The sequence below is a fragment of the Pristis pectinata genome, chromosome 1 (genome assembly GCF_009764475.1).
Source record: "Pristis pectinata isolate sPriPec2 chromosome 1, sPriPec2.1.pri, whole genome shotgun sequence".
NCBI lineage: Eukaryota > Metazoa > Chordata > Chondrichthyes > Rhinopristiformes > Pristidae > Pristis > Pristis pectinata.
Window position 1 is genome coordinate 90,670,112 of NC_067405.1, and position 144,179 is coordinate 90,814,290.

The 144,179-nt window shown below is 42.9% G+C and overlaps 2 protein-coding genes across 2 annotated transcripts; one reads left to right on the top strand and one right to left on the bottom strand.

Moving 5' to 3' along the window:
• The first annotated feature begins 11,059 nt into the window (after window positions 1-11,059).
• Window positions 11,060-59,522, top strand: LOC127571458 (sushi domain-containing protein 6-like). The gene is given in 7 exon segments (XM_052017853.1): window positions 11,060-11,300; window positions 21,128-21,271; window positions 49,234-49,431; window positions 54,389-54,527; window positions 55,288-55,318; window positions 55,320-55,704; window positions 58,776-59,522. Coding segments are annotated over 6 exon segments (879 nt in total). The 5' UTR covers window positions 11,060-11,300; window positions 21,128-21,171; the 3' UTR covers window positions 58,802-59,522.
• A 4,652-nt stretch (window positions 59,523-64,174) lies between these two features.
• On the bottom strand, window positions 64,175-114,998 carry bub1bb (BUB1 mitotic checkpoint serine/threonine kinase Bb). The gene is made up of 25 exons (XM_052018397.1): window positions 114,818-114,998; window positions 110,070-110,236; window positions 107,981-108,040; window positions 105,242-105,386; window positions 103,742-103,938; window positions 102,824-102,996; window positions 101,273-101,466; window positions 98,989-99,095; window positions 97,856-98,079; window positions 94,901-95,010; window positions 92,921-93,159; window positions 91,773-91,825; window positions 90,321-90,440; window positions 88,895-89,029; window positions 87,942-88,059; window positions 86,500-86,602; window positions 85,403-85,674; window positions 82,284-82,456; window positions 74,699-74,830; window positions 72,278-72,378; window positions 70,072-70,233; window positions 68,256-68,398; window positions 67,404-67,578; window positions 65,159-65,265; window positions 64,175-64,489 (listed from the first exon to the last, which is right to left on the bottom strand). Exons 2-25 carry the CDS (start codon window positions 110,201-110,203, stop codon window positions 64,303-64,305), a joined length of 3,564 nt encoding a protein of 1,187 aa, XP_051874357.1. The 5' UTR covers window positions 110,204-110,236; window positions 114,818-114,998; the 3' UTR covers window positions 64,175-64,302.
• Window positions 114,999-144,179: the final 29,181 nt, after the last annotated feature.

Here is a 144,179-nt window from a genome sequence, read left to right on the forward strand (position 1 = left end):
ACCCAAACAGTCCTACCAGGAGAAACAGAGATTCATTTGCACCTCCTCCAATCCAGGGAATTGAATCCAGTGCCCACAATGTGGTCTTCTCCCCGTTCTCGAAACCAAGTACAGGCTGGGGAGACCACTTCACTGAACACTTCTGTTCAGTCCACAAGGGTGACCCTGGGCTTCCAGCCACCTGCCAGTTCAATTCTTCATTCCATTCCAACTCTGACCACTGTATTTGACCTCCAAAATTGTTCCAATGAAGCCCAAAATTGTTCCAATGAAGCCCAATCTAAGCTTGAGGAACTCACCTTCTCAGCATGTTGCAGCCCTCAGGACTTAACATTGAAAACAACAGTTTTGGAAAAGCAGCCTTACCTGCTTGTGTCAGAACCGGCCAGTTCCGATGTTACGTCACACACCTGTAACATTAGCTTTCCATAGACATCACCTGACCTGCTGGGGATTTCCTGCATTCTCTTTCATTTCAGATTTCCAACAACTGCTGTGCGTTGCACCTCATAGTCCCAACATGCTTTTTTATTCTCTACTGCCCTCACTCATCAGTTTCTATCTACACTCCTCCCAACAGATCAACAAACTTTCCTTTCCTTCTCATAGACAGCCACCAAAAGCAATTGCATCATCTGGACCAACCTTGGTCTCCATGGAGTCATATAGCATGGAAACAGGCCCTTCGGCCCAACTGGTTCATGCTAAACAAGATGCCCATCCAAGCTCGTCCCATTTGCCCGCATTTGGCCTATATCCTTTTAAGACTTTCCTATTCATGTACCTGTTCAACTTTCTTTTAAAAGTTGTTGTATCTGCCTCAACCACTTCCTCTGGCAGCTCATTCCATATACGGACCACCCTCTGGGTAAAAAAGTTGTCCCTCAGGTTCCTGTTAAATCTTTCCCCTCTCACAAACTTATGCCCTATACTTCTTGATTCCCCAACTCTGGGAAAAAGACTGAGTTGATTCACCCTATTTATGCCCTCAGGATTTTATACACCTCTATAAGATCACCTCTCAGTCTCCTACGCTCCAAGATATAAAGTTCTAGCCCATGCAACCTCTCCCAATAACTCGATCCCTCGAGTCCTGGCAACATCCTTGTAAAGCTTCTCTGCACTCTTTCTAGTTTAATAACATCTTTCCGACAGCAAGGTGACCAAAACTGTATGCGATATTCACCAGCGTCTTGTCCAACTGCAACATAACCTCCCAAATTCCATACTCAATGCTCTGACTGACGAAGGCCAGCATGCCAAATTACATATATTCCATCTGTTCTCTCCTCCCTCACCCTTCTCTACAACTCAAGCCATGTTTGCTTTCTTAATTTTCCAGCTGGGATGAAAGGTCACTGACCTGAAACATTAACTCTGATTCTTATCTCCAAAGATGCTGCCTGACCTGCTGAGCATCTCCAGCATTTTCTACCTCTGATTCCCAGCATCCGCAGTCTTTTGCTTTTCAATTTTGACACACATTTTGGATGAAAGTATAACCTGATCCAAATCACAGAACCATCATTCCCACAATCTATCACCACCTACACACTTATGTACATATTTAAAAGGTAAATGTAAATTATCTAGATGAACAATGGATAGATATTTTGGATTTAAACTGGGGCCATCAAACTGTGAAATGTTAAGGTAATTATACAAGTATTCCTGTTCACTATTGTCATGAATAAATTGGCCTCTTCCTAAGGGATTTTTTTTCTCTCTGTAGCAAACCTTAAACATCCAACAACCTCCTAATTAGAGGTCTTTAGTTCGGGTCTTCATTCCTGTTTCTCTCTCCACAGATGCTGCCTGACCTGCTGAGTGTTTCCAGCACTTCCTGGCATCTGCAAATTATTAAAAAAATATTTTGAATCTCCTGTTTATTCATGGACTAGAGAGAGAACAATTGATATGGGATAGGCCACGGTGACAGTGAGAACACAACAGGTCTGAGGAGATCAACAGAGAATAGCAACAACTGAAGTGGAATGAAACAGGGGAGGAGAGAATAGGACCAGTAAGGTAAGATATTAAATAGCAATGGCATGAGATTAGCGGCACACCCCAAACTGGCAGCTCACTCCCAACAGAGCCACCAAAGAACTGGTTTTAAATCAGTGGTGGCACTTAAACTAATGTGACTACATTGTGTTGAGGCATTATATTTGCAATGTACTTAATCATGGTGAATTATCCTTTTCAATGTTCTCCCTTTCCTAAAACTTGCTGAAACTTGGGACATAAAATGACAGATATCACTTGTTTCTTAAAAAGGGAGAAAAGGAAAAACCGAGAAATGACGGACCCATCTGTTCCTTGTGGCATAGTTTCGGAGTTGTTGGCTGATCAGAGAGGGTCATCGTGGAGTTGTGGAATTAATTGCAATTCCTGATCAGAATGAAAGGACAGGAGAAAACTTTGGGATCTATCTCACCATCCATTTATACCAACGCTGAGCTGTGCCTTCCCTCCATCTACTTACCCTCATTCCATAGTCCATACCTAACAAAACCTATCTGTTGTAATTTTGAGATTTCCAATTGACTCCCAGTTTCAGCAACTCCTGGTTGGGGTGGGTGGGAGTTTCAAACTTCCATTACTTTTTGTGCGGAGAAATATTCCTAAAAATTGGACCCAATTGCATGTCTCTCTGTGCAATTTTCCCCCACAGGTCACTTACTAGGTCATGCTAGGAATCATACCAGATGGATTAGTGACCATCAGGGAACTGGCTTGGGCTCTGCAGGGTGAGATTGGTTGGCAAAGGTGCAATCTACAACCCGCGTTTCTCACTCACAGCAATAGAAGAAGGAAAAAATAAATCAGCAAAGAGATTTGAATTAAGGAGAACCAATGGGGCACTAACTCCTCTGAGACATTTGCACAGTGCCTCTGACATTTTCCGTGCTGCACTTGAGTGCACAACTTACACTGATAATCAGCACCGCCTCTCCATGTTATACACCCAAGTGCAAGATGCTGTATGATTACTGTTTACCCATTGAGGCTGTACCTTATGGTGACAGGGGGCCACCTGTGACATGAGGGAGATGGCCCAGCCACACAGCAGACTGGTGAGTCCCCCCACCTCCCCTCCCCACCCTGTTTTCCACCCACCTCCACGGCCACTGGGTGAAGTGTTCTTTAGGAGCTTTCAGAACTCCATAGGAAGCCATCTGCCATTTTATTCACAGTAGTCAGCACAGCAACAGGATGGCAGCTGTGAATTCAACAGGGAGGTGAAGGTTTGAGTGTGAAAGCCAGCCTTGTATTTTTTTATATATATCCAGGTTTTTCACCAATATCCTGATTTTATTTTTGGGTGGCCCAATTGGGCACTGGCAGTAAACCCGGTAAAATCAGGGCACCAAAAACGGATAAATAATTCTTGGGCAATTAGTTTGTTAATCGCTTCTGAATGTACTGGGTCTGATTTTAAAATCACCCCCCTCTGTTCTGGCCTCCCTTACAAGTTTTTCCCTATCAATGCAACAAATCAATTAACCAAAGGGTTGTACAGCATAGAAATGGGCCATTCGGCCCACCACATCCATGCCGACCTACACTAGTCCCATCTGCTTGCATTAGGACCATATCTTCTACGCCTTGCCTATTCAAATGCCTTCCTGAATGCCCCTTAACTGCTGTGACCATATCTGATTTCACCACCTTATCTGACAATGCTTTCCAGATATCAACACTCTCTGTAAAAGACTAAGCCCTCAAATCCCCTTTAAAACTCCTTCCTCTCACCTTAAACCTATGCCTGTCTGTTTTTGAAACCCCTACATGGGAAAAAGCTTTTGACTGTCTACCCTGTCTGTGTCTCTCATAATCTTATACGTTTCTTTCAGGTCACCCCTCAGCCTCCTTTGCTACAGGGAAAACAAGCCCAGCCTATCCAATCTCTCCCCATAATTAAAGTCCTCTTATCCAGGCTACACGCCAGTGAATCTCCTCTGCACTCTCTCCAGTGAAATCACATCCTTAAAACACTTCAGTTGTTGGATTCAACTGTTTTAGGTAGTTTTTTTAAAAATTTGTATAGTGTTTAACACACCTCAAGTGGCTGTACAAGGTATGGCCACTTCTTAGCGTATTGGTTCGTGCATCAGGTGAATACATGTTTTCTCATTGGTTGGTTTGGCCACAGGTATCTAATAGGTTTCCTGATTGGACTACTGTTAGCTAAGGAGTACCTCTTATCTCAGGGAAAAAAAGGTGTCATTTTTTGTTAATCTCTCTCTTGCTCTCTTCCCTGGCCCTAGCTCATTTTTAGTTCCTTTGTCTCGGCTGATCTCCTAGTAGTAAAGCTAGTGCTGTGTGCTCTGTGACTGTTTCTTTGTTTTAAACTTTTCCAATAAAACTTTGTGAAGCACCAAGGTATTTTCAACTCATTCTTGGACTCCTGAAAGAACCTGTGGATTCGAAAATGACCGGATCCGACACTGGATGTTCAAGGGTACATGGAGAGAAAAGGTTTAGAGAGATAAGGGTCAAACACAGGCAAATGTGTCTGGCATAGATGGGCATCTTAGTCGGCATGGACGGTTTGGGCCGAAGCGCCTGTTTCTGTGCAGTTTAACTCTATGACAATCCTGTCCGAGCAATCTGTCCCTGTTGCTTGACCCTTTTGAATCCAGTATTCAGTGAATCTGTGCTGCGTCATATCCAGTGACAACATGTCTATCCTGAAGTGCAGTGCCCAAAAATAAACACGGCACTCCAGAATGGGTCTAACCAGAGCTTCATACAACCATAGCAACTCATTTCTATTCCAGAATAACATAAACACATAAAGTAACGTGAAGGAAGGTTTCCATGCGAACATTAAGAGCATAACATTTTCAAATATCCCATATTTATTTTATATTTCCATCAAAACCACTTTAAAACCCCACTGTAAAACTTTTATGTTTGAGTAAAAAAAACCTTCGGTTGTTAATTTGACAAGTGATCAGAACATACTATTTCCTTCAGAGGGCTGGGTCCTTGTGCCTCTGTCCTGTGGTGTGTCTGTGTGCACCAGAACACAACAGATGGGCGATACAGCCAGCCATATGGTGGGAGAGTGCCTGGGGGCATTGTCCAAAGCAAGCCGACCCCCAGCGAAATGGGTTCACTGGGCTTCCTGCATCTCGCACCCCCTCCCCCCCTTCGATCTGCCCCACCCTCCTTCAATCTGCCCTGGAAGATGAGATGCGTTGGGAAGTGTTTGGAGAGGCTATATCGTAAGAAGCCACATTAAGAACAGGCAGAGTTTCAAAATAAAAGCAGTACATACTGCTCACCCACCCCACCAACCACAGCCTCACCCACCTCACGGCTTCACTGCTCCCTCTCTGTAATTCTTTACCACATTTTCTTGCTGATTCTCCATTTGCCTGCTTTGCAATCAACATTTTATTTTTATGTGCTTTTCTCATCATATTTCCATCAGTTTAGAAATCTGTGAGATCTTAAGGCTGGGGCTTTCCTCTTGTATAAAAAGATGGGGTGAGGGGTTGGAGTTGGGAGAGGTCCCAGCGGTCAGGGGCAGTCATTTAACCCTTTTGATTCCAGGATCTGGTGAATCTGTACTGTGCCATCTCCGTGTCAATATGCCCATCCTGCCTGTATTTCTAACACTGCCCATCTCCCCCAACTTGACATTTGTATCTGCAGGCTTGTTCTTAAATCAACCTGAATGGCTCTGTGTCTCCTGGTCTATATCTGTGCTTCCATTGGGTCAGAATCACTGTCAATCACATTGGCATCCAATTTCTCGTTCTGCCATTACAATGGTTGTCATTTGTGGACCCGAGATCTTCAGAAGTGATTCCCCTCCACTCCGACCTCCCCCTCTCTGAGGCGGAATGTTCTGTCCTCAGCAGGTGCCAGACCTTTGTCCTCTCGCGCCCGCACCTCAACAAGTTCTGCGCCCGCTGTGCCGCCGAGTCCTTCTTCCGTCACCTCTGCCTTCACGCCTACACCTTTGCCAAGGATTCCCCACACCCCGCTAATAAGCCCTTCTCCCGCCTCAAGCCTTCCTCCTCCTCTTGGACACCCCCCTCTGGCCTTCAGCCCACTCTGGATCTTTTCATCTCCGACTGCCGACGGGACATTAACCGTCTCGGCTTCACCACTCCCCTCACCTACTCCAACCTCACCCCCTCTGAACGTACTGCTCGCCACTCTCTCTGCACCAGAGCCAGTCCTGATGAAGGGTCTCAACCCGAAACGTCGACTACCCATTTCCCTCCACAGATGTCTCCTGACCCGCTGAGTGCCTCCAGCATTTTTTGTGTGTGTGTGTGTGTGTGTGTGTGTGTTGCTCCAGATTTCCAGCATCTGCAGTCTCTTGTGTTTCCTAGGCTGACTTGGTCTTCTCTTTCCCACTCCATACCCTCTGCCCTCATTTAACTTTCATATTTCCCTTTCCCTTTCTGGCTAAGATGGTGAGATGGAAAACAAAGTGCACAGGCAGGTGCTTAATTGTTGTGACTGATTTACTTCCTTGGTTACTATATGATGGTAGATGTTTGTTGAGTAAACCTACAGGTGGGAAGATCACTTAACCACATTGCGTGTGAGACAACTTGAACTAAAATTAGTCCATGTGGTTAAAATAGTGTGACTGTAATGAGGTCAGGAGCTACTCAATTGATTAGATTGGATAAGAATACGGCAAGGGTTAAATACCTGCCCCTGACCACTGGGCCCTCTCCCAACTCCAACCCCTCACCCCACTTCTCATACAAGAGGAAAGCCCCAACCTTAAGATCTCACAGGTCAGAAAGTGGATCCAGCGCCTTGCAGTTGTGGAATGCTCCACAACACACAAGGTGGTGTACTTACTTGCTGACTCATTTGGGGAAATCAGTTTGTGAAAACATCCTGAAAGCTTCTGAGAACAAGATTCTAAATAGTGAGAAGTCAAGTACAAGTTTCAGGTCTAGAAACTTTCATCAGAACTGGAAGCAATTAACATGTAGTGGATTATATCAATTCTTCTTCTTAGGCTGTCCTTTGGGACTGAGGATGACTTGGGATTTGGGATGACTTGCTTCGTCTCAGGTTCTCCAGGTTCTGAGGTGGATGATGAAGGCAATGTGGGACTCACACACTCTTCCATAAATGGGGCAGGTTTGTGAGGTGGGATGCTCCTTCTGCTCTTTTTGCAGACTCTCTGTATGCATCCTATGTATTGCCTTGACATCTCAATACCAGTGGCTTTTCCTAATCAAGAGGCATTGGCCTTCCCAACATCTGTGGATGCAAACGTGGTACCTGAGGCTTGGAGAACCGCAAATGTTACACCCTTGTTCAGAAAAGGATGCAGAGGTAAACCCAGCAACTACAGGTCAATCAGTTTAACCTCAGCAGTGGTGATACAGTGATCAGGGACAGAATTAGCAGTCACTTGGACAAGTGTTTCTACGGCAAGTCAGCCCTAATTTGTTTTGTTAAAGGCAAATCTTGTTTAACTAATCTTGTTTAACTATTGGTATTGGTTCATTATTGTCACTTGTACCGAGGTACAGTGAAAAACTTGTCTTGCATACCGATCGTACAGGTCAATTCATTACACATTGAATTAGTAAAGAGTGCATTGAGGTAGTACAGGTAAAAACAATAACAGTACGAGTAAAGTGTCACAGCTACAGGGAAAGTGCAGTGCAATAAGGTGCAAGGTCACAACAAGGTAGATCGTGAGGTCAGAGTCCATCTCATCGCTTCATAGAGTTTGTTGACAAGCTAACAGAGAATTGATGAGGGAAATACAGTTGATGTAGTGCATATGGACTTTCAAAAGACACTGCATAGAGTGCTACATAATAGGATTGTCATCAAGATCAAAGTCTAGAGGGAAAAAGTAGTGACTGTAGCATGGATGGAAAGTTGGATAAGTGACAGAAAATGGATAATCATTGTGAAAGTTAAGGTTTTCAACTAAGGGAGTTACCCAGAGGCTGGTACTAAGCTTTTCTAAATATGCATTAATGACTTGGACTTGTGTGTACAGGGCATACTTCCTAAATTTTCACATGGCACAAAACTTGGAAGCACAGTGAGCTGTGAGGATGAAAATAATAGGCTTCAAGGAAATATAGACAGGCTGGTGAAGTAGCCAGAAAGACAGTAGATGAAAACTGATGCAGAAAATTGCAATGTGCTGCATTTTGGAAAGATATGGGAGGGGAGGTGATATAAACTAGAGGGCACAGTTCTAATAGGGGTACAGGATTGGAGAGATCTGAGGTATTGCTGCATAGAACAAGGCACTTTGAGAAAGTGATTAAAAATATTATATGGGATCCTGGTCTTTATAAGCAGAAGCTTTGACTATAAGAGCAAGGAAGTTGAGACAAATTTAATGAAACACTGGTTCAGCCACAAGCAGAGTATTATATCTAATCTGGGTGAGGCATCATAGAATGGATGTGAACGCCTTTGAGAGACTGCAGAAGAAACTTACTAGAATATCTCCAGGTCTGAAAGATCTTCCTCACATAGACAGACTGGAGAGTTGCAAGGAAATCTGACTGAGGGATTTAAAATCATGGAAAGAGTAGATCAAGAAAATAATGTTCCCATTGGTGGAAAGGTCAAGTACCAGGAAACATACAGTGAAGTTCATCAGGGGAAAAAAGGACCAGGAGTGACATTTGGAAACTTATTTTTTCATCGCACAGCATATAGTTAAGACATGGAAAGTACGGCCAAGGGTAGTAGTGGAGGCAGATTGAGAGATAGGTTCAAAAGGGAGCTGAATAAGTTTAAGAAAAAAATCAGGCCTTTGAGAAGAGGGCAGGAGTGTGTGAACAGCTGATTGTTGTTATATAGAGTCAGTGTGGATTAGATGAGCCAAATGCCCTCCTTCTGTGCTCTATTACGTCTAAGTCAGAATATTCCATGAGAAATTGAAGATAATATTTTTCCTATGCTGCTGGTTTTTATTTTGTTACCAAGAGTTTGTGGGGAAAGGGTTGTTGATGTTAGTTCGGTCCCAGGCACTTTAAGATATCTTTATTAGTCACATGTACATCGAAGCACACAGTGAAACACATCATTTCACGTAGAGTGTTCTGGGGGCAGCCCGCAAGTGTCGCCACGCTTCCGGCGCCAACATAGCATGCCCACAACTTCCTAACCCGTACGTCTTTTGGAATGTGGGAGGAAACTGGAGCACCCGGAGGAAACCCACGCAGACACAGGGAGAACGTACAAACTCCTTACAGACAGCAGCCGGAATTGAACCTGGGTCACTGGCACTGTAATAGTGTTATGCCAACCGTTACATTGTTGGTCAGAATAACCCTCCCACTGCTGATCATTATGGTGAACACTGCTGGAAAATACAAGAGCACTGGGATTTAGGGAAGGATGTAATTGCACTGGAAGCAGTTTAAAGATTTACTGGACTAATACCTGGAATGGGTAGCTTGTCTTGTGAGGAAATGTTGGATAGGACTGAATCCATTGCAGTTTAGAAGAGTGAGAGGGGACTTGATTAAAACAAATAAGATCCTCAGCGGCAGTTGCGGAGAAGATGCATCCTCCTCTCGGAGATTCTAGAACTTGGGCCCCCGGTTTAAATATAAAGTTATGCAAATAAAATGGAGATGTGGGAATTTCTTTCCTCTCTCAGAGGGTAGTGAATGCCTGAACTCTCTTCCTCAAAGGGCAGTGGAAGCAAAGTCTCTGAATATTTTTAGGCCAGAGGTAGATGGCTTCTTTATGAACAAGGGGGTGACAAGAGTGCAGTGCTGAGCAATCACACACATCTGTCATGCCACTGCAGTTGAATATTCTACCAATATTTTCTGTCTCAATGTCCATTTGGAAGCAGTATTGCAGCACAAGAGAACAGGTGAGCAGAACACTGCATTGCTATAAAATAGATGATTAAGCTATTGACATAACCACTTCTCTTCAATCCATCTTGAAACTTAGGTTAAGATCCCCCACTTCACCCCAGAGCAATCCATAAAACTTCAAAGTGGGATGTAAAACCGCCATAAAGATTTAAAGCCCGGTGCAACATCGGAAAATGTGACAGTCATTTTGCACACAGCAGGTTCTTATGCAGAGCTGTGAGCAGACTCTGTTTTTAAATGACTTTGGCCAAGAGATTGGCAATGCCCCCACAGAAATTTCCCCTCCCCTTGTTCACAAAGAGCCATCATGAGATCTTTTACACCTACATGGGAATTTGAATGCCTTATCCAAAGGCTGACACCAACAGCAGCGCAGTGCTATACTAAAGTGCTACCCTGGGTCATGAGCTCAGATGTGTTCAATGGAATGTAAACCCTCAAAAACAGCTACCACTGAACATTTAATCAATAGGAAAGAAAACACGTTAAACAGTTTCAAATGACTGCTGACTATATGTGGGATGAGCATCTCAGTAACTGTATTTAAAATTGAAGAAATTGTTGTCCTTAAATAGACAATTAAAGTTAACCATTTGTGTAATTGGCTCAGTTTCTCTCTCTCCATTAGCACAGCCTGACCTGCTCAGCATGTCCTACATTTCACAATGCTCTGCTTTACTTTCTTTGCATTCTGGCTCTCCATCTGCCTCATGTTCTTAATTGTCCCCATTAACTGATCACCTGACTTCAACAATTTACCCCCCCCCCCAAGCAATCCTGGCCTCACCCTATTATAGATAGTCCCTTTGTCCTATCCCTCCCTCCCACACACTCTCTACAACCTAAACCTGACGTTTTGTTTTCTGTTTCCCAGTTGTGATGAAGGGTCTCGGACCTGAAACATTGACTCTGTTCTTCTTTCCACACAGAGGCTGCCTGCCCCGCTGAGTGTTTACAGTACTTTCTGGTTTCGTTTCAGACTCCTGGTGCCCACAGTTTCTTGATTTTCAAAGTAACCTCTCTGCTTGCAATCCACTTCGCAACAGTAAATAGCCTTGGAGTCTGCGAGAGCAAAAATGCCCTCTTAATAAAGGAAGCAGGGTTTATCCCTTTAAGGCTGCAAATCCAAAACATGACCGATTTGACCCTGGCTCCTCATTGGTGGGAGCTGTGACGAATGTAGTTGCTGAGAGATGCTTGGAGGAGGAAGTGAGCAGCGAAGGTGCGATTGGATACATTAGTGATCGGAAATACGGCCTCTGCTGAGTTACGCTGGCGGTCGGATACATTTTGGAATCCTGATACACGACCTTTTCCTCGGATACATTTTGAAATCGGATACGCGGCTCCTTCCCTGGGACGTTCCTGTGCTTGGGATGGATACAATGTGAATGTCGACTTGATCTGCCATTCAAGTGATCGCTTCACTTAAGGGTAAGTTTTTTTTCCCCTCTGCCCGGCCTTCCTTTGTCAGTTTCAGCTTGGTCTGGGATTTCAGCGCGGCTGTTTCAGCTCCGGCCGTGGCCGCTGCTCTTTCCGGGTTGCTGTTGCAGAAGAACTGGGGAGTGACATGAATTAAATATTAGCCGTGTGTGTCTGCACATATTGTCTTGGGGAGGGTGGCAATGTTGGTGCAACCGGGCCCTGTGTGTTATTTAGTTTTAATAAAATTAAACTTTACTTTGGGTAACATTAACTCGGTTTGAGAGGACTGATTCGTTTTCTCACCCAGCAGTTTTTCGACATATACATTCTGAAACGACATTTCCCTAAATCCTTTACCACCAGACCAAATTAAGTAAACTGCAGGAGGCCAGCGCGCTTATTTACACAAGTGTGTGTGTGTGTTTTTAAAAGATGTTGTATATTATGCCAGACAAGCTGAAAAGCTCCAGTTGAGAAACTCTCTTTCAAAAAAACTTTCTTTCCTAATGCAACCGGAACCCGTTCCTGGATCCAATTTCCCCTTGTGTTTCGTAATAGTTCATACTGGGCTTAAAGACCCACCGTCACTACTGTGCGTGGGAGCCCTTTGTTTTAAATTGTTTCCTTACGCTGTTCGCAGGGATATTATGCAACATGTGCGGTATTGAACACAAGACAGGCCTTGATTACTAAATCCTCCTTGATCAGGCTAAGCAACTAACCCGGTCCAAAGGCTGGGACTGATGTCGTCCTCGACAGCTGGTCCCAGCGTGTGGCGAAGGAAAACTGTCCATAAACACTCGAAGCATTTATATTCCCAAGTAAACTTTTTGTTTTGCTGAAGGGTTTTATCGGCATCAATCTACATCCAAGAGTTGGTGGTAGATAACATCTGAAGGGCTCGGGACAAGAAATTCTTGGTAATACAGCAGCTCTCAAGATGCATTGGCTGTCTCGCTTATTGGTCGCTGTTGACCTATTTATACTACATGGGCCAATGGTTCTATCAGAGTTTGCCACATGGACATATTCCCGGTCTCCTCACTGTTACAATAAACAGACATTCCCTAGTTGCAGAGCTAAATTTAATCCCGAGACTCGGTGTGGCTGGACTCTTCAATGCATTGTGGATGAACCAGCCCCATTGTTGTTTGGCCGATGTCAGCTGTTGGTAGGCGAGGCGATAGTCACAAAGGTGCTGGATGAAACTGGGTGGAATCCTTGGGGGGGGGGGGGGGGGGGGGGGAACACATCGTCATGGGGAGAACATGCAAACTCCACAGGGTCAGCACCGGAGGTTAGGATTGAATCAATGGTGTTGTGGTGGAGATGGTTGAGAGCTTCAGGTTCCCGGGTGTAGACATCGCCAAAAGCCTGTCCTGGTTCAACCACATAGACGCCGTGGCCAAGAAAGCGCACGAGCGCTTCTACTTCCTCAGAAGGCTAAGGAAATTTGGCATGTCGCTGTTGACCCTCACCAATTCTTATAGGTGCACTATAGAAAGCATCCTATCCAGATGCATCACAGCTTGGTGTTACAACTGTTCTGCCAAGACCCGCGAGAACTTGCGGAGTGTTTGTGGACACAGCTCAGTCCATCATGAAAACCAGCCTCCCCTCCATGGACTCGCCTATCACCTGCCAGCTTGTGTTCCTCCCCCCTACCTTTTTATTCTGGCTTCTGCCCTCTTCCTTTCCAGTCCTGATGAAGGGTCTCGACCTGAAACGTCGACTGTTTATTTCCCTCCATAGATGCTGCCTGACCTGCTGAGTTCCTCCAGCATTTATGTGCATTACTCCAGATTTCAGTATCTGCAGAATCTCGTGTCTCCTCTCCATGGACATAGTCTACACTTGCTGCTGCTTCAGAAAAGTGGCCAATGTAAATCAAAGACTCCTCCCACACTGCACATTCTCTCTCCTCTTCCCCCACCCCTTCCATTGGGCAGAAGATACAAAAACTTGAAAACGTGTACCACCAGTTTCAGGGATAGCTTCTATCTCACTGTTACAAGACTCTTGAACGGACCCCTTGTTTGATAAAGGTGGACTCTCGACCTCACAATCTACCTCGTCGTGGCCCTTGCACCTTATTGTCTGCCTGCACTGCACCTTCTCTAACTGTAACACTACCTCAATGTACTTGTGTTTTGAAATGATCTGTCTGGATGGCATACAAAACAATTTTTTTTCACTGTATCTCAGTAAATGTGACATTAATAAACCAATTACCAACCTGGGTTGCTGGAGCTGTGCTACTGTGCTGCCCAAATATTTTTGGTCAGGACATGGGTGAAGTTGGTGTTTGTCCCTGTGAGAGGATGGGCTGTGAAAATTGGTAGCACTGTCAGTTGAACACTTTCCCCCTCCCCCTCCCCCTTTGCACTGAGAGCATCAGTACAGATTATATCAGATTGGGTTTGAGACTAAATATTCAGCCTTTGAATGTAGTAGGTCTCAAGTGCTACAGCTGAAGGCACTGAGTTATGTTGAGAGCATCTCTGGGCCAAGCAGATGAATTGGGCTTTTGCTGTATCTACTTCAGCGGGACATGGGGAGAAGCCCAAAGGTGGGGCAGTCATTGTGGGAGTGGGATATGTTTGGGAGCTTGGAGTAATGCTTGCTGACACAACACAACTGACTAATTATCAGCCTCCCTTCAATCTCCCTATGTGAACAGAGAATACTGCACCCAAGGTTGGAGGAAGTTCTGTCTGGTTTGAGGAAGAATGACTTGAGAAAAAGGGGGAAGTTTTTAGAGGCGGAGATTAAAGGGTGACTTGACAGACTTGTTTAGGAATATAAAAGAAAAGGGTGGATGGACACTGTTTAATATGATTTGGGGATGTAGAATGAGGGGCAATGGATGCCAAGGTTAAACATCAGGTAAATAGGGCAGAGGAATTTTATTAATGTGGTGGTCGTGAGCCACCTTGTGCAGCAAGCACCTAGTTGGTATTTAAGAGTAAGGTGCCAGAGTGTGTTCGGGTGAAGGGCAATGGAGGGAAGGGGGTCAGGATTAAGACCGTAAGATGTAGGAGTAGAATTAGGCCATTCGGCCCATCAAGTCTGCTCTGCCATTCGATCATGGCTGATTTCCTTTTCCCCCTCAACCCCATTCTTCTGCTTTCTCCCCGTGACCTTTGATGCCCTTAATAATCAAGAACCTATCAACCTCTGCTTTAAATATACCCAATGACTGAGCTTCCACAGGTGTCTGTGGCAATGAATTCCACAGATTCACCACCTTCTGGCTGAAGAAATTCCTCTTCATCTCTGTTCTAATGGGGCATCCTTCTATTCTGAGGCTGTGCCCTCTGGTCCTGGACTCTTTGACTACTGGAAACATCCTCTCCATGTCCATTCTATCCATGCCTTTCAATATTCAGTAGGTTAATTTACATTAAGTTACTTAATTTACACAAGCTTGTGTTTGTGTAAACATCTGCACAGGCTGGACTAGGCTTTGTTTATTTGTTACATTTTCTGTGACTTACTGTGTTCCAGTGCTATGCAAGGATGTTCTTCAGCAGAAGTTAATGACCCTAGGAAACATTGTCCCTTCCTGCTCATTGCCAGCACAATGTCATCTTTGCCCAGCCTGATCCAATGTGCACATGTTTTCCAACAGAAATCTGTGGATGATATCAGTAGCAGAACCCACCCCAGAGCACAGTTGGCATTGAGCAGTGTCAAACACCTGCACCTTGAGAATCATTGTGCTCAGTTCTGCACCGTGGAGTAATCACCATTGAGGTCACAATGTGGGAGGTTGGTTCTTGGTTCCTTTTTCTGGCTTCCTTTGTAACTGAAGGATCTTTCCAGCAATGGACATCCCAGTAAAGTCTGCTGGTATTGCAGCAGAGTTTTGACCTGAAACATTGACAATTCCTTTCCCCCTTTCAGATGCTGCTTGATCTGCTGAGTTCCTCCAGCAGATTGATTTGCTGTTGGCAACAGTTTATACTTGAGTTAGGACCATTGTGCCCTAGGGGCCAGTATCAATAATGACTGCCTTGGATGTCTTTTGGCTAGAATGGAGAGGAGATTTTCATATAGTAGTCTGGACTAGACTGTGACCAAGATCCACTGGATGCGAGAATAGATTTAAACCCAATGCATCTTCTGGTTTCCCTTGACATTTGTATTCTGGTTTCTGTTGTGAGAACTTGAGGAATGTAGGTGAATAAAATAACAATATGTAAGATGTAAAGGCCACATAGAGTTTCTAAAATCCTTTAGGGAATGTTGAAATGGCAGTGATTATTGCTGAAAGAAGTTGGCTTATCCACTTTAATAATTAGACAAACTTCCCTGCAAACCAGAATTTGTTTCCTGACTGGAATTTCTGACATTGAGAAAGCAGAACAGACTGTTTCACTTCAGTGGTTACTCATGACTCATGCTCTGGCTCTCGCGCTCTGTCTTGCTCTCTTTCCCCACCTCCTCTTCTTTTTCTCTCTCTGCTACTTATTTGCACAGCAAGATCTCATTGCCAAATAAATCTCTCTCTGGACAACAGAGAGAACACCTAAAGTGTGCCTTTAGAGTCTTTTACACCAGCTAGAAGCCAGGAGCTCACTTTAAGGGCTCATGGGCTCACTTTAAGGGCTCATGGGATTGGAGATAACAATTGTTTGAAGGACAGGAAGCAGGGCAGTAATTAACTGGCCTTTTTCAGTTGCCAAACTGTTACTAGTGGGGTGCTACAAGGAACAATATTCGCCCTCCAGCTGTTGACAATTTGCACAAATGGAAAAACCAGTGTTGTGTATCCAAGCATGCTGACGATGCAAATCTAGGTGGGGAAAGTAAACCTGTGAGGAAGATGCTGCCCGTAAAAGGGCATTGGTGGGTGAAATGAGAGATGGCAGATAAGGTAAAATGTGGGAAAATAAGAGACCATGCACTCTGGGGAGAACAGAAAAGCAGAATGTTTTGTTAAATGGTGAGAAACTAGTGATGTTTGTGCACATAGAGGAATGTGGGTGAACTGATTGAGGAGATGGTAAATTGGATGTACTGGCACAGCAAGCATTTAGGAAAGCTAATGGTGTGGTGGCCTTCATTACAAGGGAGTGCAAACTAACACAGCCATGCTGAGAGTTTGCAGGGCTGTGGTGATGGAGCCACGTGCCGTTTAGTCTCTTGTACCTGAGGATGGCTATACTGATCTTGGAGCCAGTGGAGTTGTTGGTTTTTTGAGACTTTCCTGCGTATTCCCAGGAAACGATCTGTGGAGGAGGATAGAATAATTTGTCCCAAATTCACTGCAATCTGCATGAGCAATGACCACACTGGGAGATTGAATATTCTGAGCGGGTTTTGATTATGGTGTGTACTGAGATGCTATTTCCTCTGGCTGCTGAGTCGGGAGCCAGGAGGCCTAATCCTAGAATACAGAGTTGGCCATTTAAGACAGATGAGGGAGAGAAGTTTTTGCAGGGTGTGTTGCAAATCTTTGGAATTCTCTGCGTTCAAGTGGGTTGCAGGAGCTTAGCTGCTGAGTGTACTGACGAGGTCGATGGATATTTGGACACCTGACTGCATTGGGTAGAAGATCGACGTCGATCTGGTTGAATGCTGGAGCAGGCTCGGAGAGCCACTTGGCCTACTTCAGTTTCTTTATATTGGCATCTTGTTCAAATGATAGCATATCTGACACTCCCTCAGCACTTCACTAAATCGGCAGCCTGGGTCTTGTGTTTACGTGCCTGCAGTGGGAATTGAAACCACGGCTTACTTTCAGACTCGAGTGTACACGCTGCAACTGAGCCAATGTTGACAACTTAAAAGCAGGCACTCTTTCTACAAATTGTGATGCTGTTCACTAGTTAAGAAAGGAAGAGATTATCCAGGCTATGTGAGTTAGCTTCACTAGTGTGCAACAGTTTTGGGAACCCTACAATAGAAAACAAAGTGCTGGAAATGTTCATCAGTGGAGAGAGAAAGAGTTAAATGTTTCAGATCGATGAATTACATCCTAATGCATTGCCAACTCTAGCCCTACTTTGGCTTGGGTCACTGATCTATGCATACCAGAACCTGACTGTAGAATGTGTACAATCAATGTACCCTTGACGCACAGGATGTCCTTTGGGATTTTCTTGGAAAACACACAGAATGGTTCTGATGAAGAGTCATCAATCTGAAACTTAACACTTGTTCTCTCTTCAAAAATGCTGCCTGGCCAGCTGAGTACCCCTGGCATTTTCTGTTTTTATTTCTGATTTCCAGCATCTGCAGATTGCTGATCTTTTAACAGGGATCCCGTATCTGGATTCGGCGAGGAAAGTCGTGCATTCCTGCTGCTTCTGACCATCTTTAGAACCGGTTTGGGTTTCACCTCTGTAGAGACATTTGCTCGGCTAGCTGTGTGCAAAACCAGATCCAAAGTTGGCATCACACCTCTGACGCACATAAGCGTTGGAAGGTTGAAGTTACAGTTCACTGACCAGAACACAAACTACAGGCTGTCACTTTGAGTGGAGTGCTGCACTGTCTTTTGGCTAAGATGTTATTGAGAGCTCAATCCATCCTTTCAGGAGAGCTTAACTCGTTGCCATGGCCCGATTGCTCTAAGAAGGTGGGGGCGGAACAGTAGCGCAGCTAGTAGTGCCACTGCGCCAGAGATCCAGGTTTGATCCTTCCTCTGGTGCTATCTGTGTGGAATTAGCACATTCTCCCTGTGACCATGGGTTTCCTCTGGGTACTCCGGTTTCCTCCTGCATTCCAAAGACACATGGGTCGGTTGGTTAATTTGCCGCTGTAAATTGTCCCTTGTATGTATGTGAGTGTTGGAACCTGTGGGAGTTGCTGGGAATGTACAGAGAATAAAATAGGTGGTTGATTGTTGGTGCAAGCCAAGCCACGTTTCATATTTTTAATATTTCCTGTTTCCTTACAAAAAAGACCATTCAACCCATCAAGTCCATCCTGGCTCTCAGCAATCCATTTCCCCCACATTTACCTGTAACCCATTCTCTCCAATGCCCATTAACTCCACCCTGAATATCCCATCACCCACCTACGTTTGGGGCAGTTTACAGTGGTCAATTAACCTACCAACCTTTGGAATGTGGAAGGAAACGGGAACATCCGGGGGAAACCCATGTGGTCACAGGGAGAACAGATCCACACAACGCCTGGTGGTCAGGGTAAGACCTCTGTTCTCTTAGCTGAACATTAGGGTGGCACCATGGCATAGCTAGTAGAGCCACTGCCACACAACTCCAGTGACCCCAGTTCAATCCTGACCTCGGGTGCTGTTCATGTGGAGTTTGCATGTTCTCCCTGTGATCATACGAGTTTCCCTTGGGTGCTCCGGTTTCCTCAATTCATGTGGGTTGGTAGTTAATTGTAAATTGCACCTTAGTGTGTAGAATCTGAGGGGAATTGGTAGGAATGTGGGGAGAATAAAATATGGGATTAATGTAGGATTAATATAAATGGATGAACTCTCTGGGCCGAATGGCCTGTCTCCATGCTGTACCTCTCCACGTCTCTGACTCTATAAAAGCAGTGAATCCTTTCCAGTGCGAGAGCAATACCGTGCAGGTACTGGAGATCTGTTTTCAGAACTTTCTGCCTTTACTTCAAGATTGTAATTTTGGGTTGAGAGCACTCGGCAAATCAAGCAGCATCGGTGGAAGGAGAAACAGTCAAGCCAAAGACCCTTTCTTGGTTCTCTCCCCACAGATGCTGTTTGACCTGCTGAATGCTTCCAGCATTTTAGATTTCTAGCATCTACACTTCTTTTTGCTCCAATGGTACTTCAGGTGTTGGTGATCTTTCTTCCCAGAGTCCTGGCCACCTCATGATTGAGAAAAGGACGATTAGTTCATTATTTTATTGCTGTTTTTGGATCTCTCTGTACTCTCTAGCCCAAATTACAACAGAAACTACACTTCAAAGCATACCAGTGCACTTTATAGCTAATCATGTACGTTCTGAGGTTATGAAAGGGGCTGTATAAGCACATCTTTCTTAAAAAAAATACTCAATAGCCTCATTAACATTGCGCAGTTTCGGGAGGGGGGTGGAAATGCAACCTTTTATTGGTGTCTGCTTTGGTGAACAAAACAAAAAGACATTTCATCTCTCTGTGCACGCCTTGCAAGGGGAGGGTGTCTATGTAGTAAACTTTCTCTTCCTCTCAGTGGTGAAGCTAGTTCTGCTGAGATAAGTTAATTCTGAGCACAACCAGTGAGTCAAATGTGGCATTTTTCCTATTCTGCCTGGTTGGCAGGTAGATCAGTTTACTTGTCAGATAGCCTTTGGATCTGTCTGCATCACCACCTCCCACAAGCCCAACTTCATTGGAAAGTGTGGAGCAGTTGTGTGGATTTTATCACCCCTTACTATTTGCAAGCATTCAAGCAGATGCCTCTACTGCTTCTAGCCCTTGCTTTTTTTTAGATTTTATTTACAGCGTGGTAACAGGCCCTTCCAGCCCAACGAGTCCGCGCCGCCCGTTTTAAACCCCCAAATTAATCTACCCGTACATCTTTAGAATGTGGGAGGAAGCCGGAGCACCCGGCGGAAACCCACGCAGACACGGGAGAACGTACAAACTCCTTACAGGCAGCGACGGGAATCGAACCCCGATCACTGGCGCTGTAATAGCGTCGCGCTAACCGCTACAGTACCATGCCTCTCCTTCTGATCCTAGTATCCCTGTCTCCCAACTGCTCTATCCAGGAGCATTGCAAGCACATCTCTGCCCTGAAACCTAGCTCCTATTCTATTGAGATTCTTGCACTACTGACACTGAACAACTACTCCCTCTGAATAGTCATCATCCCATCCCTCTCTTGGCTCTATGCTTGTTTTGCTGTGTAATGTGTCCAGGGGCATCTACATTAAGGAAATATTGTTTGGGTGTTGTACAGTTAGGAATGACCTATGGGTTAAGACAGAGCATGGCTAGGATTGCCAGTGCCGGATGGATGTGGCCTTGGAGGTTTCATCACATGACCTCTTTCCTCCAATTGTCCCACCTCTACCTTGTTACCATTGGTCAACTGTTTTGCCTATCATTCCTGTGATCTGCTCTCCCAGCCAATTGGAAACTGCATGGAGTCTGGCCCATCTGACTGGATTTCAAACAATCTTTTTATCCTGTCTCCAATTTCTAAAAGTAAAATATTGCTTTATTTTGTTTTGAACATCGCATTGATTTCACCCCCCCCCCCCCCCCCCCCCCCCCGGGTTTGTGGCACAGTCCTGGAGGGTTGCCCAGCAAGCCTCAATGCTGTGTATGAATTCCTCAGGGTTAACAAGGAAAGTAATGATTCATTTCAATTCCCACAAGTTTTAAATTCACTCTGCTCGAGAGGTTGGCTCTATACAGAGAGACGGGCAAAGTGCAAAGATTTCTATCAGTTCTCGCTTCCATTCAGTCACAACTTGGAGGGTAGTACTCTCACTCAGAGGCTTGGACAAGTAACACGGGCTAACAGTCCAGCACGGTACAGGGGAAGAACTGTATTGTGGAGCTGACTAATTAAACAGAGGCCCAATTGCCCAGTCAAATAGAACTAAAAGGTCCTAGTAAACTACTTTGAAGAAGAACAGAGGAGTGATCCTTGCAGTCCTGACCAATATGTCTCCCATTCAACAACATCCAAAGAAAAAATGTTTCATTGTTACCACATTCCTGTTTATGCTGTGTGCAAAATGGGTGTCATTTTTACCTGTGCTGTAACAGTACACCCAAAATTACTTCATTGGCAATAAGATGACTTGGGATATCCTGGGGTCATGCCAATGGAGGTTTGTTATCTTGTTGGATTTGCCAGTGTAATGATCTTTTGTTTAATCCCTTTCTGATGCAGGTTTGAAATTTTTGCAAAACGGCCCTAGTCTCTTGGCTTGAAACATGTGCAATGGGATGATTGTGCGGAAGAGCCACAGGCAATACCGAGCAACACTGATCTTGGTGCTCCTCCTCTGCATCTCCAAAGGATTAGCGTCAAATGGTAGGTGTTAATTCTTGGGTGTCTTGGTGGGGAGCTCCATCCTGATGTGGTTTCCTGGGTCTCTTCCAACTGGCATGACGTTGGGACAAGAGCAGTAACTTGAAGTATCAATTTTCTCTTCCCGATGAGCACGATCAGACAAATGTGGCATTGTTTAGTAAGATATTGGTACAGGTGACCAAAAGCTTGATCAAAGAGAGGGCAGTGGGTGTGGGGTTTAATGGAGGGGTGGGGTTCAGTACTCTATTTCCCCTGTACCATGCTGGATTGTCAGCCTGCGATACTTGTCCAAGCCTCTGAAGTGGGAGCAAAACAAAGGACTGCAGGTGCTGGAGTCTAGATGAAAACACTATGATGCTGGAGGAACTCAGTAGGCAGGCAGCATCCATGGAGATTACATGGCCTGAAGAAGGGTCCTGACCTGAAACATTGACCGCCTACTTTTCTCCGCGGATGCTGCCTGGCCTGCTGGAGTTCCTCCAGCATCATCGTGTTTTTTCCTCAGAAGTGGGAGTCGTACCAATGATCAGAAATTTATAAAGGTTTGGGGCCCCAGCTGTTGAAAAGCATGACCAGCAGTGGCGATGTCAGGAAGAGTGGGGTGTGCAAGAGGTCAGAATTGAAGGAGTGCAGAGATCTCTGGCATTGTGAAGTTGGGAGGGGTGAGGCAGTAGAGGGATTTGAAAATGAGGATGAGCCTTTATCAAAATCGAGATGTTGCTGGGATCAAGAGCTGGTATCTCACTTATAAAGAAGTCCCAGGTCAATGGCACGCTATAAGTAAGATACCAGCATTGGGTAAGTCTCTGAACACCCTAAATACTGCAGTAATTTAATTCTAAGAATACCTAAAGCTATTCTTCCTTGTATCCCAGCTTGAGGAGAAATGGTACATGTTACAGTTTTGGAGTGACCATGATTGTTCAACAAATAAGTAGAAGCGAGCTTCGTAGGCTTTGCAATTGGTATACCCTACCTTCCTCTTCTGGTAATTAGTATTCATTTCAACCTCTTTCCCTCCTACCCTTTCTCCTCGGCTCCTTCCTCTCAGGATGTATCTGTTCTTCTCTTGGTCTGATGTGTTTCACTCTGGTGCTACATCATTGGGGCAGGAATTCTATTCTGTTTGGTGTTGGTCATGCAGCATGGAAACAAGCACTTCAGCCCACTAAATCTGTGCTGACCATCCATTTGCACTAATTCCATTTATTCTCCCCACGTCCTCCTCAGCTCTCCTTCCCTTCTGCTCTACCACCACTCACCTTCACAGTAGCGGCAATTTGCAGTGGCCAATTAATGCACCAACCCATTGATTTCTCTAATCCTGCATTTGAGAAACGACTGAAGAGAAAGGAGTGGAGTGCTGATGGCCAGCTCTGCTCTGATGTATGCCAGCCCCCTGTCTCCCACCATCATCATCCCCGATCCCTTGGAAAAACAACAGAAGCGAAAGGTTGGCTAGGGGTCCTGGCTGTTTGTTTTAATACTTTGAAATATCAGAGTTGGGTTTGAACCCTTTTATTCCACAGTACCAGAGTAGTATCCAGATGAGAATGCAAGGGAGCCTTTTGGACAAGAATGGTTCTATTAATCTGGGTGCACAGGGTTGGGGGGGGGGGGGGGGTTGGTGGGGGAGGCACAGTGGGTACAGCTCAGCAGAAGGGGTAGTTGTCCCTCTCCATGGCCTGTTGTATGATGGGACCAGGAGTCTCATGACTGCGTGGCCTGTTTACTGTGCTTGTGACACAGGGTTTTAGTTGGCCCAGAATAACTATCCCACACTGTGTAATGCAGGCAGTTGGCTGCTTTGTTTTTTGTGCCCTGTGGGCTGTTCCTTGTTCCTACTGCTTGTGAAATGATCTGCAGTTACAGGGTGCCGACGGGTGGGGAAGGGGAGTGGCCTGCCCTTGCACTTTGCCCCACCCAACCCACCACTGCTGGTTTCCGTGCTGTCGGTTCTACCCAATCAACACAGTCAAGATACCATAAATTGCTTTGGAGATCTGCCCCGATAGCTGTTGCTAGGATACGCATTGCACAATGAGCTGTGTTTGTTGCTGCAAGCATCTTGCATTGCAGCCTCTTCTCGCACAAGCACGTATCAGGCAGCCTGACTTCTGTGTGCTGCATTCTGTGTGTCACGGTGCTGCCTACTTAAAGGGAAGCAGGTCTTGGCACCCTGTGCATTAACCCTCTCTGAGCTGTGCAGAGGAGGTTGAAATGAATCTGGTTGTCATGGAGTGCTGACGGCCATCTCTGCTCTGATGTACGCCAGGCCCCTTTCTACCACATCATCATCCTCGATTCCCAACTTCCCGAGCCAGTTGAAAACAATTGAAGAGAAAGGTTTAGCTGGGTTTCTGGCTGTTTATTGTAATACTTTTTGAAATACCACAGAGTTGGGTTTAAACTCTTAATCCGCAGCACCAGTGTATCCGGATGAGAATGCAAGGGAGCCTTTTAGACCAGAATGGTTCTATTAATCTGGATGCACTGGAAAATCTTTTACTTTGCTATTTTTTAATTGTAACAAAAAAGTCCATTTTTTTTAAACTCCCCTCATTGTTCTCCTGGAAGGTTCACAACCCTGCCATGGAGATTAGTCTTCAGTGGCCAGTTTTGTAGATGTAGGAATATCTGATGTTTATTCCCACTTGCAGGAATGTTATGGTTTATGTTCAAGGAGGATTTGGTCTAGGACTGCAGCCTTTTAAGTTGGTCCTGTGTTATTTAACTCCTTCCGAAGGTTGCTAGGCTGATTACTAATTGGGGGGAGGTGCTTGGCGCATTCCATTACTAATTGGGGGGAGGTGCTTGGCGCATTCCATTATCTGTCCAACTGCAGTTGAGTAAAATAAGGAATTGCATTTCTGTAGTACCTACCACAACTTCAACATATTTCCAACCACCAAGTACACTCATTCTTGTAATGTGGGAAATTACAACAGGAAGCCACGATGAAATAATCTTGGTTGAGGACTCTGTTTCCAGACTTCTGATCTCGTCTCCTCTCCTCCCATCCAGAGCAAGAATGGCATTCCCCTTGCCTGACTCTGCAGTATGTGTTGTATCAACTATTGCCCAGCTGAAGCCAGGGCACTGACATCAGTGTGCCTTCAAGGAGCAGCATTGTTCAGTTTGAGAACAAGTTCAGCCGGGTGGATGAGGTGGAAGGGAAACTGCTTGGAACAATGACACCAGTGTGTTACATAAATGGTTTACGGCAAGTAGCAATCCTTAAAAATAGGTGCAGGACTTTCAGTAAATTGTATTGGAGATAGAAGTCCAGTGAGAATGAAAAAGGAGAGCAGATGGGATAGAATAAGTTATAGGACTATAGGGAAATAAGGAGTGGGGAAATGGGACCGATTGGATTGCTCTTTTGGGAGCTGGCATGGAGCCAATAGGTCAAATAACCTCCCTGTATCATATAAATGAAGAAATCTTGCAACACATTGGCTGGCAAAAATACTTGGCCTTTACTTCCATATGATACATCTGGAATCGATTGCTTGGACTTGTATAGTCATTTACAGGATCTGGGAGTTGCTGGCAACGCCAGCATTTATTGCCCATCCCTAATTGCCCCTGAGAAGGTGCTGGTACCTTGAACTGCTGCATTCCTTCTGGTGAAGGTGCCTCCACAGTGCTTTTGGGCGGGGAGTTCCTGGATTAGGGGTTGAAGGTCCAGCGATTTATATTTCTAAGGCGGAACCGGAACGAGCTCTCCTGCCTTGTTAAATAATGCCTTTGTTTTATGAGGCAGAAAGCTTAAACCTGTTAGACCTGTTTTTTTATTTTTGGAGCAGTTCATTACACTGAAGTCTATTAAAAGGAAACTGACAAAGCAGGTTCGGGGATGGCTTTGCACCAAGGAACGCAGATTAAAACTGGAGTGCCAAGAATGAGAAAACGAGGCTTGGAATGATAGGCTCGTTGAAGAAGATCCAGGGAAAGGTGGTGGAAGCAGATAAAGGACTTGCAGAGGATATTTGATAAATTTACAATGAAGAGTTTGTAGGATATAGCTTGATAGGTTTTTTAGGGTGACTAGCCTTTTTCCTGTTGATGTTCACTTGTTGAACACAGTGGCTCAGCAATGCTTTGCTGGAACTATAGAATGATGCAGCATAGGAAGTGTCCATGCAGCTTGGCAGTTAGTCCTGCTCCTCTGCTCTTTCCCCAGAGTTCTGTTCTCGGTTTTTCTTCCCCCACCTCCTGCTGTGTGTGTGTATTTGCAATCTTGTTTTGGAAAGGAGGTATTAAATTTATTTGCATCACACTTTTTCCAAGCCACACACTCCTGATCATAATTAGCTGGGCAAAAGAGAACATAGAACATTACAGCACAGTAAAGGCCCTTCGGGATTGACCAGGTTCATTGCCTAGTACCAGATCCAGAATGGCCTCTCCTCTAGTTGGCCTGTCTACATATTGCGTCAGGAATCCTTCCTGGACACAGATAACAAATTCTGCTCCATCCAGATGTTTTGCACTAAGGAGTTATTCTGCTTTTCTTCTCACTGACCAGCTTGTGTCTCCTCTGGTTACTGAGTTACACATCAATGGAAAGTTTCTCCTTTTTAAACTCTGCTGCAGCCTTTAAAACTTTGACTTCCTTTAGCAAGTCTCTCTGAAACTTTCCAAGCTCTTGGTGGAAGAATCTCTGTTTCTTTCACTTTCCTAAATCATTGAATGTCACAGTAGTGCGGTGACTTAAAACAAACATATGTGGTCAAACAGTAAATGGGTGCTGCTTCACTTGAATGCAGTACATAGCTGAAGGGAGACCAAACCACATCAGGCAGCTGAATGTCAGCCAGGTGTTTCCACTGTAGTGGGTAGCAGACAGTAGCCATGGCTTATGGCTACATATAGCACAGTATTCGTGATTGCACTTCATTGAGTACAAGATGTTCTCTATAGATCAGCAGTCTACTTAAAATTCAAGGCCTTGCTGTTCCTGATTGCTGGGCTGTATTATCACGTAAGGTTGGACAGGGCTAGGCTTGTATCCACATGAGCTAGAGGAATGAGAGGGAAATTTATTGAGGTATACCAGGTCCTGAGGGGTCTGGACAGGTTGATGTCAAGAGGATATTTCCTTGTGTTAGGAGAATCTGGAACTTGGGGTCACTGTATAAAAGTAAGGGGCTGTCCATTTAAGATGGAGATGAGGGGAAGGTTTTTCTGAGGGTCGTGAGTTGCTAAAACTCTCTTCCTCAAGAGGCAGTGGAAGCAGATTCGTTAAATATTTTTAAGGTATTGGTTTATTATTGTCATTTGTACTGAGGTACAGTGAGAAACTTGTCTTGCATATCATTCATACAGATCACTTCATTACACAGTGTACTGAGGTAGTACAGGGTAAAAACAATAACAGAATACAGAGTAAAGTGGCAGAGGTAGGTGCTTAATAAGCAAGGAGGTGAAGGGTTAATTGGGGACGAGTAAGAATGTGAGGCTGAAGACTCAATCAGATCAGCCATAACCTTATTGAATGATGGAGAAGGCTCAAGGAGCCCCAAGATCCTACTCTTGTTGATATTTCTCCTTTACCTCAGTAGTGTTACTGAAATCCTTGACATGCTTTACTTAACCTTTTGAACCTCACTATTCCATAGAATTACTAACCAACCACCTATGTATCTCCCACCCTGCATAAACCTGAGCTCCTTAAGGTCAGTTGGCCATGTCCTGACTTGTGCCAAGACATGTTCGCCCATTGCCAGTGTGCTCGCTGACCTGCAACAGTTCATGGTCCAGCAACACCTTGTTTAAAATTCTTACCCTTGTCATGACTCTCCTTGGTCCTAACTCTCCCTGTCTTTCTCACCTCCTCTCTATGCCAGTGCCACTCTCTCTCATCTCTGTGCTCCTTGGCACCTAGCCATCCCCTGAATTTCTACCCCCCCCCCATTGGCAGCTGTCTCTTTGCTGTCCTGTTCTGAGGCTTTGGAATTCCCTTCTGAGACCCCTTCCCTTTTCTCCCTTTCTTCCCTCCTTTATTGCACTGCTTCAGCCTACCTTTTTGACAAAGCCTTTTGCCACATGTGGCTTTGTATGAAGCAATTTTTCTTTTTGGATAACGTTGCAGTGAAGGTCCATGTAGTATTTTACCATTGGGGCAGGTCTTCTGCCTACATCAGTGTTAACGCTGGGATTTACCCTGTCCTCTGGCAGCTGAGGTGATCCAGAAGGGGTTCTAAGGTTTCCAAAGGGGTTAACATCAATTTCCACAAACCTCCAAGCTTTCTAATTGAGAATTTGTGTCTGCGTTTAAACCCTGCACAAGCAAGGCGATCCCTATGAATGGGAGACTTTGGCTCTCAGGAGAAAAGCACAACTGTGTGCTTTTATTATTTATTTGATAGTTTTAATGATTTTTCGTGCAGGATGTGCTTTTTAAACGCACAGGATTTGTAAAAATATTATTCATTTATTTAATTTATGGTGCATGTTCCTGACAGCTTTGACTGACCGTGAAAGAGGGTGAGAGTACTTCATCAGCTATCAGTGGTTCTGTCAGTCAAGCCAAGACAAGCTCCTGTATTCTGCTGTTGGTCAAGGACCACGCTGGAACAGAGGCAGTAATTTTGGGGCAACAGAAGGATTTGCCCCAAATACTGAAAGCACTACCTGAATACAAGTAGTTGAGGGAGTGGGATGGGGAAAGCTTTCAAAATAGGGTGAGAATCTGATTATTATGTTTGCTGCTTGGAAAAGATGCAGCATATGTCTGCAAGGTTGTGGGGTTGGGTTAGGCGTAAACAGGAAACCAGTGCTCTCAACTAACTCTGCAACACCTTGTGGTTGAGAAGTGGTGTTGTGCAGCTGACGCCATTGGGTGTTAGTTAGTTCAGTGGAGGCCAGTGGGTTAGTTAAAATTAGTTAAAGGCTAATGGGTTAATATTGGAGCAGTCTTCCTGTATGGACTGGGGCAGTTCAGGAATCTGCCCACTGCCACAAACTCCAAGGCAATTTGGTGATGGGCAACAGATGCTGTCTGAGCCAGCAACAGTCACATCCTGAGAACAAAGTAGATAAAATTGTTACCAATTACGAGCCCTTTATGAACTGGGTTGGCCCAAAAGGCTTTAACCCATTACAAGCCAAAGCTGGGTCTTCCCAAAGTGATCATCTTATCCTTGTGTTGACAGTGTTGCATGGAGTTGCACAGAAAGAGGCCATCCATCCCCACGTTACTTTTCCATTGGGAGCTTTACCCCAAACCCTCCATGCCCATTAAATATCTCTTAAATCTTCTCCATCATGTACTTGTCTACAGTTCCCTTGTTTACATCCATGCTCTTGATCCCAAGTACTCCGTGTGCCTGGTTGGCTCATCATTCTAACACTCCTATGATAAAGAAGTTCCTCCATAATTCCTTATTGGACATTAATGACTAACTTGTACATGGACCATTGAGTTCGGATTCTCCAACTAATGGAAGTATCCTCACTATAATTACTGTGTACCCTGTCCTTCCAAACTATAAGGTCCTATGTTAACTAACCTTTCAACCTCTTCCGAGTTATTACACTCTCATTTCTGATATCCTTGCAAACCTTTCTTTTGCAATTTTTTTTCCCCCATTGTCTCTATCTATTTTGCGACCTGGAGACCAATACTGTGTGTGCCACTTTTTCTTAAGCATGTTTTATCCTTTTGCAGCACCTTTGTATTTCATTGCCTGTATCCAAAGCTCTAGAGTCTCCTCATTAAACCTCCACTCTTTAAAACCTCCTCTTTTTAATCAAAATATTGTCACTTTTTTCAACATCTCCAGATGCGGTGTCAGAATGTCACCTGATAAAGCTCCCAGGAAGCAACTTTGGCAGATGTTAAAGATTCTATAACCTTCTATGAACTTGTCTGCTTTGTTGATTCTATATTAGCTATGGATCAAATTTCTTCACTGCATTCAACCAAAAAGTGTTTCTTCCCCCCCCCGTTAAAGCACAGCAGGTATCAATTACTCAAGGAGATGCAGGTTGGAGCTTGCTTGTAGATGTGATGCCTGTACCTTTATTGAAAGGTTCAAGTTGCTAAACCAGCTTGCTCTGAAGCTTTTTAGTGGAGTGTGTTTTACTTAATTTACATGCGCGTACGTGTCCCAATCCTCCTCCCTTTTTCACCCTGAATGTGATACATGGTGAATTATTGGCTGCTGTCCCATGCGTCTTGCCCGAGGCGCTAGTTTTGTTTCTGCTTTTGCCCCAGCAACTTTTGGGCTATTCAACCGTGGAGGCCCTTGTGGCTAAATTATGCCCTTGTTTGACAAGTATCCTGGTTGGCAAAGGTCAGGAGTGGGTCATTGAGGAGGATGTAATTTTTTTTCCCTGCTCCAAATTCTCCCACAGCCCACATCACTAAATCAAAGACAGACCTTTTTGAAGAGGCTACTGATGGAGAGCATACAACTTGGGTCTCTTTGAATGATAACTAGAATGTGTTCATGAATTAGGCTGCCATTTGGGCTTCAGATCCTTCAGTGTCGCCGGGCATTCTCTACCATGTGCTTAGGAACTGAATACAAGGCAGGTATAATAACAACATTTAAAAGGGACTTGGACAGGTACATGGATAGGAAAGATTTAGAGGGATATGAACCAAGCGCAGGCAAATGGGACTAGCTTACATGGATGTTTTGGTTGGCATAAATGAGTTGAGCCAAAGGACCCGTTTCTGTGCCGTATTGCTCTTACTCTGAATGAGATCCTGTATCACCGTGTTGGCACAATGATTCAAACACTGGACTCATAATCCAGAAGCTTGCATTAATGATCTAGAGACCTGAGTTCAAATCTCATCGCAGCAGTTGTGGAATTTCAATTCAGTTAGTAATCTGGAATATATCAAAAGCAAGACGTGAGTAATGATTGTCACAAATCGCTCATTTAAAAACCTCCTCTGTTTACCAACGTCCTTCAAGGAGGAAATCTGTGACCTTGCCTGGTTTGGCCTCTGGCTCCAGCCCTGCAGTAGTAGAGTTGGTGCTTGACTGCCTTCTGGAATGGTGGAGGAAGCAACTCACTTGTGTTAGAGTGGGAAATGGACAGCCACTGGCCAGCAGCTCTCCATCTGCTCGAGGGCAGTTAGTGATGTCATGTCCACATCCTGGAAAAAGAATGGAAGAGCCATTTCTGCATAGAGGTTAAACAAATGTGGAATGAAATTATTTCGCGTTTTTCACCCAGGACTGAACATGTATCAGACTGGTACAGCTTCTGATGAGAGACGCATCCTCCATCTGGCATGACAAATGTGTGATGAACCTGTCTCTTTGTGTCTGTCTTGGTTGGTCTGAGAGTGTTTTCTTTTCTTTTTCCTAACATGTCTCCTGACAGTCTCTCTCTCTCACAGCTTCATTGTTGTGTGACTTTGTCTCACACACATTAACCCTCACACAATTTGTGCGTTTCCGTCCTTCCCTCTTGTGCTGTGCATGTCTCTCTCCCCTCTCAATATGTGCGAGTGCATTTGTCTCAGCCACACTGTCTGTGTCTCTCTTTTGCATATCCCTTCTATATGTGTGTCTTATGTTCCACCCCAAACATTCTGCTTCACCCAGTTGTCTGACCCTGTGCTGGATCTTGGCCAGTGAACACTTGCTGTTGGTACCACATTCTCTCTAGAATAATAAGCCACTAGGGTTCTGAGACGGCCTCAAGCCCTGAATGTTACAAGGAAGTTGGAGATAAAAGGGAAGTTGATGAAATTTTAGTTGCACAGACGGTAATCAAGTTGTACAAAGTTGCCAGGAAAGGACATTGAAACTGCTGGGTTCAGGAAGGGCTTTGGTGTGTTTCGAGGAGAGGGAAGTGGTGAGACGTGGAAGCTGACGTCTGCAGCAGGGTGACTGCTAGAATAACATATGTTGTGCAAGGGGTATTGGGGGGGGGGGGGCGAGACCTGAGGGAGTAGAATTACTGCGGGACCATGAGGGGGGGCATCCAGTGGCCTTGGGCTGGTGTGGGCGGCTCTGGTGATGAGCGCAGGATTCGGTCTGGCACCCACGTCCCCTCCCCGGTCCGTTTAGTTGGGGGGGGGGGGGGGGAGGTGGACAGAAAGAGGAGGGTGACACGAGAGAGAGAGAGAGAGAGAATGTTTTCGATATATTAGAAGTTCCTCTTCTCTATTTCCCCAGCCCCTCCCAAACAAAACTTACATCGCATGTTTTTTAAACCCAAGGCATGCTTGGGTTGAACATTAATTGAACAACAAAGAATTGTGGCTAAATCACTAAGCCAAGCCACATTTCCTTCCAATGTAGATGGAAACCGTTGAGTCCATCAAGTCTATCCCAGCTCTCAGAGCAATCCACTTACCCCACATTCCCCTGTGACCTATTCCCTCACATGCCCATTAACTCCACCCAGATCCTCCCATTACTCTCCCATACAGGAGGCAGTTTACTGGGGTCAATTAACCTACCAGCCTCTGGGATGTGGGAGGAAACAGAGGTACCCAGGAGAAACCCCATTGGTCACAGGGAGATGGATCTACGCAACACTGGAGGGCAGAGTAAGACATTTGTTCTCTTGGCTGAACACTAGGGTGGCACAGTGGCGCAGCTAATAGAGCCGCTGCCTCCCAGTTGCAGGACAGTCCTGAAGAAGGGTCCTGACCCGAAACATTGACCGCCTGCTTTTCTCCATGGATGCTGCCTGGCCTGCTGAGTTCCTCCAGTGTCATCCTGTTCCTCTGCTGTACCGTTGATGCTCTAATAAGTGCAGGATTAGTGTAAATGGGCAGTTGATGTGGGCTGAAGGGCCTGTTTCTGTGCTGTGTGGCTCTGGCTCTGACTATGACTCTAAAAGCTTCCAAGGTGTCATGTTGAGGAAGAGTTGGGGGGAGGTGGCTTCTCCCCAGCCTCCTGATCCATTAATCCATGTCACTAAGCAGTTATTTCCAGCAAGTGGGAGCTTGCTGTATGCAGATTGATTGCTACGTTAACTCATGAGCCTTGAAGCACATTGGGCAGCCTCTGGATACTAACTAAGATGCTGATTTTTGGATTGGCAGAGTAGGATGTGATTTGCCCATGGTTAATGACCTAATCCAAGTCCTTGGCCCTTTTAAGTCCTTGTATGTACACTTTCTGCCCTGTTTAACAACCAGCCAAGATTTAGCATTGTTTCCATCAGAAACTAGACAGTTTGATGCCCAGGAAATGAGCTCATCAGTCTGTCTGTCGGGAAGCAGGAACCCAGCCTCTGGGAAACAATGTGTATGATGAAGCCAGTATCTGCTCTATTGCTGTTTATAACAGCCACACGCACATGCACGCAAACGTACATGCACGTGCGCAAACGCACGCACACACACATGCACAGTGCATAAACACGCACACACAAATGCACACGCACACAGTGGCGAATGTAGTTTTAAGGTTTTTTTTGCAGAAGGAATATACAGCATTGGAATGTGGAATCCCACCTTGCCCCTTTGCATCTGGCTTTGCCCCCTGCCCCCCCCACCCCCCAATTGTCCACACTTTCTGCTACTGCCTCTCTCCCCACAGCTGCTCTAGCTCACTCGCTTGCGCACACTCCTTTTCTCTGCCTGGCCCTCTCTTTCTGAGAGAGCACCACACTGAACATTAGGGCGGCACACCTAGTAGAGCCACTGCCTCTCAGCTCCAGTGACCCGGGGTTCAATCCTGACCTCGGGTGCTTGGTGTGTGGACCTCTGCATGTCCTCTCTGTGATCGTGTGGGTTTCCCCCACATGGGCTTTATTCTCCACATGCTTTATTGTGGGTTACCGCCTGAACTGTGGGTAACAAACCAACCCTGTGACCCTGCAGGAATATCGGTTCTAGTTAAACTGACTCGGCAAATGCCCATTCAATCAAACTGGAGTTCTCTCCCAGCAAACACGGCAATCCTTTAGCACTGAAAGCCTGCATCAGTAACCATACAACTCGTTGGTTGGACCCCACTTGGAGCTTATGTGCGATTCTGATTGCCACACGATAGGAAGGATGTGATCCAAGCTGGAAAGGTTGCAGAAAAGATTCACAAGGGTGTTGCTGGGACTGGAGGGCTTGAATTAAAAGGAGAGACTGGATAGGCTGGGGCTTTTATTTTCCCTGGAGCAAAGGAGGCTGAGGGGTGATGTTATAGAGGTTTATAAAATCATGAAGGGCAGAGATAAGGTGAATGGTTGCAGTCTTTTTCCCAGGGTAGGGAAGTTTAAAACTAGAGGGCACAGGTTTAAGATGAGAGGGGAAAGATTTAAAGAGAATCTGAAGAGCAAGTTTTCCACACACATGGTGGTAGGTATATGGAATGAGCTGCCAGAGGCAGGTACAATTATCTTTTAAAGGACATATGGACAGGAAAGGTATCGAGGGGTATGAGTGAAATGAAGGTAGATGGGATTAGTGTGGATGGGCACCTTGGTGGGCATGGATGAGTTGGGCCGAAGGGCCTGTTTCCATACTGTATACCTCCATGAATCTATGAACCCTTTTGGATTGTCCGGGAATCAAAGCTCAGACTACCAACGAATGTCAGGATGTCGAGGAAAGCATTCTGAGATTTGCCAGGGTGGGACTAATTAATTATCTGCAGAAATGCAGATTATTCTTCCCGGAGCAAAAAGGGTTGATGGAAGATTCGAGAGTGTTTGAGATCACAAAGGGGTTTGATGGAAGGAGGGAGTGCTTCCACTGACAGATGGGATAGTAAATGGAAACAAATCCAAATTTTCCAATCCTCCCAGGAATTCACCCCCCCCCTCAATATCCCTGTAACTTCAAGAGCCCAAAAACTCCCCAAGATCTGAACCAAGAGTGTGCAGAGTCATTGCAGCTGTGCTGTCAACCCTTTACATTCCCACTGCTGCCTTAAACCACCTTTTCTCCTTCACTTTGTTTTTCTTCTCTCTGTTCCACTCTTTCATTCTCTCATCTCTTTCCCTCCTTTCATTTCAGGTGCTCACTAAGGCTTCCCTGTATTCTTTTGGTCACCTAGCTTTAATGTAAGCATGCGCCTCGGTGACAGGATTTGTCTGAATTTTCTCAGAAGCACCTTTGGAACTTTCAGCACAGTAAATTGTGGTGAGAACATGTAACCCACCTAAGCCTCTGTGTAGAGTGGGTTGTGTATTGTGTCTGTGTAACTGCTGGCACAAGACCTCTGGTACAGCTCTGCTGTTGGTTAAAGGGTATGTGACCATGTACAGTGGTAGTTTGGGTGAGTTCATGAACCACTTGACGAAATGCAACACCCCCACCAACACTTGGGAATCTCTGGCCTGTGGCCACTCAACGGGATGGTATGGTGGTTTGGCAATCTTGATGGTTCAATACAAGTTTCACCAAGACCCAGGTTCTCTTCAAACTCACCAGGATTGACTAGAAAATTCATTATACTATTGGATGGTGTAACATCTCCAGTACGTGAATTAAGAGTGCTGAACAATATCCAATAGTCCGGAAAATCTGGCATCACAAATCGTGCTGGATTAATGGAGTTTTACTATATTTTGAAGTTTGGATGGTTGGCTAGGAGATCCATTGCAAAGTCTTTAGCTTCCTGATCAGCACAACTCCTGACTTCCCACCCTCCCCTGTGTAAGTAGAGTGAAGTTTGAGCCCTGTAGTTCCCCTTTATCAACTGAACTATCTTCAGCTCTGGGTTATAAAGATGTCACCATAGGCACCTCTGCAAAATCCTCCAATTCTACCAGTAGGATAATCAATTTAACGCCTTTGTCTGCTCCAGGGCTAACATCCCTGACATTGAGATCATCATTAACTCAGTTGTCTGCATTAGACAGGCCATATCAATCCTCATAGTCATACAGCATGGAAACAGGCCCTTCAGGCCAACTAGTCCATGCTGACCAAGATTTCCATCTAAGCTCGTCCCATTTGACCCATATCCCTCCAAACTTTTCCTATATCCATGTAACTGTCCAAGTGCCTTTTAAATGTTATTAATGTACCTGCCTCAACCACTTCCTTTGGCAGCTCATATCAGACTCTTAAAACTGGCACTCTATTCTGAGCTCTGTCGTGGGTAGAGATTACTAGATGAACAGAGGAAAAGATTCAAGGATATGCTCAAAGCCTTGTTGATGAAATGCAACACCCCCACCAACACTTGGAAATCTCTGGCCTGTGGCCACTCAACGGGATGGTATGGAGAACCTTCTGTTCATGTGTTGGGAGCACACAGGTCCAGTATAGGGAGTGGACCACCTCACGAGCTACCCATCTGTCGCGTTGGGTACCTCTTGTCCCGCATTGGCCCCATCAGCCTCCTGAGAACCCACAGGTCAGGAATGGAAGCAAGTCATCCTCTATTCTGAGAGATTGTCTGACAAGGAGTGAAGTGGATGATGTGCTTGCATGGCTTTCCAACAGGCATTAAATAAAGTCCTGATGCAGGGTTTTGGCCCAAGACGTAGACAATTTTCCTCCCACAGATGCAAAGTTCCTTGTTTGTTGCTCCAGATTCCACCATCTTCAGTCTCTCTGTCTCTCAAGCATTAAATAAAGTCTCACGCATTACTTTTGTCTTTTTTTTGTCTCTTATCAATATTCACTCCTCTTGATGCAAACTAAAACATTCTGGTTTATTAGTCCCTCCTAAATAGCAGCTTGTGGTTTTTTTGGCTTCATTGTCTAGACGCATTTCTATATAATTTCTCCCTTAACCACGGTCCCCACACGTTGCTCTTGGCTGGGCTCGGGCATTTGAGGCTGATGTCAGCTGCACTCCTACATGGGCAGCACAGTGGTGCAGCTAATAGGGCTGCTGCCTCACAGGTCCAGGTTCTACCACACACTAGGGGCAATTTGCAGTGGCTAGTGAACCTGCCAACCTGCACCTCTTTGGGATGTGGGAGAAAGCAGAGAATCCGAGGGAAGCCCACGTGGTCACAGGGTGAATGTGCAAACTTCACCCAGGCAGCGCGGAGGTTAGTATCAAACCTGCATTGCCAGTGCTATGAGGCAGCAGCTCTACCAACTGTGTCGCTTGCTTTTTAATGCTCCCTTTAAACTGGCAAGGGCCAGTTTCCTAGTCCCTTTGTGCTTTTTCTTTCTCCCCCTCACTAGAAAATGTATTATTCTACTGTATAACATGTAAGAAGTGAAATACAAGTGTATTTGAGTATTAATTGTTGTAATGTCCACTAGAACTGGAAATGTGCTACTCGGCACCAACAGAGACCCAAGGCTACCTGATTATAGGAGTTTTACTGTAATTGGTGTTGTAGCACTTAGGAAGACCTTGAAGTAGTAAAGGACACCAAGGACTGAGGTGCATTTGGTGATCTCACAACATCCCACTCAATTAGTTGGTAGAGATGACTATTGACCAAGACAGAGAGGAGAATGACACTGGACCTGTCACTTAGCCACCCCTCTCTCTCTCTCTCTCTCACTCTGGCTCACACACACACACACAAACACACACACACACACTGAGAGTGAGGATTGGGACTCAGTTATGTGCCTACCCCACAAAGTGGCACTTCTCCTGGGGCTTCCTGCCCATGAGAGAAAGCTACCACTGAGTCCTGGTTGGTATAAGGGCATTCTGTGCCTATGTAGAGCCTCTTCCCCACCTCCACCTTCTGATTAAATGGGATCAGAGCCACAATAAAGGGGCAGAGTCTTCTGCAGAGAAAGGGCATTGCAAAGATGTGGCGTGGTTCACAGGATAACATAAACTGGGTTGTGAGGTCACATAATACATACGGTATGCAATTTAAACAAAAATCCTTCTCCTTCCCCCCCCCCCCCCCCCCAACCAGGTTTTTAATCCCTCTGTGAAGCGGGCCTTTAAAAATAAAAGCCCAGAGTAAAGTTGATGCCCATAGCAATATGGACCGTAACTGCAGTGAAACATCCTGGAAATTCTCACGATGTCAGGCGACTTTGTTTTGAAACTGCAGCAGTTAATTATCTCCTGAAGTTTTGGGGAGAGAGAGACGTCAATAGATTGTCTTTCCCAGCATCGTGTAAGCAAATCCAGCTAGTCCATTTCCTTATAAATAATTCTTCAGGAAAGGGCATATCCATGTAACCCCTTCACTGCCTCTGCATACCGTGAGGCACTTTGCACCAAAGTATCTTTGAAGGGTAAGTCACTGTTGACCAGAAAGTAATAGGCACAGCAAGATCCCACACAACTTGATTCACACCAGCTATTCCATTTCTGTGATGACGACCAAGGAAAAAATGTTAACCAAGACACTGGGCAGTGATTCCCTGCTCTTTGACACGGTGCTGTGGAGTCGTTTACAAGCGCCTCAGTGGAAGGCCGGTTATGCTGCTGGTGCAGCAGATAGATTACCAGACTAGTAATCTAGATGTGAGTTCAAGTCCCACCATTAGTGGCTGTGGAATGTAAATTAATCTTTTAAAAAATTCTAGTCATTGGTAACAATGACCACAAAACTACCAGGTTGTCATAAAATTCTGTCTGGTTCCCTTATGCCATTTTGGGGGAGTCAATGTACCAATCTGACCCAACCTGGCCTGGACATGATTCCAGACCCAATAATGGGGTTGATTCTAGAATGGTCGGCAAGTGAGCCACTTAGTTGGAGGGGTAATAAATGTTGGCTTGCCACTGATTCCCATATTCCAAAGCTGAGTAAATTTATGAGTCACTATTCTTTAAAATAACAACAGAAAATGTTGGAAACACACAGCAGGTCAGGCAGCATCTGTGGAGGGAAAGAGAAACAGTGTGTATTATTTACAACAGCTCTCGCTCCCGCACTTCGAACGTGAGCCTCTTTTACACCAAAATGCACACTACTTTTAAACACACCTGCAGTATATTTTTTTAAAGAAAGGAGAATGAGAGAAAAACAAAGCATCAATAATTTATTGACGAGTGAAAATTTTACAGCACAGGAGAATATTCTTAGTTTATTCACTGAAAACCTCAAGTCCTGTCACTGCAGAATTTCGCCTTGCAAATGTCAAAGTTTAATGCATTAGTGAAAATTTTATTTATTAAATAAACACTTCCTTTGATTTTCATTTTTCTCATAAACATCTCATGCAAAAGACAATGTGGTGCTGCCTCACTGCTTGCCCAAGTCCCTGTGGTAATGTGCAAAGACCACTGCCCTCTTTGGTCCTGCCCCAGGCTGACAAAGCACACACTACATGTCAGCAGGGCTCAGCTGGTCAATTCAGCTGCCGCCAGGGCCTCCGCCTTCGGGGAGGACCCATCTGCCACCAGGCAGACGGTAGGTGGATGCTTTACAAAGCTGGGCTGCAAGCCTGGCTCGGAACCAGCTGCTGCTTTCTTTTCTCTCTGTTGCCGTAAGTGGATGTGGGAGTTGGCAGCGATCAGGAAAAAGGGCTGGTGTATCTTGGTCCTGCAGCAGCTGTCTGCAGGATGTGGCTTTGTCTGTCCCCCTGGTGTGAAGCTTTAGTCACAGGCAGTTGCCTGTTGACGCAAATGAAAGTAGTGACAAAACCCAAAAGGTTGCTGCCCTGTTCCTAACCCTGATCAAGCCAGCATGACTCCACCTCTCCTCTGATGGCATCACCTTGCTTCTAAGGAACCACACAGTGCAGGAGCTGAGATCACTAATGTGTTAATGTTTAACCTTTGGCAGGCAAAATTGTGCAGTGACAGGACTTGAGGTTTTCAGTGAATAAACTAAAAAAAATTCTCTTCTGCTGTAAAAATTTCACTTATCAATAAGTAATTGATGCTTTGTTTTTCTCTCATTCTCCTTTCTTTAAACCAAAAGAAATTTTGCAGGTGTGCTTAGAAGTAGCGTGCATTTCAATGTAAAAGGGGCCCATGTTGGAAGTGCAGGGGCGAGAGCCTTTGCAGTGTTCAGGGAGCTTTAAAGGAAGGACTCCCATTTCTGTAGAGGCTTATGTGTACCTGGGGGTGCTGCAGCACTTCACAGCCAATGAAGGTGCTGAAATATGGCAGCTGTTGAAGTGTAGGATAGGGAAATGGAGAGGCTAATTTTCATTTTGTCAGCTGTGTATCTGTTGGTAGCACTTGGGGCAATTCAACGGCGCAGTGTGTCAAGCTGATGCCCCACAGCTCCGGTGACCCGGTTTGATCCTGATCTCCAGTGCTGTCTGTGTGAAGTTTGCACATTTTCACTGTGGATTTCCCCAGTGTATTCCAGTTTCCTCCCACGTCTCAAAGACATGTTGGTAGGTAGATTAATTGGCCGCTGTAAATTGCCCCTAGTGTTTAGGTGAGTAGTAGGGCCTGACGGGGAGTTGATGGGAATGTGGGAATAATAAAATGGAATTAGTGAAAGTTTCGGGTAAAATTGGGTGCTTGGTGGTCAGCATGGACTTGGTGGGCCAAAGGGCCTGTTCTTGTGCTGCGTGACTCTGACGCAATGACATCTTCTCTCTGCGTCAGATTCAAAATGCTCTCCAAACAACTGAACAGCCCATAGAGTACTGCACTGTCAAACCTACTGCCTTTGGATAAATTGTTAAATAGACATGCTCTTGAGTTAATGCAAAAGGTCCCACGTCACCAGTTAGAGGAACTTGCCAATACTCATCTCTCAATCAACATTTCCAAAGCAGCTTTATCAAACAGCTGAGAGCAAATTGGTGCTGTGCCTTCCTCCTTTCCTTTTGTTGTCACTTCAGCAGCTGCATTTGGGACCTTCGAAAGAAGCATGTGAAAGGAACTATGTAAATGCAACTTTGTCCTTCTTACGCAGCAAGCTGCCAGAAACAGCAGTGTGATCTTTCTCAGTAATGTTGCTGTGGGGATCAACAACAAAATAAAGGCAGAAAATGCTGATGAGACTCAATAAGTGAGGCTGCGTCTGTGGGAAGAGAAACAGAGTTAACATTTAGGTCAAAGACCCTTCGTCAGAACTGAAACGTTAACTGACTCTTTGACCTGAAACGTTAACACTGTTCTCTTCCCACAGATGTAGCCCGACCTGCTATTTTGAGTATTTTCTGTTTTATATTTCCAGCCTCTGCAGTTTTTTTTTGATTTTCACTTACTTGTGAGAATGAATATTGCCTGGGACAGCCCTGTTCTCATTGAAGCAGTGCTGTTGGGTCCTTTGCGTTCAGTTGAGGGAGCAGACTGGACTCAGTTTAATGTCTGATCCAAAACGCAGGACCTCAAACGGTTCAGCACTCCCTCAGCACTTCACTGGGATAGCAGCCTGGATTTTGTGTGCAGGTTCCTGGAGCAAGGCTTTCAACCCCCGAGCTTCTGGCACAGAGCTGGAAGTGAGGCTGTTACCGACGGAGCTGTGAACACATTTGGTTTCAATTGATTGCAACTTAATTAACAATTGACAGACTGCAATTGGATGCACCCTTCCTCCAGCTCAACTATTGTTGACATACAGGAATTGGCTACATCATTCAATCTGCTTCTGGATTTGTTGTGACGTTCCCAAGTACCTGCTGCCTTTGACCTCTGGGACGTTGAAGTGGGGACCGTGGGTTGGGAAGGCCCTGCCAATTAATCCCTTGGCTAGTTGTTGCAGCATTTTGTTGATGGTGCACACTTTGCCTCAGTGGGTGGGGGTGGGGGTGGGGGTGGAGGGTGGGATGGTTAAATGTCAGGCAATGGATGAGTTGGTGACCAAGTGGAGAACTTTGTCCTGGGTGCTGTCAAACTTCCTCAATACAAGTTCCTTTATATCTTTCAGCTAAGAGCTTATTGATGGGCTGAAGTTCCGCCCATCAATAAATATATCTGCTATTTCTTATATCCTTTTGCTGTTTTAACAGGAGGGTCTCTGTGTAGGTTTTTTGAATGATGTGATTCTTGTGAGGATTTTACATCAGATATTGGAGCTTGGTATTGATATAAGAGTTCTTCCTTTTTGTCAGGAGGACTTTGGAATCTGTGACATGTGACAGCTGTATCCAAGTGCAGTGATCCAGGGCTGTTGACACTGGATACATGTGGCTGGAGATGGGAACAAGTGCTCCACAATCCTTTTGTATTCCCAACACTTGTTTCTTGCTTCTATCCCCTGCAGAACAATGTAAAGCAAGGGCCAAACACAGAACCAAGGACTATCCCATAATAGGCTGTACGTGGGGAATTTCCCGGGAATTTGACCCTCAGGGTGAAGTTCTGGTTCCTTTTGCTGTTTGTTCAAAGGAAGTGCAACAAAATAATGGGGAAGCTGGAGCGAAAAGTGAGAAGGGAATATATTTGTACAGGATCACCAGTCATGAAGTTAATCCAGCAACGGGGTTCAGTGAGTTTGGATTACATTGTGTGAACACGATGTGTATTGTAATATTAATTATCTTCCTGCCTATGGAAGAGTTGATATAAATGAGATGTTTAAAATGTCTAGAAAGCTATAACAGGACATTTTCTCTGGGAATTCAGAACAAAGTCTATTATCTCAGAATTGGAGCCAAGCTATTGAAAGAGCGGTGTGGGACTCTCCGAAAAGGTGCACGGGCGGGGGTCGGAGCTGAAATTGATAAAATTTGTTAGAGAAAGGTATGAACCAAGACAGGTAAATGAAATCAAGATACAGACTAACTCCGATCTGATTGTCTAGCAAGATAGAATCGAGGGACTGAATGTCCACCTTCTCTTGCTGCATTTTTAATGGTCTTGAGAATGAGGTAGAGATGAAGTTGACCACCAAGGCAAAATCTGTGAAGAGTAAGGAAGAGTCTGTATTGATTTAAAGGTTCTCCTTGTCCGAAGAGTCAATGCTTTGAAACTATGGACATTTGTTGAAGATCCAACAGTTTATTGGACTCTGCCATCAAGTGACTTGGAGGGTCAGGTGAAGTTGGGTCTGGCTGGTGGACCTTGAGCTCCAGGGGCCCAGCTGGCTTACTCTATGAGGCCTTGAGTTTGGCTGGGGTGGTGACCCAAGGTGCTACTTGACTGCGTTTAGAGGATCAGCACATTTTCCAGCTTAAACTGGGATTCAAGTGGATCTATTCCGTGCAGGGTGCAGGACCCAATCTCTCGTATTTCTGAACCCTCCCCAACTCCTGGATTCAGACATCATGAAAACACACTAGGCTGAGTTGATACTGCAAAGTCAGTCTCACTGATGAGTGTGGACATGCATAAAAATTGGGAGGGTTGTCAAATCATACTAGCTGAGCAGCAATCCAACATGGTCACACACACAGAATTGTATATCAGCCAATGTCTAAGTAGCTTCCAGCGGGGTTACAGTGAATGTTTTGGCCCACTGATAGGATAGGTGTGGAAGCAAAGTGATGCACGGTTGGGGGATGGAAGCTCGTGGCAATGAGTTTGTCCTAAGTAGTCTGCTGTAGACAGGGCTGAGATCTCCCGCTGATCAGTGGATTAGTTCAGAGCTCTGCACCTTCATATTCTCTTGTGAAGAGGGGTGGATGGTTAAGCAGCTAATGGGAGGAGGAGACAGGCAGAGGTGCCTGATCTGCTGAATGTTTCTTGCTATTCTGTTTTGTTTCATTGGTTCTTCCCTATTCTATTCTCTTCCAAAGCCCTGATTTTCATTGCTTCAGGATTAGCTTTCTTGCTTCCAGACTCTGGAATTCCATCCCTAAACCTATCTACCTCACTCATTTTCCTTATCAAAACGGCAGAGGAGAACTTGATTTCCATGAGCTTCAAGAAATCCCAAGCGCACTATGATCAGACCACCGTTGAATGGTAGCCACAGCGGTGAGGTGGGAAACACAGCAGCCACTTATGCAGTCACAAGCTCACACAAGAAAACCATGTGATCATGGTCAGATCATCTATTTTAAGTGATGCTGATTGAAAGAGAAAATTTGGCCAGGATACAAGGAATTGTACACTTTGAAATGGTTGCCATAGATTTCTTTTTTACTTCAGAAAGATGAAATCAGCGCTTAAGACTTTACTTAAAGACAGTACCACTGATAGTTTGTCACTCACTCAATACTGGAGCAGTGCCCATGTTTTTTTTCTTTTCTGACAACCCACCAAGAACTATCTTCCGGCTCAGGCTTTTGCCTGCTCAAACACCCATGGCTCTGCTGATTGGTAAAGTGGTTTATTATTGTCACCTGTACCGAGGTAAAGTGAAGAACTTCTGTTTTGCGTGCCATCCATGAAGATCATTTCACCACACGGTACATTGAGGTAGTACAAGGGAAGAGCAGTAAACAGATGCCGAATATAGTGTCACGGTTTACAGAGAAAGTGCAGTGAAGGCGGACGATAAGGCCATGACGAGGTAGATTGTGAGGTCAAGGGTCCATTTTATCGTAGAAGAGGTCCATTCGGTAATCTTATAACAGCGGGATAGAAGCTTGTCCTTGAGCCTGGTGGGTACGTGCTTTCAGCCTTTTTGTATCTTCTGCCCGTGCCCCATTTAGTTTACATTGTGCTCATGTAAATTGCCCAACTGCACCTTGATTAGAATTGCCATTTATTGTAGATTGTTGCCCCAGCGTTGTGCAAGTACCGTGACGACGCAGACTGGAATGTCTGGTTGCTTATCCTCTCCTCTGCCCTGGGCCGGTTCATCAGGTCACTAAGTATGTTCCTGTTAAACCTTGAGGGGGTGGGGGGAAACAAGGTGGAAACCCAAGAGTTGCTGATCTTCTATCCTCCTCTGGCCTTTCCATATAGACCTGACTCTATGGGCTTTTCCAGTGGGGTGGGGGCCGTGTGACAAGGTTGGGGGATGGCGGGTGAGATGTCTCTTTTAATGGAGGTCTCAAGCCCATTTGTAGCACAGCCTACTTTGTCCATGGGAAACTTCCCCTCTCACTGCGGCCTACAACTGGGATCGTTGATGGAGGCATTGCCTTTTTGTCACTTATCTCATGCGGGGAAAGAAAATCCTGGTGGAGTAAGTGGTCACATTCTCAGTGCTGTTAGTACAAAGGTCTGATTATGCTTACACGGTACAGTAATTCCAGCTATCTCAGCTATGTCGATTCAAAGGGTTAGGATCAATGATTAGGGGAGTGAAAAGGCACAGTTAACAGAACTGCAGAACTACGCAGCATACGAAAGGCAGTGCCTTGCTTTCTGCCTGCCTCTTTCTTGACTTCCCTTTGTGGACACATTCCGCTGCCCCTTTTCCCGAGAGTGTTTCATTCTGGTATCATATGAAGTTTGTCCAACTGGAGTGGGAGTGTCTTTGTGCAGAAACTGAGCATGAATCGAGGCGACTCTCCCAGTGCTGTATTGAGAAAGGCTTTGCAGTCGAGGTGCCACCCCTTGATAAGGTGTTTAAACCAATCCTGTCCTCTCAGATGCACTCAAGAGATCCTGTGGCTGTACTCATGAGCAAGGCACATCTTGCTGATGTGTTGTGAAATGTTTTGTCCTCAACCAACATGTACTAAGGACAGTTTACCTGTTCATTATCACATTGCTAGATGTTTTTGTACAATAGCTCCCATAATTCCCAGAGTGCTATGCTTCAAGATTGTCTCTGTAATTCTTATGGGGGTTTCTGAAATCTTGCTTTGTTCTTGTCTCAGATGTATTCTCCTTTGCTGAATGTTGTGGTCTCTATCTCTTTTCTGTGTGTGAGAGTATCTATCTCTGTCTTTCCTCTGGTGTGCTGTGTGTGTGTGTGTGTGTGTCTTTCCTGATTTGTGCCTCTATCTGTGTCTCCATCTCTTTCTTGTCCATGTTTGTATTTGTGTCTGTGTTTCTATCCGTGTCTCTCTTTCCTCTCTGTATGTTACGCATGTGTGTGTTTATCTGTCTGTGTCTCTTATCTGTTTCCTCCGTGTGTATGTGTATGTATGTGTGTTTCTATCTCTTTCCTCTGTGTGAGTATTTGTGTGTACGTGAATGTGTGTCTATCTCTTTTTCTCTGTGTGTATTTGTGTCTAGTTCTTTCCAGTTTGTGTCTGTCTGTGTGTGCGCGTGTGCGTCTTTCTTTTCTGAATGTCCATCCCTATCTGTCCTGGTCTCTGTCTGTGCGTAACCATTCCTCACATGTCTACTTGTATTTATCTTAGGCTGACCTCCAGCTCTTCTCAGACTCTCTCCTGCCCAGTTCAGTCTGACGCACATTGAAAGTGACCTCAGCTTTTACCCCAGCTATGTCCCATGCATTGTTTGATCTCAATCCCTCTAACAATGGACAGTGTCATACTTGAACAGGAATGTGGCAGTTGTCCAGTACACTTTCAATGATATTGTTTTCTGCTTTGGCAGTGAGCTAGTTTGTGATTGAAAAGGAAGAGCTTGCATTTTGCAGAATTTTTCCTGTCATGGAACACCCAGAAGCAGTTGACAGCTAATGAGGTATTTTTGGAGTGTAATTACTACTGTAATGAGGGGTCTGACATTCAGAGACAGGAAGAGATTTCTTCATCCGAAGGGTGGTGAATCTCTGGAATTCTCCACACTGGAGTATCAGTCACTGATGATATTCAGGACACAGATCAATAGATTTTTAGACATCAAGTTAATGTAGGAAAGTAGCGCTGAGGTAAAATATCAGTCGTGATCTTACTGAATAGCAGAGGAGGAATAAGGGATTGATGGTCTGTTCCTGCTTCTATTTGTTATGTTAATGTAGAGAAGCATTGCAGCCAACTTGGGCAAAACTGATCCTACAAGTGACAAGGCATCATCACCAAAATGGTGTACAAAATTGTGCCATGTGATCTTTTATATCAACCTCCAAGGGCACGGGGATGGCAGTCTGAATTTTGTACTCTAGTCTCTGGTGTTGGAATTCTCACCCACAACCTTCTTCCTAACAGGTGGGCAAGTCACTAACTCAGCCTCAGCTGATGATTAACAAGCAGCACTTCACGATGGTGTTCAGAGGTGTTCATGGGGCAAAGGGAGGCTCATAGGGGTAACAGAGCTCATAGACTGAGGATCTCCAGGAGAGGAGAGAACTTTGAAGTATTGTTCATTGCTGAGCGCATCCACTGAAGTCACAGTTGACACTTTTCAGCTGTATGTGTGCGCGCGCATATGTGTGTATGTGTGCACATGTGTGTATGTGCATGTGTGTGTGCTTGCCATGTGTGTCTGTACACACATGCATGCTTGTGTGTGGAAACTTCCTCAATTATAGAAACTTGCAGAGGGAGATCATTCGACCCATCATGCCTGTTCAAGCACAGAACCATAGAAATATACACCACAGAAACAGGCCCTTCAGCCCAACTCGTCCATGCCGACCATGATGCCTATCTATGCATCCCATTTGCCCGCATTAAACCTGTATCTCTCTACTTATTTCCTATCCAGGTACCTGTCCAAATACCTTTTAGACATTGTAATTGTATCTGCCTCCACCACCTCCTCTGGCAGCTCGTTCCAGACACCACCCTCTGTGTGAAAAACCTACCTCTCAGATCTGCTTCTAAGTTTCTCCCCTCTCACCTTAAAACTGTGCCATCTAGTTCTAGGCCCCCTGCGCTGGGAAGAAGTCTGTGACTTTCTATCTTATCAATGTCCCTCATAATTTTATAAACCTCTCTAAGGTCACCCCTCAGCCCTGTAGAGCTGAGAATAAACCCAGCCTATCCAATCCCTCCTTAAAACTACAGCCCACATCTTGAGAGAGCCATTGCCTCGCTACATCATTCCAGCTATCTTTAGAACCCTTTAGAATGTAGGGTGCAGACTCCTACTCAACCCATCAGCGTGCACAAGCTGGATTAACGTCAGCAGCGACGCTGTCAATTGTGAGCTCATGGGCATTCCCGCTGCATTAATTGTCTCGTTGCTCAATTAGTGACCTCGTCGTTTGGCACTGGCCTGTGCCTGGAGTGTAGTTTCTGCCCAGTTTTGGATGACGATGTGCTTTAATAATCCCCAGCAGGCGCCTGAAGAAATCTCGTGGCTGTTGCCATAGCAACCACTTGGCCAGATGCTAACTGCAGTAAGATAGACATTGCCTTTGTACAGTGTCTTTTCCTGATCTCAGGACACTCCAAACACAGCCAATATTAGCGCGATCCATGTTGTACTGTTGGAAGTGCAGCAGCCAATCAGTGCACAGCAAGATCCCACTTATGGGCAACGTGATGCCGTCCTGATAATTTGTTTTGCTGGTGGAGGCGTGACTATTGGGTAGAATGGTAAGGGAGAAGCTCTCTGCCCTAACCAAAAATTATGAATCCGGACCTGTTGCATTCCTCCTGTGTGCGTTGGAAAAACAGTGCCTCTGACGGTCCAGCACTCCCGCAGTGCTGCACCAGAGCCCACAGAATACACTTGCAGTTCTGCTTGACCTTGCAACCTTCTGATACTGAGGCAACCATTGACCAACTGGGCCCTGGTAGGAGGATGGGGGCCATTGACTTGGTCTCCTGGCAGTCTAGGCAAGGCAGTGTAGTCAGGAAGGGGAACTTGGAGGTATTGCTTTGGAAGTTCCCACTTGCTCCCTGAGGGCAGTGAGTCATAGAGTCTGTGACTTTGTATCATCTGAGGTCTTCTGAGATACCTCACCCTCGCTTCTGTTCTGCAGACTCAATCTTGGACAGTGGTGGGCAGAGTGTGAATCATAGAGTCATACAGCACACAAACAGGCTTTCTGGTCAACTGAATCAGCCCCAACCATCACCACCCACTTATATTTATCTCAGTTTGTCGTCCCCACTGTCCCATCAACTCCCCCCAGAACACCCACAGCCAATTAACCTACCAACCTGCACGTCTTTGGGATGTGGGAGGAAACCGGAACTTCCGGGGGGGGATCCCATGCAGTCACAGGGAGGACGTGCAAACTCCACACTGACAGCACGGGAGGTCAGGATTGAACCCAAGTCTCTGAACTGAAATCAGAAAATGCTGGAGATACTGAGAAGGTCAGGCAGGACACTGAGGTATCCAAAACCAAGGGCACAGGTTTAAAAATGAGAGGTGAAAGATGTAGAGGGGATCTGAGGGGGTGATTGGAATCTGGAACGCGCTGCCTGAGGTGGTGGTGAGGTAGACACTCCTACAATATTTAAGAAGAATTTAGTCAAGCTTGTGAATGCCAAAATGTAGATGTCTTTGGGATGTGGGAGAAAACTGGAGCACCCAGCAGAAATATTGCTTGGCCCTTCTGTTGAGGCCCCGGCCTTGACTGGAATCCAACAAACCTCTTGCTGTCTCCAGGGTTGGCGGTCTGAATTTTGTACTCTAGTCTCTGGTGTCGGACTTCTTACCCATAACCTTCTTTCTGACAGGTGGGCAAGTCACTAACTCAGCCTCAGCCAGCAATTAACAAGCAGCACTTCACGATGGCATTCATGGGTCAAAGGGAGGGTCAGAGGGCAAACAGGAACTCATAGACTGAGGGTCTTCAGGAGAGGAGAGAGCGTTGAAGTATTATTCACACTGATTGCATCCACAGAGGAGGGGGAGATAGGACAGTGGAAGGTGTGGCTCAGGGTGGCAGCAGCCCAAGTTAGGTACCACTCCTCCTTCTCCAGAGCCCACGGAAATAATTCGGCCTTTGCCCTTTCTTGAGCCTGGGGAATGGCTCGGAGCAAAGGTGGCCCAGGTTTCGAGCTTGGGGGCTCCTATTTGTGTCCCATGCCCTGATTTCCAATCATTCCCCTGGGAAACGCTGCGGGCTTTGGTCAGAGAGGAACCTTTTATGACGAAAGTAGATTGGAGATGAAGGGGGTTTAGAGGGATAATATTAGAGTTGAAGACAGCTGAGTGGGTGGGGAAGGGTCGGGTGGAGGTAAACCGAAGGTGAAGACCGCAGAGGTTGTGGTGCTGAGGGAGGTGGCGGTGACTGTGAGGTATTGGTATTGGTTTATTATTATCACTTGTACCAAGGTACAGTGAAAAACTTATCTTGCACAATGATCTACAGGTCATTTCACCTCAACCCAGATGGACTGTTGTGTCACAGGGGGTGAAGAAGCACAGATTAGGCTCTGGGTCAGGGCCCGAGCAGCACAGACCACGGGCCAGCTCCAACCTTGCCAGCTCGGACATTAAAGAGCCGTCGGTGAATCCCACCCTCACCTCCCCCTTGCCATTTCCTGCATTCTCTGATCCTTGTCCTCCCTCTCTTCCCAGACAACTGCCGGCACCCATTTCAACCGGAAAATGGGGGTTTCGCTTGCCACCCTTCACCCTGTAACAACTTTGTGGCCAACACGGTCATCGAGTACTTCTGCCACGAGGGCTACACGCTGAAGGGAGACTACAAGTACCTGACCTGTGCGAGTGGAGAGTGGGAACCCGCCATGGAGGTCAGCTGCAGATTAAGTCAAGGTAAGTGTTGGGGTTCAGGCTGCAACCTGGATCGAACTCTTGATAATCTGCTCTCCAGCATCTAGCTCACTGGGTGCTGATTCCTGTGCTCCCTTTCCACTCACTGGTGTCCTGTTTCCTGTGCACCCTTCCATTCATCGGGTCCCAAGTTCCTGTGCTCTCTTCTGATTCACCAGGGCCCCAGTTCCTGCGTTGCCTTCCACCCACTGAGGTCCCAGTTCCTGCAATCCCTTGAAATGGCCTCGGTTCCTTCAATTGCTTAAAACTTACCTGGTTCCTTCCCCATGTTCCCTTGAAACTTACCTGGTTCTATTTCTAACACTTCTTGGAAACTTTACCAGTTTGTGGGAAAATTTGTGATTCTACTTTGTAACATCTTGGTAAGAAAAAGGTGTATTCAGTCTCTATTGTTTCCCACCATCACGCACATTCCCTTTGTTCTCTTCAGCCCTCCCCCTTCTCTACACCTTAAAACGTGTCCAGTAACTTTCCCCAGTTCCAATGAAGGGTCACTGACCTGAAAGGGATACCTCTCCTCAGCAACACATACAGAATGCTGGAGGAACTCAGCAGGTCAGGCAGCATCTATGGAGGGAAATAAACAGCTGACGTTTCGGGTTGAGACCCTTCACCAGGACTGGTACCTCTCCTCAGGGTGTGCCCCGCCTCTCACTTTCAAGTTTCAATGAGGGAAGCCAGTTTGTTCTTGCTGGGACAGTAGTGAGAGTTGCCGTTCCTTTTCAGTGAGCACCTCTGATCTTTCAAGCTGACATGAGATGGTGGTTGAGATCTCGTGTTATAGTCAATGCAGCACTCTCAATACCAATGCTAGGATGATTAACCTGGATAATGTGCTTGGGTGCCAAGAACACCTGCTGTGGAGAGGAGGGCAGTCAGTGATGGGGCTGGGGTTTCCCTGCCCGTCCTTACCTGCACTACCTCAGCAGACTACACCTTTCAAGGCCTGTTTGGGGATAGTTAGAAGCCAGTGTGGGGTTAAAACAGTATAAGGGCAGACCAGTTGTAGACATCAGTAAACTAGTTATTTTCACTAGTTTGCCAGCTCCATTGGCAATAGAGTTAGAACGCCAATAATCTGGTACCCTTGGGACTTAGGAAGTGCTGGACTACAGTGTTTTTCTGGTGTTACTTCCTAATACCCAAACATTTTTAATTTCACTTCTTTTCACATGTTATACAGTGAACCTGGTGATTTTAAAGGGAGCAGGGAATATACAAGCACTCCAGAACCTGGCTTCAGCAGAAAATCTACCCACATTCCTGACCCCTGGTGCTCCCAGCCCCGATCCCGGGTCTGGACCCAAGCTCGACCGCACCACCCCCCCCCCCACCCCCCTATCATGGGCTAATGTATGAGCCAGATGCCAGACCATCAGGATTTCCAAGATATCGAATGCTACATTATCAGGGTCTTACTGCACTAGCCTTTACATTTTTAGATTGTTAAAATTGAATTAAATTTCTCAAAGTGAATTTGCAACCCATGTTCTATTCTGAGCCTTGGGGTTACTGACTTCCCACCATTCCAAACTCTTGACCACAAGTTAAGAATTTGGTTTAGTCCATCAACTATTTCACCCAGTTTAGTGACCAATTCACAGACCCATACACATCTTTCCTTATAACATGCCAGCTGCCCTGCCTTTGTGTTAATCATTTATTTGAAATTGGTTCAAAGGTGCATGGAGATTTTACGAGAGATGAGAGATTTATTAGAGATCAAAGATCACACACATTTACAACCAATATCAAAGGTCACAAATGATGATTTGGTGCAGATTACAGCTCAACCCTCCCTTGTTCATCTCCCAACCTCTGACTTGGATGAGAGTCTACTTGAGTAAGATTGGCAGCTTGTGCATTCCAATAGAGCTTGGTATCCCATAGCCTTCCATCCAGAATCAGAATCAGATTTATTATAATTGACTTAGATGGCGTGAAATGTGTTGTTTTGTGGCAGCAGTACAGTGCAAAGACATAAAATTACTATAAATTACAAAAATAAATAAATTGTGCAAAAAGAAAGGAATAACGAGGTAGTGTCCATGGGCTCATGAAGCATTCAGAAATCTGATGACTGAGGGGAAGAAGCTGTTTCTGAATCATTGAGTGTAGGTCTTCAGTCTCCTGTACCTCCTCCCTGATGGCAGCAATGAGAAGAGGGCATGTCCCAGATGGTGAGGGGCCTTAATGATAGATGCTGCCTTCTTGAGGTACCACCTCTTCAAGATGTCCTTGATGGTGGGGAGGGTTGTGCCTGTGATGGAGCTGTCTGAGCCTACAGCACTCTGCAACATCTTGCAGTCCTGTGCATTGGAGCCTCCATACCATGCGCTGATGTAACCAGTCAGAATGCTCTCCGCTGTACATCTATAGAAATTTGTAAGAGTCTTTGGTGGCATGTCAAATCTCCTCAAATGCCTAGCAAAGTAGAGCCGCTGATGTGCCTCCTTCATGATTTTATCAATGTGTTGGGCCCAGGATAGATCCTTCAAGATGTTGATGCCCATTCATTCCCAATCTCCATTCTGACTTCCTTTGGCCTTGAGTTGTACATGGACAAAGCATGAATGGTTTAGAATCATAGGGGCGAATTCAAGTAAAGTAACCTGGTGAAAACCTCAAAGAAAAATTAAACTCACAAATGGAGCCCTGGCACTAACACACCCGTATTTTACTCCTTCAGTCATGGCATCTGAATGAGTGGCAGACCATTCAGCAGCAAGGCAGCGTATACTCCAAGTTGCCACAGTTTGCTTTGCTTTCACAGCGATTCTCCCTTTGAAGTTTTTAATGAGGTTATGTCATTTGAATTTGCCCGTTTACTTTGCCTCAGGAAGTTAAGACAAATAATTAAGAGGGCATTTACCCGTTGTATTGACATAATGATTGTTACACCTCACACCTCCTCCAGACAGATCAGCTTTGATTAACAAGCCCTGACTACCGTCTCTCAGCACCATTACCACTTGTGTCATTCAGTCTCTACTGGTTCCTGCCACCACGGACGTTCTCTTTGTTCTCTCCAGCCCTCCTTCTTTTAGTTCAGTAACTTTTTTCCTAGATCTGACGAAAGGTCACTGACCTGAAATGTCAACTCTTGATTCTCTATCCACATACACTGCCTGACCTGCTGAGCATTTCACGCTGTTTTTTCTGGTTTCATTTCATATTTCCAGTATCTGCAGGTTCTTTTTTTTTGTTTTTCAGCTGATCACTATGACTGACAGTCAGTCAACCTCCCTGCCCAGAATGAGAGCAATTGAGAATGTACTTCCTCCTTCTTTCAAGCTGTGAATTGTCATGGAGCTTTGCATTTTGATAAAAAGGGACATATTTTCTCACAATCCCATCACCCATGAGAAGTTCTCATTCTGTGTCGGATTTAATTCACCACGGGTTAGACGGTCTTGCCCATCGTTGTGATCAAAAAGCAAAAGTGCTGCAGATGCTGGAAATCGGACACAAAAACAGAAAATTATGGGGATAATCAGCAAGTCAAAAACAAAATTATGGGGATAATCAGGAGATCAGGCAGCATCTGTGGAGAGAGAAGCCGAGATAGTGCCTCAGATTGATCCTGTTTCCACAGATTCTTTTTTATATTCATTTTTGGAATCTTGTGTCAGTGGCAAGGCCAGTATTTACTGTCCATCCCCAACTGTCTTTGAGAACGTGGTGGAAAGCCAGTGTCTTGCCTGAGGGGATGGTGAGGCAGAGACTCCCACGATATTTAAGAAGAATTTAGTCAAGCGCTTGAGTACCAAGACGTAGAAAGCTATGGACTAAATGAGAGTAAAGGGGATGAGTGTGGATGAATACATGATGGTTGCAATGGTTCCCACGGTGCTGTTAAGGAGGGAGCTCCAGGGTTTAGACCCAGTGATGATGAGGAGGTGTATGACTTGGAGGGGAATCTGCAAGTGGTGGCATTTCCATGCCCCTGCTGCCCTTAGCCTCCTCAGCGGCAGAGGTCATAGGTTTGGGGCGTATTGTGGAAATGGCTTGGGTGAGTAACTGCAGTGCATTTTGTAAATGATGCACACACTGCAACCACCACGTGCCGACTGGGTGATGTCTCGGAATTATACAACTTAGAAACAGGGCCTGCAACCCGCCACACCCATGCCATATATAATGTATCTATCCATACTAATTCCATTCACCCACACTTAGGCCATAACTTTCTACATCTTGGCACTTAAGTCCTTGACTAAGTTCTTCTCAAATATTGTGGGAGTCTCTGCAGTGTGTTCCAGGTTCCAATCACCTTCAAGGTGAAAAATTGCCCCCTTAGATTCCCTCTAAAACTTTTGCCCCTTATCCCTGAACCTGTGCCCTTTGGTTTTAATGTTCCGCCTGACTTTCTGGGTATCTCCAGCATTTTCTGTTTTCAGTTTCGAGACCAGGGTTCAATCCTGACCTCCAGTGCTGTCTTGCATGGAGTTTCCATGTTTTCCCCGTGGGTGCGCAGGATTCCCCTGGGTGCTCCGGTTTCCTCCCACATCTCAAAGACGTGCAGGTGGGTAGGTTAAATGGCCACTGTAAATTGCCTCTAGCTTGTAGGTGAGTGGTAGAATCTGGGGGGAGCTGATGAGAATGTGTGGAGAATAGAATGGGATTCGTGTAAATAGGTGATTGATGATCTCAGTGAGCTGAAGGGCCTGTTTCCATGCTGTATGTCTCCATAACGCTATGAGACCAATATTCAAGTTATACTCTACCCCCAGCATTACACAACAGGCACGTCCACTGGCCCCAGATTGGCAGTACCTGTATTTCTTGGCCATTGTTGGAGTGATCAGTCTACTAGATTGGGGGCGGGGTTTCTACTCTGTCAGGAGTCTCTTTGGCCGATTTTATGCTGATTATTATTGCCACATGATGTAAAGATGTTGACAAGCTGTGCTCGCTCTGTTTAACCTACTCCACTCAGATAAAACCTTGGAGCCAAGTATTGGAGTGCCAACTCTATCAATCGTGGCGTCCACTGCCAGTTCTGTTGCCCTGATCCTCCTCTTGGTAGTTTTATTTGTTTTGCTGCAACCAAAACTGAAGTCATTTCACCACAGCAGGTGAGTGACGAGCAGTCTGGGGTGAAGGTACATTGGGTGGGCCTGGGAGAGGAGCTGGGGGCATGTCATGGGGGAGGGGAATGCGGGACGGGTGAGGAGATTGTGGGACGGGTGACGGGGGGGAGCGCGGGAAGGGTGAGGGAGTGTGGGGCAGGGGAGGGGAGTGTTGGGCAGGGGAGGGGAGGCAAGGACAGGGGAGGGGAAGCAAGTGTGAGATGGGGAGGGGAGTGCAGGACAGGGGAGGGAAGGGGAGCGTTAGGCAAGGGAGGGGAGGCAAGTGCGGGACGGGGAGGGGAGTATGGGACAGGGGAGGGGAGTGCGGGACGGGAGGGGAGTGCGGGACGGGGGAGGGGAGTGCGGCGTGGGGGTCAGGGATGGAGAGTGCGGGATGGGGAGTGGAGTGCGGGAAGGGGAGTGGAGTGCGGGATGGGGAGGGGAGTGCAGGACAAGGGAGGCGCGTATGGTACAGGGGGAGGGGAAGGGATGGGGAGGGGAGTGTGGGACGGAGGAGCGGAGGGAAGTGTGGGACGGGGAGGGGAGTGTGGTGTGGGGGAAGGGAGTGCAGCGGGGGTCAGGGTAATGGAGCGGGATATTGGTAGGTTGGGATTCTGGGCCCTTGGGGATGGGTGTTTAGATCCCCAGAAGGGGGAATGAAACATGAATGTAATTGTTGTCCCAAAAGTTTCAGCCTCCTCAGGTACACGTGACGATAACTAACCAATTACTGGGCCCTAAAGACTCCAGTGTTTTGTGTTGGCAGACGGGATCAGGGAGTGTCTGGGAAACCAAGTGTCCATCGTGGTGGACGGAGTCCCCGTCTCGCTGCCCTCTTACGAAGAAGCAGTCTACGGCAGTTCGGGCGCAGCCATCGCACCTTCTGGCTCCCGCGTCCAGATCGTCATGGCGGAGGGTCCAGCGGCGGGCACCCCGGGGCTGGGGGAGGCTGTCTGCCGCGGCAGGGGTGCCGACCCCTGCCCGGCGAGCCCCAGAGAGATCGAAGCCCAGGCCAGCACCAGCCGCTCAGAGACTGTTTTGATCCACCGCCCCGCCCCCTCCTCGCCCACGGGACCCCGTGGATCTCCCCTGAGGCTGTCGCAGTCTTCGGACACTCAGGACACGGACAGCAGCGACGTTCAGAGTCTCCTGTCTCTTGCCTCGCCTGCAGGATCTACTGATGGTGAGCGACTCCCTGTGGCCAGTTGTGTTCTCCCTCCAGGGCACTGACAGATGACGAGTGGGATGTTAACGGGGACTTGTATCATGTCTCGGTACATGCCCTAAGGCACCGTGCAGGGAGCTACCGGACAGTCCAACCTGAGGCATACACATCCCTGAGTAGGAGAGGCGACGACAACCTTAGCTTTCAGGAGCACTTTTGAAGGAAGGGAGAGATTTAGGGAGGGAACACTGGAGCTCCCAGCAATTGTGGCAGCTTAGCTGCGGAAACAAATTAAGTGTGGCGGATGTACCGCAGGCTGCTTAGTTCATCTTTCAAAGTTTGGCTGCTGTTTATTGGGAGCCTTGGAGGTCAATGAGTGTGGGAGGGATGGGTAAATTGGATTTGGGGTCTGTTCGGATCGGGGCCGGATTAACTCAGTGTTGCTGTTACTGAGCTCTCATTACTGCCTTTCACTGCCCTCAGCTGGATCATTTTCCATCGACCCGCAGGGCTTCCATCCATGTGGGCAGACTCCCCCCCTCCCCCACACCCATGCTCTCACTTCTAAAGCTAACCAGAGGGCTATAATGGACTTAGATACAGAGTAAAGCTCATCGGCATCACTCTCGCTGCTCCCACTGGTAATCGGTGAAAAGCTGCTTCTACATTGTCTTAACGCACCCAAGAAAACTACACATGGGAAATATAGAATCATGGAAGCTGCAGGCAATATGTTAATCACAAGCACCTCCTCTAATCTTGTCTACTGCATTCAGTCCTCTCAATGTGGCCTCCTCTATATCGGCGAGACCAAGCGCAGACTGGGCGACTGCTTTTGCCGAGCACCTGTGCTCCATCCACAGTGGCCATCTTGAGCTCCCGGTTTGCAAACCATTTCAAGTCCCCTCCCCATTCCCACACCGACCTGTCTGTCCTCGGCCTCCTCCGCCTGCGAGGGTGAGGCCAAAAGCAAACAAGAAGAACAGCACCTTGTATTCCGCCTGGGTAGTCTACATCCCGACGGCACTATGAACATTGAATTCTCCAGCTTTAGGGAACCTGCACCCCCACTGTCCCTTTCTCTATCCTCCTGATCCACCAGGTCCTCTTGCACAACCTCTTCTTCATCTGCCTTCATCCACACACTAAATCACAGGGTCCCCTATTTCATTCCCTCTCCCCACTGTCCTCCGTCTGCCCACAATTCCTCCCCTTATCTGGTTCCATTTTCTTTTCTCACTAGATTCCATAAACTACAGCCCTTTGTTGTCTCCACATCACCTCCCTCCTCCACCTGCCATCGACAACTCCTCACCTGGATCCACCTAAGGCTTGCCAGCTCCTGCCTCAGCCCTTCCCCCCCCCCCCCCCCCCCCCCCCCCCCCCCCCCCCCCCCCCCCCCCCCCCCCCCCCCCCCCCCCCCCCCCACCTCTTTTTATACTGGCTATATCCCCTCTATTCTCTCAGTCCTGATGCAGGGTCTCGACCTGAAACGCGGACCATCCCTCTGCCTCCACGGATGCTGCCTGAGCCGCTGAGTTTCTCCAGCAGCTTGTTTTTTGAAGCCAATTGACATACCAACACACCTTTAGAATGTGGGAGGAAACCAGGGGACCTGAAGGAAATCCAGAAGGTCATGGGAGGAGAGCATGCAAACTTCACACAGACAGCACCAGAGGTCAGAATTTGAACCCCAGTGACAGCACCATCTGCTGCACCATTGCACCATCCTTGTGCCACAGTCATTCAGTGAACAGTCAACATGGCACTGGATCTGAGAGCTAATTCCCTCACCCATGGAACAGCAGCTAGCAGGACCACCAGCTCCAGGACAGCTCCTATCCCGCTGTTATAAGACTCTTGAATGGACATCTTATATGATAAGAATAACTCTTAATCTTTCAATATACCTCTTTATCTACCTTGTACTTTATTTGTCTACCAGCACTTCACTTTCTCTGTAACCATAACACTATATTCTGAATTCTGTTTATTTGTCCCTTTTGTACTACCTCGATGTACTTACGTATGGAATGATCTGTCTGGATGGCACGCAAACAAAAAGCTTTTCACTGTGTTGGTATTGGTATTGGTTTATTATTGTCACTTGTACCTAGGTACAGTGAAAAACTTGTCTTGCATACCGTTCATACAGATCAATTCATTGCACAGTGCAGATACATTGAGTTAGTACAGAGTGCATTGACGGAGTACAGGTGAAAAAAAACAATAACAGAATATAGAGTAAAGTGTCACAGCTACAGGGAAGTGCACTTCAGGTAGACAATAAGGTGCAAGGTAACAACAAGGTAGATTGTGAGGTCAAGAGTCCATCTCAATGTATAAGGGAACCCGTTCAATAGTCTTATCACAGTGGCATAGAAGCTGTCCTTGAGCCTGGTGGTATGTGCTCTCAGGGTCCTGTATCTTCTGCCTGATGGGAGAGGAGAGAATGACCCGGGTGGGTGGGGTCTTTGATTATGCTGGCTGCTTCACCAAGGCAGCGAGAGGTATAGACAGAATCCATGGAGTGGAGGCTGGTTTCCATGATGCGCTGGGATGTGTCCACAACTCTCTGCAGTTTCTTGCGGTCCTGGGCAGAGCAGTTGCCATACCAAGCTGTGATGCATCCAGATAGGATGCTTTCTATGGTGCATTGGTAAAAGTTGGTGAGTGTGAAAGGGGACATACCGAATTTCTTTAGCCTCCTGAGGAAGTAGAGGTACATGTGACAATAATAAATTACCAATTGCAAGATGCCTCCAAGGCACTTCACCGAAACAAGTTGACAACGAGGGATACAATGGATATCGGGACAGGTGACAGCTTATATTAAAGGGTAGGTTTTTAAGGATGGAGGTAGAACAGTTTATCAACAGAATTCCAGAGCTGAGGAACCAGGCATGACTGCCGATAGGGAATGGAGTATATTCATAGACCATAATTGGGGGGCAGAGATACAGTACATGGGGTTTTGGAGCTGGAGGAGGTTACAGCAATTGTCTGGGGTAAGGCTTACTGCATAACACATAAGGTTTGTCTCTTGATCCATTTGCTCTTCACTGAAACCCTGTTCTGTTTCCTTTCAGATATTCCACTGCTCAAGGATGCTTAACACGATCGGTGTGAGGTAAACTGCTCAGCTTCATCCTCCTCTTCAGTACTTGATCCTCCATCTCCAATTGACTCGCTCTATTTCAAGACCTCTCGCAGGAGTGTCATTCACCGCCTGCTGATGTCGTGTATGACAGGGATGTGACAGTGGCATGTTCAGTACTGGGCATATTCTGGCAGTGGAATTAACCTGTGCGAATGAAAGGCTGCCTTCATTCAAACTGGTTAATTTTGGGAAAGGTGACTGTGTAGCAAAGGACAGATAAAATCTAATATTTGCAATAGAGGGCTTGGATTTGAGGTTCCACAGTGGGTGATAGCTTGATCTGTGCATTTTAACCACACTTTCTGGTTTGGTCCTTGATGCCATTCTTGTGTCCACTTCATTCGGCTGCTGCCCAGTCCACTTGACGTTAGGCTAGTCAATCTCCAGCTGCTACTTGAAACTTAAGAACATCAGAAACAGAAGCCATTCAGCTCATGTGTGCTCTGTTATCCAATGGGATCATGACTGATTCTGTATCTTATCCACTTTGCTGCACGATTTCCACCTTAGCCCTGGATTCCCTTAATCTCTAAAATTATATCTCTCTGACTTGAATATTGAGCATCCATAGCCTTCTGGGCTAGAGAATTCCAAAGATTTAAAACCCTCTAAGTAATTTTTCCATGTCTTGATCCTGAACAGTTAGCCCCTTTTCCTGAGACAATGCTCTCCAGCAGTTTCAATGCCACTCATCTCTCATTCAGTATTCACTCAATCTCATGGGACACCATCCCAGGAATCAAATCTAATTAATCCACACTGTTTTTTCCTTGGGTTAGGCAGACCATAACTACACACAGCACTTGTAAAAGCCCAGTATATTTGCTTAAAGGCTTTACAATTGTACTCCAACTGCCCTGTAATAAAGGCAACGTAGCATTATTCTTTAACTCCAACTGTAACTTCACTTTAACTTTCTGGATTTCATGAACCAGCATCCTCTCTACATTTGCTAACTTCTTATCATTTAAAAATGTTTTTCTATTTTGCCTACCAAAGCGAATAGCTTCCCATTTTCTTACATTGTACTCCCGCTATAGGCTCTTCCAGTTGGGATCCAATATGAAATGAATGAAACACACCTCGCTTGCGAAGGAGAGCATGGAGGTGGGATGATCAATGGGAGACCTCTGTAGAAAATTGCTGGGTGCTGAATACACTTAGCACATTCACCACCCCCCTCCCCGCCCCTTCATCTGACTCTCCTGCCACTTAATAAAACCACTCTTGGCCTTGCAAAACAAGATTCGGCTTTTCAGCAGGTGACCCATTGAGCAGAGGACTGGTCTGCTTATAAATACTCATCTGGAACCAGGAAAGCTTGTACGACTGATGGGTTGGTGGGAGAGACTTGGTTTCTCCAACAGAAAGAACTTGCATTTCGTTCACGATGTCACAACACCTCAAATACTTTATAGCCAATGAAGTACTTACGGGCTGTAGTCATAACGATAAAGTCACTCTTCAATGACGTCACTGGCAAGATAAATCTGTTTCAATGACATTGTTTAGAAATTTCTTTTCTTTCTCAGACATAGTAACCTGGAATCTTTTACATCTACCCATGAGAGCAGAAGGTACTTTACTTTAACATATCACCTAAAGACTGCACTTCTGACAGTGCAGAATTCTCTCAGTTCTGCACTGAAATGTGCCCAGCCTAGATTTGTGCTCCAGTCTCTAGTAAGGGACTTGAATCCACAACCACCTGACTTAAGTGAGAGGCTGCTGACTGATCCATGCCTTGGCATTAAGAGTGATCAGTGTCTCACTTTCTCTTTTCCTCTGCCTATCTCCCAGCTGATCCCATGAAACTAACTATGAGTTAATGAGAATGTCGAGACTGGGGCACCTATATCTGAAATCCCTGCTCTCAGCCCCACTCCAAATGCCTGCAATCCTCCATGGCTGGTTTACCAAATACCAGTGGATATTTTTCGCCTTTGGTGTAAATAAAAGGGAAAGTGGGAATCTATATATTTAATCTCTTTGCCTTGCTGACTTGAATGGTGATATGTGTGTGTGTGTGTTTCACTTGCATTAGCCTTCACTTTAGGTGAAGGGCTAGGGAATTTGGGATTCCAGGTCACGTATCAACAAGGTGATGGACATATGGAAGGTGTGGGCAGATGCCTTTATTTTAAAATATTGCCTGAACAAAGCATTAACACTTGTATTTGTTTGCTTGTTTAGTAAAGTAATTCTTCTTGGGGCACTTCACAGGAGTGTTACCAAACAAAACAAAAAAGTACCTTTCTAACATGGCATGGGCCTATGGCATGAATAATGGGATAGGGAGGCAGAGAGAATTAGGGAGGAAATGCTAGAGATTAGATACTGGAGGAGGTTATAGAAATGGAGAGGGTTAGGAACAAACACCTTAGGAACAGGAGTAGCCAGACATCACTGATGACCAGTGGGGGAAGAGAAGAAAAATGGGGTCCATACTGTGCTCTTCTACAAAGCCCACATTTAAAATAGACACTTGCTGTGAAGCTTCCACACCTTTAGATGACCTTCTGTACATCTAAGTGCACCACTACTCTGTTAGTTCTTATCTTTGCTTTGTAGCTGTGTAAGTGTCAGGAAGAGAACAACACTCTGGTCCCATACAACTGCACTTCTGTGCAGAATGTTGAGTAAAATAAGTTCCACCCAAACTCAGACCAGTTGGAACTGAACTCCTTGCACATATGCAAAATGTGTTTGTTAAGAGAATTTTTTTTTGAAAAATCAGTCATTTACCTCTACTGGACCATGCCAATATTTATGCTGCACACAAACTATCCTGCCTACCAATAAAATTCACCTAATCCCATGAGCATTTCATCCTTCCTCATATTTATCACCCTCCTTGATTATGCCTTATGGTAGTAAATGTCACATTTTCACCATGCCTTGAGGAAGAGATGAGCCTACGTCTCATTCACAGCTAGTGATATTAAACCTGCAGTGGAATTTATCCAGAAACCTGGTGTTCCCATCTTCCTAGCCCTGATGGTTGGGAGGGTTTATTTGCGAGCGTGCCTGTGCCAAGATTTTGTGTGAATGTGCATCCAAATCTTGTTCTTGGATTAACCAGCTTTTTTGTAACACACCTGTACCTTGGGCTTTTGGCTATAGAGCAGAGGAGGGCATTGAACAGAATATACCATTTCTTTTGTAAATAAACCTTCTCCACCATTTCCCAAATGAGAACGAGAATGCCATTGTACAGTGGTGGTGGTGCTGATACAGAGACAAGGGCGCTGTTTCTTGTAACTTGCCTGTTAGTGTAATGGAGTGGTGCTTGGGAATGTGTTGGGAGTCACTCAACCTGTCCATCTTTGGCTTTTGCTTTTAAGGTTTCTTTGGAATCCTGTATATTGCAATGGGTGTCAAGATAGTATTTTAATATTTGTACAAAGTTAATTTAAGTTTAATTGTACTATGTATATAACTGCATTTCTAAATAAATTTACTCTAAGTGAGGTAATGATCAGGAGTTGTTTTATTTTACTTTAAGTTGTCCCTTCCTATTGCAGAAACATGTCCAATTGCAACAAACTTAGCATTGCCTCTCACTCAGCACAACCCAGAAATGAAGTCCCTGATCATAGGCCAATGTCTGTGTGGAACAAAGTCTGGTGTGGTTCAGTGCTACACTAAGTCCAATTTGCGGCGCTGGTGGGGGGGGGGGGGGGGGGGGGGGGAAGAGGAAGATGGGGGAAGGAGGTGTGGGAAGGGGGAGCCTCTTCCAATGTATTGCTATAGTCTGTTCCTGCAAGTAGACTGTGTGCACTACCATTTGGACAAAACAAAAATGAGATCCAGGATTCTGGCATTTAGGAGAAAACTCAAAACAGTAATGCTGAGCAGTGTTCAACAGGCATCAGGTTTTCCAAACACCATCTACTTTTTGCACAGTTCTTTGGTGTGATTTCTTCCTTTTGATTAATACCTGTAGTTTAAATGTTGTTTTGATTATATGACTACTAAATCAACATAGGAGTGACATGGTAGAACATTTCTCCCCCCACCGAGAGTTATGCTTACTTCTGAACTCATTCCTCTGCAATTTCTACTCAAACTACTGATTGCTTTATTTGGATTATATGAGACCTTGTTATTAGTCTACATCTTTCTTTTATGTGGTGATATCATAGGATATTATAGGTTGAGAGACACTCAAATGCCTGGTTGTTTGTCATTGACAATCATAATTTCCCCCAACAACAACCTGCATTAACAAAGTAAATTGGTTCAAGGTGTTGTATCAAACAAAATTTGACTTCACAAAGTGCAATTCAGAGTTTTCATTCATCTACTCTTTAGTGTTCTGTATGTTTATTTAATGTTCCTGGGATTAAAATGAGAACACAGTGGCTGTGTGTTGCCCATGGCAATAACATACACAAGTTCAGAGTACTTCTCCAAGCAGCTGTTGGCTCCATTGTCCTCACTGTCAACAAACCAACTTTCCCCCACCCCAAATCTACACTTCCTGGAATTAGCTTTTATTTTGTATGGCAAAACAAGTTGTTCTTGACCCAAAGGATATAAATTGTTGCCTCTGGCGAGAACAAATCCCTAAATCTTGATGGAAATTTTGTCCACACTCATCAACACTTTGAATTCCTTTATGAGAGAATGTGGTTTATTAAAAAAATGCTACTGTGAAACTGACTGGTCCCTCATTGTCGATCATAGTAATTAGGGTTGTAGATTATGGTAAAAATACAAATCCCACTGTTTAAGGCCCACAGCATAACCCCATTTAATACTGTGGTAGTGCTAAGCATACTACAGGACTTGTGACTAAGAGTGGACCAGGCTACTGCAAGGAAGCAGTCTCTCCAGGATAACGAAATGGGGTGGAAAAAGATGCTTGGTTGCAATGCTGCCCATGAACTTTTTTTTTGAATGAGGCTGGTGAGGATAAAGAAATCCTGCCTTTTCCCATGTTCCACCCTCAATGACATTCATTTTTGGCCATTGCTCTTTCCCTTTGACTCACACTATTAACTCGTTACAACTATAACATTTACAACTTCATCAGGTTAAAAAATTTTACTGGTTAAATGTCATCTCCCCAAAATGGCACTGATGTAAGTACTACCATTATTATAGAACAGTAAATGTATTGCTTTTAAAAAATCATTACCTAAAAATAGCACATGACTAACATTAGCTTGCATCATTAATCCATGTAGCACAAGTTGAGGGAAGCAACAACACTCAGTTACTGTATGCAGGAAGAACTATGGTCAGACAAAATGGTACAAAATTTGTTCGATCAACTAACAGCCCCTGCTGAAAGGGTTCCTAAGTAGAAAAGGACCACAGAAAAAAGTTGTAAGTTTAATATTAAAAGTAAATTTTGATGGAAGTGATACAGAAAAACATTTACATGGGACTTTTATTCAGTTACAAAATAGAAAAACATCCTGAATGTGCGTTTTTTAAAAAAATATTCCTCATTCACTTAATGCAGGTGTCAGATTTTGTACAAACGCATCATTCCACAGGATCTCATAATCAGGTTCAATGGCTTCTCTCACTGTTTGTTGCAACTCACTTAGTGTAGTGATTGAAGGTGCATCTCCTGCATTTAGAATCTTCTCAAAGAAACTGTTCCATAACTCCATGTACAGCAACTCCATTCTGGAGGAACACAAAAGGAAAAAAGGCACCATTTATAACCAAATATTTCATATTTGAAAATGCATTCAGCCAACAAAGCACCTAGGGTGCAGTCACTGTCGTGATGCAGGTAACATGGGAGTCTGCAGGTAGAACAGATGTTGCACAGTAGTTTTCATTCAGTCAGGAGGGTACACAAGGTTGTAATTCAACAATTCATCAACAATTCATCTTCAAGGTAGAATATTCTTATAGTGCAGTCTTGACTGAGACTCAAACATTCAACCTTCCAACTCAGAATTATCTGCAATAACAGACTGGTACATTGAAGCAGAGCTACGAATAGAACAGGCCATAATAAATTAAATGACTGAAGTTAGGGCACTGATCAGAAACACAGATGTGTGACAAGAATGGATATGGGCTCAATCTCCAAAATCACTTCTACATGGGCAGCATCACTATTGTACTAAGTGGTGGCAAAGGAAGATCTGAACTTCTGCTTTGTAGATGTGAGGAATCGGGTTAGTCTCACACCCTTGGCAGTGATGTGAAAATGCTTTGATGCAACAGTAAGACAGGGCACAGAAAAAGTGTGATGGGGAAAAAAGTTGAAGGTCATGCTCCTTTAAGAAAATTTAGTACAAACATTTCACAACACAAAATAAAATGGAACATCACTGAAAATACCTGTAAGATGTGGGGCTGAGAATCCACAATGAACCCTCCTTGCAAACATCTAGATGTCCTCCAAAAAGCAGAAAATGCATAGTGTCTGCAATCCCAAGGAGATCAACCTGCAAGAGCCAACAAGTAAGAACATATTTGATTGTCAATGATGGTTCCTCACATATTGCACATTTTCTACTTTCATCTTTGACTCAAAAGAATTTAAGATTGGTAACTACATTTTATTCAGCTCTACTCCATCTAAATATTAATGTTACAAATTCATCCTCATTCTCAATTTACTTGCAACTTTGGATATATTAGTACCACCCACTTAGTCAATCACAAGATGCATCATACAAAGGACTCATCCGTTTAAAAAAAAATTACATGTACTTTCCTCCAAAAGTCATTGAATATTAATAGAATGGAAATCTTTTACTGTTCTCTCTAACCCAGTGTTGACAAAAGAAATTGGTACAGGTGACAAGTTTTTGGCTATTCATCAATATTAGGAAATGTCTCCAAATAAGTGATTATTTGGCATTGGTAAACATGCAAGGAAGCAAAGCATTCACAGTGATCAAAAATATATTTGCACTGATGATCCTCATTAAGTGTACTGTGACATTAAAAATTCACCAAACTCACTGTGCAAGTAGGAGTATATTACACCTTCACATTATGAAGGAGTTCCTACAGATTTTTCTATATCACGATTTTCCAACATCCCACCCCTTCACAAAAATGTATTTTTTTGCATTATGTATTTGGTTACTTTTTTCCTCAAATTCTGCAAGAGCAAATTTTTATTCTGCATCTCAGAATTTTTGGTAGTGATTTATGAATTCCACAAGGGTGAATTTCTGTTACCCAAACTGCTGTAATGTGAGAGTACACCGCATCAAAATAAGATGTCCATTGGTCATGGTTTATTGACTTGAAGAAATGACTAGCTATAATTGGATTCTCAAGTAGCTCATGTACAGGCAAAACATTGGTAAGGTTAAGGGCTGAACAACAAAATTATTCAAATTCAAATAACCTAACCACCATACAGATTTAAAATAGCAATTTCATAATTAATTATCAATCATCAATAAGTCCATGAGCATCAACAATAAAAGACTGCAACATCTTAATATAGTCATTCATGTGATAATAGCAGTTACTTTAGAAATTGCTCACTTCGAAGTCTCATCAGTTAGAAGGATGCAAAAGCCTATTGATCCAACCTTAATTAAGTTTCAAGGACTTATCATGAAATTTTGTAACTGAAATTACATTTCTGCAAGTACATAATCCAACCACTTTTGTGAAGCTTGGTGGTGAAATTAAAGCCAGGAATTGTGCATAAAAACTTATTCCATTCATCTTTCAGATATAGGTATCACAAGCAAGGCAAGCATTACTCATCCTTAATTGAAGAGGTGAATGAGAGCCATGTTGAATGACAAGGTGAAGGTTCTCTCAGAGTTGTTGGGAAAGGAGTTCCAGGATTTCAGCAATTATCATTTTCAGAAATGTCCCAAGATTTTTATAGCCAGCATTAGTTAAGGTTGTAAAAAGTGTTGCAGTCTATACACACAACAAGAAATCATTTTCCCCTCCTAAAGGGGGATGAATAAGTACTGGCACTTCTAAATAGATGTGTGAAGGAAATGCCCACTGGGGTGGTATTTAGAAGTTCAGACAAAAAAAAATAGAAAGGCCACTTGTGCTTTCTATTTGATGCAGTTGCTGCTAAAAAGGGAAAAGGGGAAAACCAACTTTGCTCGAAGTTGGGCTCCTAAACAGGAATAGCACCAGACTACTTGCAACTGACCCATTTACTATTTTCTCTGCTGCTCCCCTCCCACCAGTTTGAATATCCAGTTGCTAATTGTAGCTGCTCCTTAATAGGACTGCTGAGCAAAAATAAAATGATTACAATTATATGCCATTATTGAAAAGGATGGAGTGGTGCCAAGTGGAGGCAGAAATGGAAGGGTTTAAAAGGCAGCAGCCAAGTCTACACTTGGATAGAGAATCAAATCCTGCACATGACAAATGTCATTGCTATGTCCATGTCCAGTCCACTCCACTCAGATGGATGTAATCTTATTTGTCAAAAGAAAAAAAGTGAACCTTCGTCAGAATCATCTGATGAAGGGTCTTCAATCTGAATGCAATCTTTCCACCGATGCTGAGCATTTCCTGCATTCTGTTTATATTTAACAAATAGTTTTACATCAGAGCGCTAGGTCAGTTCCATGTGACAGCTTACCTGGTAGGCACTGGTGCACTCCAAAAGGAAGTCCCTATTGGGTAATGAACGAACTGTTGGAAAACCTGTAAATGTGGCAACATCAGCCTGCAGCCTCAAGTCCAAGCTGTGTGTGAAGTCCATGAGCTTTACTAAACTATTACCATCAGGACATGGGGAGGCACTATTATAGAGCCTAGGGAGGAAGGCAGATTAAACAGATCAGTTTTCAAAACAAACACTCAAGCAAATCCAATATCCCAAGTGTGCTCATCAAAAGAATGTAGGGTTAAGTTTAAGTTAACTGCATTTTGAGTAATTCCATTTTATAACAAACACACTCCTCATGTTAAATCTAGGTTAGGACAATTAATGTCCTTTGAAAAACTGTTGCAACTCAGCAGTATCCAAAAGGCAAGCTATGTGTTCTAAATCAGTTAGCCCTCAACATTAAAAGCACAAGCTGATCTCAGTAGTGGCTAGATTAGTCAAGATAATGTCAGCTTCTGGTGTTTAACAGAAATCACCACTGGGATGAATGAACAGGATTCTGTCCATCAGCTGTGACCACCAGTTGTTGCACAACCTGAAATCATTCTATTGTGGAGATTAAACAGATATGATAGGCAGCAGGCGGTTGCTTTTAGTGCATAGCTCTGCATTGTTCATAGTCTCAATCTGTTGTTGATCCAGTTCCAAGATTCCAGGACTGTGCAGGTTTAGCTGTTGCACGGTCTCAGAAAGGAATTACATGATGAACTGCCAAAGCCAGATCTCCTTGTTTCAGAATCCAACAATGCTTCAAATCATTAACCTACCCCAGACAATATTTATTCTGCCATAAACTTTGTTTAGAAAAACGTTTATACTAACCCAGGGCTCAGGAAGAGTGTTTCAGGCGCTATGCCTCCATGGACAATTTCTGCAGTGTGCATGAGTTCCACTAGAGCCAGTAGGTCAAGTGTTAGAAACACAACAAGCGCTTCTGGTACAGATTCCCAAATATGAGACAGATCCTATATAAAAAGGGAGAAGACAAAGGTTATCAGTTACTGGATGTGTTTAAGCACAATTGTTTGGGATAGAATCATTTCAAGCATATTATAAAGTCAGTCCAGAAAGTCCAACTAAAATTTCCATGAAATAACTTCCACAAATCGGGGAAGCATCACTTCAGCATGCTGTCATTTTGAAATCAAACTCTTCAATGTTGAACGGTGACAAAATCTCACATTTAATGTGGAACTACTATTTATTACATAGGATGTAGATCAGAAAATCATGATTTTTTTTGCCCCTTTCCATCAGCCACTGGGAGATATGACAGACCAGAGACTACAGATACTGGAATCTGGAGCAAAAGAAAATGCTAGAGGAACTCAGCAGGTCAGGCAACATCCGTGGAGGCAGAGGGTGGTTGATAATTCAGGCAGAGACCTTGAATCAGTCCTATCCATCTCTTTGCCTCTATAGATGCTGCCTGACCTGCCAAGTTCCTTCAGCAGTTTGCTTTATTTTTGTTTGGGAAGTATCACAGGTCAGGTTGGTGCATGATTCCTTCCTTGAATTGCTATTCTTCAGGCTAGATTTGAACAGAAAAATGTCAGCAAGCTGCTTTAAGTGCAAATCAGGAGACCTTTGATGCAGCCAGCACAATGTTTAAGAAGCCACTAAGTACGGCCTGGGCATTGGCAATTTGACTAATGTGGCATCATGCAATCAGATGATTGGCAGTTCCCACAGCCAAAATACGAGTGATAGCTTTATGTTTTACCATTCACAAATTCTCAGATATAGAAAGGAACTAGCCCTCAATAGAAGATGGAAGTGGGAAAATAACCACATATGGAACAAACAAGAGGTGCATAAAGTTATTCAAAATATGAATTTAATAGCTGATTGCCCAGAAATTGCAGTTCACCCTCTCCAGTGTGCTAAACATGTGCTGCATAAAATGCTAACACCCACCCCAATCTCCCCCTGCCCCACCAAAAAAAAATTGCAAAAATTAAGCAAAAATATTTTAATGAAAGTGCTATGGTCTTTGCACACCAAATCATGGATAAAAATGGGATCATTGCAGCTTCTACTGGAACCTGTATATAGAACTCAGCTGCTGCATTATTGCCATGCCAGCCATTGGGAAGCAAGTCAGAGCTTACAGAACTCCTATGACCACCACATGCAGCAACAGAAAAAGCTGCCATAGAAGTAATACACAGGGGAGGGGCAACACAACAGTCCCCAACATATCTGGGCACTCTGCCCTCACCATCACAAGTGAAACTGGCCCAAACAACTTGTGTCACAAGTGGCCTGAAGTCACTCATTGCAGGTAGTGTGGTGATTAAGCAGCTGGTATTTCCAGTACAAGGTCACAAGCAATTTAAAATGCAAGTCAAAAGAGAACTCTAATAAATTATTTGATGTTGGCCATTGGGAAGCAAAAATAAAAAGGTGGAAGATGCTGTTTGCTGGACATTGATGCAACTGTGCAGACCCTTTAATTGCCATATAATTACAAGCTTTTCATTACGTGCTCCTTTTTGGATCCCGGAAACCCCAATATCTGTCAGTAGTGGAGGAAGCATGCATTGTACAACCATTATGTCATTAGTTGCGTAAAAGTGTGCGAAATGCAGTCCAATTTCTCAGGAGGCATTTCCTTGCTTTGAAATTCACATCTTACCTTTAACGTTTCACTGTTCTTGTCCTGATCCACAGTCACACAGCCATTGTCAAACAGGTAGCAGCACTGATTCTGGCTGAAATACTTATTAAACTGGGAGCCGAGGCGCATTTTGAGCTGTTGATTGATGTAGAAGTCCCAGGGCACTCTATGTGAATACACCTGTTTGAAAAAAAATATTCAGTGACTAGAATGTGTGCAGGTTTTATATTGTATGGATACCAAGTGTTCCAAAACTTATTCACATCCTAATTTGCACCAAGCTATGCTCACCAAGCAATTAGCGTTAACGCCATTACAGCACTAGCAACCCGGGTTCAATTCCCGCCACTGTCTGTAAGGAGTTTGTACGTTCTCCCCATGTCTCCAGTTTCCTCCCACATTCCAAAGATGTGCAAGTTAGGAGTTATAGGCATGCTATGTTGGCTCCAGAAGAGTGGTGACACTTGCGGGCTGCCCCAAGCACATTCTCAGTAACGCAAAAAAACGCATTTCATTGTGTTTTGATGTATATGTGATTAATAAATAAATATCTTATATCTGGGCCCCAAGTTCAGGAATTCCCTTTCTAAAGCTCTTTGCTTCAAGATGGGCAGCACAGTGGGGCAGCAAGTAGAGTCACTGACACACAGTGTTAGAGACGCAGGTGCAATCCTGACGTGTCAGTTGGCACACACTCCCTGTGGCTTCGTGGGTTTCCTCTGGATGCTCTGGTTTCTCCCCACATCCCAAAGACATGTAGGTTAATTGGCTATTGTAAATTGCCCCTTGCGTGTAGGCGAGAGGTAGAATCTGGAAGGAGTTAGAGAATATGCAGAGAGTAAAATTAGATTAATGTAGGATGAGTGTAATGGGTGGTTGATGGTTGGCATGGACTCAGTGGGTGAAAGGATTAGTTTCTGGGCTGTATCTCTAAAGACTATGCACCTTAAGAACTAACCATTTAACCTAGCTTTTGGCTATTTCACATACTTTAAGTCAAAGAAAAAGCAAAGTATTATAGATGCCAGAAATGAAAGAGCTACAAATAGTCAGCAAGGCACACAATATTAATGTAAAAGAAACAGAAAATTAATCTTTCATTAGGACTTAAGTCCTTGCATAGCTCTGTAAAATAGCCCAGCCGTGCATTGCCTCAAGACATATTACTATATTAAAAGGAGCTATACAAATGCAAGCAATTAGGGAAAGTCTCTGGATCAAACCAGGATTATATTCATTTCATTAAGATATTCAAAATCTTCCCCCCACCACGCCATCAACCTGCCCAAGAATAAATGACCATGTTCCAGCAATTTTATTAATTCCCAGCCTGTATCCTGTGGCAGCTGCTTAATTTAGCGACTTAATTACTATACAAGATCTTGGCTCTTCCACAAGCAACTTCATAATTCCAGTCAGTATATTGGCCTCAGTGACAAATACAATCCATTTAGTTTCTTTTCCTCACCATGAGTTTGGCTCGAGCTAACCCAAAGAAAAAAAGTATCCTGGAACAGCCCAAGAGAATTCATAACCAAACTCAAATTACAGGTGGAGGCAAGGGTCTGAATCAAGCTACCAGCAACAGGATCTTGAAAGCTCCTCCTCAGATCTTTGATAACTATGAGGGGAAATAGGGTTATAAGAGGAGGGGAAATAAGCTGAAACTCCATCTTTGGCTGGCATTAAAGTGCAATTTCTAAAACAGAATGCTGGTTCAAAGCCAGCTGGTTTTATTATGTTAGCAAAGTGCTTATTCTCCAGGTTTGTGCAGTAAATATAGGGGGTATTAAAGCCTCAAAGGGTCCCATTTTCAACTGATGATTAATTGTCAGTAGAATCTGAAATAGCATTTAGAACTTTAAAATTTTATAATGGGGAGGAGCATTACAGGTCAGGTGATAAAAGTACTAGCCAATTTACTTCAGTCAGCAATATGGGCCAATTTTAGCAGTGCAGCACCAATTTTGGTAGTGCAGCAGCAATTCCACACTACTCACTCCAAAAGGCAGGTTAAGAAGTGTAACATGGTAGCAGTCGTCTTCAATTACAAAATTTTATGTTATTTGGAGCAAAGATCATTAACATTACCACTTTTTAAAATCTGCTTCTAATTGGCAAAGAGCACAGACCAGGTGTGTATGTTTCTCTTTAAGCCTGCAAAGTGCCTGAAACTACTTTAAATACATATTCAGTTATTCATATTATTTGATGAATTATCTACCTTTATAATTGCTTTAGATAAGGTCACGCTTGGATCCATTCCATAGAACATCCGGCACTGTTCATGCTCTGCTACTTGTTTAATGTTAAACGTTTGTGAGCCTACAGAGAGAAAACAAAAATCATGACCACAAGACATCTCAAAACCAATTAAGTACTTCAAATGCTGTCCCTGTTGTAATGTAGGCAAGTCAGTCAATTTGCACACAGCAAAATCCTGAAGAATGTAAGTCAATGACAAATTTGTCTAAATAGTGTTAGTTAAGGGATAGATATCTGCTATGATACCATGAACTCTCCACTGAATGATAGTACCACAAAATGTTCTACACAGTCAAACAGGACAAAAGAAAAACAGCCATTTCAGCCCATCATGTCCATGTCAACTGTAAAGTACCCATCTACATCAATTCCATTAGCCAGCACTTGGCCCATAGCCTTGGCGATTCAAGTGCTTGTTAAGATACCTAAACGTTAGAGTAGGGCTCTAATGTTCCACACACTGAGGTAGGGCATTCCAACCACCCACTGGGTAAAGATAATTCTTCATATCCCCTCAAACTCCTAACTTAAACCCATGCCTTTAGTTTTGTACATCTCTGCTGTGGGGAAAAGATTCTTACCATCTACCCTATCTTTGCCCCTCAATTATGTATACCTGTAATAGGACCCCCACTGTTTCCTCCACTCAAAGGGAAAGAAATCCAACTATCCAGTGTTTCCCCCACAATTGAAATACTCCATTCTAGGCAACATCCTGGCAAATCCCCTCCACACTGTTTCCAGTGCAATTGTCTTTCCTGTAATGTGGTGACTAGGCCAAAAGACAGACATACGAATTAAGAGACTCAGTAGTACTAAACTGACATATTTTAATATGATTGACAAAATACTTTGGTTTAACTTAAAAAAAAACAAGTTTGACCTGGAATGCATCAAATCTATTTGTACTACACTGAGCAATAGCAGCTGTCAAAAAGGGATTTAGTTACACATTTGAAGGGATAATAATAAAAAATATAATTGCAGGGCCACAAGGAAAAAGGAATGTAGAATTAAATGAATAGCTTTTTCCCAAAAAGCCAGTAGGGACATAATTGGCCCAATATCCTTCTAGGTGGTACAACACCATGACTACCAATTACTTCTAGTTTATTTCCACTTAGTTCCACAGTTCCTTCTACTTGACAGAGCCAAAGGCTTTAGCAAGGCCAAAAAGTCATGTAAATTGATTGGCGCTGTTCAGTATATTTTTCTTGGCACAATGAAAACCATGTCTATTCTGTCTCAAGTTGGACTAAGTCTACACTGCAATTTGGTAAGCTGCTCTTCACCACTTGGCTGAGCTAAAGATAAAGAAGGAACCAGATGATAAACATTGATTTTCATTATTGCAGTTAGACTTGTCTGCTTTGTTGAAGATGGTCACAAGTACCAATTTTTTTTTGCTGGACCCCTACCTTCAAAATGCCTGTAGAGCTTATTTTTCCCCCCCTTGAATGAAAAGGTAAATCTTCCAATCCAGGAATGGCTTATTTTTGTTGTTAATTAATTCCTTGATCCCATCATCATTCTCATCAAACCAGTCAGTTGTTCTTGGTAGAGAAGCCAAGAGTTCTTCACGTGTAAATTATGGTGAACCTCAAAATGCTAAGGATACTAAAGCTCCTGTTAGCTCTATGTTACCAAGAGCCAAAGGATCATAAAGCATTCATTACTTCTATAGGTGGAGTTGCTGAGATGCTGGGCTAACTCATTCTCAATAGTGAAGCCCACTCAAAGATGACAGCATTCCTCTTTTGGTTTTTTCCTCCAGGTGTACCCACTGTCTTGTTTTATAAACTGGCCCATCACTGTATCTCATTTGAGGTGGCAGTGCTGAGATCAAGGCTACGAAAGCAGAGTTATGTTCAAATCTGATAGTTAGAGTTGTCATTGAGGGTCCTGACATTTCAAGTGTCAAACTTAGTTTTCTGAAGTAGAAATTGCCAATGCAAGATTTCCCTTAACAAGGGGGTAGCTGTTGGCAACAACTATCGCGGACTTTGCTGCATGGGATTTAATGCTAATGCTCACACAATAGACACCATCCAGCAGGGTCACCCCTCACGAGTATGAATTCAGACACAAAAGCCCTTGCCTACACCTCCTTGCTTCTCGTCCAACTTGTCTCCACTCCCAAGTCCAGACCTAATGCAACACTGAACACTTGGGCAAGGTATTTGCAATTGGCTCGGCAGAAATCCAACATAAAATTGTTTGGGCAATCCAACTTTTGCCCAGCATCAGTTAAAAAATCTTTCTGGTCAGACGGGATCCATTGACATCAAATAATTCATAATTTATGCATTTCTATTTTTCTCTCTACTTGTATTTCTCCAAGAGATCACTAGATGCAAAAAGAGTAAAGAAAGAAAAATACCCAGATTCAGCTCGCGTCCAACTTCAAAGGTAGGCACTGGGTCATTCTGAACGTAGAACTCTTGGAGTGAACTTAATGGTATGGGAAGGGACAACAAAAGTTGATTCTGTGTTTCTATATCCCATGGATTACCTAGAAATCAAATCAAACATTGGACAGTTGAAAAGACACTGCTCACAAAACCATCTAAAGTCAGTGTGTGGATTACTTGGAATACAACAGTTATACTTTTGAAGGAAAGACAGATTTTGGCATCATGCAATTCAGGAAAAACTGTTTACTCATTCCAACTTCGTTTTCAGGACGACCAAGCTGTGCCACTGTCACCAGTACATAGAGGACTAATTTTAGTTCCACCCCACCACCTCCCCGCCCCCCCCGAAAATCATTGGATATTTCCCCCAGAGTCTGTAACAGTGCTGTCATTCATTGCCGATGCTTAATAACCCCCAATGTGATAACGTGATGCTCACGAGCCAGCTTCTTGAACTACTGTAGACCTTCTGGTGAAAGTACTTCTATAGGGCTGTTGAGCAGTGAGTTTCAAGATTCAGGGCCAGCAGTGGTGAAGGACCAGCAGCACATTATTTCAAAATTGTGACCTGGAGGGGAAACTGCAGGGGCAGTGCTCCCATGCATCTGCTGCCTGTCCACCTTGATGGAAGAGGTCATAGATGGTGTGGGCAGAATAGCACAGGTGACCAATCGCAGTGCATTTTACACATACCATAGCCAGTAATGCAGGGAATTAATATTTAGGGTCGCGGATTTGGTACCAGTCTGCTTTGCCCTGGATGACGTCAAGCATCTATGAGGATGTTGCCAGGACTTGGGGGGGGGGGGGGGGGCAAGCTATAGAGAGGTTGCGTAGACTAGGACTATTCATCAGAGGGTAGGAGAATGAGAGGTGATCTTATAGGAGGTATATAAGATGAGGGGTATAGATAGGATGAATGCATTCAGTCTCTCTCCCCACCACCCCTCCCCCCCCCCCCCCCCCCGCAAGAGTTGGGGAAATCAAGAACTAGAGGCATACTGTAGGTTTAAGTTGAGAGAGGAGAGATTTAATAGGAACCTGAGGGGCAACATTTTCCACCCAGAAGCTGGCCCATATGTGGAAATGAGCTGCCAGAGGAAGTGGTTGAGGCAGGTACATTTAAACATTTAAAAAAAGAGACTTGTTTAGGTACATTGATAGGAAAAAAGTTTGGAGCGAGATGGGCATCTTGATCAGTGTGAACCAGTTGGGCTGACGGGCCCCGTTTCTGTGCTGAATGACTACAAGCTGTTGGAGCTACAAGGATGAAGAATATTCCATCATGATCCTGGTTGTCTTGTAGATAGTGGAAAGGCTTTGTGATTTCAAGAGGCAAATCATTCACCACAGGATAGCCCGCCTATCATGGTGTATGACTCCAGGATGTTGGATCTTCCTTTGTTACAGATGGCCATTGTATGGCAATTTTGTGGTAAAAATGTCAAGAAGCCAGCTCACTAATACCTTCAAGGGCCACTTATCAACATGTACCCAATTGTTGTCTAACCTTGCTGCATGCATGTAGGGACTGCTTGCATTTGCAACTCCTCAGCAAATGAATTGAGCATTGTTTGCTTACGACCTTATATCCCCACTTCGGACCTTATGGTGGAAGCAGCTAAAGATTGTTTGCTTAGGACAATGTTCTTAGTAACTTCTGAAGTTGTCCCAATGAATGACCTCCAACATCCAGAACCATTTTCCTTTGTGAAAAGTATGACTGACTATTGGATCATTCTCCCCTCAATGTTGTTTGATTTCAGTTTTTACATCAAGTCCTTGTAATACTATCAAATGCTACCTTCACATCAAGAGTGAAGTTACTCACTACCAACCCACTCCCTTGCAGAATTCAGCTCTTTGGTGCAATAAGTTATAACACGTTCATACCAAGGCCGTGATGACATCTGGAGCCAAAAACTCATGACAAATCCCAACCGAGGCACTGGTGAGGACTTTATTGATAAGTGCTTCTTGCTAGCACCATTGACTTGTTTACCTCACTTTGCTGATAGGGCAGTGATCAGCCAGACTGGATTTTCCCTGCTTTTTATGAACAGGACATAGGTAATTTTCCACATCACTGGATTGGTGGCAGTGCTATAACTGCAGTAGACCAGCTTGGCTAGCAGTGTAGCTAGTTCTAGAGTGCAGGTCTTGAGCACCACAGTGGGATAAGCTTTTACTTTATCTAGTGCTCAGCCATTTCTTCATATCACATAGAATTAATCTAATTGACTGAAAACTGCCTACTGTGATGGTGGGCATCTCAGGAAGTGGAGATGGATCATCTATTTGGCAGTTCTGGCAGAACACTGAGAATGCTTGAGTCTTGCCTTTAATACTTGGCTCTGCCTTTTAACTTTTTATAGATGCTTTTTCTAACAGCATCGACACCTAACAAGCTACTTCAATAACGAGACCTCACATTTAGTGAGATAGAGTGAGCTTCACCTGCTCCTACCCAGTATATACAATCAAATAAGCTCACTAGTTAAATCACATGCAACCAAGTAATCTTAAAATTTGTTGGAAAGAATATACCAAGACAACCTTGCCACAGATCGCAAGTAGGAATAGGCCATTTAGCCCCTACACCTGCTTCACCATTCAAAATGATCACAGCTAATCATTTATCCAAGCACCACTTTCATCTATTAACCCCATATCATTCAATCCCCTTAATATCCAAAAATCTATTGCTCTGCATCTAGAATACATTCCAATGACTGAGCCACCACATTCCTTAGGTGCAGAATTCCAAATGATTTATTACCCTTGATCAGGACTTCCCATTGCAGTACTGCATGGGCAACCCTTTCTTTGCAAACTCTAGCCCCTATTTATAGGCATCCCAGGTAGGGAATCATCTGTGCATCAACCCTACCCAAGCACCTAGAAAATGTTTCAATGAGATATCTTCTCACTACTTTAAACTAGGAAGCATAGGCACAGCCTGCTTAATGTGTCTTCAGAAGACAATCCTCCCCTTTCACACTCTACCTCCCAATCTACTGGACCTTTGTTACACTCTTCTGTCACAAGTATATTCTTCCCAAGTTGAGAGATTCAATTTGTACACAGTGTTCCAGCATTGTCTCACCAGTATCCGATATGACTTTCCTTACTTTTGTACTCAAATTCTCTTGCAATATTTGCATACAGCTCATCTTCGTAACATGTAGATACAGCCAGCAATTAACATTCAGAGATATGTACAAGGACATCCAGATCGCTGGGAACACCAGCACCCTTCCATCTCTTGGTGTTTTTAAAAACATGCAATAAAACTCCAATAATCTGCCATCCAACTCCCTTTCTACTCACCCACTCCTTTCACCTTACCTGGTTCACTGGAAAATTTAAATCATACATCTAAAAAGTGAATTAAGTGCTGATGTATTAAATCAACACAACAGCCAATAGTTTGTAAAAATCTGCCAACCAAGCACCAAATCCCCAATTATCAGTTTTACTGTACACTGCTTTTCCTACCAAAGTGGATGGTTTCACTTCTAAAACTTAATTGAGCACAAAAATAAATGATTACTGTAAATTCACAGCAATTACAAACCTTTAACCACATTTACTTAACAGTAACTGTTCTTTTCTGGCACGTATTCCATTAAACACTATAGCAGACACTACCACAAGAGACAAGGTATTAGAAGGATTAACAGGACTAAAGGCAGACAAGCCAACAAGTTGCAATGCTAGAATATATAATCAAAGAAGAAATAGCTAGTCAGCTAGAGAAGCTTGATGGAATCACACCAAATCAACATGGTCTTATCAAAAGGTAAATCCTGTATGATAAATTTGCTGGAGTTGTTTGAGGAGCAGGGCAGGTAGAGCTGATGGAGTGTGATAGAACCATAGAACAATACAGCACAACACATGCCCCTCAGCCCACCATGCTGTGCCGACCTTTAAACCACGCCTAAGACTATGTAACCCCTTCCTCCCACATATTCCCCCCACCCTAAATTCCTCCATATGCTTATCTAACAATCTCTTGAACTTGACCAAAGTATCAGCCTCCACCACCACCCCAGGCAGCACATTCCACGCCCCAACAAATCTCTGGGTAAAAAAAGCCTTCCTCTGGTATCTCCCTTGAACTTCCCACCCACTACTTTAAAAAAGCCATGCCCTCTTGTACTGAGCATTGGTGCCCTGGGAAAGAGGCGCTGGCTGTCCACTATCTATTCCTCTTAATATTTTGTATACCTCTATCATGTCTCCCCTCATCCTCCTTCTCTCCAATGAGTAAAGCCCTAGCTCCTTTAGTCTCTCCTCATAATCCACACTCTCTAATCCAGGCAGCATCCTGGTAAATCTCATCTGCACCCTTTCCAACACCTCCACATCCTTCCTATAATGAGGTGACCAGAATTGGACACAGTACTCCAAGTGTGGTCTAACCAGAGTTTTGTAGAGCTGCATTATTACCTCACAACTCTTAAACTCAATCCCACAATTTATGAAAGTTAACATCCCATAAGCTTTCTTAACTACCCTATCCACCTGTGAGACAACTTTCAGGGATCTGTGGATATGGACCCCCAGATCCTCTACACTAGCCAGAATGGAGTTTGTCCTTCCAAAGTGCACCACCTCACACTTCTCCGGATTGAACTCCATCTGCCACTTCTCAGCCCAGCTCTGCATCCTATCAATATCTCTCCAAGCTTCGACAGCCCTCCACACTATCCACAACACCACCAACCTTTGTGTCATCTGCAGACTTGCTAACCCACCCTTCCATCCCCCATCCAAGTCATTAATAAATATCACGAAAAGTAGAGGTCCCAGAACCGATCCCTGTGGGACACCACTAGACACAGCCCTCCAATCTGAATGTACTCCCTCCACCACAACCCTCTGCTTTCTACAGGCAAGCCAATTCTCAATCCAACACGGCCAAGCCTCCCTGGATCCCTTGCCCTCGGACCTTCTGAAGAAACCTACCATGTGGAACCTTGTCAAACACCTTACTAAAATCCATGTAGACCACATCTACTGCACTACCCTCAATCTTCCTGGTCACCTCCTCAAGGAACCCTATCAGGCTTGTGAGGCAAGATCTTCCCTTCACAAAGCCATGCTGGCTGTCCCTAATTAGTCCATGATTCTCTAAATGCTCATAGATCCTACCACTTAGTATCCTTTCTAACAGCTTGCCCACCACAGACAAGGCTCCCTGGTCTGTAATTCCCTGGACTATCCCTACTACCTTTTTTGAACAAGGGGACAACATTTGCCACCCTCCAATCCTCCGGCACCATTCCCGTGGACAACAAGGACTCAAAGATCCTAGCCAATGGTTTAGCAATCTCCTCCCTTGCCTCGTGAAGCAGCCTGGGGAATATTCCGCCAGGCCCTGGGGACGTCTGTCCTAATATTTTCTAGGAGCTTCAACACATCCTCTTGATATCTACATGCTCTAGAACATTAATCTTACCAACACTGTCCTCAGCGTCATCAAGACCCCTCTCCTTGGTGAATACTGAGAAGTATTCATTGAGAACCTCACCCACTTCCACAGCTTCCAGGCACATCTTCCACCTTTGTCTTTAATCGGACCTACCTTTACCCTCATCATCCTTCCGCTCTTCACATGAGAATAAAGCCTTGGGATTCTCCTTAACCCTACTCGCCAAAGCCTTTTCATGTCCCCTTCTTAAGTTCCTTCCTTGCTACTCTATATTCCTTACGAGCCCTATCTGATCCTTGCTGCTTACACCTTATGTATGCTGCCTTCTTCTTCCTAACTAGTTGTTCCACCTCTGTCACCCATGGTTCCTTCACCCTGCCATTCTTTCTCTGCCTCACCAGGACAAATTTATCCCTAAAATCCTGCAAGAGATCCCCGAACATCAACCACATCTCCATAGTACATTTCCCTTCAAATGTGTCAGCCCAATTTACACACTCAAGTTCTAGCCTTATAGCCTCCTAATTTGCCTTTCCCCAATTAAATATCTTCCTGCCCTCTGCTCCTATCCTTGTCCATGACAATGCTAAAGGTTAGGGAGCAGGTGTCGCTGTCCCCCATATGCTCACCCATCGAGAGATGTCACCTGACCCAGTTCATTACCTAATACTAGATCTAATATTGCATTCCCTCTAGTCAACATACTGTGACAGAAATCCTTCCTGGACACACTTAAACTCTACCCTGTCTAAACCTTTGGCACTAAGCAGGTGCCAGTCAATATTTGGGAAGTTGAAGTCTCCCATGATAACAACCCTGTTATTTTTGCATCTTTCCAAAATCTGCCTCCCAATCTGCTCCTCAGTATCCCTGCTGCTACCGGGGGGGGGGGGGGGGGGGGGGGGGGGGGCCTATAGAATACTCCCAGTAGAGTAACTGCTCCTTTCTTGTTCCCAACTTCCACCCATACTGACTCTAGAGGGGATCCTTGTACATTATCCACCCTTTCTGCAGCGTAATGTAATGTATTTGGATTTTCAAAAGACATTTGACAAGGTGCCATATTAGAGGTTGGTTCACAAGATAAGAGCTCATGTTATGGGGAAGATGTATTAGCATGGATTGAAGATTGGTTATTGCACAGAAGATACTTGGAATTAATGGGTCTTTTTGAGGATGGAAAGATACATTTAGTGGAAGGATCAGTTCTTGGCCTTCACTTCTATTAATGACAGAGGAGGGGCAGAGCCCAAGGTGTCCAAGTTTGCTGATGACACAAAAATAGGTGGGAGGGCAATAGATTTCCATGCGGATGTTTGGGTTCGACAACTAGATATCGAGCAGATGGGCAAAAACCTAGTAAATGGAGCTCGTGGGAAATGCGAGATCATGCACTTTGGTAAGAGGAATTTCAAAGGCAGACTTATCCAAATGGAAAAGATTGCAGATGATTGAAATACTAAGGGATCTTGTGCACAAAGTTGGAAAATGTACCAAATTGTGGTTACTCATTCAGGCTATTCTGACAGCACTTTCCAAACCCACAACTTCTTACACAAAGGACAGCAGGGTCAGAGGAATGTCAGCACTAGCAGGGTCTTCAAACTTCCATGCCATCCTGACTTGAAATATATTGCCAGGTCTTGGTCATCATTGGTCTAAATCCCGAAACTCCTTACTCAACAGTACTGTGGGAGTAATTTCACCACCACATTCTCAAGGACAACTCCTGCATGTTCTCCCTGTGACCACATGGATTACATTTCTTTACCAGTCAATATCTAATATTTGAACAAAATAGAAATTCTGAAAAAAATACATGAAAGCATAATTGGAAGATTTGCTTTTAAAAACACTTTCACCATTTTCTTATATACACACTATCCTATTTTAAATAACCAGCTGAGGTTTTATGCAGTTTCTGTACAGGTTCAGCACTCTGGCTTAATTCACTACCAGTCTCAGAGTTGAAACTCCCACATTAATAGCTACCACAAAGTTAATGCTGCTCTATGACATTGTCAAGCACAGCAATAAGCAGTTGTCTTGCCAACTAAGTTGACCAATAAACTCAAGGAGTTCTAGATTGAAAACAGAAAGCGAGGCCTTACCAGAGATGGAATTCACATTGAAGACCTCAGAAGAATTTAACTGGCCTGGCTCAGATTTTTCAAAGACATTCAAGTCACTCATAGCACAAAGTCCACCCACTGAAGTGGAGGAGCCTGCAGAAGAGGTGGTGGCAGCAGAAGAGAGACCATCTTCACTTGCTTCTTGAATTGGACTATAAGCACAAGCACATTCAAACACTGGATCACTCAAAACAATATTGAATGAACCATCCTAGTGCATCAAACATATGCATCTCGTACTGCTTTTATATTCTTAAATATTTGATACTCACTAGCATGGGAAGGAAATTACTAGATTTGAATGATTGGCAACAAAATAAATCACTGGGAATAGGGAGTGGTTAACCAGCTATCAAGTTCCAATTACAACCATCTATTCCCAATGTCCTTAAAAGTCTCTGTTCTGCTATTTCAATCCACACCCTACTTTTTACATCCCCTACCCTAAGCAATTTTATGCAGCATTTTTTAAACAGGCTGGTGAACAAGTGCTTCCTCACATCAGCCATGAATAAGAGGTTATATTCCATTGTTGGGAGGGGCCATAATAAAAGGTCAATATAGAAACTTAAGTCATCAATTGTGAACAATTAATATTGGACTAACTTTTCGTTCAATTAATTAGAATGCAGTCTGCTAGTTACAAGTTGGATTAAAATAATAATAGTTCATGGGAGTTTTAGTGGCTAGAGAGCCAAGTATGGAGTTCCACAAGGGACCCTGTGGCCTTTTTTGTTGCGATATATGTATGCTTGGACTTGAATGGAGGGGCAGTGATTAAAATCGCTTGCTACAAGTACCAAAATTGACATGTGATTGAGAGTGAAGAGTAAAGTTTGCACTGCTAGAAGATATCAGTGGGCTTGTTGGGTGGGCACAAAAGCAGCAATTTAAATTCATTCTTGAAGGATGAAGGGAAAAGATAAGAAGGGAATAAATGATAAAAGAAATACCAAGCAATGTAGCTGAGTAGGGAGGGCGCATTCGTAGATCAATTGAGTAGATTAGGTATACAAGGTGGTGGTTAAGGCAGTATAGGGGATAGATGTTTTCATTGGAGAAGGAAGAGTACACTAGGTCAGGGAGGTCATGCTAAAACTGCATGAAACACTAGTTAAGTCACAACTAGAATACAATGTTTAATCATCATTACACAACGAGAGGGCATGATAAGACTAGAAAGTGGGTAGGAGAATGTTACCCTGCACTGGAGAATGGAGGGAGATTAACTAAGCTGGGGTCGTTCTTTCTGGAAAAAAAAGGAAAGCAAGGAGAGATGTAATTAAAGTGTTAAAAGAGATGATAATCTTTATTTTGCCCAAGTCACAAGGTTCAGAACTCACTGCCCGAAAGGGTGGCAGACGCACAAGCCCTTGAAGACTGAGAAGGCTACAGGCTGGAAATGAGAACAACCTACATGGCTCAGTTTTGGCCTGCATAGACAGGGATTATTAGCCTCATGTTTTACATTTCTTTGCGCACAGAATACATAAATCTGTTGCAAGAAACAGTCAAGCAGCCACCAAAATGAATGCATTAATGACACTCATCCCAAAAAGTATTTACCTCCAAATGCATTAAAAATAAGTTTAAGATGTACTTAGATAAATTTTGACCCCAGCCTTAATAAACCCATCACTGGTAGCAATTAGTCAGGCATAGAGCATTAATGAATATGGTCAGAAAGTTAGAACATAAAACATTACAGCACAGGCCCTTCGGTCCAATGTTCTGCTGACATTTTATCCTGCTCTAAGATCTATCTAACCCTTCTCTCCCACATAACCCCCCATTTCTTTACCATTCATGCGTCTGAGTCTTTTAAATGTCCTCACCACCTCTGCTGGCAGTGCATTCCACACACACATACCATTAAAAAACTTACCCCTGACATCCCCCTTGTATCTTCCTGCAATCACCTTAAAATTATGTCCCCTCCTGTTAGCCATTGTCACCCTGGGAAAAAGTCTGACTGTGCACTCAACCCATGCCTCTTATCATCTTGTACACCTCTATTAAGTCACCCCTCATCCTTCTCCTCTCCAAAGAGAAAAGCCCTAGCTCACTCAACCTATCCTCATAGGACATGCTCTCCAATCCAGGCTGCATCCTGGTAAATAAATCTCCTCTGCACCCTCTCTCAAGCTTCCACATCCTTCCTACAATGAGGCAACCAGAACTAACAAAATACTCCAAGTGTAGTCTAACCAGAGTTCTATAGAGCTGCAATATTACCTCTCAGCTATTGAACTCAATACCCTGACTACTGAAGGCCAATAAACCATACGCCTTCGTAACAACTCTATCGACCTGTGTGGCAACCTTGGTGTCCACGTCCATAGATCCCTCAAGATCCCTGTTCCTCCACACTGCTAAGAGTTCTGCCATTAACTTTGTATTCTGCCTTCAAATTTGATCTCCTGAAGTGCATCACTTCACACTCATCCAGGTTGAACTCCATCTGCCACTTCTCAGCCCAGCTCTGCATCCTGTCACTATCCTGTTGTAATCTACAGCAACCCTCTACACTATCCACACCACCACCAACCTTTGTATCATCAGCAAACTTACTAACCCACCCTTCCACATCCTCATCCAAGTCATTTATAAAAATCAAAGAGCAGGGGTCCCAGAACAGATCCCTGCAGAACACTACTGGTTACTGACCTACAGGCAGAATACACTCCATCTACCACCACCCTCTGGCTTCTATGGGCAAGCCAATTCTGAATCCACACATCCAAGTTTCCCTGGATCCCATGCCTCCCGACTTTCTAAATAAGCCTTCCATGAGAAACCTTAACAAATGCCTTACTAAAATCCATGTACACCACATCCACTGCTCTACCTTCATCAATGTGCTTTGTCACATCCTCAAAGAATTCAATCAGGCTCATGAGGCACGGCCTACCCCTCACAAAGCCATGCTGACTGTCCCTAATCAGCCCATGCTTCTCGAAATGCCCATAAATCCTGTCTAAGAATCTTCTCCAGTAACTTGCCCACCACTGAAGTCAGACTCACCTGGTCTGTAATTCCCAGGGTTATCCCTACTCCCTTTCTTAATCAAAGGAACAGAGCCTTAAGCAAATTTTTACCTTAGTTTTTTCATATGCAGAGGTTGGTCATACATGGACTCCTTGAGGGGCGACAATGAACTTAGAGCATTTTTAGTAGATCCACCAGGAATCCATTTGATTGGCTTGTTTTGGTCATCATTCAGAGAATTTCGGTGGAAAGGGGTAGAGACCAGATGTGCTCCCCTTGTGAAGTCACATGTGTTTTCAGGAAATGGGCCAAATGTTTTGTTTGGGTAGTCATTACTCTCAAAGTGATCCTCATTGATAGGTTCAATGCCATCCAAATCATCCTTCAAAAGGAAAAAGTTACTTTATGATCAGACATACAGGTAAGACATATGCCAAGATACTCCAAATGCACAGAGAATTCTAAATTTCAGCTAAAATTAACTATGGTATAGCATTGGCTGTAGTCTAACTAAGGGAAAAAATGTAGACATTCAACAGGGAAAATACTGTTATGCAATTTAGCAGATAGTGAATTTCAAAGAGAAATGCTCAAAAGAACAAGTCCTAACTACAGTAATGCACTGCTACATTCTCAAATCAGCACACTAGGGAATATCAACATGCAACAGCTCCAGATCTCGAAGATTTTAGTATAAAAAGATAGCAAGGGCAGAATTTTAAAATCACCCCATAGAGGAAAGAGTTACAATAATAAATCTTATGAATATTTTAATATTTGCTCATTTTGTTAATGCTGGTTCTTTTAAAGTTATTCAATTAATCCCTCAAACTCCACTCTTCAACATCTTTTGAATGTTATAGAAACTGCTTCAGGCTATATTCAAATCAAAACTTATTGCCTTAAAAAAAATCTTCTCGCCTTTGATTCTTTCAACATTACTTCCAATCTGTGTCCTCTGGTCACTATAGGGTACCATTTTCCCAGTGGAAACTGTTTCTTTTTTCTTTTAAAACCTCAATTTTGAGCAAATGTGTTATGTTTCCTCTGAGGCAAAAGAGGTTGAAGGGGAATTTAGTGCTATTGTAGTAAGTGGAAAAATTGTTTTCCTACTTTGCTTCAGTGGGTTCCAAATACAGGGACAACTAAATAGTAATTTTAAATTATGTTTTAATATTAAAATTTTAAAATGTAGTACATCACTTACACATTCAGCAACACAGGTTCCCTCAGTTAGAATGTGCTTGGAAGGTACAAGGATTCCAGAAAGTGGCCAGCGAGGTCTCGCTTTCAAGTAGTCTGCAGGTGGTCTCAAGTAGCAAAAGTGAAATGAGAAATCCCCCATAAGCATTTCTGAACTTTTACTGACAATTTAAATAGCTACAATCAGATCTATCTCATCCTTTTGTAGGATCAAACAGTTAAACACCAAAGAAATGAGCAAGTGAAATATTAAAGGAATCTCTCTGGTGGTTGAATTTATTCAACAGATAGAGGTAGTTCAGGTTCGATCTCAGATAGGTGCCGGGTCAGGTAATCTCAACCAATACACTAGAAGCACAGATTTGACCCCTGGTAACTCAAGGGATGGAGAAAGAAACAAAAATATGGTCAATGTACAGTACTTCATGCAAGCAACCGTCCCTCTATACTTGATAGGTGGATACGAAGGATTATGGAAATGGAAAAATTCATACTGACAACAGTACATGCACTTAAGTTACCGAAGCAGATCTTAATGAAAAATACAATTACTCGGTTGCTGGAACTGCACATGCTTGGTGAGGTGGCAAACAAAAATGGTACTGCTGTAAATCAAGCATGGTAGCCTTCAGTCCTTCTACATGAAAGATGACCATTGGAACCAAGATAATTGTAAGTTACAGATATTGAGGGATAAGGCAATGGAGGAATTAGAAAACAAGAAAAAAATTTAAAGAAAGGTGCTGCTGGATCAGGTGAGCAAGGCTTGGGAATGAGAGTTGAAACAGAAAAATAATGAAATGTAGATTTGAAAGAATAATGCAGACAAAAAAACTCAAAGGCCATTAAGCTCCCAACACAAAAATACAGGTGGAAACTTAAGTTACCCATTTTTCAGGAAAAAAAACCATCAGAAATTATGTCAGTTTTAAGAGAAAAAGGGATATACCAAAAAATGAGAAACCAGTGTGCAGTTATCAAATTACATGAGGGAATAATCTGAAAATTCAAAAGCCATCACGATATACAACATTCACTACCCAAAATAGCTTCATTTTCAACAGATGTTATGAGTCAGTGGGGTCATTAGTCACAAGCATGATTGAAAGCAAATCAAAACAACCCAATTTTGAAAAAAATTGGAGGAAAGGGCAACAAAATTTTTTTTTATTTTTATTTACATCAAGTAATTCAAAAATACTCATACAATTTGACAATATGACAAGAGTTATTAGAATAGGTGATAAAGGATTGTATGGTTGAAGAAGGTTGCAATGAATTTGATTTTGAAAGTGTTAAGAATGTGGAGGGAGTAGAAGCAGTATTACAAATGTTAAACTGGAAAGAAAGCAACTACGTGCTCATTATGCCTAGCAATTTTTGCAAGATTAAAAATGAAAGGAAATGGATACAACAAAAATTGCTACATTCTGCATAGAAGCTTACTTGTTTTCCTGGTCTTCAACATCTGCATTCTCATCAAAAATACTGAAAGATACTGTTGCAGGCGGCAACCCAAAGAAAGTAGAAGGCATCTGGTTTGGAACTGGAGTGCTTTTGTCAGCTACAAAGAGAAATGGCATTGCATTACATCCCTCTGCCATGCTGTTGAAAGCATGTTACTCTAAATTTGTTAAGGAAGATCTGAGAGCATTTCTTTGGAAACATACCCGAAGAAACAACCATGAATAAGTTTCCTTAACAGGCCAGCTGATGGGGATAAATCTAAATCTATAACTTTTCCATTCAGTACAAGCCTGATAAACCCCTATCTGATTTAGAAATCCTGATGGTTCAGCACTGGGTGATGTTTCTTGCATTCACTGGGGTCCCGTCTCTCATGCTCTTTAAACTCACAGAGGGGGATGGCACTAAACTCAATGGAAAATTATGCAACTGTGTAACATTTAAATAAAAAAAGCAAATTGAAAGAGTGCTGGGGTATTGATAGGAATAAAAGTAGTCTGCGAGTCAGGTACCAAAGTTTCATGTGTACCTAGTTAGAGTTTTACTGTAATCAAATTCAAACTACTAAAAAGGACCTTCAAGCACATTCACAGCAAGACTTTAAAAACATACCAGGCAGCTATGTGAAACCTGGTTTAGATTCTAGAAAGATGGGAACCCCAAATCCGGAGAATTTTATTTCCACCCCCCCACCCCCACCAATTCCACAGCAAAATATTTTAAAATTAACTTAATTATAGCAGATGGTATACCAAAATGAAATTTCAATATTTCTGCTCAGGAGGTTAGTAGCAGAAGAAAGTTATATGCTTGCATTACTTCAGCTGAGAACTGATAGAGAAAAAAATCTCAAGTGAGTTTAGAGGGGATTACAACCCAATAGTACTGGTTAGCAATCCAAGACAGATCATCAAAATTGTCCAAATTCTTACCATTTTTCATGAACTGAGCTTCATATGCCAGGTAATCATTGTTACAGATAGTAGGCACAGCACCCAGATTCTCAAACTGATTTTCACTCACTTGTGAGCAAGTAACTGGTGCATGGAACATATCATTTATGACATCTGCAATAATAAAAAAGTAGTGCCATTTTAATGCAAGAAACAGACTAGATGTCCAGTTTCCCCCCTTCCACATTTGGAAAGCAGTATTCAAACTCAGAAAATGCAAACACTTATGTTTAATTTCTCAAGCAAGGGCCACTGGCAATGTTCCCCGGTACTCCAAATGTGCTTTTCCCCCAAATATGGGAAAATAATCTCACTAACCTGGATGAATGACAAAGCCTTTCGCAGGGTCTCCAATGATATGAGATGGGTGGGTGGACAAGAAACCCTACCACAAAATTACAGAAGTTCCACTCTAGTCTTTATCAAGTGCAAAATTGACCATTGACATTTTCTAATGTTTCTGAACTTAAAAGCACTTCAAAACAGAAGCAGCACTATCCAAATTAATGTTACCTTTCCTATTGCTACAGCAGAGAAGGCTGGGATGGCTACATGCTGGCATTGGTAGGAATTCTCTCTCCACCCTCCCCTCCCCCCAAATCCTACTACATTAAAGAGGTCAGTTGCCACCACAATGGTCTGGATTTACAATAAAGATTTTGGCGGGGGGGGGGGGGGGGGGGGGGGAGAAAAAAAAAGGTCACTCAACTACAATTGCTCATTCTTGCAATAGTCATGAAACTAATTATCTGAACTATCCTGGGTGGGAGACTTCAATGTCCATCAAGAATGGCTTGGTAGCAAGAACTGGGCTGTCAGTCCTGAAGGGCGTGAAGTCCAAACTGGGTTTGTGGCAGATGGAGAGTGAACCAGCGTGAGAGATAAACCTACTGAACCTCATCATAATCATCTATGACAGATTCATTTGTGATAGCATAGGTAGAAGTGACCACCATGCAATCCTTGTGGAGACAGTGCTACCTTCACACTGAGGACATCAACATACCCTGGAAAAATTGAAGTCAAGGGGGTATCAAAGGGAAACAATCCAATGGTTGGATTCTTACCTGGAACAAAGGAAGTCGGCGGTGGGGCTCATTCATCAGAGCCTGAGGACACGTCCCATTCTCCCTCCTTTATTCGCCTCCCCACCCAATCACCAAATGATCTCTTCAGTTAGTAGTGCTGCTGCTGCACAGCTCCAACAACTTGGGCTCAGTCCTGACCTTTGGTACTGTAATCTGTGGTAGTGAAAGGCACTCATCCCTCTTGTATTGACTGACTAAAGGATTCTTACATCCAGATCACCAGACTCGGGTGGTGTTTAAATAGTTTAATCCACAACACTACCAGAGCAAGACCCAACTAAATGGACTACATTAAGAGATACTGCCATTACTCTTACCCAAAGCCTCTCTGGTGCAGACAGTTGGTGATGGCTGTACATGTTGTAAACTGCGATTCGCTGACAAATTATGCACCTCCACCAAAACATTTGGTTGACCACTTTCCATGCAATCCCCATCTGTTAATCAAATAGCAAATTCAATGAACAGCTATTGGTCAGGGAATGTAGATTAAAAGTAAATTTGAACTTTAACAATGCTTTCTACAAGCAGCCTATGCCACTGAGAGCACTGTAATGTTCATGCTTTACATCCTTTGCTATTAATTCAAGATGTAACATATCAACACATGCACCAAAAAAAAAACTTATTCTTGAAGTTGAAGTTGAGGAGGGGACATTAATGCTAGGGGAATGAGCGGGCCTGATGTTAGATCCGGCTTGTTGCCAAACCACAACTGCTTATCTTTTCAAATGTGGAAAGAAACAACCTGACCCACTGTGTTCAAGCAGTGATCTGCAAGGCAGAGCAGATTCTGTATAATGAACAGAACACAAGTGCAGATCCTGATGCCCTACCCAAAGAAAACCTCGATTAGCCTTTGATAACTTGCTGCTATTGAATCTTGAACTATATTTAAAAGGTCTCAGATGGTTAAAAGCATTTAAAATTATCTAAATTAGAATATCTTCAAAGTTAAAAACAAAATAAAATAATTTGAAAGGTTGGTGACAGCTTTCAAATAAAATTTGAAACCTGGCACTAAACTTAATGGCAAGTTCAGCAAAGTAAGTTGGGTATGCCTGTTTGATATCCAGGTCATTTCTGACTGACCACATACAGAGATCAGAAACAAACTGAGCTGACATCTGCCTATTATTGCCACAATTTAAGCATTCAGTGTTCAGTGTCTATATTTGTTACTGGACCTCTAAGCATCAAGTAACAATGTGCAAACTAGTGCAGAGAGAATTTAAGGGTATTTAAACACAATGAACAGAAGTTAAATTGCAAAGTTGTAGCGGTTGCTACCGCGGAATAAAACAAGACTCTACTCGGAGGATTGCCAAACAGAACTGGTTTATTTTCCCGCCTTGTGCGGGCCCTTTAAGGGAGAAAAACTCCCGCCCAAAAAAAACCGGCAATGACGTAAGTCCTACGTCATCAGGACTTTCCCGCGCGTGGGTTCTCCCCGTCGCTCAGAAAGACGAGGCCCGCCGCCATCTTGGGCCTCGTCGCTCCGACGCCGCGCGACCCGACTGCCGAGCCGGTTCGCCCGACTAGACGGTGAGTCGCCACAAAGTGAACTTTAAATAGAACTTTGCAAATCAAATGAAGTCACTAGTCCATTCAGATTTGGGGGGGGGGGGGGGGGGTGGAAAAGGAGACTTAGTGCAATTCTAGAGCCAATGACATTTAACAACCCACTGCCCTCCTGAAGTGGTCTGCTAAATTCAGCTTGCTTAAAAGTACAAAACACTGAAACAACAGTCAAAATAATTCACTTTTACCTGTGTAATTTGAAAGATTCGGGTTTTTCAGTCTCATTTCGTCTCGATTTAACCTGACAAAGAAAGGAGTGGGTTAACAATCAAATACGATTTCAAATGACAGAGCAAAAAAACCTTCCCTAAAATGATCAGCATGTGAATGCAGCACAGAGGAGCTGAAAAGTTCACCTGCATTCATTATTCTACAAGTGACCCCCACATTATGGCCAGTAGGGTAATGGAAATTTGCCCTTACAGAATACATATCACTGCAAAAATTTGAGAAACAATAAAATTTGCTCAGAATTTGTGGGAAAAAAAGCTTTTCAACTGTTTTCTTGATGCTTGCATGGATGACTTGCCTTTGTTATGGAAAACAAAATACAGGCCCTTTACTAGAAATGCAACCCCTCCCCCATAACTTGGGGGTCACCTATACCTTCCATAAACCAGGGCTCATATTGCAGTTTTCCAAATCCTGTTCTCCCATCAACCTGATGTTGTAAATTACATTAGCTCCCAATTATGCAGCTATCTGACAGTTAAATTGTCACCTTGGCACTTTGAAATATTTCATGTCATCATCCTGCTGTGATTTAATGCTCTCTAGTCCCTTAACCTAGAGACAATTGCACTCCAAATGTGGCCTTTTGAGCATCCCCAATTTAGTTGCTCCACAACTGCCAGCTGTGACATTAGGTAGGGAGTACTTTCTTAAAATCCTGGCATCCCTATTCCATTATGACACATCCACCTTTCTGGACAATGCGTATTAAACGTTTTGATGGAGAGGCAACAAACATTTATATTTTCAGAAGCAAAAGTACCAAATTTTTGGTCTTTCACCCAGATGTCATAGGAATTAAAGTTGTGAAGTGCCTTGGGGCATTTTTGTTACATCAAATGTTTTAAAATACAAGATGTCAGTTGGAAAGAGAACAGGTAATCATCCAAGTTGCTGATACCTTCACAAATCCTATCTCATAACTTGCTGCCTTTGTCAAATGGCCATCCTACACATCCAAGCAGCAAACACCATGTAGGTGGAAGTTGTGGGAAAATACAAGATTAAAGAGATTAAAAAGATTATGTTAAAAAAATTACAACCACTGACTTCGACAGGCAGTACTGGAGTAGGACAAAAAGAGCTCAAAAGAAAAAGTACTTACTCATCTTTGTAAGAATCTTCAGCTTTCATTTCTGATATGTTGGATTGTGCACCAAATTCCCAGGTAGCAGCCCCAGAGTTTGTTACAATATTACCAGCTGCTTGGTTCTGAAAGTTAGGATGAAGACTTGCAGAGCAGGAAATATCCAATGAAACATTTTTATCTGTGCAAGAGGTTTGGGGTTGTGCAGCCAAAATTGACGCATTTCTGGGCATCTGGGTTTGAAGATCTGATTTGTTCTTGGAAAAAAAAATGTGAAGTGAATTACTTAATTTAAATAAGGAATTTATACAATTACTCTTTGGGCAGAAAGTTATGCTGCATTATGAAAGCAAACCCAATCCCAAACAAAGAAAATAAAATCTCTGTACCATACAATGATTTCAACTAATTATGTGCTCAAGTACTCTGGTGCCAAGAAGTTCAAGAACTTAATCCTAAAACTCATTTGGTTAACCTTCCTGTACCATGCTCACTGGTGGACTACACTGGCTCATACAGCACACATTACCATCATTAATGATGCCCATTTTTAAACACCTGCCTACTTTCAAGCATCTCACTTTGGCCTTATGGCAACACAAAGCCTTCCTGATTTATAATTAAGGAGGTACACTTCCACTCAGCAAGTGTTAAAATATACAGTTTTAAATGAGCTTCATATTTTCAGGTAATGAAGTAATCAAACCCACTCCTACTGCAATGTCCAGCAGTGATAGTACAAAATAATTTCATCCCTACAAATCTATACGAGGCCTAATAGTGTTTTGAGGTACCAATGGAGTGTGTGTGTGTGTGTATATATATATATACACACACACACATATATTCATTCAGGTATCACAAGAGAATAAAATATCGGTATCTGTGGAAAGGGATACCCAAAAATATTTCTTACCCATGCTATGGACTAAAGTTTTTGCAAGGTAAATAGGAGTGTGGACCAGAAACATTAGAGGACACTAGTTTGAGAGAACTGTGCCATATCTTGAAACCAAAGCAAGCGTATGATGTTCCAAACCAACGTTTGGAAGAGCTAATTGCTTTGGTTCTTTATTGTTATGACACTTTCCTTTGAAGTTCAAAAGTAAATCAGTTGGAACTACCACAGCTATGTTTAGACCCAGAACATTCCACTTTTAAAAAACAAACTAAAACACATGTTTAAAATGTAAAGTGAAGCAAATCCACAACACATCTGAAAATTATGTGGTGGGCAGAGGGCATCTTAGAAGAAATGCACGCAATCCTTGTGTTCTGGTCACAGCCGAGTGAAGAAATACTGTGGTAAATAATTTATAATTACCTGCTTGAATTAGGAGAAAGCAGTGCAAGAAATAATTCCCAATGAAAATGGAACATTCACTCCTGATAAACGAAATATTCCAGACATACTGATACACGGACAAGGTATCCAAAACAAAAATAAAGCATTGTTGGGCAAAATGGATTCAAGCAAGCTTTCTCTAATCAAAAGAATAAAATTTTGTACCACAATTCAGATGTTCATTCATGATGCACTTGTCTTTCTCTCACATTTAAAAAGGAGTATGGTATTTAACATGATTTTTAATCACAAGTCTGTTCCACTACATCTTTCAGTACAATTGCCTTCATGTTAAGTGTCTTTTTTTAAAAAAAATTAGAGCCCTTGAAAGCTGTTGTGTTTCTTTACAAGGCAAAACTTACGTACCACAGTCATTTTGCAAGGGGTTGCTGGGACAGAATAGTCGCTATTAAAGAATCAGTATAAAAGTATAGTTAAATCCAAAACCTGGCTTGATAAAAGGGTACACGATAACCCAAAGATGCAAGGTTATCAGGCAGTCTAAATTTTACAACACTAGGATCGGAGAATTTTGAATGAAGGAAAGCCAATATTTAAATTTAATACATTTAGCTACTCATTATTTCACCTCATTGGTCATAATAGGAAATGTAAAAGAAAAAAATTAGTAATTCTCATTACAATGAACAAACCTGTTGTGCTTCAGGTTGGATATGCTCTTTTATTCTCATTTCTGTCATGTGGATTAATTGCTCCATCTCCTCTTTTTCCTTTTTTAACTTCAACAACTTTTGCTCTTGTTCTGGAAACAAATACAAGGTAGAATTGGCAAGTTGTGACTATGGGGTTTCATTAATTACTATGCCAATCACCACAGAATGGAGAGTTAGCAATCCTTCTACCGTGCACAAGTGCTAAGGTAATGCTGTGCAGGGGACCCATTTCAATTCTTCCTGCTACAGCTGTGGTGTGTTTTATATATAAAAAAAATCATGCTCCTCATGCAATAGCATGGGTGCATTTGAAATGCATTGGATAGATTGCCCAATCTCTGCAGGTCAAGCTCTCTTTACCCAAACACTATGCATTTGTCATTTAACATGAAGAGTGCCACATCAGTCTTCAACACCTTGAAGATCTGAACACCAAAAAGGCATATGGAAGCTGTTAGTGTCCTGGCACAGGAGAGTGCCAGTAGTTCAGAAGCAAGAATCGTTTGTGCTCTCAGGATGGCATTTGCACCCAGAGTGCTCTCACATTTCCCACAGCCAGACTGCTGCTACTTATGCCAAGACTTCCAAATCAGAGCAATTCAAGAGTCAACTTTAATCTGCTACTTCCTCCACTGCAAGGGAACTTTACACTGGTGTGAAGTTCTGCAACACAATAGCAGCTCCACAATAGCAACTTAGAATGCTATCATAGAAACCAGACATGGCTCACAACATCAATAGCAGGCGAAATCTGCAGCATGTGAATGGTCTGAGCGAGACTCTGGACTACTGCCAGAGTCAAGGCAAGAGGTCACTAGCCCAATTGTCTCCCTGGATGGGTGTGGAGACAATGGAGAGGTGACAAAAGACACCCTAGCCAGCATGCCCAGAAAGGGCTTCCTCTTGCTGTTATCTTCTGAAATGCTGCTCCTTTGTTCACTTCACCACATGGAGGGCTTCAAGAGCCAAGCCCTCAAAGGCCACATGTGGAGCACACAGAAGAAATAGATATTTTTGGTGGTGCTGCAGAATAGTTTTATTGGTGGAAATGTAGGACTCCAAGGATACTCTCCACAACTCATTGGCTCCAGCTGCACCCTTGCTGTGCCTGGAGAGCTAAGTTATTATTCACTGTCAGTGCTTTACAGACTGGAAATGCAGCAGGAAACAATTTACCCGACAATAAAGGAAATGTGCAAGCATCCTGGAAACAAGGCAATGACAAATTTCACCTGTTCACTGACCAAACAATCAGGGAACTATGGTCCTTATGGCTCATGTGGAACACCAGGTTCATACAGAGACCAGAGGGTCATAAGTACAGATCATCAGGAAGACTATGCTCCTTGCATCCACTGCAATCGATGGTATGAATTACCGTGCATTTAAAAATAGCAAAATGCATAACACTACTGAGAGACAGAACTAGCTCAAAGTGCAAGGTTCCTCTATTGTTGAGACTTGTGCAAATCAAAACATCCTACAGGGATAAATAAGGCATTGGATTCAATGTAGAAAACAAAAAGTATTGACTCATTTCTTACATTGTACAAACCAATCATACTACATTAAAATGTTATGGGGCAAATTAGCAGTCATGTTAATAATTAAATGAGGGTGACACCACAGAAAGTTCTCTGCCAACAGGATAGATTTTAGTTTTGCCTTGCTGACATGCAAAAAGAAAACTTCAGAGGATACAAGATTTTCTTCAATTAATTTACATCACATTGCTTTATGCTTCATTCCCCATTTGTAATACATTTACAGCATGACAGCATTATGGACAAAGGAACTGCTAGACCCAGAAAAGATGGTCATTTATCAGGTGAGGGAAAAGGGAGAAAACCAAAGATTAAATGTCAACCCAACATATGAAAATATTCCTCTGCAACACGTCTGTAGCTTTGAGAACACCAGAGCATTCGATATACTGAAGTCTACAAAATGGAGGTATATGACCAGTTATTTTCCAGTCTTTCAGGAAACCAAGCAACAAGTATTTCAGTTATATTCAGCTCCACACATTATTGCCTTGGGTGCCACAGAGACTTTTCACTCAAAGCTTACTATAATGTTCAAGTCCTGATGCAACTATGAAGTAGCAAGCAGGGAAAAGACTTTTTAATATTCCTTATAAAAAAATTCTTGCCATCACAGCATCTTGCCAGGGAAGGAAAAGTTGAAATGGAAAATCTAGGGAATATGAGTATCTATAGTTGAAATTCTTGGGTGAATGAACCAACATTAGGTTCTGTCAATAATGAACATAGAAAAGCATGAAACAAGAATGGCTAAATTTCTATTCTATAAATGCATTTTCTGATATTACGTTGCAAGTATTGTCATGGCATTTGCTCTGGATCCACATACAAAACTAATAACTTGAGTCAAGCATCAGTCATCAAGGAATAGGCTACATGGAAAACACTTCCAATATATTGAGTATCTTATTGAAAATACAGCCCACTGCTCTTATACGATCAAGTCCCAATTCAATTAAAAGGTTTTATCTAACTGCAAGATCACAAAACCAATATCTCCAAGAAAGTGTCTGAATTCACATATTTATGGACTAACAACTTCATTGCAATTATCTGGAACACTCTCACACATTTAACAATTCATAACTACTGAAAATGAAACAATTTCATTTGAATCTTGGCTCAGGAGGAGTCAACAAATACTATGTTTAAACAGTACTAACACTAGCCATCTTATTTCAGTTTTACTTAATTAACAGAATCTATCTTCCCCAGTGACCCTGCTGGCATTACCAATTCACAAACAACCACTATGCTGCCCTACCCTTATTTCTATGAGAATAATGGCTAAAACTTAAAATAATTTATTAGCAGAAAAGTCATAAAAGCTTTATATTAATGAGTTCTGATAAGTATTCAGCAAGTTTACAATTAAGAGCAAAAACAATACCTTTACAAATAGCCTTATATTTCTTTTTGAATTCCTCTGCTCGAAGTTCTTCAAAGGAGAACTCACGCAGTCCAGCATAGACCTTGTCTTTTGAATACATGGATACCACCATTTTTTCTTCTTTGCAGTTTTGTAACTGCACTCTAGCCAGTGGATTCGCTTCTTTGCTGGGTTTCCGTGCACTCAACACTGGAGTGAACAAAGGCTCAATCTTACGAGGAGTTCTGCAATAGATCAAAATTTAGGGATAATATTTGTATTTCAACCCATCATTTTAAAATTAAATTTAAATTTTATTTACAGCGTGGTAACAGGCCCTTCCGGCCCAACGAGTCCGCGCCACCCATTTTAAACACCCAAATTAACCTACCCGTACGTCTTTAGAATGTGGGAGGAAACCTACGCAGACACGGGAGAACGCACAAACTCCTTACAGACAGTGACAGGAATCGAACCCCAATCGCTGGCGCTGTAATAGCATTGCACTAACTGCTATGCTACTGTGCCGCCCCATAATGTAATATATTTTAAAATAGCTTTCCCCGAGAAGCTACATTCTACAAAAGTCAGGAAACCAGAAAAGCACATTGTTTAGTTCACAAATTCACTTTTCTATCACAAGAAGCCACATCTGAGGAATGTCTACACAAGCTGGTGAAGTTAAAAGACACTTACAATTCATGCACGACTGAATCAACACAGTGAAAAGCAATTCAATATTGTATAGATATCACTGACGTTTTAATCTTGGCTGCCAAAATAGATTTAAAACAAGAGACAACTCAATGCTTGTGTTTTTGAAAAGGTACTAAAAAACATGAAAAGGCAGAAGACTGATTTTAATTTCTTTCCTCCTCTCTCAATTCAAAGTACTCCTAGATTAGTGAGCCCAAACACCTCAAAGGTTCATTTACATAAAATATTACGTGTTTCTCTCCACCAATGCTCAGTCTGGTGAAATATATTCAGCATTCAGTCATTTCAGCATTCACTGTCTTATCTACTAAACCACATTCAACCTCAGAGCATCAGTGAACTTCTGTTTTTAAATTCAACCCAAACCTGGGTCATTGTTTAAATCATGAAGAGACGGACTACCAATCTTAAAATGACATTCACTAGTTTACACATACGTGGTTTCCACATGCGCGGATTCCTCCTCATAAAGCTTAAAGTCAGGTTTGCTGGTTGATGAGGCTGCAGAAAATGGAACTGAATGCATGTTGGAACGTTGGGACATCTAAAAAGAAAAAAGTGCTTTTAAAATCAGCTGAATAAAATGTTTGCCAGATGCTTTTTAAGAAAGCCTTATAATGCAAGTATATTGATAAGTGGTTAATACCAATTCAGGAGAAAGATGTCATTATAGTGATATGGCGGTACAGAAACATTCTGACAAAGATTGAATGAGTCTGAATGGTCTCCGAAGAATGATTCCATTATACTCAACACCTTACCAAAACAATGCAACACACAGGATGCACTTTAGCTTCAAGATACATCAATGATATAATCTTACACACCAATGGAAGATTTTTTTCCAGTACATGCTTAAATTGGACAGTTAAAGACTTTTTGGGCCATGGAAGTAGTATTAAAAGATAAAATATTAGCTACAATACAGAATTAAACAGAAACATTAAATGAAATGTTGAAGCTGAACATCAAACCCCATCAGGATATCTTGGGCTATTTACCCAAAATACCAAGTGCATCATAAATTTAAACTCTCAATTTAAGATATTTTTCATTCTAAAACAAGTGACCCTGAAGAATAAAATGGAGCACAGTGGTCCCATCTTACTTCTGAGACAAGAGCAAAAAAAAGGTTAAGCTGACATTCCAAATGGAACACTCCCCTCACGTACTCCACTGTTGAAGCCGTCATCATTCAGTTGAGTTATTAGACCAAGACCCTTTCTGTTCACTCAAGTCAAAACAACAAGAGACATTGAAGAATAAATATTGGCTAGTTGACCAGCAATCAACATCACAGAGTCTGCTCATTATAATGCAATGGCATAGAGCTACACAACAAAAAACAGCCCTTCAGCCTACCGAGTTTGTGCCAACCATCAAGAACCCATTTTATTCTCCTATATTCCATCAAATCCCCTCAGATTCTATCAATCATCTACACACTAGTAGCAATTTGTAGTGACCAATTAACCTATCAACCTGCACATCTTTGGTAAATGGGACAAAACCTGTTCTTACAGGGGGAACAGGCAACTCCACACAGACAGCCCTAGAGGTCAAGAGTGAACCCAGGTCTCTGACCTGCGAGGCAGCAGGTGTAATAGCTGCACCATTGCTGTTCTTAAAGGGGCTTGTTGTACACAAAATTTGAGTCACAATTCTTGCACTACAGGGTCTTTTCAAGAATTACTTAACTTTCTCCCAAGTACTTTGGGATCCCAATCATGAAAAGAGCTATTTAATTACACCTTTTTAAAAAGATTTTGAAAAGGCAGATAAAGGCAGAATACTAAACACTGAAATCTGGTCATAAATGTTGAGGGGAAAGAAACTGAATATGTGATAAAGGGAGACTATGATTGGGATGGACCTGGGCAATGCAAGGAGACCAGCATTGGTCTTGAAGTAAAATTGATCAATTAGACAAAAAATTAACATTTGAAACAAAGGATAAAAATTTCAAGGGGGATACTCTGTATGATATAAATTTCAATTAAACTATCCCAAGAGCTTAAACACTTGCAAAATATTCAAACTCAAATTTGGGTGTTTTTTTTAAATTTAGCCGTTAACTACAGTTTCCTTACTAACAAAGATGGGCAGCCTTGGCTGATCTTTATCTAGTTTTGATTTTACTCTTTTCAATATGTAGACATGATTAATTCAATCACTTTGGAAACTCGTGCCACATGGGTCACATGAAAATTGCATTGATTTTTTCACCATGTGAGCCAACAATAGACTGTCAAGAATGAATAAGACAGATTTTTTTTTAAATATTCAAGATGACCAAAATAAGCTATTTCAGAACTAAAGTCCATTTTATATACTAATCTATTTACACAAAGCAAGCTTCCATAACTAGAAATTTAAATGAATAATTAGTTTTGAAGGGTTTGGTAGAATGATGGCAAACACACGTAAACTTCTTGGCATTCTGTATTAAGTAGAGTTGAAGTAAAAAAAAGTGCAATTTGATTGAACAGGAAAATGGCACTTCTGTTCAGTGTTTCAGACAAATGACAATGCAGTTTACCCATAATACAAAAAATGAAGTGTTAAACCAACATTCTGCACTCAAAAGTACACAGTTGGTCTTCAATTCAGTCTTTGGCAAGGATATTAGAATAATAACATTGAGCCAAGAGGTAATTGATATCATTACCAGTTTAAAACCCTTTACAGCCATATCCTTACTCACTTCATTGAAATACATACCCCTGAAGTATTCCAATGTCCTGGCTTGATTTCATTCTCTTTAGCAGAAGTTGAAGGTAGTGTGGACCACTGCCCCTGTGTTAACCTCAGCTGGTCTGTAGGCTGGCTGCACAACTGGTTTTCATTGAACACTTCAAAAGTGCCACACTGTTCCCGAGTGGAAACCACATGTTGTCCAAGTCCTCGGCTTTGTGCTAAAAAGTAAACAACTTGATTCACACTCTGCTGTAAACCAAGTTCTACACCAGAACATGTCCTCATTATCAACTCATTTTCCCTGCATTTGAATCACTATCCTTGGTGCAACAAATAGATTGTACAGCAGTGGGTTAGGCGTTAAACTTTAAGCAAACTGTTTTAGCCTGAGCTGGAGTACTATGACCAAATCAGGCCACCGCACTTAAACAGGATGTCAAGGCCTCCATGAGACCAATACTAGAATATTGCCAGATGTTAGAAGTTACAGAGCAGAGAGAGGGGATGGAATTGTGATTATAAAGTTATGGAGAGAGTTAACAGTTTAAGACTGAAGGATTTTGGCAACATTGCTAGGAAGTGGTAGGGATGCTTGGTATGGAGATATGGCAGATGGGCCTTTAACAAGAGGAGGATTTAAGTCTTTCTGAATAGGAAAGAGGAAAGCTTTTAGAAATAAATTCAGTGTTGTCGTCCAAAAATCTGCAAGGATGGTAGAAACATTCGATAGCAACTACTAAAAGCAAGTAGGATAAATAGAAAAATGTTTCAGGGCTGCATGACTAACTGAAAAGTATTTTTCCCCCACATGCCAAATGATTTTTTCATCACTGTTTGACCAAGGTGGTTCCAATAAGCAAGAACAAACTTCCAATGGATCAGTCTTAGGAACTACTTACAAGATTTCAGGACAGCACACCTTCAGAGCTCCTGCCTCACTGCTCTAGCAATTTGGGTTCAATCCTGACCTCCAGTACTGTTTGTGTGGGGTTTGCACATTGTCCCTATGGTCGCATTGGTTTTTCCCCAGGTGCGTTGATTTCTTCCCACATCCCAAAGGGGTGAGGATTGGTAGGTTAACTGGATTTTCCAGGTAAGTAGTAGAATTTTGGAGAGGGTGGGAAAGGTAGTTGTGGGAATGTGGGAGAAAAATAGGATTGGTGCAAATGGGTGCTTGGTGATCAACATGGATTTGATAGACTAAAGGCCGTGTTCCTGTGCTGCATGTCGCAAATGATCTCCAAGCCAGAGCAACAAGGACAAAGAACAAAACATATCAGGACACAGCCATCAATAACAGGTGGAAGAATGCAAGGGAGTGAGAAAGAAAAATCTAGAGACAATCCAATTTTACTACCACTTTCAGCTTTCATGTGTAATAATGCAAGTGCCAAAATTACTTTCAGCGGCCCATCACCCAGCTCAAAATATCAGAGACCAACTTTGGCTCTCCACCACACCACATACCCAACCCCCACTCCCTTTTACCCCCACAATGACCACAGGAAGTGGGTAGTAATAGTGGTGCCAGATTTTATCATATTGCAGAGTCTATGCAGCAGGAAACAAACTTACATCTCACAGAATTTCCAATCCTGTTGACTGGTGCCAAGGCCTTCTTTTGCCCACTGCGTTTGAGATCTCCAAGAGTAGTTCTTTGTGGTTGAACAGGCTCAGGAACTAATTCTTCATTAGTTCCTTCATTTATGGAGGCAACAACTTGCTTAAATATTCGTGATTGAAAGTATCTTTAGAAAAACAGAAGAAAAAGTGAAATAAAGAAATAAAACAAATTTTGTATCTACCCTTACAAACAAGGCACAGAAAGCTATCTGGAAATAGAACAGGGAATTTCCACAGATTAGGGTTACATTTTATACCTTCTGCTATTTAGGAAGAAGAAATTAAATAGAACAATTGAACAGGTAGCTTGGCAGTAAAAGTACTTTAATCTATTAAGTATGTCCTAGCAAGGAACTTAGAATCAACATTGATTTATGAAAGGGATAAACCTTTGCTTTCTTTTAGCTGGTAACTGTCAGTACAGACATGTAGGAATCAGTGAATGTGCTGCTCTCAGACAAGATGTCACAAGGTTATTTAAAAACCCATAATCCTAGTGTGGCAGTGCAGGAACAAGAGCCTAAATGGCCTTCTCCTGCTTCTATTCATGTTCTTTCCATTTGTATTATCAATGACCAAACAGTGTGTTCTAACTCATTAAAATTATACCATGATTTACTAGAATCAATGTGAACATCTGCAATTTAATCCTAGTTTTCATATTTTGATAGAAGCATTTTAGTAATAAAGATTCTAGGACAGAAGCAATGAACTTTGTTATTTTGATTTAGTTGCATTAGACTGCAAGTAGATACATCTTTTGACTGGTTTAAATAATTTTTTAAAAACTGATTTTGTCCAAAAAACTGAAAACATGCCCACAAGTCAAAATGAAAACTGAAAGTTCAAGCCCTAGATATACACAGTTACCTGTGATGGTGCTGGAGTTTCTCAAGGGGTTCAGCCTTGAGCTGAATCCCTTCTTGCAAGACAGCCTCTGCCTTTCTACTATTCCCCAGAAGCTCATATCGTTCAGCCCAGGCAATATAAAAAGCAGCATGTGATATACCGATTCCTTTGCTCTTCAAGAAGTCAAAAACTTCCAATGGATCAGTACAGTAGTCAACCTGGAAGAGATCAATTTTGGTTGTTAAAAACTGGGAAATCAATTTTGTAATAGGTCATTCATTATAAAAATAATTAATGAACCATGGTTTAGGTAGCCAAGGCAGTGCTTCTTGTGACACTTGAGCACATTGCAGTGAAGCAAGGCCATGTAGTCTGCATACAATTCTCATTTTATGCTTACTCCTTGGCTCTATAACATGTGAAAATAGTAAAATGCCACAATCCCTCCAATTATTTTCAAAGGACTAATTCTGGATACTTCAACTTGTACTGCTCCCACACCCGAAGCTCAACACCCTCCAGGCAAATCAGCCTTCTTTATTGACATCCCATTCACCATGAATTTTCACTTCCTCCACCACCAATTACAGTGTGTACCATCTTAAATGCAACGCAGTTACACACCAAGGGAACTCTAATAGCATCTCTCAAACTTACCTGTACCACCAGCAAAGATGAGGGCTGCAAGCACATTAAAACATCATAAGCAGTTCCCCCAAGTCATAATCATAATTTAGGAATATATTGCAGTCCTTCACCACTGCTGGATCTAAACCCTGGAACTCACTGTTCAATAATTGCAGAACTACTACAGCAGCACAACCACCTGCTGCAAAAAGGGCCAACAGGGATGGGCCATAAATACTAGTTATGTTAGTGACACCCACATCCTATAACAAGAACACGTTTGGCTTCAATAAGTGGCAGGGCTGCCATGAATGTTGAAATGATGAAAGCAGCGAGAGTTGGCATTTAGAATTAAATAGACTAATTTATTGTTCACACTCTGGTTAAAACTGGTCTTCATTAAAACACTGGAGGATTGATGGCACTCAATGGCAACCAAGCCAAAAGATACTGCCAATGTGTGCAGGGAAGAGAGAGAATTAGGGAAAGGTTAACTCAAAAGTAACTATCTGAATAACTTTACATCAAAACAAGAATCCAAGAAATAAAAAAAAACACAATAATACCAAGCATGCTTACATTCAATAAAATCATGGCTATCATAATTTCAGTTTTCTACCTAATTATTTCCTTCCAAAGCCACTTTTCCTGATATCAAGCCTAAATGACTAATACACTGCCAAGTGACTAAACCACTTGATTTTGGATTCTCCAGCCAAAGGAAACATTCTAAAACATTTATCCTTTCAACATCACTCCTCACAAATACTGAGTATTACTGCCTGTCATTGAGTAACAGACTCACAGGAACAAACAGTATTCATTACTAGGGTAATGAGTACAACAGATGTACAAGTCATAGGACTGTTACAAGTAATTTGTAAATGCACTTACAAACTTTAACCAGTGACCAAGGTACCGTAGATCACTGTAGTATTGGTCATTCCTCAGGAAGAGCTCCAAGCTTCTCTCCAACAGTGCTGAGAGATTACTATCTGTTCCACCATGTGGAAACACCTGCTCTGTCCACTTAATATACCTGTTTTAATAAAAAAAAAGTCAATAGTATTTATTCAGTGCAATAGAAAGATATAGCTTCAGGATATAAGCATACTATAAATTTACACAAACTGGTTTCCAGAACATTAAGGACCATCCATTAGGCTTGTACCCTTTGGTAGAGCTATCCATAGTCCTGGAAATTATTCCCCCTTCTTCCAAGCACAAAATATTCCATGTGAAGAAGTAGTGACAAATGATTCAACAACATTTTAAAGGGAATTCAGATTACAACTTCATTTGTTTATAAACAAAATGTATGGCCGGTCTCCTTAAATCCATGCTCCCTGGTCACCAACCCATCTGGCATAGGTTTTTCTTCAAGGACAACTACTTGATTATTTTTAAACATCTCAATCAAGTTGCTGCTCCAAGGAAACAGACTCCATTTCTCTAGTCTTTCCATGTAACTGAATGCCCTCATACCTGGTACCATTCTATTAAGTCATTTTTCTACCTTTGAACAACTGTTAATTGAGGCAGTGGTTTAGGAAGGATGTCAAAGTTCATGCAAATTTCATTGCTTACATGCTCTATTTCACTATTAATACCAGATTACACAAACTTTATTTTAAAAAAGGCCTTTAAAGCCTTGCCCCTAAAAGTTGTATAAATAACCCATTCCCACTTCCCATTCTGCACCCCCATTACAGTTGTTATTAATTTTGCATTTCCTCATTCTTCTCAATCCATATCTCCACACACTTCTCTGTATTAAAATTAATTAGCTATGTCTACACATTTGCTTTAGATCACGTTTTTGTCTTCCTGGTTTATTATTGTGTGCCTACATTTTAGTGTTTTGCTCCATCTACAATTTAGAAATTACACCTTCCATATCCAAATCTGGGTGTTTAATATATCAACGAGTACTAATCTGATATAAACTCCTGGGTTATGCTCTTTCTGCCCAACAAATAAGCATTTACCATTGTATCCAGTTTGCTTCACTTAACCAATTATGTCTCCAAGCTGCCACTGCCCCTTTAATCTCATCCACTTAAAATTTTAATTATTAAATCTGCAATACTGTATGAACTTTGATTCCAAATCCATTTGATCCCTCTTACTTCTGAGCCATTTCTTCGACTGCTTTCTTAATGAGTACCAACATGTACCAGCTTGATTTTTGTTTTAAAAATCTTCTGTTGGAGAAGTTGAGTGAGTGGGCAAATACATAGTGAATGCAATTTAATGTGAATAAATGTAGGATTCTAAAAACAAAGACAGATTACTTGAGTGGTGTTAGATTAGGAAGAGAAGTCAACAAGGTGTGGGGGTCCTTGAATATCAGTTGCTGAAAACAAGCATTCAGGTGCAGCAAGCAGTTAGGAAAGCAAATGGCATGTTGGCCTTCATTACAACAGGATTTGAGGTATACAAGCAAGGATGTCCTACTGCAGTTATACAGAGCCTTGATGAGACCCCATCTGAAGTTGTGTGCATAGTTTAGGTCCCTTTTTCTGATGAAGGATGTCCTTGTCATGGAGGGAGTGCAAAGGACTACAAGATAGATTCCAGGTGCACAGGCAGAGATTGGGTAGGTTAGGCCAATATTCGCATATAGAAGAATGAGAGTCTGTTGCATAGAATTTTATGGGTTTCTAAGAGGACTAGACAAACTAGAGTAAAGGAATATGGTTCTGGTGGTTAAAGAGCCCAGAGCCAAGGATCAAAACCTCAGGATATGAGGTATGCTAATTAGAACCCAGATCAGAAGAAATTCTTCACCTAGAGGTTGGTAAACTTGTGGAATCCTCTACCAAATGTTGCAATGAGGGCCAAGTCATTAATATATTCAAGAATCTAGGTGATTTTCTTAATACTAAGGAATCATGAGATATGGGGAAAGAGGATGGAAAAGTGGATGGTAGTATTAATCCTGCTCCACTTCTTTTGATCAATGCATCCTCTTATTTATTACCTGAATGTAACTTCTGCCACTAGAGGAACTGCTTTCTCATCTCCAGTCAGCATCTCCAGACCACCTCTCTTGTTTACAAGTTGTTGAATTTCCTTTCACCTTAGCTACTATTCATATTCTTCTCCAAACCCAAACGACCCCCTTCCATTTTTTTAAAAATTTATTTTCTTCATGGCTGCTTCAATAAACCAAGAATTAACCTTCCCTTTTAATCTCCACCTTTACACATCTAAGGAACTCCAGCTTTTGATGCCTTTTCTTTGCCGTATCACAAGAACACTATCTTTGAAAGTATTTTGTTCCATGACTGTTTTATCTACCAATTTTATTCTTACCTACCTGGTCCTCCTGCAGTTAACTACTTTTACACCTGATTATTCCTTGTCTACTTGCATCCTAATCTACACCTAATGACATAATCACCTTTCCTCCAAAAGGAATTTTATTCCTTGTTTGTTTTCAACTCAACTAATCACGTGGTTTTATATGCATTTCCTCACTCTGCCTACTTACACTTATTATCCCAGCCTGTAATCAGATAAACTGCATATTTCTTCATTATTACTTCATAGATATACCTTTGCAAATTCTCTCAAAATATGCTGGCCTATAATAAGTAACCAAAGCATAACAAGATTAAATCTACTTACCTATCCCAAACATCCAGTGGGTCATTACCAGAATAAAAACGGATTTCTGCCTCAAAGGCTCTGAAAAATATACATGATCCAACACTGAGCGTTGTTACATCAGTTAACAATGTTAATATTTAATATCCACAGATATCACTCAAGTTCAGAAATGGCTGCTGCCAATTTAGAGAACACTAGATTTGAACATTTCTTTCAGTGTCATCTCAAAGCTTTTAAGACAGTCATCGCCTGCTCTCCAGAGAAGGTGATTGAGTAATGCAATGTTATAATATAGCTCAAGAAAGTCTCTCAAATCCATAAATTTCACTACTTGAGAGTTTAAAATACCACGTGTGAAATCGTTCTTTTCTGTCTTAAGGATCAAGGATTCTGAACACGAGCTTTGTAGACCAAAACTAGTTTAATCACAAAGGCAAACGCGGGACAGAATAGATGGGAACAGACATACTCTCACTCACACGCAGGATACCGCGAACACGGGAGGGAATTGCAACTGGGGTAAGGTACACTCACACACACACTGATACACACAAGCACACAATAACAATGTACAACTTCAGGATATAACACTTCAATGCCTGTCCCACACTAGCATTGACCCTTAATGCTCCCCGAGTCTGAGTGAAGTTCTCCCTGACCATGTGGTGATGCACTCTTACCAATGATCTCTGCAGCATTGTCTCACTACTCCTGGGATCGTCAAAAGAGGAAGGGCTAGGGGATGCAGCCCTTTTTATGGTGCTAGGAGGTTGGGTGGAGCCTCACTGTTGCGATTTAAACAAGCCAATGGGTGGGAGTCAAAGACAAAGTTTCCTGCCACAGCCATTGGTCAGGCAGGTTCAGAGACAAAGGGTACTGGTCAGGCAAGTTCAGAGGCAAGAGGTACTCTCACACCTGAGGCGGGGGGGGGGGGGGGGGGGGGGGGGGGGGGGGGGGGGGGGGGGGGGCAGGGGTGGAGCAGCACCTTGATTGACAGTAGTATCACTTCTGATCAGAGGAGCAATGCTGTCCTCCGGTCAACAGGGGTCATTGTCATTACTGTCACGTGACAGCCATGTGGATTTCTCACAACACCACTACCTCCAAATTTATGTCATATGCCATTCAGACTTAACTATGCACTGCCATGCCTTCAGTCAAGATATTGCAACTCAGAAGCAGCTTGACCAGAGTGCCATGTTTAAGATGACAGCTCTTTACCCTCTTTGCAGGGGCACAGGAGGTGGTCAATATCAGCTTATCTTACCAATTATGTTTATATCTGAAGAATGAATTTTAAAAATATCACTATTACTGTTCACTTAGAACCAAGATGATAACTACAAATAATCAAAGAAAAATTGGTTTTCTTCCAAGAGTTTCTCCACTCAATTTTCCAGAGTAAACTTGATCTAAAGTACATGAATCACTTGAATGTTTAAGAACAATACAGATGTTTTCATTAGGAATAAAAAGATTCAAATCTCATTATGGAAAGAAAACCAATAGCAAGAATGTGGAAAAGTAAACTATTAGTCCTCCTAATACGGTCTGCAGTCAACTTCAGTGTTACATAATGTGATGTGTTCGCAAAGACATCAATTAGATGGCCACCCACTTGTACACAGCACAGCTTTGAAACTTGCATTTACATCACAGGACAACTAGAAAATGATTACTGTTGTCAGCATCATACACCTCATAAGAACAATTCTATACTTCACGATGAGATTGGTGGATTTAAAGAAAAGGCAACATCTGTTTGACAGCTCATCTTAGCAAAGATTTATGTATAGATAACAATGTTACCCCTAGCTAAACTACACACCCCTAGGCATTCTGGTTTGGTATATTTGTGGGTAATCCATATGGGTAGAGTCAGATGATGTTGACAATTTAAACATTGCAAACCCTGGTAGTAAGATACCTATACCAACTTTAGGTCTTATTAATTTTTGGGGCAGTTCACATGTTGTACTTTTAACAGATTACCATGGTTCAACTATGATGTAAACATGTACTCGGTCTTTGAGGTGCCAAAATCCTCAAGCATAGTGCTCCAGGACACTGTAGTGGTTCCTACAGGAGGTCAAACAGTATTACTCACAGTTTCTGTTCCTGGATACTGATCTGACTTGGGCCTTCATGTTGTGCAAGTACATCTTTAAGTGTGCCCACATCTCGGCCTTGCTTCAAAGGCTGAACATTTTCCTTACTCAGCTCCCAATCTGCCTCTGCCATTTTGAGAGTTGTACAACCTTCATAAACAGACCCCTGCAAATGAAGAAATACACATTTTCCACCCTTAATCTTTAGGTTTGATTTAAAAGGTAGCCCAAATTTTAAAACATATCTGGCAAGGAAAGAATGGTTTAATGCAAATCCACTTTTGGGCATTAAATTTCATCTTTATACATAGCAAAAATACATGAAGTTACCCAATCGTTTGATTATGCATATGATCTCTTCTGGTTATGTTGTAATCAGAATTTTCCATTTGGTTTTGAACTAAATGATTTTTTTTTAATTTACAGAGAGTGATTGTAATCTAGAATGTGCTACTTGAAAGGATGGAAACTGAATCAATAGCATTTTTACAGAGCAAAAGTTGAATTGGAAATATGCTGGGGGTTAAAAAAAATATTCCCAGAGGAGAATTTGAACTACTACACAACAACCTGCTTTTGCAGAGTATAATTTTAAGAATATTTTCACTATCATCTGAAGATGACCAAGCTTAAAAACAACAAAAACCTACTCAATTACACTTGCAGTTCCAGCCACAAAGATGCACAACTTCCAATAGCCCAGTTAAGGTGAAGACAATAACTAGAAATTCCAGCACATCCAAATTGGGCCCTCAATCACAGGCCACCCACTGCTAATTTCAGTCAGGGTTCTGGCCCACGTGAGCAGGCAGGACATTTCAATGCCACAAAACCATAAAATATTTTTTAAAAGTGACCAGCAAGGAGTAGGCATTAAGCAGAACAAATCTTCAACCATTACTAGGGCTTAATAGCATGCTTTCTGAGAAAAAAAGTATTCAAATTGTTTGAAAGCAACCCCCACCTAATTTTGAACACATCTTAAATCTTACTTCTGTATCAAGAACCATCCACGTATTTTGGCTTAAGATAAAGCACACATGCCCACATTGTTTTTAATCAAGATAAAAGCAGACACACCTACATTGCATACCAAACCTGTACCCTCATTATTAAACCTGTTCTATTGTACCAGACCAATGCCATCCAGGACAGTGCACATGCATCCAAAGCTGGATATGAACCAGAATCTAGGTACAGGCCTGGCATGTCCCTGGGTTCAAGATTACAGGAGCCAGTGCCAGGCTGGGAAGGGGAGCGAGAGGGCGAGATTGAACAGCTAAATTTAAGCAGCTTCTTTTATATATAAAAGAAAGACAGATTCAAGGAGAGAATTTCAGAATTTTGGCAAAGTACAGCACCAAAGGTGGAGAAACTATAAATAAATCAGGCATCAACAAATTAGAATCAGAGGAGAAAAAGATCTACAAGGCTGGAAAAGACCGCAGAATAGGACGCAAGTGGTAGTGGGCAGGCATCTATTCAAAATAAGGTCACTCAGCTCCACTATTCAGTAGGATCATGGCTGACTTTTTCTAGCAGTACCATTTTCCAGTACTACTCCCCATATCGCTTGATTGCCTTAATATCCAAAAGTGTAATCTTTGCCCATCTCAGTATCCTGGGTCTCCACGGCTCTCGTTGGTAGAGAATTCCATAGATTCACTACCATTTGGTTTAAAGAATTTCCCCCATCTCAGTCCTGAATGGCCAGCCTCTTATTTTGTAACTGTGACCCCACGTCCTTGACACCCTAGGAGCACCCTGGTCAAATCTGTAAGAATGTCATATGTTTCAACAAGGTCGCTCCTCATTTTTCTAAACTCATGTACAGGTACAGTCTGTTCTTCCCATACGACAAACTTTCCCCCACCAGAAGAATCAATCTGGTGAACCTTTGTTGCATTCTTTTACAAGTACATCTTTCATTAGCTAGGGAGACCAGACTTGTGGACAATCCAGGTGCAGTCCCACCAGACCCCTATGTAATTCCATCAAGATGCCTACAAAGGCCAACATAGTGTCTGTCTTGCCAATTGTTTGCTGTACCTGTATATTACCTTCAGTGATTCATGCAAGGGACATCCAGATCCCTCCAAATACCACATTTCAACCCTTTTTTTTAAAGAAAGATCACCATCTTCCTATATTTTCTAGCAAAATGGACAACCTCAACATTATGTTCCACTGCCATGTCCTTGCCCTTTTGATTGGCCTGTCTTTTAAAGTCATACAGCACACAAACAGGCTCTTTGGTTCAGAGTCCACACTGATCATCAAGCCCACCTAATCCCATGTTATTTTCCTTGCTGATCAACTCCCCTAGATCTTACCTCTTGCCTACATACCAAGGCAAATTTACCACAGCCAATTAACCTAGGCAACCATATGTCTTTGGAAGTGAGAGGAAACTGCAGCACTGGTGGTGTAGTTGATGGAAAATAAAATGGCATTAGAATAGGATTGGTGCAAATGGGAGTTTGATGGTTGGAGAGAAGGTGCAAACTTCACTCAGACTGGAGGTCAGGATTGAACCCAGGTCACTTGAACTGAGAGGCAGCAACTCCACCACGTTATAGCTTCGTAAAGCTCTTTAATCTCCTCATCCTTCTAATACAAAACTGGGTGCGCAAGTTGGAAATATTACACTTGGTCCCGTTATCTAAATCGTCAGAGATTATGGGGTACCAGCATTGATCACTGCATTACCAACCAGCTCACATCCCAATCCAAAAATGACCTGTTTATCCTTACTGTTTTGTGTCCATTAACCAATCCTCACTTCTATGTTACCCTCTGTACAATATGTTCCAACTTTATTTAACAACCTCATGATGCAAATATATTATCTCATTTATTCTGTCAGTTACAACCTCAAAAACTAACTGATGTGTCCTGACACAAGGCTATGATCCAGAACCATTTATCCCTTTGCCTCCACAGATGCTGCTCAACCACCAAGTTCCTCCAGTAGTTGCTTAATGCTAACTGATCTGTGAAACATAAATTCTCTTTCATAAATCCATGTTGACTCTGCCTTATTTGATTAAGTATCCTGATACCACTTTCTTAATAGATTCTTGTATTTTCCCCAATCAGAAAAAAGATGGGTTCATATTTGAAAGCAACAACACATTCAAGGAACCTCCTCCCACCTCACTCTATCAACCTCTCATTCCACCACCCCCCACCTTGTCTGCTTCCATCTATCATCCACCTGCCACTGTCTCCCAACCTCACCCCTTCCCTACCTAGCACAACCTGCCCATCATCTTTCACCCTCCTCAGTCCAAAAATCATCTTGCACTCCTGTCTCACCACTCCCTATCTCCCTTTTCCACTCTCAGTCCTGATGCAGGGCTTCAACCTGAAACATCGAAAATTCCTTCCCACCCCACAGATGCTGCTCAACTTGCAGGGTTCCTCCAGCAGACTGTTTTTTGTTCCAGTCTCTAGCATCTGCAGTCACTTGTGTCTCCAACATATTCAAGGGCTTGGGCTAAAAAAGGTGGAATTTGAAATTGGCAATAATTTGCAAACACATGATGCATCAAAATTAGATTTTTCAAAAGAGGTATTTAAAAAAAGAGATAAAGAACAAGAGAAAGTATCCAGGTGTACAATATCAGGTAACATCAGACAAGTTATCAGTTTGGTTGGATTAAAGTAAGGTGGTCCATCTCATAAACATGATGAGTTTGGAGCAAGCAAGAGGATAAATTCTGGTCCACAGCAGCAGTGAACATGTAGCCTGGTATAAAAGGGAGGCAAGAAGCAAGTGAACAGGTATAGTAGTTTCAGTCCTAATCTTGTCTCAAACTTAGGGAGAACAAAAAACCCATGAGCTCCTCACATATCAGAGACAAGAGTAGAGAAGAGGCACTACCTCTGGTTTAACAAAAGCACCACACTAAAGGGAAAAAAGGAAGAAATAGGACAAATATACCAAGGTTGCTCACCCAAGTGAGCATTATGCTAACCTGGGCAAGACATTGGGGGTGAAATGGTCATCTTTGTTCAGTCTTATCTAACACACACACACATCCACTTAGTTCCTGGCAGAACTCACTAGACAGTGATTCAAGGGAGGTACTCTGCCAAATATTGTACTTCCTGGCTCAGATGTTGATATATCAGGTTATCAGATAAGAAATCAATAAGTTACTGCACCCCAGATAAGGTGGTGGGCAATGAATGAAATTTACTGATTATTATTTTATTGGGTTTCTGCACGTTCTGTTAAGCTAAATTACTCGAGTCAAACAGCATCCGAAAGAGGACGTATTTTAGTGTTACTGTTTTTACTTGTACTACATCAACACACTTTGTACTAGCTCAACGTAACTGCACTGTGTAATGAATTGACCTGTACGATCGGTTTGTAAGACAAGCTTTTCACTATACCTCGGTACAAGTGACAGTAATAAACCAATACACGAGAATAGCACTGGAGAGAATTCAAAGGGGATAGATAAAGCGGTGGACATAGCTGGAGAAATTTAATCATGAATAACGGCTTGCTTCGTTTACTTTAGAAAAAAAAGGAGGCAAGTCTTTCTCATTCATCCCAATTCTCTTACAAACAAGGTCAACAACCGGAGAAATAGACTGAAGGCGAGAGGTAGAACGATCAGAAATGGGGAGAGATGCTCAGCCCTGAAACTCATGACACCCTCTCCCCACCTCCCTCGTTCACCCACCCTCATTTCGGGGCGATCAGCAAAAACATCGACCCACAACCACCTACCCCAAGTCCGGAGGCTCCTTGGACTCACGCTCCGTCCCTCTCTCTCTCTCCTGCCCGCGGTTTGAATTCAAACGGCCAGTTACCCGACCCTCTTCCCTCATTGGTTCCCGCAGCGAGCGCCTCGCCAATTGGAGTAGCTTCAAAGAAATTGACAACAACAGGGATTAATTTTTATGAAACCAACGCTCGCTAACATTACCAGGCATATATATTTTTGAAAATACACGTTATCGCACTCGTAATTGGATTAATTCTTTTAAATTTCGCTTTCCACCTTCCGGGGATTGTGACCTTCCTGGAAGCTGATTGGTTACCAGTCTCAGGGTAAGGCAGTTGGCGCAAGGCGGTCTGGTCTGTGTAGTTTTCTCTGTTGAAATGGGAGCTTGTGATTGAACAGATATTTCTCATTCATAGTGGCGTTTCTGCATACTTCTTGTCAAAGATCTCCATAATAAGTACCTATATACTGAACACTTAAGAGACTCAGCTGTGAATCAGATTGTAGTACTTTTGCTTCTGATTCAGGAAGCGCTATGTCCAAATTCCAATGCAGAATTTTGAACGCTATGTCTGGGCTGACCCTGTTCTACCGGACTGAGAGAGTGCTGAACTGTCTGACATGCCTTCTTGGTGGACCAAAACGTAAATTGAGGCCCCGTTTGTTGACTTTAGAGAGAAAAAAAAATCATGCAAAGCAGAGCTGGTGAGTTATCCTTGAATCAGAAGTAATTAACTGTAGTTTGTGCTCTTTGTGGAAGCTCGGTATGGGCAAATTGACTATTGTGTTTCCTAATTTACAGCATTAAGTATACTTTAAAAGTATCTTATTGGCTGTAAAATTGAAATTATTATTGTCACATGTACCGAGGTACAGTGAAAAGCTTGTCTTGCATACCGTTCATACAGATCAATTCATTACAGTGCATTGAGGTAGTACAAGGTAAAACAATAACAGACTGCAGAAGAAAGTGTAACAGCTGCAGAGAAAGTGCAGTTCAGGTAGACAATAAGGTGCAAGGTTATAATGAGGTAGATTGTGAGGTCAAGCGTCCATCTTATTGTACTTGGGAACATTCAATACTCTTATAATACCAGGATAGAAGCTGGTGCTTTCAGGCTTTGGTATCTTCTGCCTAATGGGAGCCAGGAGGAGATAAAATGTCCGGGGTGGGTGGGGTTTTTGACTATGTTGGCTGCTTTAGAAGGGGAGCACGAGCCTGGAAAGGAATGTAACTTATCTAGCACAGAGTTATGGGTAAATTATTTTGTGTGAGTAAAATTCTTATTAGATGTTAAAACTTATGGAAAATGGGAGGCTGACCAGGACAGCTTAGGAATAGCCAGGTGAAGAATAACAAAGGAATATCTGAGGGTCCAAAGAAAATAGATGGGCTGAAGCAAATATGAAGACAGGAGATGTTACCAAGATGGAAAGAACATAAAGAGAGGAATTGGCTGACAATGGGAAATGTAGTCCCAAAGCTAAGAAGTTCCAGGCAATAGGGGCTGCACTGAGGAGAGACACATCATGGTGGAGGAAATGACCTGATGGTCTAAAAAATCTTTGTATACTACTTTCCTGTATTCTTGTCCTAATGCTAAACTTTGCCTTTCCAATGCCATAAAAAGGAAAGGATAACAGTTATATAGCACTTTTTATAAAAGTTAATTATTTTTAAAGTTGTCACTGTTGTAATGCAGGGAAATACAGTAGCCAAACTGCACATAGCAAGATCTCACAATAGCAATTTGGTAAGAGCAGTGCATCTATTTGTAATGAGTTCTGTGGGGAGAGCTCCCCTACTTTTCTCTGAAATTACTTCTTGGGAAAGAACAGAATTGGCAGAACTCTGACATGATGGTAATCTCTTGGTGCTAGGCTAGATCTCAGGAGACTCCTGTGCTACAAGTCTGCAGCTGCTATCCATATTTCGATGAATCTTCAATCTCAGGAACTACCTCTGTGCTAGCAGAAACCCAATACACATTGGATGAGAATACCTTTATCAGAGGCATCCCTGGAAACCTGAATGTAAAGGTTTCTTTTAAACAATTAAGTACCTAGGTATTTTTTAAAACTTTTTTTCAGTGTAATGCTGTTGAAAATTAAACCACTATTTCTAGTGCATTTGCATCATACAGGAAAAATCAATTGGATGTCTCTGAATGCAATTCACCCTTGCATACCTGACAACTTCTGAGTCAGATGCATATTGGATGAGATCAAAGCTCATTTTGCAGTATTCCAGAGGAACGGAGTAATTGTCCTGGGAGCGATCATCATTGGGCAGCTATGCTTTAGTAGCCTTGGATTGGGACTCCTGTAAGGCAAGTCCCTTCAGGTCTTCCACACAAAGCACCACTTCACGAGACCTAGGCACTGAACTTCATGGCCCTCTAAATTTCCCAGTGGTTTTTGACCTCAATGTCATTATCCTGATGATCAGGATAGGTCCAGGGCCCTCAATGATCTCAAAACCTCCCAGCTCAGATGGCCTGAATCTGTAAAACCCAGGCCTGACTCAGCAACCTCCAAGGTACCAACCAATCACCTCCTCTCAACAATCATCCTTGCCTTCTTATCCAATCAGCATTCCCAGTTCTTGTCCCTCAGCTTCTTATGCTTGACCCAATGCCTTTACATTGTTCTCAGCTCCTGATATTATGCCATCAGCCCCTTTTAGAAGTGCAGCACCTGATAAGCATGACTCTAGAGTCTACTGCCATAGTTGATTGGCTCTACTTTGCACTACTGGTGTAGTTCTTGTTCCAGCAAAGGCATCTCTTTAGGTGACAATAATGTTTTCATGTGCAAGGACTCAACATATTAATGTTGAGGTTACCTTGGCCCCCATTTCTGTCACTGCTCAAAACCTGATCAGATGCTATGGCTCTCTGTTTCTGTTGTGATATAATTATCTGCACGAATATTGATTGGTAGATCATGTTTTTCTTTACATTGATTTGTAGTCCTACATTTTGATAGTTACTAATTGTTTTTGACAATATAGCAAGTTCTTGTTTCTTTTCAGCACCACTTGGAATATGTGCTTTAAGTTCTTACATTACAACAAAGACTACTTTAAAAATCTTTATTGGCTGTGAAACTCCTTGCTATGTCCTGAGGCTATAAAAGGCATTAGGATGGCACATTACTTTTTTTTGTTTGTTAATCTAGCTTTATCTAATAGGGTAGTATGAGGTGTGAAAAGCTTTTTGTAGGACCATGCAGATATTCAAGACACAATGGGGTGTGAGTGGAAAAGGTGGATGACCAAATGGATGAAAGAGATTTTGTAGACACAAGACACAGCAGTTGCTGGAATTAGGAGCAATAGATTTTGTACTGTGTCTGATGCATGTGGTGGTCTTTTGGATTAGGAGCTCCTGTTGCTTTCTAAAGTCTTTATTATAGTTGCTGGAGTTTCCTGGTTTTAAACAGGCTCTACGGGTTCCCTGTATCATTCAAATTCCATCAATAGTCAGATAGATGGTTGTTAGCGACCTCTCATCTTCACCGATGAGCAGAATCTTTCTAAACTATTCAGCAGGGGGCAGTATTAACTGGCACTAAATAACAGTTTTTGCATTTGTCTGAACTGATCATACCCTTGCATGAGGTGTCCAGTAGGGAGCAGCATTAACCTGTGTGTCCTTTCACCAACATGATTGCCACCTGCAACTCCTCCAGTGGAAAATGGAAGCGAGGTGGAAAATGACTTCTGTGTCTGGTCAGAGAATTTATGCAACTTGATAGCACCGTTTAAGTTACTGCCGTTCAGCAGGCTTAGACCTCAAGAGCTCAACGGGCCAAATCTGCACTCTCTCACAGAGCCAGTATACAGCTGCTGTTAGAGATACTTGCACTATTAGTTTGAGATCATTTGTAGGACTGGTTGCGATTGTTATGGCCCAGCATTTCTTTTAACTCCTTCGCTCCTGCTCACTTTTGTACTGCCATACAGCACAGGAACAGGACTACCATGTCCATACCAACCACTCATCTATACTAGTCCCATTTACCAGAATTTGGTCAGTAGCTTTCTATGCCTTCAGAATTTCAAGTGCTCATTGGGTCTCTTTATGTGTTTCTGCTGGTTTTCAGTCACCACATATGGCTTTTCTTGAGGATAAGAGCTAGAACAAGTTCTGGCAGGCTGTTCAATCATTAGGTGCAAAACAGACAATCCCTTATAGCTTAACTTTTCAAAATCACTTGGCAAGTTACCAATGGAAGGACATCCACATTGAGCATCACCAACTTTTGGAATAGAGAAGGAAGCAAAGGACAGATAATGAAATTTTTAAAAAAGACTGAAGATGCTGGATATCTGAAATAAAAACAGAAAATGCCACACTCAGCAGGTCAGGCAGCATCTGTGGAAAGAGATCCTTCATGAGAACTGGTAAAGAGGAAAAAACAAGTTAATTTAGGCAGCAGAAAAGGTGGGGGAGGATGAACAGAGCAAAAGGGACTGGTGGAATCCTATTGGAGAGCATTTTCAGTTTTAATTTCATACTTCCAACATCTGTAGTTTTGTTATTTTCATTTAATGTTGAATTCACTGCTACTTCTCTTCCAGCAATGCAAAGAAGTTAGCTGCTCTCCACTGGGATTTCTGCCTGTCCCTTTTGGCATGTTCACCCTCCCCCGCCTTCTCTGCTGCCTAAACCAACTTGTTTTCTCTCTTTTTCCAGTTCTGATGAAGGGTCCAGAACCTGAAATGTGAACTGTTTCTCTCACCACAGATGCTGCTTGACCTGCTGAGTGTTTGTGGTATTTCTGTTTTTATTTCAGATTTCCAGGAGCTTTGGATTTTCATTTGCTTTTGAATTCAATGCCACCTCTCTTCCAGGAACGCCAGCCTTGAAGAAGTTCTTGTCTGCTCTTTGATGGGATCGGCTGAGTATTTCCAACATTTTCTGTTTTTATTGAAGGCCGGATAACATTATTAGCATTGTTTAAAAACAATAAACAGAATACCAGTCGCCTGCTTAGTCTGGCCTTCTCGTGCTCCATTTCTACACAGTCATCCATGACCAGGGGAGCAATCTTTGCTTTGGATCAAAATATTGGGATTCAAATACCCAATTTAGAGACTACATAAAATTTCACTGAGCTATTTAATGCTGTGATCTAGAGACACTACCTCTTGGTTATACTGCAACTGTACAGGGTACTGGTGAGTCTGCACCTAGAGTACTGCATGCAGTTCTGGTTTCCTTACTTGAGGAAAGATATACTGGCTTTGGAGGCGGTGCAGAGGAGGTTCACCAGGTTGATTCTGGAGGAGAGGGGGTTAGCCTATGAGGAGAGATTGAGTCGCCTGGGATTATACTCACTGGAATTCAGAAGAATGAAAGGGGATCTTATATAAACATATAAAATTATGAAAGGGATAAATAAGATAGAGACAGTACGGTTGTTTCCACTGATAGGTGAGGCTAAACCTAGGGGACACAGCCTCAAGATTAGGGGGAATAGATTTAGGATGGAGATGAGGAGAAACTGCTTTTCTCAGAGTAGTGAATCTGTGGAATTCTCTCCCCTGGGAAGCAGTGGAGGCTACCTCATTAAATATATTTAAAACACACTTAGATTTTGCATTGTAGGGGAATTAAGGATTATGGGGAAAAGGCAGGTAGGTGGATGTGAGTCCATGGCCAGATCAGCCATGATCCTACTGAATGGCAGAGCAGGTGGGCCGGATGGCCTAGTCCTGCTCCTATTTCTTATGTTCTTAAGTTCTTATGAATAAGCTGTTAAACTGTCTGGCCACTCAGATGGATGTAAAGGATTCCATGGTCCTATTTCATATAAGACTAGGCAGTTTTCCCACAGAGTTTTGGCCAATATTCATTTCTCAATTAACATCACAGAGTAGTACAGCATAGAAATAGGCCCTTCGGCCCAACACATCCATGCCGACTGTGGTGCCCATCAAGCTAGTCCCATTTGCCTTCATTTGGCCCATATCCCTGTAAACCCCTCTTATCCATATACTATCCAAATGTCTTTTGAATGTTGTTATTGTACCTGCTTCAACCACTTTCTCTGATAGCTCATTCCATAAATCCACCACCCTCTGCATGAAGAAGTTGCTCCTTGGGTCCTTTTTAAATTTTTCACTTCTCACCTTAAACCTATGCCAGCTAGTTTTTAATTCCTCTTCCCTGGGGAAAAGACTGTGTGCATTCTCCCTATCTATACCCCTCATGATTTTATACACCTCTATAAGGTCACTGAAACTAATTTTCTGGTCATCAGTTCGTTTTTGTTTAAGGGATCTGCCTGTGTACAAACAGGATGCTGCAACTTCTACATTATGGTGACAGCACTTCAAGTAAGAATGGAGAATGCTGGAAATACTTGGAGACACAAGAGATTCTGCAGATGCTGGAATCTGGAGCAACGCACACAGAATGCTGGAGGAACTCAGCAGGTCAGGCAGCATCTATGGAGGGAAATAAACAGTCGACGTTTTGGGTCGAGACCCTTCATCAGGACTGGAAAGAAAGAGGACAGAAGCCAAAGTAAAAGGGGAGGGGGAGGAGCACGGGCTGGCAGGTGATAGGTGAGTCCAGGTGAGAGGTGGAAGGTAGGTAGGAGGGGGAGGGGGGATGAAAGGGAGTGATGTAAGAAGCTGAGGGGTGATATGTGGAAGAGGCAAAAGGCTGAATAAATAGGAATCTGATAGGAGAGGGCAGCAGACCATGGAATAAAGGGAAGGAGGTGGGGAATAGGAGGGAGGTGATGGGCATTTCATGAGGGTGGGGGAGTCTGCCTCTGTTTTCTCCCCTTTCCACCCCACTTTGTTTTCCCTCATTCCTGTGGCCCCTTCACCCCTTCCCTTTCCCCTTCCCCACTCTCAAGACCTGCCCATCTATTCCTCACCTTCTTCCCTTTTATTCCATGGTCTGCTGTCCTCTCCTACTGGATGCCTCCTTCTTCAGCCCTTTGCCTCTTCCACCTACCACCTCTCAGCTTCTCATATAACTCCCTTTCATCCCCCTTCCCCCACCCACCTACCTTCCCCCTCTCACCTGGACTCGCCTATCACCTGTCAGTTTGTGCTCCTCCCCCTACCTTTTTATTCTGGCTTCTGTCCTCTTCCTTTCCAGTCCTGATGAAGGGTCTCGACCTGATACGTCAACTGTTTATTTCCCTCCATAGGTGCTGCCTGACCTGCTGAGTTCCTCCAGCATTTTGTGTGTGTTGCTGGAAATACTTAGCTGGTCAGGCATCATCAATAGAGAAAGAAACATAACCTTTCAGCTCAATGATCTTTGAACAAAAGGCTGTTGATCTGAAATGCTGACTTTGTTTCTCTCTCTACAGATTCTGCCTGACCTGCCATGTGGTTCCAGCAATCTGTTATTATTTTGGATTTTCAGCATCTCCAGGCATTTGCTTTTTGATGACACTCAAAATGTACTTTTAACCTGATTCTAAACCTGATTCTTTACTAGTTGTAAAGCAATTTGGGATTTTCTGAGGACATAAAAATGCAAATCTTTCTTTCTTAAAAAGGGAGAAATGGAGAGGCAGAGAGATTTAATGAGGGAATTTCAGAACATAAGGCCTAGGCAGCTGAAGAAATGGCTGCCTGCATGTGATATTTGTTGTGAACAATAGTTGTTGCTTTAAGGCTGTCACCCTTTTAAGAACTGGGTCATGTCACTAAATGCAGTCTGGGCTGCAACAATATTTACAAAAAGTTCCAGAGGCAGACTGTGAATAACCCATGAAAAAAACTAAGTTATTATTTGAGCACCTTGTGTTTTCCATATATCGATCTGTATGCTCTGCAGGTTAAGAACTAAATCAGCACACATAGACTGCACGTGAAGATGGTGTGGTGAAGAATCACTGTCATTAAAAACGATTAAGTCATCTAGGTTTTTGAGTGATGACAAGATTGAATTGGTAGAGTGAGTCTAAGAAGCTCATGATTAAATGGAGCAAGTCTGCGGGGCAAACTTGAACATGAGGGGAAAAAGTTAGCGCCTTTGTGAATAAAAAGGCAAGCCTAGTAACTGTCAAAGTGGAAGACAAGACAAGACAAAGTAGCAGTCCACTCCCAGACCTTTTACATGAGAAATGTCAGTAGTTATGAAAAAGTGTTGGAGTTTTTCCATTTCCACATTAAATATCATCATTGAAATCAAGACCAAGAGCAAAAGTGCTTGGGGCAAGCCCATATGCAAACACAATAAGGTGATGCTGATGGTAGAACAGGGCCAAATACTTAATGCAACTTTGGAAAACATATTTACACCCTATTGATTGATTAATCAATGTCCCATTTAAGAATGGAGACACAGGCTGCAGAAATGCCCTCTTTAAATTCATTACTCTCAATTCTTTTGCAGCTCTGGAGTGCTCCAGATGGAACTGAGTACGTGAAGGGTTAAAGTCAAGTTGGTGATTCTGGGCATATCTCGATATTCTGCTGACCCCAGCTCATACAAAGGGCAGGCTGCAGCTGGGAATTAGGTTTCAGGCCCAGGGGCAGGACATGTGTAGACAGACAGAGAAAACAATGCAGGCCTTGTAATTCATTTTTTTCATTAATCATTAGAGACCCACTGTCGCTAAAAATAACATAGCAGAATTTTCAGTTTATTCTGACAAACACAGTTAACCCCATCAATTCCATTGTAGTAACTCATACCAAGTCCTTCTTTGCCAGTAGTCCCTCCAGTTAAGCAACACCTCATCTCAAATTTCCCATCCTTGTTTTCAAATGCCTTATTGACATCACCCCTCCCTTGCTTTGTATTTCCTCCAGCCCTATAATTTGCAATATAGCTGTGTGCCTCCAAATCTGGTGCCTTTAGCACCCCGGAATTTAATCAATCCACCATTGACAGTCATGCCTGTAGCTCTCAGGGCACCAAGCTCTGGAATTCCTGCCCCAAACTCCAGATATGTTATCTATTTTACTTCTATAAAACCTACATTGTTGATTGAGCTTTTGATCATCTGCTCTGATATCTTCTGATGTAGTCGGGCCTCTTTCTTTTGGTTGATAAATCTACTGAAAAGTACCTCGGGGTGTTTTTACTGTGTTAAATGTGCCATACAAATACAAGTTGCAGCAGTTGTTATTTCTGCTCTGTAACATTTTAACATGCCGCTCATTATTCTTCTCTCCTTCTTGGCTGGCCTCCCACCTTGCTTCCTCCATAAAGTTGAGCTCTTCCAAAACACTGCTGCCTATATCCCAACTTTCCCAGGGTCTTCTTCAGGACGTTCTTCCCGTGTCTGCGTGGGTTTTCTCCGGGTGCTGTGGTTTCCTCCCACATTCCAAAGATGTATGGGTTAGGAAGTTGTGGGCGTGCTATGTTGGTGCCGGAAGCATGGTGACACTTATGGGCTGCCCCCAGAACACTACGCAAAAGATGCATTTCACTGTGTGTTTCGATGTACATGTGACTGATAAAGATATCTTATCATATCTTGCCCTTATTTTTAAATCCTTCTACTGCCTCAGCTCTTCCTCCCTCGCTCTGCAACCTCGTTGAGCCACACTGGCCTCCGAGATCTCTATATTGTTCCACGTCTATTCTCACATGGTCCATCATTTTAAGTGGCAGCTGTGCCTCCACCTGTCAGGATCCACGCTCTTGAACTTTTCCACCCATCAAACCCAAATCTTTCTGTCCTATCTTTATCTTCTGATTTGGATGCCTTCTTGACTATGCTTTTGGTCACCTACCCAAATGTCTCATTATGTGGCTCAGTTTAATCATATTCTCATGGATTACCTTGGGGTTTTGTGAGGACAAGTTATTTCTGTGGACATCTTTGATTCCTCATTCTGCAGCTGCCAGTGGTTCTCCAAGTGTTAAGTCCAACGGCCAATAATTACATGAGTGAAGGGAATCAAAGTGGGAACCACCCTGTCTTTTTTCTACTGGTTATCCATGCAAGCCCACTTTCCTGCAGAAGTCACAGGGATGTGCATCTCTATTACGCTATCTACAGCATATATCTGGGAGCTTGCTTTTGAAGTGTCTTCAGTGTTGGAAAGTTGGAAACGTAGTAGTTAACCTGTGCATAGAAAGTTCTTGGAAATAACTTAATGATCATCAGACATTCTTTTATTTGGTGAAATTGCTTAAGGGGTAAATATTGGCCACAATATCTGGAAGAAATCCTGAGCTCATCATTGAGTTTGGTTAATAGCAAAAACAATGGAGGCATTGGTTGTCAATTTACAAAACTCTATAGGTTATGGAATGAACCCTGCTGATTTCAGGGTGGCAAACATAACCCCACTATTTAAACAAAAAGTGGAGAGGTTACAGGCTGTTTAGCCTGAGATCAGTAGCACAAAATATGCAAGAGTCTATTATAAAGGCCTTTGATAAAATCCAATTGAGAGGTTAGTGTGCATGGGATTAAAGCACATGGGATTGAGGATAAAATACTGACATTAATTGAAAACTGATTACAGACAGGAAATAGAGAGTAGGAATAAATGAGTGTTTTTCAGGGTGGCAGGCAGTGACCATTGGGGTAATAGAGATCGTGCTTGGGGCCCCAGTTAATCACTATATATCTCATTGATTTTGGATTAAGGAACCAAATGTAATATTTCTAAGTTTGCCAACAGCATGAAACTGTTTAATTATGTTTCTTTTGGAAAATGCAAAGAGGCTTCAAGGCAATTTAGGAGAGTTGAATGATTGGTCAAATACTTGGCAGATCAGCATATAATGGATAAGTGTAAAATTATCCACTTTGGTAGGAAAAACAAAAGGATAAATAATACTTAAAAGGTAATAGACTGAGAAATGATGTACAAAAGGATCTAAGTGCCCCATACAGCAGTCACAGGAAGCAAAAGTACAGGTGCAGCAAACAGTTAAGGTGGCAAATAGTATGTTGGCCTTCACTGCAAGATGTTTTGAGTATAGGAGCAAGGCAATCTTCCAATAATTATATAGGGTCTTGATATGACCACACCTGGAATAATCTGTGCAGTTTTGCTCTCCTTACTTAAGGAAATATACTGTATACTTGCCATAGAGAGAATGTAGTAAAGGTTCATCAGACTGATTCTTGGAGTGATCGAATTGTCTTTTGAAGACATGTTGGATCAACTATACCCATATTCACTAGAATTTAGAAGAATGAAAGAAGATGTCATTAAATGTACAAAATTCTGACTGGTTTGAGGCAAGTAGAATGTTTTCCCCTAACTGGGTTGGGGCAGTAGGGGGTAGTCTAGAATCGCAGTGTCAGGATATGGGTTAAGACTTTTAGGACTGAGATGAGGAGAAATTTCTTCATTCAGATGGTGGTGAACCTGAAGAATTCTCTCCCACAGAAAGTACTGGAAGCCAAGTCACTGAATATATTTAGGAAGGAGAAAGAGAGCAAATTTTTTGAGGAGAGAGCAGTTATATGGTATTGAGAGAGTCATGTTGAAAAGTAGAGCGGCTTGAAAGTGAGTGGCTTGATCCTTCACCTATTTTTCTATGTTGCCAAGGAAAGTTTAACATTACCAGAGAGGATAAGTGAAATATGATTCCTCCAAATGGGTGGTACTGAGTATGAGCTAAAATCTTGTGGGTTTTGAATTCACGATTTTCTAGCTCTGAGGGAAGAGTGCTACTGAAGTGAGAAGATCCTAACAAATGTAATTGTTTCCAGATCTCATATACTTCATAATTGAATCAAAGGAAAGATAGAGATAGGAAAGGCTTGTTGGCTGCTTCGAGCTCTTCATTCAGAAATCACAGTCCTTGTAGATTCCAGGATTTCTGACCCATCTTCTCTGAAGACAAATGAAATACTTTTGAAATAGGGTGACTATGGTAAAGTGTGATATTCAGCAAATAATTTACAGATAGCAAGGTCCCAAAAACAGCAATGTGGTGATGATCAGATAATGTGAGAAAAGTTGGTTGAGGTGCAAACATTGACCAGGATAACAGGGATAACACTCTTGCTGCTATCAGAATAATGCCATGAAGTCATTTATGTCCATCTGAGAGGACAGATGAGGCCTCCAGTTTCTCTTCTGAAAGATGTCATCTCTGACAGTGTGGTAGCCTCAGTGAGCCAGCCTTGATTTTGTGCTCAAGTTTCTCGAGTGGAACTTGAACAAACAGTCTCTTAACTAAGAGGTGAAGGAGCTACCACTAAGCCATGTCTGCATTTATCTTGGCAACAACACACTATAATTGTGATGGTGAGTCCACTTATAAATGAATAGGATGTAGCCATTACTTTACCTTCACTTTGAGGTCAGGAATCTACACAGCCGTTTGGCTTAGGCCCAGAGAGGTTGGTGTCAATTGAAAGAAGCATCAGGAGCACAGTTGGCCTTTGATGTTGATCTTTCTTAGCAGCCTAAGTAGTTCCACTTTGTCATTTATCCTTTCTTTCTCTCTCTCCTCAGGGCTGTCTGAAAACTATGAATGCCTGTTCTTTTCACACAGCCCTGGAAGTAAGTGACAGCAAGCAATTCACTCTTGGGGCTTGATCCAGTCCTCCCTTGACATTCAGACAACTTGATGACCAGTATTTGCAGAGCCTAAATTTGTATCTAATCCAAAGAGAATGTGCAAAGAAGGCTAAAACATGTTTTATTCCTAACATTGACATTCATCCTCTCTTTCCTGCCAGCACTACTAGGAAAGAATAAAATCTACACTTGGCCCTGACTTTATTTCATGTAGCAGGATTGCCCATGCATGTGAACTAAAATTTTCATCCTTCTGTTCATATCCCACAATGACTTTGCCCCTCAACCTTTGTGCTACTCCATTTCTGGCCTCTTGGGCAACTTCATTTTCTATTTTCCAGTACTGACAGCTCCACTTTTTCCCAGCAAAGCCCAAGCTTCAAACTTACTTCCCAAACATCTGTTATCTCTCTCACCTCCCTAAAACCTACCTTTTTGATGAAGCCTGTTGTAACATCTCCATCTTTGACTCAATGTTCATTTTTGTTTTATAACATTACATCGAGATGATTACTTCATTGAAGATGCACTCAAAATGGAAGTTATTCTGTTTAGTTCGATACAAACTGTTTCTGAATTGAATGAGCAGTTCATCAATAGAAGGTTATGAATCTCCTTGGGTTGTAACTTGAGCTGTGAATCAGGAATTTCCTTGGACATTTAACTCTTCAATCAGGAATTTCCTGTAATCATTCCATTGGACGTACTCTGCTACCTGGGATTTGTTGCCTCCTTTCGAACATTTTCTCAGCTGGTACCACTGAGTACCGCAAAGGTACAATTTGTACTTTCCTTTCTAGCACCATATGAATGCAGAAGTGGACAGGCTGCATGGTACATTTGGTATCAAATATTGATCATCCACTTCATGGTGAGGGCAAAACATCATCCCACATTTCAAAAAGGTGTGGACCTGCTTCACTTTCCAAAAGGGATGGTAATTCTGAATTACAATTGATTACAATTCACCCTGGCCGCAAGGATCATTCATCAGAGGCAATGTAGTTCAGAGAATGTCCTAGTGAGCCTGTCCCTGGAGGATCTCCTGAGATTTCTTCTGGTAAGACTACACCTGGTGAGATTATACCAGGAGGGTCTAGCCCTGCTGGTTTGCTCCAGGTTTTGGCCCCACTGTTTGCTGCTAGAGGGTCTGCTCCAGGTGGGACTGCTTCTGGTTGGACAGCAGCTCGTGAGACTTTTTTATGGGTCTGCAGGTGGTGGGGGGGAAGGCGGGGGCAGGGGCAGTGGAAGCTAATGCTAAGTCGGCTGCAGGACCTGTTAAGATTGATTCTGCCTTATATGATAACAGCTCGCCCTTTATCCAGTCTGTAGTGCAGTGATTGTTCATTGAGACATCCAAGGCTGGTGGAAATAACAGGAATTTTACACAATCTGATTAAAAATATTCCTGATTAGAATGTTTTTACCAATATGAACTGTATGGAAGTCTATTTTCATCAGTGATGTCCTCCATGAAGGTGAGAGAGAAAGATATACTTATTTTAATATTCATGATGGAGATGTCTCTGGCAAGTCTGTCACCCATTACTAGAAGCCCATTGAAAGTGCTGTGAGTTCCATTACTAAACCACTGCAGTCTATGTGGTACAGGCACTCCCATGTGTTCGTCGTTATAAAGTTACAGAATTTTGACCTGCCAAGTATGAAGGAAAATATTGGAATGATTGTGTAACTAGAAGAGGGACATGGAGATAGTATTCCCAAACCCTTGCCATTCTGGGTAATGAAAGTCCAAGCTTCAGGGTATTGTGATGGTACCTGCCATCATAAGGTCATGTGGGGACACTTGCTGACAGTTGCACCATCTCTAATAAGCAAGAATCTAAAACTTACCCATGACGATCAATGGCATTACCATTGCCGGGCTGCTATGGAAAATAAGGGACAAGATTGCTGGGGCTCTGACAGAATTTTTCATATGTTCTCCAGCCACAGCCAGAAAGACTGGAGGTCGGCAAATATGATGCCTTTATTCATGAAGGGCAGCAAGGGTTTAAGGTAATCAGAGGCCAATGACTTTAACATCAATGGTAGGGAAATTGTTGGAAAAAAAATCTGTGGAACAGGATTAATCTGCACTTGAAGAGATTAATCAAGGATAAAGTCAATTTAAAAGTCATTTATTGTCATATGCACAAGTACATGTATGCACAGGCACAATGAAAAACTTACTTGCAGCAGCATCACAGGCACATAGCATCATATAAGCAGCATTCACAAGAAAAACATAAATTAAACATAAATTATACACAACTTTTAGGGGAGACCCTATCTGATTAGTTTGATTAACATTTTTGAAGATGTAGCGATGGGGATAGTGAGATTGATATAATCTACTTGGACTTTTGTTAGGCATTTGACAAGCTGTCATGTGAGAGACTGGTGCAAAAGGTAAGAGCTCTTGTGATTCGTGGCAATTTGGCAAGTTGAATCTGAAATTGGCTTGGTGATAGGAGGCTGAGGGTGATGTTCAAGGGTTGGTTTTACGACTGAAAGCCTGCGACCAGTGGTGTACCACGGGTTGGTGTTGGGACCCTTGCTGATTTATAATTTGGATGTGAATGTAGGAGGTATGAATAGTAAATTTGCAGATCACATGAAAATTGGTTGCGTGTTGATAGTGAGGAGGGTAATCTTCAGCATCAAAATGATATTGGTGAATTGGTAAAATGGACAGAGCAACGTCAGGTGGAATTTAATCCTGAAAATATGAAGTGATGAATTTTGGGAGGACTAATACAGGTAGAACATACACAATGAATGGTAGGGTCCTGGGGAGTATTGAGGAACAGAGGGACTTTGCTGCAGAAGTTGAAGAATCCCTGAAGATAGCAGTACAGGTAGATAAGGTGGTTTAAAAAACACACAGAAGACTTGCCTTCATTAGCTGGGGCATAGAAGATAAGAGTACAGAGATTATGGTTCATTTATATAAAACATCAGTTAGGAATACTTTGTTCAGTTCTGGTCACTGCACTATACAAAGTAAATGATTGAAAAACGCTTTGATGCTGGAGGAACTCAGGCCAGGCCAGGCAGCATCCATGGAGAAAAGCAGGTGGTCAACATTTCGGGTCAGGACCCTTCTTCAGGACAAGTAAATGATTGCACTAGAGAGGGGATTCACCAGGATATTGGCTGGAATAAGACCATTTCAGGTGTGTGGAGAGACTGGATAGATTGCGTTTGTTTTTCTTGAAGCTGAGGGTGGGGGGGGAGACCTGATTTGAGGTGTAGAAAATATTGAGGTGCATAGAAATGACTCATTTCCTCTTTCCAGAGGTATCGATAAGCAGAAGGCATAGGTTTAAGTAAGTAGTAGCAGGTTTAGAGGGGATCTGAGGAAGAATATTTTTCAACCAGACAATGGATGGAACACACTGACTAAGGGTGGTAGAGGCAGGTACAGCATTTAAGAAGCATTTAGATGGACATTTGAAACACCAAGGCATAGAAGACCATGGCTGAGTGCTGGAAAATGTGATTAGTATTGATCAGTATGTGATCTGGCGTGGATACAATGGGCAGGAGGCCCTGTTTCTGTACGACTCTACGAGCAGCTCAGAGGCTGGGTATTTTGTGGAGAGTGACTCACTTCCTGCTTCTCCAAAGTATTGCTGCCATCAACAAGGCATGTGTCAGGAATGTGATACAATACTGTCCACTTGCCTAATAAGTGAAGATTTAACAGGGCTCAGAAATTTAGTGACTGTACAGGACAATTCAATAAGTGTAATTGTGGAGGTCAAAACCTCGCACCAACCAAAACATTCACCCTCTCCTCCAGAAGCAGATTGTGGCTGCAGTATGTGACACTTACAGTCTGCACTGTAGCAACTCATCTTTTCAGCACTACCTCCCAAACCCCTAACCTTTACCAACTGGAAGGAGAAGGGTTACATGGAATCACTACCAGTTACAAATTCCCCTTGAAGCTGTGCACACTCAGAACTTGGAAATGTCAATCCTTCTTCAGCATTTGGTCAAAGTTCTGGAACCCTTTACCAATCAGCACTACCCCTCGGATAGTGTGGTGCTTCCTCTATACTACAATCCCTCTGACATTGCAGCACTCACTCAGTACTGCCCCTCTGGCATTGCAGCAGTCCCTCAGTATTGCTCCTCCAACAGTGTGACCCTCCCTCAACACCGTCCCACCAGCAGTATGGGTATTGCTCACCATTGCCTTCATGAGTGCAGTTATGATTGGAAATTAATGCTAACCTTACTGGCATGGCCACCTCCCATGTATGAGATAAAGAAAAAACATTGACCTCTTTCAATTCTTCACTTGCTTTTATTAGATGTTTTAAGAACAGTGTCATTGTACAGAAGAATATAGTTTTAAGTCATTCTGAATCCAGTTGATCTGCAGACCTGTAGTAGAATCTCTCTAATTGCAAATAGCTCAATTAAACCGTTCCTGCCTTAAACTCTAAGAATAAATTTCTGATCCTTTGGGGGTTAATCTGATTGCTGCACTTCCCAGATCCTGTGAGGAGGCATCCATTCCCAAGGGGATATGAAGTCCGCCCTCTGCCCCGTGGGCTTGGAGCTGTGTTTACACAGCTGAAATGTTGCTCATTCAGCTGGCTGTCAAATGGTCTATTGTTTCCCTGTGTTGGAGCAGGGGTTGAAATGCTATTGGCTGTGATTCAGTGTAATTCTATCAGTCACATAGCTCCATATTGTCAGGTTTCGGGCAGCACAACTGAAAGTAGATTGATTTGTTCATATGTTTTTCCAAAAGCAGATCTGACTACAGTATTAGAGGTTCCAGTGCACCCTATTAGTTTACCGTGTAAATCTGGCGAATGTAAAACAGGTCAGTAGACCATGTGATGGTGGGATGGGAGCGGAGGTGGTTCCATTGGGGTGCACCAGAAGTGTGGCTCATATACATTGCAGCTCCAATTAAATCTAGATGGCTCAAATTAAGTGGATTTTACTGCCATTGCTGCCACTGCTCTTGTTTCTGCATCTCCTTAAACAGTCCCTCAGGATTGAGGATGACTTGTTTCCACTCCGGTTTTATAGATTCTGAGGTAGCTGATGAGGCCAATCTGGGAAATGGAGACTCTTCCACAGATGTGGCAGGAGGTACCTGATGGAGTGGATGAATGGGTAGTTTGAGGTGGTGTACAATTTCTGCTATTTACACCGGATTTCTGTGTACTCCTGGTGCATGGCTCCAAGATTCTCAATACCATTCCAAACGTTCCTTCCTTAATTTGAACAGTCATGGGTTAGGAGTTGCGAAGAGTCAGTGGGAATGTTGCATATTTCCAAGGATATGTTGCGAATGTCTTAGTTTTTTCCTCTGCTCCTAAACTTACATCTGTCAGCTCAGCAATGATGATGACATACTCAATTCACTCTCCTGATATAGATTCTGGACTAGTTTGGCACCTTCAAATGTTGTATCTCTTGATAAGATAAAATATCTTTATTAGTCACATGTACATCGAAACACACAGTGAAATGCATTTTTTGCGTAGAGTGTTCTGGGAGCAGCCCACAAGTGTCGCCACAGTTCCTGCGCCAACATATCGTGCCCACAACTTCCTAACCCGTACACCTTTGGAATGTGGGAAGAAACCGGAGCACCCGAGGAAACTCATGCAAACACTGGGAGAACATACAAACTCCTTGCAGACAGTGGCTGGAATTGAACCTGGGTCGCTGGCACTGTAATAGTGTTACGCTAACTGCTACGCTACCATGCCTGCCAATAACTAATCACTTTTGACAATGTCTATCCAGCATTTCTTTTGGTCTTTCTTTAGATTTTGTTCCACACACTGCCTAATATTGATACCTAATGTCATCAAAAGACAAATTATCTGGCTGTTAACATATTATTTATTTTTTGGACCTCCTGTACATATTGGTAGGTATGATTTTTACATTACATTAATAAGTATGTCATTGGCCATAATGAGCTTTGAAATATTTTGAAGTTGTGAAGGGTATTATATAAGATGTAAGACTCTCTTTTACTTTTGTGAGCAGGGGCATTAAATGAACTTGCTGATTTCATTCTTGATATGTGCACTCACTATTGCAGTTACACCCAAATGATGTTCTATGCACAAATTTTTCCTAGTTTTTGTTGTATTAATCTTAATTCTATGAACCCCCTTTGTATTTTATAATGTACTTTATGGCTGTGAAGAACTTTGGACATCTTGAGACATGAAAATTACTTTATAAATGCATATCTGCTTTTTTTAACTCTATTATTCCTTGTAACCAACTCGTCTCTGCTTTCCATATGAACATGAAAGGCATGGACATGGGGTGTTTAGAATCTGCATCAAACTTGAGCCCCAGCAGTTACTGATTGCCATTGGTTACCGAGGCCATATACTGTGACCTGAGCTTAGCCTTAACTTGGGAGAACTCACCTCCTTTCCATCAAAAGATGCTTCCCTTCATTTTATCTGATAATTCTTCCTTGAATTGCAATTAGAGATTATTATCCAGGACCAACATGAGGGACCACATTTTTTTAATCAAAGTGTGGTAGAAACTTGGAACTCTAACTGCCAAAGGCTGTGGAAGCTGGGAAAAGTTTGAGATTGATATATTTTTGTTGGTAAGAGAAATATGGATTGAAGAATAAGTCTATTTGATCTGCAAATCAGCCATGATCTAACTATATGGTTGAATAGACTATTCAACACCATCATCCCTTCAGTATTAATCACCAGGCTTCAAAACCTGGGCCTCTGTACCTCTCTCTGCAACTGGATCCTCGACTTCCTTATCGGGAAACCATAGTCAGTACTCTATACTCATGACTGTGTGGCTAAGCACAGCTCAAATGCCATCTACAAATTCGCAGATGACACCACTGTTGTTGGTAAAATCACCGATGGCGATGCAGAGGCATATAGGAGTGAGATAATTCAGCTGGTTGGGTGCTGTCGGAATAACAACCTTGCACTCAATGTCAGCAAGACCAAGGAATTGATTGTGGACTTCAGGAAGGGGAAGTTGGGATAACACACCAGTTCTCATTGAGTGGTCAGCGGTGGAAAAGGTGAGCAGTTTCAAGTTCCTGGGTGTCAACATTTTGGAGGATCTATCCTGGGCCCAATACATTGATGCAATCACGAAGAAGGCACACCGGCGGCTCAACTTCTTAAAAGAGTTTGAGGAGATTTGGAATGTTACCAAAGACTCCTGCAAATTTCTACAGATGTACGGTGGAGTGCATTCTGACTGGTTGCATCACCACCTGGTATGAAGGCTCCAATGCACAGGATCACAAGGGTTGTAGACTCAGCCAGCTCCATCACAGGTGCAAATCCTTCCACCATCCAGGACATCTTCAAGAGACCTCTTCTCATTACTACCATCGAAGAGGAGGTGTAGAAGTCTGAAGATCCACACTCAGTGATTTAGGAACAGCTTCTTACCCCCTGCCATCAGATTTCTGAATGGTCCATGAACACTACCTCGTTATTCCTTGATAGAAGAGAGATTGCAGATGCTGGAAATCTGGAGCAACACACACAAAATGCTGGAGGAACTCTGTCCGCTGCAACAGCCAGGATCTCCCGGTGGCCAGCCATTTTAATTCCACTTCCTATTCCCACACTGACATGTCTGTCCACAGCCTCCTCTACTGCCAAATTGAGGCCAAATGCAGGTTGGAGGAGAAATACCTCATATTCCATCTTGGTAGTCTCCAACCTGCTGGCATCAACATTAATTTCCCTAACTTCTGGTAACCACTCCCCTCTATTTTCCTGCCCCCCCCCTTTGTTTTCCCTCACTCCTGTGGCCCCCTTCTTCCCTTCTCTTTCCCCTCCTCTGTCCTCACGACCTGTCCATCTCCTTCCCTTTATTCCATGGTCTACTGTCCTCTCCTATCAGATTCCTTCTTCAGTCCTTTGTCTCTTCCACCTATCACCTCCCAGCTTCTCACATCATTCCCTATCCCACCACCGCCCCCCCCCCACCCACCTACCTGCCTATCTACCCCCCTCTCACTTGGACTCACCTATCACCTGCCAGCTTGTGTTCCTCCCCCTCCCTCTATGATTTTATTCTGGCTTTTGCCCTCTTCCTTTCCAGTCCTGATGAAGCGTCACAGCCCGAAACATCGACTGTTCATTTCCCTCCATAGATGCTGCCTGACTCCCTGAGTTCCTCCAGCATTTTGTGTGCGTTGCTCGTTATTCCTTTTTTTTTGCACTATTTATCTCATAATTTATAGTAATTTTTGTCTTTTCACTGTACTGCTGCTGCAAAACAACAAATTTTATGTCATGTCAGTGATAATAAACCTGATTCTGATTGTGTTCCAGTATATCCCTATAGAAAAGAGAGATATCAGGGATATGCAAGCACCTTTCAATTACTTGTTCTTCAAGGTACAAATGCCTCTTTAGCTTTAAAGGATAAACGTGTGCTGATCCATAACCTGATATTATACATATTTCTTTTATATAGTTATTGAGGAATCTGTACCCCTGCTGGCCCATCCCCATTTGCCTTGCACATATCTTTGCGAGATATACATTTGTCTGCTCCAAATGATGCCACTTAGTAATTTAGGCGAGCATCCAAAACCCTGTCCCTCACTAACACCAGTGAAGCTTCAATATGTATGTCTTATGTTCAGTTTAAGACATTGCAGTCTCGAGAGGGTTAATGATGGCATAATGGTAAAGCATGGAGTAAGGCTGTTCCTCTGGAACCGCAAGCCTGCAAGAGGAAGTCTCTTCCAGACTAAATGTTTATTCCCTTTCATTGTCTCTATAAAATGCAAAATTAGCAGCAATAGGAATAAAGTGTGACATAGATTTGGCTTTAACACCCATATCACTTTATAGAAAAGAGAAGCCAGTTTTCCTTAACAAACAGAAAGATGAATTGGAGAATTACTACAAGCCTCATTGTTGATGAACATGAGTCAATTTCCTTCACACCACTATATGGACTAACCTGTTACCCAGTTAAAAAATAAATGAGGTAATACCTACATTAAAATAGCATAGAAAGGAATTTGATAAGAGTGTGTTAAGTGCTTAAAGATAACAGCAACAATTAGTAATTTACAACTCAGTGGCTGTTTTATCAGGATGTGAAGGCTGAGAAGAGTTAAGATATGATGGTGTGCTGATTAGGTGAAGTTAATTTTGGCTTTGTAAGCCATGAAATCTGTGGAAAAATTAAGGGGAACAAGGATATGAAGTTGTCTTTTCAGAAACACAAAGTTGTCTGCTATCGTATCAGCTGCCAGAAATTAAAGAGAACTCTGGAAATATCCAGCGGGTCAGGCAAGATCTGTGGAGAGCAAAGCACTGAGTTAACTTTTTACAGGTTGATGACCATGTAAGAATGGCAGCTCAGTTCATTTCAGTGGGGTCACTGACCATGTAGAGGTATTTAAGTGCTTGGGTTATATCAGGTTATTGTCAGGGAGGGTAGACAACATGCTTTGCCTTGTGATTTGGAGTCCGGACGCAGGTTTCCGACTGGAAATGTCAAGGCAATTAAGTTAAAACAAAAGAGCTGGTCATTGACTTCAGGAAAAGGGGCAGTGTACATGCACCTGTCTAACATCAATGGTGCTGAGGTCGAGAGGGTTGAGAAGCTTCAAGTTCCTGGGAGTGAACATCACCAACATCCTGTCCTCATCAAATCACGTAGATGCCACGGCCAAGAGAGCTCACCAGCACCTCTACTTCCTCAGGAGGCTAAAGAAATTCAGTTTGTCCCCATTTGACTCTCACTAACTTTTACCGATGCACCATAGAAAGCATCCTATCTGGATGTATCATGGCTTGGTATGGCAACTGCTCTGCCCAGGACTGCAAGAAACTGCAGAGAGTTGTGGACACGGCCCAGTGCATCACAGACACCAGCCTCCCCTCCTTGGACTCTGTCTTTACCTCTCATTGTCTTGGTAAAGCAGCCAGCATAATCAAAGACCCCACCCACCCGGGACATTCTCTCTTATCTCCTCTTCCATCGGGTAGAAGGTACAGGAGCCTGAGGGCACATACCACGAGACTTGAGGACAGCTTCTACCCCACTGTGATAAGACTATTGAACGGTTCCCTTATACAATGAGATGGACTCTGACCTCACAATCTACCTTGTTGTGACCTTGCACCTTATTGCACGGCACTTTCTCTGTAGCTGTGACACTTCACTCTGTACTGTTATTGTTTTTACCTGTACTACATCAATGCACTCTACTAATTCAATGTAACTGCACTGTGTAATGAATTGACCTGTACAATCGGTATTCAAGACAAGTTTTTCACTGTACCTTGGTACAAGTGACAATAATAAACCAATACTGACAACATTTAAAAGGTACTTGGACAGGTTTGGAGGGATGTGGGCTAAATGCAGGAAAATAGGACTAGCTTAGATGGGAACCTTGGTCAGTATGGACCAGTTGGGCCGAAAGGCCTTTTGCCATGCTGTATGACTCTAATCCCTCCACTTCCCCCCCAACCCCCGACAGAGGCTGCTTGACCCACTGAATTCCTCCAGCAGATTGTTTGTTGCTTTGTGATTTGCTTTGCCTGCCAGCTCACTTTAATCTGTAAACTTCAACCACATTTACCCCAAATCCCCTTAGAACAGAGGTTTTCAACCTGTGGTCCACGGACCCCTGGGGGTCCGCGGCGGGTTGCCAGGGGGTCCGCAAGCAAGCCAAGAAAAAAATGGAAAAGCGACCTGTTACAAAGACGTAGCTTACTTGCTCCAGTTTTCCACTATTCAGAAAATCAGCCATATCTATTCTATCTGTTATAGGCGACAATCTTAGACACTTAAGACGGTGTTACCTTCCAGTAAGCTGCCACTTAATATTCGATTTGTGTAGTCAGCAGTGTTCACTACTCACTACTATTCTGTTGTGCACTGTAGTGTTAGCGAGACTGAGTGACGTTGTTGGTGTACCTTAATAATATTGCTTACTTACCGTGCATTTACGCCACAGTGACATCACTGTTAAATGAAAAGTGCACAAGCGTGTAAATTTTAGATTAGTTTTGATAATTTTGTTTATCAGTAATAGTAATTAAACTGTCCAGCATGTATTGCTGAGAATGGAGAAATTTCTGAAGAGAAAAGCTGACTAGAAACCGGAAGATTCTGATGGCGAAGGGGATAAGGGTGACCGAAAGAGAAAACAACGCAAGTACGATCCAGAATACATTTCATATGGCTTCATCGCAGTGGGGACAAATGCGGACCAACCTCTCTGTGTTGTGTGTTTGCAAACACTGTCCATCGATGCAATGAAACCAGCGAAATTGAAACGCCATTTAACAACGGTGCATCCAGATATTGCCAGTAAGCCGAAGGAATATTTTGAGCGGCAAAAGGAGCTGTACCTCAAGCAGAAAGGCAAAATGACCGCCTGCGCCACTGTAAATGAGAAGGCTCTTCGCGCATCATATTTGGTAGCATTACGAATAGCATGTTCCAGAAAGCCTCTCACAATTGGAGAAGAGCTTATACTGCCTGCAGCAGTAGATATGTGCGAATTTATGCTGGGAAAAGAATCCAGTCAAAAACTGAAAGCCATTCCACTGTCTGATAACACAGTAAGCAGAAGAATTGGCGATATGGCGGAAGATATACTGAGCCAGCTGATAGGACGTCTTCAGAAAGATTTGCGATTCAGCTCAATGAAAGTACTGATGTTGCCAGTGCTGCGCAGTTGTTGGTTTATGTTCGACATTGCTGGGAAGGAGAGGCTTTGGATGACTTTTTGTTTTGCAAGGCGCTCCCAGGGTGTACAACCGGTGAAGAACTTTTCCACGTGCTTGTTACTTTTTTGTACAATCGGCATTGACGTGGACACAGTATATCGGAGTATGCATGGATGGGGCTGCCGCAATGACAGGACGGAAGTCGGGTCTAGTCACATGAGTGAAAGAAGAAGCTCCACATGGAGCAGCAACCCACTGCATGATTCACCGTGAGGCTTCGGCTGCAAAGGATATGGATGAAAATCTTGGGGATGTGTTTTCCACGTGCATTAAAATCATTAACTTTATCAAAGCCAGGCTGCTCAATCATGGTTTGTTTGAAAACATATGCCGTGAAATGGAAGCCGAGCATAAGCATTTGTTGTTGCATGCAAAAGTCAGATGGCTGTCACGAGGCCGCATTGTGCAGCGTGTATATGAATTGCGAGATGAACTGCTCATTTTTCTAAATGAGCATAACGGATCATTAGCACAGTTCTTGACAGATGAGATGTGGGTTGCCAGATTAGTTTATCTTGCAGATATTTTCAACATTTTGAACAGCTTAAATCTTTCATTGCAAGGACCTGGCTCAAATGTTCTGAAAATGCATGACAAAATCAATGCCTTCCAGAAAAAACTCCGTATCTGGAAGGGAAGATGCAAGCAAGGCGTCTATGATATGTTTCCGTTGCTGGCTGACTTTCTGACAGTGAACGAAACTAAGACAGAGGCCATTGCCAGCACCGTTTTGAACCATATTCAACAGCTGTCACATTATTTCCATGAGTATTTAGGCGACGATGACACGAGCATGTTTGATTGGATTGAAAATCCATTTGAATGCATGCTTACTGATTTAACTGGATGTGAACAAGAAGAATTGGCTGAACTGTCATCTGACAGGACCTTGCGCTTGCAGTTCAACTGGATGTCACTGTTGTCATTCTGGATGGCATGTTCCCAGGAGTATCCACTACTGTCTGGCAAAGCCATCAATGTTCTGTTACCATTTGCAACCACTTACTTGTGCGAAATAGCATTTTCTGCAGTCACTGCCATGAAAACCAAATACAGATCAAGACTGAATATTGAGGATGACATACGCGTATGTTTGTCGCACATACCACCACATTTGGACAAACTCTGCAGTGCAAAACAGGCACAACCTTCACATTGAACTGAACACCTGAAAGACACCGCTGGTAATTATTGGTGATTGAAATAGTCACTGTTTCAATAGGCCTATGTGCAGTAATTTAAGTGTTTTATGCATGAATTATCGATTGTTTGATTTTGTGGGCTTTGGGGGTCTGCCATCTAACAAGGACATGTTCTGGGGGGCCACAGCATGAAAAAGGTTGAAAACCACTGCCTTAGAACATAGAACAGTACAGCACAGGAACAGGCCCTTTGGCCTTAACATTATGCTGAACTAATTAAGCTAATGACACCTAATCCTTTCTTCTTTTAACGTGGTCTCTAGGGATCAGGGATGACCTCCTCCCACTCCGGTTCAGGAAGCTGACGATGCCAATGTGGGACCCAGAGCTTCTGCACAGGTGAGGTAATGGGTGCTTGATGGGCTGGACAGAGGATTAGTTTGAGAGGTGGCTCCCTCTTTCTACCATTTACACTAGGGTTTTACATACTGCCTGCAAAAGGACATGATGTCTTGATGTCACCTTGAATGTTCCTTTTTCTCTTTGAGCAACCATATCCAAATCAACTGAAGGCTTTGGGTGTCAGGATCTGGGAGCTGGGAACAGTGAATTGTGCTAAATCTGAAATTTTCCTTCTGAGCCCTAAGATCACATGAAGTACGGGCTTTTCCCCATGTTCAGTAGTGCACATTTTGCAGAGATCACACAACCTTCTGCATCCTTGACCTCATTGGAATTCCCACACCTTTGATACTGAGCTGCAGGAGAGGTTGCTCTCTGATGCTGCAAAAATATCAGCGAACAGCTGCGAGATACAGAGAATTATTCAACATTTCACCTTTATCCATTAAAACGTCTCTGTGCTTCACGAATTTATTAGTCAATCATGCATCGCCCTAGGAACTTGGCTTTACCAGTGCTGTACAGTTTCTAGGCTATTATTTAAATTGCCATTCCATAGACCTAAGCATTCCGGTGCTGTTGTGAGGAAGTCATTGGGTATCATCTCTCAGGTTAGACAAACGATCTGGTCACTTCTATTTTTTTCTTCATGGGTGAAGAGAATTTGCATAAATTGCTTGTGAACATGTGAATTTCATGTTTTCTATTTGTGCACTTTGTGTTCCACATGTCAAATAGGGTGCCTTTTTACAGGGTGGATTTTGTTTATGTGCGATAAGATGGGTGATAGTTGGAAGTCCAACTTACAGACCTCTCCTCAGTTTTATTTCACTGGTCAATCCCAATGCAACTGTGGTCTATTTCAACTAAATTTCAAATATTCCTGAATAGCATAAATGTATAATTTGCGTTTAATTTATGTTTTTTCTGGTGAATGTTGTGTATCTGATGTTATGTGCCTGTGATGCTGCTACAAGTAAGTTTTTCATTGCACCTGTGCATACATGTACTTGTGCATATGACAATAAACTCGACTCTGACTTTGAATAGCCACATCCTGATAAATCTAATAACTACTTGACAAGAAGTATTATATTTCAATAAACTTTGCTGAGTGTTGGAAATATGATAACTTTAAAACACTTTAAAGCTATATCAGAATTTTGATTTAGTATTATTTTTGGACTGGAAATTCTGTCTGTAAAGGGAAGGTGATTTGACACGGTAGAACTTTAGGATCATGTATTTGTATATCAGAAGTTGATATATTGGGTTAACATTTCATCCATTGAACAAACTCAGAAATTTATTTTTAGAAGAACACAAAGTTAATTCTCTATTTTGATAGATTATAATCTTTTCATTGCACAGGCTATGGCTATCAATTTTAAACTGAGTAGCTAGTTCATAAATTTGCTCCAAAAAAGGGGCAAATCTTCAGCTCTGAATGTTGCATCTAAGCTTTTCTTTATATACATCCCAGTGGCAGTCAGCATCTCCAGCTTAGCCACACATTTAAGCCAATATTCTGATCTGATCCTTACTCCCCAAAACACATTTTTTTCTTCCGTGTTATGACATTGCTCTCCCTGTTGAGTCTAGATTGGTACTGAAGACTTACATCAGAATGACATTGACCCCATAGTGTACATCAGTGCACCAAGTGAGAGTGGAGATTGGAAAAGTGAGGTGAGGCATTTGATTTACATAGAAGATAGAACAGTACAGCACAGGGACAATCCCTTTGGCCCATGATGTTGTGCCAACTAATAAAGCTAATGAAGCCTACTCCCTTCTGCCTGCACATGGTCCATGTCCCTCCATTCTCTGTATATTCATGTGTCTAAGACCCTCTTAAACACCACTGTCATATCTGCCTCCACCACCACCCCCGGCAGTGCATTCCAGGCACTCACCACTCTCTTGTGTAAGAAAAAAACTTGCCCCATACATCTCCTGTGAACCTAGTATTAGACGTTTTGTCCCTGGGTAAATCATTCTGGCTCTCTACCCTATCTATGCCTCTCATAAATTTTATAAGTTTCTATCAGGTCTCTTCTCAGCCTCTGCCGCTCCAGCGAAAACAACCCTCGTTTATCCAACCTCTACTTATAGCACACGCCCTCCAATCCGGGCAGCATCCTGGTAAACCTATTCTGCACGCTCTCCATAGCCTCCACATCCTCCCTATAATGGGCAACCAGAAATTAATGCAAAACTCCAGATGCGGCCTAACTAGAGTTTTATAAAGCTGTAACATAACTTCTTGATTCTTAAACTTATTGCCTTGACTAAAAAAGGCATGCATACCATACGCCTTCTTTACCTCCCCATCAACTTGTGTGGCCACTTTCAGGGAGCTGTGGAGTTGGACCCTCTAGTTCATGGCTCCCTGAAAGTTAAATTTGGTAGTGAAAACATTCCCAGAGGCCTTAACAGCACATCCAACAGGTGTCAGTCAAATATCTGAGAATCTTTAAAAGTTTCTAACCTGCTGAGAAGACCACTTTATTAAAACTTTCAACTTCCTCTATTAGCTTACAGAACTGTTGTTCAATTTAACTTTGTGTGAAACATTGAGTCTTTGTTAAGAGCAAATGCATTGGTGAATGATTTTTAGTACATTGTAGTAGTCATCAATATTTTCACAGCAAGGAAAGGGGATCTGTCTTTCCTCCATTTCAGCATCAAATATGGGGAAGTGGGTTGAGGCAATCAATGAGACCAAGAGTAGAGAAGACAATCCAACCAAATCTGGGTTATTCTTTTCTCTATTCCTTGTAATGTGAAACATAAATTTGTTATTTGTACATTAGATGGTGTAAATTAGGTTACTGTGCTTTATAAATAATAAAAATGTTACTATTTTTCATGTCCAACAAAGGATAACATTGGATGATAACACTAACTACTAATTCACTGAGTATCATTAGGCTTGATGCTGACCTGGTTATGAGGCTATTGCTACTACAAATCCATCATTCACCTGCCTAAAAACCACTTACCTCAGGTGGACAATTTGACTTGACATGGACAGTATAGTCTACACGATTAAATGAAGACAGAAACAAAGTTAATGTTTCATCACATGAAACACTAAGTCTGCATCTTGCTCTACAGGTGCTGCCTGACCTACCGATTATTTCCAGTATTTTCTGTAATGAATTGGTTTATTATTGTCACATGTACCAAGGTACAGTGAAAAACTTTGTTTTGTATGCCATCAATACAAATCATTTCATTACAACAGTGCATTGAGGTAGTACAAGGGAAAACAACAGAATGTAGAATAAAGTGTTACAGTTACAGAGAAAGGCAGTGCAGGCAGACAATAAGGTGCAAAGTCATAACAAGGTAGAGTGTGAGGTCAAGAGTCCATCTTATCGTACCTGCGGACCATTCAGTAGTCTTATAACAGCGGGATAGTAGCTGTCCTTGAGCCTGATCTTCTGCCTGGGGAAAAGAGAGAATGCCCAGGGTGGGTGGGGCCTTTGATTATGTTGTCTGCTTTACTGAGGCAGCGAGAAGTATAGACAGACTCCATGGAGGGGAACCTGGTTTCCGT

Coding starts and splice junctions, on each gene's coding strand:
- bub1bb (XM_052018397.1), bottom strand. CDS start 110,203: ATGGCAGAGGCAGATTGGGAGCTGAGTAAGGAAAATGTTCAGCCTTTG. Junction 95,011..97,855: donor ATATAAGGCTATTTGTAAAG/GTATTGTTTTTG, acceptor ATTTGTTTCCAG/AACAAGAGCAAAAGTTGTTG. Junction 93,160..94,900: donor TCCAACCTGAAGCACAACAG/GTTTGTTCATTG, acceptor TTTTTTTCCAAG/AACAAATCAGATCTTCAAAC.